At 32.7% G+C, this 144,179-nt stretch overlaps 1 protein-coding gene across 2 annotated transcripts; it reads left to right on the forward strand.

Annotated features, from left to right (window-relative positions):
• The first annotated feature begins 19,677 nt into the window (after positions 1–19,677).
• Positions 19,678–104,158, forward strand: L (zinc finger protein Lobe). Of its 2 annotated transcripts, XM_087412654.1 has the most exons (8): positions 19,678–21,671; positions 21,774–21,955; positions 29,137–29,375; positions 48,205–48,347; positions 85,218–87,024; positions 91,255–92,337; positions 95,454–95,678; positions 98,107–104,158. In XM_087412654.1, the coding sequence occupies exons 2-8, from the start codon at positions 21,859–21,861 to the stop codon at positions 98,470–98,472; spliced, it is 3,960 nt and encodes a 1,319-aa protein (XP_087268780.1). In that variant the 5' UTR covers positions 19,678–21,671; positions 21,774–21,858; the 3' UTR covers positions 98,473–104,158. The 2 variants fall into 2 exon arrangements, with proteins under 2 accessions (XP_087268780.1, XP_087268781.1); XM_087412655.1 differs by lacking the exons at positions 19,678–21,671; positions 21,774–21,955; positions 29,137–29,375; positions 48,205–48,347 and adding an exon at positions 69,503–69,680 and having other exon boundaries at positions 98,107–100,288.
• The last annotated feature ends 40,021 nt before the right edge of the window (positions 104,159–144,179 follow it).

The raw sequence follows: 144,179 nt of genomic DNA on the forward strand, positions 1-144,179 counted from the left end.
GGATTTTTCTTCTTTTTTCGAAACAAAAGATCAGTGCTCGTGTTATTTCGTCACGCTATATGTATCGCACTATATGTATCTCGAAGCAACAAGTAGTATCGTTTTAACATACCTACGACACATTTAAATCGATAAAATAAGTTCATTAATCTTTGACCTTCATACGTTTCTGAGCTTCCGTTTTTCCTCAACAAAAGTAAAAATCTATAAACAAATAAAAAATATATATTAATTTTTTCGCAATAAGTTTATTACAGTTTTTTAAGATTAATTTGGGGAATTTTGGGGGGATTATTAACATTTCAGATCAATTGCGTTAATGTCGACAACCATATCGGCACGTAATTATCATTTCTGAAATTAATTCATTCATTTGAAAAATATATATATTAGTTCAACATCTTAATACTTAGACCGTAGTGGCGCTTCGGATTTAAAGTAATGTTATTTAACATAAACGGTCTTGTTTCCTATCTTATTATATTAATTTTGTTTGTAAATATAATCAATATTACATAATTTGATTATCTTACTCAAATCAGTTTCGATTTTATTGAATTTCGAGGACAATTTTTTCAATACCAATGAGATTTGTAATTTCTATTTATAAGTTTCTATTTATAAGAAAAAGAGAAATAAAATTTACCAAAAGAAAAGACTTTTAAAATCGAAAGATGTCGTGCTTTTAATTAAGCTAGTTTTACCAACATTAAGAAGCAAAAATTGCGAGAGCAGCGGTTTTACTGTCAGTTCAATCAGTTGGTTCGTTCAAATTTTTTTATTAACGTAATCCGTAAAAGAAGTAAAAAGCTGAAGATCTTGCGGTTTAGCACTTTCCCGATGAAAGTCTCACCGACATGGCAGCCTACCGAAACTTTCTTTGCGAAACTTTGATTTCGATCACAGCGGATATCGCTTTACGACGTTCAATCAGAAACAATCGCAGAACAATACCAAGTGAAAACAATTATTTATTTAGTTTCCTCGTCCGACATGCAACTTAATCTCGATGGCGACTTCGATCTTTTTGGTTGACACTTTGTAAAGTAATTTTCTACAGAATTAATTTTTTCGCAACATCTGAATTTATCTTTATAACAAATTTTATATTTTTAGATTAATTGTATGTCTCGCGCCAGGACTCTTAACTTGTCTTAAGCCGCAATGCGAGAAATCGGTTCGAGACCTTGGATGAAGAAAGAATTGACCAATCGCAATGATCATGTGATCAAATTGTTCAAATGTAATTTGTTAATTTTTTCTCTGTCCGAGATCTCGGACCGATTTCTAACATCATGGACATCGAACTTTAGCGCCAAGACACTACCACTACCGTGTCTCTAGATTAAATAATTGAATTTTTTTATTAGATCCTTGGAATTTTTTGAAACTTATAATAAAAATAAGTATACAGTTGGAAAATTTCTGTTAATTTAAAATGAATATGTTAATGTAAAATGAATATGTTAGAAAGAAACATTTGTAAAAAATTAGTACAAAATCGGGAATTGTGTAAATCAGAAACTGTTACAATTGTAAAGAAATTGTAGACGCATATTTTTCAGAAAAATGAACATTTATAATATATTAATTTAACACATTTCATTTATTTGTTTTAAAATTTATTATTTTTATATTATTTATTCACTTTCTCATAAATTATATTATTTTAACATTAAGAAATTAGGGATAACCGGAAAATATCCCGTATTCGTTATTATTCGTTACTTTTTTACTATCCGGTTGAATATCATTAGTACCGGGCAATATATTCTGAACCTTTATAATAGAAATTTCTGTCATTAATGCAGAATTCTATTTTTTTTCAGCTGAACTTCTTGCATAGTTAATTTTTGTTTTGCACATCAGTTACGATGATTTATGTCGATAATCGAAACAGATTGTCACCGGAAAATGCTGAAATATTATTGTCCATTATAAAAATTTATTAATATTTAAATTTGATTACTGAGTAATGTTGAAACTGTGTTACCTGCATTGTAACCTGTTCCACATGCAGCCGGTCAATTTTTTCCTTGCTTTCCCTTCTTTTGCTTTTAAATTTTGAGGAATTTATATCGGATATCTAGAAAATATCCAGTATCTAATTGGATAATTGTCATACCGGATATCCAATCGGATATTGGATAGTATCTTATTCTTTTTGGATGTCTAATATCCGTTATTCGGTAATTTTACGATCCGGTGCATCCCTATAAGAAATATTGAATATTAATTTAACACAAATATCTACATGATACGACACATTATGTTAAATTGACCCTTGGAAATGTTAAAAAATTGACACAAAAATTTTAACAAGGGCAGATTTTAACACAAATACAATATTATTTACTGCGTAATTTTTTTTTTATTTTTGCATGATTTATATAGATGACGTGATTTATATAGATCGTAGATGCAGTAAATTTTAAAACCTTCGATGGTAACCCGTGAGAAGGGAAGAGGCATCAAGGAATGCCCAGGTTAACTTTTTCATTCCTAGTGCCTATAGTTGCATCCATATAAAGATCTGTGAGTTCGAGCGCCGATTACAGTCGTGTCCACGTAACGAACCGGGATATTTTCTTATTAATATACATAAATAATATGTATCATAAAAACAATCAAAAATGTAGTTAAAGAAACAATTGTTTTTATTTAAAATCTGGTTTTTATTAGGAATGAGAAGTTTACTTCATAAAACTGTTGCACATATATTCAATTATCTAAATTAATCTAAAAAATGAACATTCGAGGCAAATTTCCCCTTATTATAGGAAAAAGTATACATAAGTACATTCGTGCATACTTACTTGCTGGAACAAAAAGGTTAAAATCTGTTTTTTATTAACCTTCAGAAGTTTATTTTATAAGACTATACATATATGCAATTGTCTAAAAAATGAACACTCGCTGCGGCTTCTCCCGTGCAGGGAAAGCACGTTCAGACACACTTACGTTAGAATAAAAGGTTAATGCTGATTTTAATTATATCAGAAATAAAAAACTGTCGTCGTGAAATCGAGAGTGGTTTTGTTGTTATCGAAAGCTTCGGTCCAGCGATCACGAGAGCAGTGGCTGCAGGTGCTACTTACTCGTGAAATAGATCGTGCGGCTTTGTCAGGTGCCTTCTTACTTGCAATGCTTCTTTTTGCCTTTTTTGTACAACGTACACTCACGCACCGAGCAAACGCTCCATTCTCGAGAAGGCAGGTGAGGCCCAGTCTCGATGTACCTCAATAATTACCGCAATCGATGCGTGACCGAAGGGCACGCGCCATGATGGATCCACCCTTTATAGTATACCAAATAATGTTATACATCACTGGGCTGCAATCTTAAATCGATCAGTAATCAAACTTTTTCGATATTGTATATTTTTAATCACTCAAAATTATTGAATATATTATGTATATGTAAACTCGAGAAAGTTTAAAAACATTTTTTTAAGATTACTTATTTGCAATAATTGTTTAGATCCAATAACTGTTATTGGATCTGAAGAATTATTATCATTAAAATAACATTGAATATTTAAATAAATAATATATATCTTGAAAAATAAATAAATAAATAAATAAATAAATAAATAAATAAATAAAATAAATAAATAATCCCAAAAATGTTAATATTTATTTCCAAATACGTAATAAGCTCTTACAGATCTAATAGAGCTAGAGAGCCGATCTAAATGTTTATGTTAGAACATAAATAATTTAATATCCTATGTAAACAAACATTTCGGCTCTTTCATATCATCTTCAATGTTACAAAAATAAGAAATTAATATAATATTAAATACATAAAGTAATTAAATACATAAAGTAAATAACCGAATATCTTATTCAATATCTTATTTAATACCGAATATCTTATTCAATATCTTATTCAATACCGAATATCGAATATCATAAGCTGTAACTAAATATTTTATTCTATTAGATTTAACTTTTTCCTAAAAATATTAATTCTTAGAAAGTGTTTTTAAACTTTTAGCCTAAAATGTATATATCAATTTAAATGTATATATAACTTACAATAAATAAAAAACAATTTATGATTATTTTGGATGCAAATAGAGCCAAAAATTATTGAAAACATATATGCACATCACTCAAAATGACTGATGCATTAATCGTAGTGTTGAGATGTGTCAGATGTAATCGGTGAAATCGAAATTACGACACGCCCGTACGATTCAGATAATATCATAGGGAGTTAAAGGCAATACCGGGCGTTTGTTTTTCAGCAACGCGACTGCAGGACCCGTTGCTGGAAATAAACGGTCCAATGGGCCTTAATGATGAACAGTGGTCGCGTCGAATCCCTCGGGATTCGGAGCGGTCGGCTTTGATATTGGGGCCCCCCCACAACGTAAAGAGCTCTCACCTGCCCAAATCTCTTCGTGGTCGACAATACCATTTTCGTTCCATTCATTCAACGAAAAAATAGTTAGGGACCTCTTAAAACTGAGATATTAGAAAAATGCGTATATTCGAATGAGGTGCCAGTGAGACTTGGCAGGAGTAAAGAAATGTCTAGATAAAAATATCTTGATAAAAATTAGTGAAAGGCTTGATTTTTTAGAAAAATAATAGTATAGTTTTCTGCCAGAAAAGCATATACAATAAATCGGAACTTTTAATGTATAAATAATTAAAAAAATGAACATTCCAACAAAATAATGTTAAAAAATTTGATTAACATTTTAAATTCTTTAGAATGTCGACTTAAATGAACAAAAATTAGATCAATAATTGCAAGATTATGTAGCATTACAAATTTAATTGTACATCAAATAGTATACAATTAAACATTGCTAACAATAAAACATTACTACTGGAATTTTCCGAGTTCGGACTCAAAATCATTTAGTCAGCGTCGTGTAAATTCTTTCATTAGACACGCCACACAGGAGGTTTCCTCACGATAATGTGCCAGTCATTCTGGAAATATCTTTGAAAGGATCCTTTCAAAGAATCACACGATGACATTATAATCCTTGATGAATCTCGTGCGGACGGAACATTTAAAGATCCGTTCATTAATAAATCTATTAGCACTCTCTAAATACATTTATTATATGGAAAAAACAATTTCTAAATTATCTAAAAATTCAACTAGATGCAGCTCTTGATACAGTTCTGAAAATAATTTTATTTAATCAAAATAATTATAACTATTTACAATAAATGTAAATACAAGAAAAGTATTTGCAAGATCACAACCTTTGTTCCGCGTATACATCACATAACTTTAACACCGTCTATGTATTATATAAATGACGATTTATATCTGGATTTATATAATATTTGTCAAAATATTCTCTTATCTGACTGACAACGTATGCATATTTTACTACTGGACAAATTACATTTTATTGAATTATTTATCTAGCTACGCATCTTATTTTTAAGTAATTATGACTTATTAGATTTAAATACGAATATGCACGTGTATATTTATTTATTATTATATTTAATTCGTGTATTGTGGCGGACCCAAACTAAAGTTGGAGTAGTAATGTCTAACTGTGTAATAAATGCATTTATACACACATTTATTTTATCGGCTATTAATTTTTATTTTTTCAATTTATGATTTACTTCTACAGAGTCTAGTCTACTTATATTAAAATAATTATATAGATCGAACATGATGAGAAAAGTAAAAAAGGAAACTGAAAAGATCCATCTAACCTCAGAAGAATAAACCTACCAAATATAATGCTGAAACTGACAATAAAAATAATCATTAACGAAGTTAACTTCCTCCGCTGGCTAATGAACAATAAAGCTTTAGAGCAGAAAGATTTTATACGGATACTTGCTTTGTGACAAATGGTGGAAAAGTCAATTGAATATAGTAAGCCCTCTTTCCTATGCTTCATAGATTTACAAAAAAAAAATCAACAAAATTTAAGATATCATACACTTGCTTTACAACCGAGAGATACCATTCAATCTAATGAAAACCATTAAAAATATCTTTTGGGAAATAATATAAATACCGGCACGATTGAATGGGAAACTCACAGACAAACTATCCGTAAATAATGGAATTCAGCAAAGTCACTAAGCCCATTGCTATTCAATATAATTATGGATGAAATCGTCAAAGAAATCCGCAAAGGCAAAGGGTATAAGATGACCGATCAGGAAATTAAAATATTCTGCATTGCAGATGACACAGTACTCTTCGCTAATAAAGTCGACCTACAAAGAAATCTTCATCTCTTTCATAAAATGGAAAAAAATATAATGATGATATCTGTCCAAAAAACTAAATGTGTGACAACATAAAAAAAACGTATCATTTGTAAACTAGAGGTTAAATAAGAATAATAAGAACATCAAAGAGCAAGTGATAACACTTAAATACTTGAGTGTCGAACTTTCAAACGACATTGAAAGAGAATTAGTGGCGCAACAAGTCATCAAGGCGACATTGAAAGGGAAATGGCACAGCATGTTATCAAAGTCAGTAAAGTAGCGAATAAGGCATTAGATATGTAGGTATTCTCATCCACCATTTTGGTTCCACTTGATTGTTATAGTATGATTAGTGACAAAGATAAGTGTTAATTAAGAAGAGTCCGCTTACTTCAAATTTTGATAACAATATATTGAATCAATGCATTTTTCGTGTAAAAACAAAGATTTGACAAGAAAAAGGTATTGCTCTGCTCAGCAAACCGTGATATTAATCCTTAAAGTCGATGACTATTCGGGTTAGGAAATTTGTCACAGCAGTGGTTCACTGCTTTCTCTCTCAAAACAAATTCACTGCTTTTAAAATTTACTACTTTAGCAGAGAATTTATGTTTAAAGCATAATGAACCATTGTTATGACAGATTTTCTAATTCGAATAGTCGTCAATCTTAAAAATTAATATCTCGGTTCACGGAGCAGAGCAACACTTTTTCTTGTCAAATCTTTATTTGTACACGAAAACAGATCGATTTAATGTATTTTTATTAGAATTTGTGCTCTTCTTTGTCATTAATCGTACTATAACCTATCAATTAAGTGGAACTAAGATGGCGGATGAGAATACCTACATATCTAGTGCCTTAATAGCGAGCTGAGTCTAAATGATACTATTTGACAAGACAACGTTTAAACACGACAACAATGTAAAAAATGCAACAATAACAAAAATACAAGAACACTATTCGATCAATTATAAGTTACATAGTTAAAACTAAAACTGATACCTTCAAAACAAAATAAATGCTGGAGATAAGAATCTTCCGAAGAATCACCGGGAGGATATTATTGGATAAAGAATGAAATGAAAATATAAGAAGCGCACATGAGATGGAGAATATGGAAAAATGGATGTACAATAGAAATAAGGAATGGAACAATCACATCGAAAGGATGACGCAGGACAGAATCGTAAGAATAGCACGCGACAAATCCCCAGTGAGAAGGAGAAGTGTGAGACGACCTAGAAAGCGATGGAGCAACAACCTGGATCTGAATTAGAGAGAGGTGGACTTGATGAAAGAACAAGCTAAGAGGAAGAAAAAAGAAAAAGAAGAAGAAGAAGGAACATGATGAGCAATATGGCTAAAATTTTATCATCCAATAATTCAATAATCAGCCAAAATCATCTAATATTCAACTTGAACATACTAAGAAAGAGATGCCGAATGTGAGTGCTTAAGTTATTTCTTATATATACATATTTTCCATTTACTAATTTGTATGTAAATAAACTTTGGATATTGTTGAGCTTGTTGTATCAGATCTATTATTACATGTTTAATTATTCATCAATAATAAATTAATATAAATCTTTTTATACCATGTTACAAAAGATATGATTTAGCTAAGCAATCATCTAAATATCTAAATATCTTTTAGACCGTATCTCCTTTGAAAGTGTTGAAATTTATAAATAACAATAATTTAAAAATAAGAATAAAACAATTATTATTAACTAATACTTACTAATTAACTAATATTCAGTTTTAATAATTTATCAAAAAAAAACGATCAAGTATTTAATAATTATTAAATAATAATAATGAAAAGAATTATAGATAACTTATTGGCTTATTGGCCGAACAAAATCAAATTAAAATAGATAAAGGAGCATAAAAGCCAATTCACAAGATGTACATGCAAGTACATGTTAAATAATTTCTTCGTGAATATAGAGAAAAGACCCCTATTATGAGATACCGAGTTCATTTTGAGTAAATGCTAAAAGTCTATAGGCAAAATTAAAAAAAATAATAGGTCATTTTGAAGGGAATTTAATAAGCTTTAAGATAACGTTATATAAAATTTAATTCAAATTCCATTTTTTTTAATCAAAGAAATATAAAAAGTGAGCAAATCGCAAAATCAAAAAATTGTGTTTCTAATATGAGATGCCCCAAGAAATTGATAGTAAAAATATCAGTATTGCAATTAAAAAATTGTATTTAATATTTCTAAAATACAAACAAATACAGCCAGCGTGCGCGAAAGGAACATGCAATAAATTGTATTCATCACAGAACTCATCTTCAGATAGTTGAAATCAAGCATCGCAGAAATAGGCACTCAACGTTTATTCCAATTTTGTCTTTTTTATTAAGGATTTTCATCTTAACATAGGAGCATGGATTATTTCATATTAGAAATACCCTGGGTATCTTATATTAAAATTTCCATGCCTTACGGTTTTACGATCATCAAATCTAATTTCTGTAATTAAACAATTCAACATATCCCATATTTTTCTATTAATACGACTTTCTATCACTACATGAAGAATTTATTGCCAAATATTTATTTATTAAATAATAAACAAGGTCCATCTCAATGAAACTTCAAATTATCCAAATTTTAAAATCATGTTTTACAATGACTACATGATCTAATAATAAATTTTCTACTAAATAAATAGTTTTTAATCCAAGAGCAATAAATTCATGGTGCAAGCAATAGATAGCGTTTATTATTAGCATTAAAAAATTAACATTTAGCATTAAAAAATTTTATAAAAATATCATCAACAAAAACAATTTTATCGAACGATCAATAATCGAGCTTGTTAGAATGTTTAAATAAACATTTAATTAATAAAATTCAATTAAAATAAAAGTAAGAATTCATACATACATATGTTGTGACTAACAGAGCCTTCATTAGTTCGTTACATAAAATTTCGCTAATTACATTCTATAAAATAAGAGTGGATAATGATACCGTCTGCCAAACAGCAATCTCAATCAAAAACCATGAAAATTTAAAAGTTTTGGCACACCATGTCCGCAATAAGACAGTCAAAAGTGAAGTTCATAACCGTTTTCGCCTTGTTAACCGGCGAGAATTAATGTTAAGTCCGATAATGTTAGTGATAATCTAAGATGTAAAATAGATAATCATGGTGTAAAATAAAACCTGTAGTTTTCAGAGAAGAGAGGTTATCTGGCAGTAAGAGATTACTAATGTTGCTACTATTAACATGTCCCAAGGATTCAATACTATTCTTACTTTGTTATTAAAAATATCATCATACTCACTTCAATTATGAAATAACCCTGAAAATTTCGAAATGGAACTCAAATGGACTGTACAGTTAAAAAATTCTATTTGTAACTATATTGTAACTATACAATCTGCTCGAATTTCCTTTTGAAATTTTCGGGATTACTTCATAATTAAAATGAGAATATATTTTTATAAAATCTTTTAATTGATTAGTTGATGATAAAAAATGTTAACAAAAATTATGAATAAATAGAAAATGATTTATTTATATGAAAATGATAAATTAAAAATAACCCACCCATAGAACAATTTAAAACCTTTAAAATCGGTCTGTTGCATTTTTTTGGACGACTAATGGTTTCGACGAAATAATAATAATTTAAATGTTCGCATGAGCGAATATTTTTTTATAAATTTCTGTAACTTACAGGCGTGAATAACTTCACAGAAAAATCTCAAAATTTTTTCGCGAAATGTGTCTCATATTATTAGTAGAATATATTAGCAAATTAAAAAAAAATATAAATGACGATGTTCTAATGGCACCCGGTTTGACATGAAGAAAAGGTCTCATCTGTATGTAATAATTATTATAATATTAAATTATAATGACTTTATTGTTACACATCATTCATTTGCTATATAACGACACAAAAAACAAAGTTTTCTCAAAAATAAAATTAAATGTTTTGAATCATTAAAATTTTATAATATTAATTTTGAAATGTACAATAATTTTGATGTTGAATAACTGATTATAGAGGAATAAAAATGCGTACTTTTTTTGGCATGCAGCACAATAGAGACAATTTTTTAATTATGTCATTATTGAAAATATGTGATGTATTTATGTTATTTTTTTCATGTACAATAGGGGAGACCGGAGTCAATTGAATATAGGAGTAAGTAGAATAATCGAGGCTATATTAAAAACAATACACGCGAGACATACGTAAACGTGTCTGAGCACGTAGCAGCACGATTGCCGTTAAGTCTGCTGTAACATCTTGCGAACACATCTATGATAGAAGTTATGCCACAATTTGAAAAAAAATCGTACACTTAAGTAAATATTTTTATTCTTAAAGTTTTTGTTTTATTATCGTATATGATTGTCTGAGATATTTGATTTCTACTTAGATAGTAAGTGTAGCTCTTACTTAATAAAGTCCAACAGATTTTTTTTGTTTATGTGTCTCTGTTATCATATATTGTTAATGTTTTTAAAAAATGAACGGATGGAGATAGACTAACCACAGCATGGAACTGACTCATTTAGTGACGACTCTTATAATACTTATTCAAAATTTTATTCCTTTAAAAAGATTTTCCTCAGTGGTAAATGTTATAAGTTTAGTTCTCTCATGTCAATCTCGAAAACTAGGCTTATTCGACGTGTTTTTGCACAAAATGAACAAATTTTGCAAAAAGAAGTATTGTTTGCCCTGCGAATGTTTATGTTTAAAATATATTTTTATAAAAGTTTTATTAATATATAGTCAAAAATGTAGCTTAAAATACATTAATCTTTATTTTAATAATCTTAGTCGAATTACCCCAGTCCCGGGGCTAGTTGAATCAGATGGAATGCATTAGAAAAATACATTTTTTTCATATTAGTTATTAGTTTCCCCTTATTATTAAAATATTATTAGGTAGTCAAATGTATGTAGTAACTGGTGTAGAATTCATTTTTTCGATAGTCTCTTAATTTTGTCTGTAAAAATTCGAAACTGAAAAATGAGTCTATTAGCTCCGGTCTCCCCTACTTTATTCATAGAGCAGTAGTCCGTTCTTATTTTAAGACCGTCTTAAGTAATATCTTAAGATGCTAATACGGCTTTCTGATTAATTCATGACATCTTAAAACTGTACTTAGAATGGTCTTAGATATAAGATCCGACTATGAGTACCAGCTATAGTTCCGTTTTATCTGAGGTGAGCGTGCCACTTATCTTGTATTATCGAACCATAGCTCGTTCTCAACACACAATAGTAGGCAGTTCTAAACTTTCCTCGACGTATTACCATGTAATGTCCGGTGCTAATTAACATTCCGGAAGACAAGAGCTTCCCGTCTTCCAGCACTAATCCAAAGTCTTAACCTCGCCAACTTAAGAGTTAAGAATGGAGTGTCTCGCCTATTCTCTACTACTAAGACAAACGAGGGTGCATCGTCTAAGAGGGTAGAGGTATTTCCGGTCAGTTCTCTTCCTGCCGCACCTCACATAACTCACTTCGGCCACGGGTCGGAAGTCATCTCGATGAAATGGCTCCGTTCGGGTTTAAATTTACTGTTCTTCTTAGTAACCGAGAGTATAGCAAGATAATTAATGAATCATGAAAATATATATTGTATCTAAGAATTTGTATTAATTATAATAAAAAATAGAATGAAAAAAATGAAAATCTCATCACATATTTACATTCATAATAATTATATTTGCTATACTCATTTTTTTTTACATAATTTTTCATCATGAAACTAAGAAAATAAATGGGTATATCTTAGCTTGGAAAAACAAACTGCGCATTTTTGCGTGATACGCATTTCAAAATAAATAAGGTATTTCGATTTTTCAATCAACTCGCTCTCAAGAAAGTCATGAGAACGACGGAAACGATGCGCCACTTCCGCGGATCTCCTCCGAGATGTTCGCGTGAGAAAGTCTCAATCTAATAAATTCATGGAAGAATGTCGTACGGTCGCCCGCGTTCTCACAAGCCTTGAATATCGAGACGCGATTCCTACGGTTTCCGTGTGATCTGCCGACCGCAAATAGCGAAACGGTAATGCGGCGAGGCGGCAACCTCGCGTCTCCAAGATCAAGCGAGAGACGCGCCTTGTCGTAGAGCTTATCGCTCGCAGATGGAAAGCGTATCGAAAGCGCATCGAATGAAATAGATTTTGCATAGGTAAGATGATGAAGTGATTGAGTGCCTCTCATCAAAAATTTAATTGCAAACCGTAATTTTGTCGCCTGAAACAGAGTCGCACCTTAAAGTGCATTCGATGCAGCTTGGCAGAGAGATGCTGATTTATCAAAAATATAGGTACTGTTCCATAATAACACAATCTTGAATAATGAATAAAATAAATTGTTTTGACTAAAGTAATGGAATCTTCCTTATGCATACTTTTTCAATTTTCTTTAATGTGCTGAATCATTTACAAACATTAATTGCAAGCTAAACTAAAGGGAAAATATTGAAAATTGCAATTAAAGATTTTGACGAAATTGTGCTACTTTAATGCAATTTTCAACATGTTTCCATTAGATCAGTTTGAAATAAACATTTGCAAACGATTTACATCCAAACATACAAGAAAACATGCATAAAAAAAATTTCATTGTTTAGGCCAAAATCTGACAATTTTACTCATTCTCCTTTTTCTTGTCGCACTATATGAATAGTTATTTCCATATTTTTACTTGTTGAACACAAATCCATTGGTAAAATATGGTTATCATAATTTTAACAAAAATGATATTATATCAATGAAAACATAATTTCTGACACCATATTTTTCAAAATTGTGTTCAAAATGTTTTCTTCTACTACCTATATATATGAGAGAAAAAAAACTAAATTTACATTACTATATCTCGGAAACAAAAACCTTATTAAAATGGATCAAAATACACTTTAAAAGTTGATATTTTGATATGACATTAATAAAATTAATTTCCAATGTAACAACGTCTTGAAAATCTTTAAAATATAGTCATTTTTGATCTCCTTGATACAATTTTTCTTAAAATTGTAACGTGATAATCAACTGTTGCCAACGGATTCGTGTTCAGCAGGTAAAAATAAGTCGGAAATGACTATATTTTTATACTCGTATGGCAAAATACAGTCTAGGTAAAAAGTATAAGGCATTTGTAATTTTTTCGCCTTTTACGAAAAGTTAAATGTCTTGGAAAAAAAAAAATTGTAGAGAGGTTTTCGACTACGCATTTTAAAGCGGAAAGATAAAGCTTTAAATTTGTTTGAAATTTTTTTTTCTACGACATTTTGTTCCTAAATTACATAAAATTGAAAAGTAATACAATTATAATTACAATATGTTATTGGCTATGATGAATAAAATTTGATACAATATAAAATCAAAGCTTTTATGCTGGTTGACGATCGCTGTTTATTTTTTAATTATTTTATGATATAATCATAAAATAAATTAAATTGATTTAGACGTTTCGACATAAATGTGGTTCCTTTTCAGTGAATAAATGAGTAACTATATTTACATATCAATAAAATTTGCATAATAACAGGATAATTTTACGCTCCGAGGTCTTCTATTCACTATATTATCAATATTGTGATGTGTCTTATTAGCATATTGGCGTCCTATCTCATAGTGTGTCGAGTTATAAAATGTGATTTCTCTGTTCACTTGAGTCTACAAATTTTATAACTCGACACCTCATAGATAGAAGATCTCGGAGTGTAAGATTACACCATTAATATGCGAATTTTATATTATTGATATGTAAATACAGTTATTCATTAGTTATTCACTGAAAAAGACCACATTTATATCTATCGAAAAGCGCTACAATTTAATGAAACGTCATCAGACAAAATTTAATATAAAAGTATCTGAAAGTAGGTTTCCTAAACTTTAAAATGCTTTTTAAAAAACAAATTCTAATAATTTTTCGCAAAGCTAAAAACTCGAACTTTTTATTATGAAATTTTATCGTGTAAAAATATGTACTTTTTCTAAAATATTCTTTAATTTCTAAATTAAAAAGTATACAAAAAGAAGAAAAAAAAAGAAAAATGTTTGTTATAAATGTTTGTTATAAATGATATACAGAGTGTTCCGTTTTGGTCAATCGGTTTTGTTTAGATAGAATGAACTAAACTAAATCGAAAAATCCTTTATTATTTTGCAATTTTCGCAATAGTTGACAAGATATTAATTACTAAAAATTGCCAAATATTGGTCTTGACTAATTTTTTACTTAAATACTATCAACTCTACAGAAAAACTGTAACAGACAAAAATCATTTATTTTCTTCTCATAAAGTTCTGAGAATTTTTTAAGAATTTTTTAATACCGTATTTTCTCATGTTGATAAAAATAAGAAAATACAGTACTAAAAAGTTGATAAAAAATTCTGAAAAGCTTCGTACAGTTCTATGAGAAGAAAATTAATAATTTTTGCAGTTTTTCTATAAAGTTGATAGTATTTGAGTAAAAAATTATTCAAGACCAATATTTGACAATTTTTAATAATATCTTGTTAGCTATTGCGAAAATTGCAAGATGGTAGAGGACTTTTCGACTCAGTTTAATCCTCTCTATCTATGCAAAAGCGATTGTTGATCAAAACTTACGGCACACTCTGTATATAATTTTTTTCAAATTTTTTTTAAGATTTCATTCGATTATCAATTTTAAAGAAGTTCTTAAAGATTTTGAAAAGATAGGTATTTATACAAATTTATAAGAATCCGGCACATTATAACAAACACTTTTTTTCTTCTATCTTTTTTTTAGTTTCAAAGTTCAAAACATTTTAAAATAAGTTTTTACAATAAAATTTCATACAATAAAAATTTTGATATCTCTACGAAAAATATAGGAAGCCTAGATTCAGATACTTTTATGTTAAATTTTATCTGCTGAAATGTTTCATTAAATTGTAGCTTTGGTAAAATAAAAATATTGTAAAAAATATCATTTTTCAATTTTATATAATTTAGAAACAAAATGTCGTAGAAGAAAATCAAGATTTGAAGTCTTATCTTTCCGCTTTAAAATGCGTAGTCGAAAATCTCTTTGAGATTTTTTTTGCAGAGATATTTAACTTTTCATATAATGCGAGAAAATTACAAATATATTTTACAATTATATTTTAGGCCAAGACGATAATTGTTGGCTAATGTAATTGAAATGTTTTTCATAAAAACCAAACAAATCTAAAAAGTTAAATTAAAAAAAACAAAAAAAATTTTTATCTTCAAACTACTTATTATATAAATATGGTAAGTTTTTCTGGATAATGAAAGCTAAAAACAAAGTTTTTGACTTTAATTAATATTTTGATCTATTTGAAAAGAAAAATAAAAGATCTGAATTTTTTTTGGTTTTCTTGCAAAATTCTATATTTTTTTATTTTACATTTTTCTTCCTATTTATTTCATATTTTACATCTATCTTTTTTCATAATATTAATAATAATAAAAGTGTGAAGAATGAAGAAATTATTTAGACATTATTTAAAGAATAAAAAAATAACTTTTTTACTTTTATTTATAAAATTTTACAAATTGTTCTTAATAGAAACGTTACCTTTGCAAATTCTTATAATATTTCCCAGTTTTTTTATATAATTCTATTTAGATCAACTGTAATTCCAAAAATTACTACAAATTATAGTAGGTAATTATATATATAGCTACAGATATTAACAATTTTTCTATTAATATATACGTATATAACACACATAGTATCAATGCTTTCGTGTTCCGATTAATTCTATAAATAGTACGATCACACGACGAAGTTTTTTGTGAATACTAACAAGCAAATCAACGATCGATTCAACACACACATCGACAAAATCTTTCACGTGTGAGCATCGCCTAACACGCTCATGGATTACTGTGGGTATGAATGAAATCGCGCGTGGCGCGTCCTCGTGGTGGGAGCCGCTAAGCATGCGTTGCGTAATGTTGCACGTGTGGGTGGTAGCGTGTGGGAACGCAGACAGTAAGGAGAAAACGTGTGTACCAGGAGTAAACGAGAAACACGCGAACGGAGCCGGCGTAGGCGGAGTCGCTCACAACATCGTCTTCGCTCGCACATGCGCCTTATTAAGGTGCCTCCCACAACGACTCGATCGTTCGAATTATTGAGAATCCACTTCGCAAACCACGATTACTATGACCCTTATCGCATATCTCCTTATTAGTGTGTCTAACGATCCTTCTTTCGTTTTTTTCTTATGCCGAGTCTTATGCCAATCCTTTGACAAATTGTGCCTCCGTCAATTCCTCTTTCTTTCCTCCTTCGTGTAACGAATGCGGCTCTTAACCTGCGGAAAATATATAGTCACCTAATTGGTTTTTTAGGTAAACATTCGCACTTCTGAGATGTTTTTATACTTCCATTAAAATCGCTATTATTAAAAACATATTGCAGAATTATTGATTGTTTTCCGATTTATTTATAATATTGTATTTGAGAACATTGTACAGGGTGGCATTAAATTATCGCATCATCCATCTTGAATAGGTAGAGTGGACTAAATTGAATCGAAAAGTCCTGTACCATTTTGCAATATTCGCAATAGTTAACGAGATATTAATTATTAAAAATCGCTAAATATTAGTCTTCAATAATTTTTTACTCAAATACTATTAACTTTACAGAAAACTAGTAAAAGATAAAAATTATTTATTTTCTTTTCATAAAGTTCTGAGAATTTTTTCAGAATTTTTTAATATTTTCTCATGTTGGCAAAAATAAGAAAATGCACTACTAAAAAGTTAATAAAAAATTCTGAAAAAATTTTTAGAGTTCTATGAGAAGAAAACAAATGATTTTTCTTGCAATTTTTCTGTAAAATTGATAGTATTTGAATAAAAAATTATTGAAGACCAATGTTTAGCGATATTTGATAAATAATATCTCATTAACCATTGCGAAAATTGCAAAATAGTAAAGGACTTTTCGACTTAGTTTAGCCTGTATTTGCTCACGATGGTGGTGCGGTAATTTAATGCAACTCTGCAGATATGAATTTATAATTACAATTTCTAAAAAGAATAAGTAGAAATCCTGACTGAAGTAAAATTTAATTTAAATTAAATTTAAATTAAAAATATATGATGTATTCATAACATCTGACTTTGATCAATTATTGGCGTTCTCTCTCATACTTATGAATAAGTAGAAACTTAACCATTATTAAACGGAATAAGAATATTAAGTAGTTTATTGTGTCAGTATTTTTAAAAAAATAAAGATTTTTTAAATTATAATATAACGCTTTTTATTGTTTGTTGTCCATCGAATTTTTGATGAAATTATATATTTAAAAATTCAAAGAATAGTTATGAAAAAAGAAAGAAAATGTATTAAACAATATCCATTCAAAATAATATTTTCATATTTTTCGCTGAGATGTAAGATACTTCTGATGATTATTCCCGTAACGGGATTCAAGAAGTCTCGTCGATAAGATGTAAAATCGTGAGAGCACAGATATAATTGTAGACAAAGGCACTATCGCAGATCGCAGTTATTCAAGATAACTCGTGCATGCTCGGACGTGCGTGCCTAAGACGATCTCTAAGGCCAATCCCCCCACCCTCTCTCTCTCTCTCTCTCATTTTTTTTATTACTTCGATTTACGGTTTTGTCTTGGCAGCACAGATCGCATGGTTTTCGACTCGATCAGAATCGAGTAAACTCGTTCGCATGATCCGGTCCACTTCGGCGTTAGATCGATCGAGCGATGATACCACAAACTATAATATAGAAATCATTAGACCGTCGCGCTAATGACAGATCTACCACAAAAATGTAGCAAAACCAGATTACGCTGAAGTTAGCTAAAATAAATACAATTTAAATGATTGTAAAAAAAAAATTTTTTAATATCAAGAGAGATTAATTACATTATTTATCATAATTTTATCATAATTTTCGGCATAGCTTTGTAGCTGCATAAACAAAAATTCGGTTAATATAAACTTTATCTGAGAGAAACTAGGTGAAAACAGTTTCGTGATATTTTGTTCGGTTTAAAAATATTTCACACTGTTAAAATTCATAATGTTTAATTATATCCAATTTTAACTATTTTTAATCATTTCTATAAGTCGGCATTGTTTCTCACTCAATATATATTAATTTAAATAAAACAATGTGGAATTAAACAAATTTAAATCAAAAAAATGTATTAAATTTGACTTAAATTTAGTTTATTATTTATTTTGTGCATTAATGTGGATATTGTTTACTTGGAAAATGACTACAGAAATGGACTGTTTTACATTTAACATATATAGAAATTAAAAATAACAAAATGTTATTTTAGCAATTGGATTATTATTAATCCTTTGACATCTAACAGTCGTGTTAGTTGGGAGAATTCCATTCTATATTGTCCGATGAAATCATTAAATAGTCTCGCAACCTATTCTAAAGTTTGGCAGTGTGATACGTGTATAAATAATGCACACGTCACTGCAGGAATTATAAGCAACATATCGATCGGAGCGTTGGAGATGGTAAAAAATAAAAAGGAAGAAGAAAAGAGAGGAAAGGCCTCGGAGACCACCTAATGCCACGATCGCAATGAGATAAATAATCACGATGGGTGGGCGCTGGCGCCTTCCTGAGCACGGCTTTCGAGTTAGGACCGCGCACCTTATGGAAGCCCATAGGGTGCCGTGCTCTCCGTCATTGCGTACCCCATAAGGTGGTACAGAGCTCCAGCCGCGTGTGAGAATCCATTCCGCGCGATTTCACAGGACTTGCGGGGGGGCCCCTCTTCCTTACCACCGAAATTCACCTTTTTTACTCCCCCCCCCCCCCCCCCGACAGCCTCTTTTCTTTTCTACGCTTCTTCGTGTTTGAAGTCTCAAGAACCCTATCGCGTAAACTCGAGCCTCCTCGTGACGGGCGAGTGCTGTCAAAATGAAAAATTAGGCTGTGTAAAGTATGTCTTTATTCGGCGTCTATATTCCAGTAACATTGGAATTATGAATGGGAACGTAATTGTTATATAATACAAGAGAGTTTGATTTCTATTTCTCAACAGCTGATGATTCTTATGTATTTTTAACTGCTTAAAACAGTTCCATCATTTTCACATATTTTGAGAAATCAAGGATATTATTTTTAAAAAGAACTATGAATTTAAATAATTTACAATTTTTTACTTCATTTATAAATCACGGAATAAAATACATCGGAATCATCATAGAATTCTTATACTCTTCAAAAGGAAGCTGAAATTCTAATCAAAACTTAAGAATTGAAATTTTGTACGTTTATGAATTTATACTATATATTACATATATAAGAAATTCAAAGCGAGAGATTCTAAAAATTGAAAGGTAATGTATTTTTTTGAAAATCATAATCTTTTTCAGTATAAAAGCCCTATAAAAGAAAGATTAATTATCATTGAGGAACAAAAATATTAATCAAAATTTGTTATAATTATTCGATTTTACCAAACCATTCATAATAATGTAATAATATTCCAACAAATTTTATCTATACTTTTAAATAATTTCAATACCAACTTAGATACTTCATTTTACTTAACGCAGTTCACAGAACTTGGTCGTCAACGCGAGTAATTTTCTCTGCGCAAAGTAGAGGCTTATTTTCTACGGCGCTAACCGAACGGTAACGGCACTTTTTCGTGGTCGAATACCCTGTTGAAAGTTTCCTGACCGGCGCTTTTGTAGCATTAGCCGCGGGTAACGACTCGCCTTGCGTACGAAATCGCCGTGAATTCGACAAGCGGAGAGTTTGATTGTTCGCGCGAATCGCAACACTGGGTGCGAAGAAGTGGAGTCGGAAAAAGCGATTGCACGCGATTTAAAAGCTCCAATGATCGAGACGGTCGTTATTCGCGACGTCATATAAAATAGGAGACTTAATAATAAATATTAGGAGACCTAGTAATAAAAAGGAGAAATAAAGTAACTACTAATTTAATTAAAGCAATTTGGTAAATTACTAGAAACTTACTTTTCTGCATTCTGGATGCAATTATAATAATTCACTAAAACGCAAGCAATCTAGCAAGAAAACAAGTATCGTGTGTCGCAGGCTTAATATAATCAATCGAGAAGAAAATGCACTTCTATAAGTCGGTTTTATCTTCATTATTTAAAAAAATCAATAGAAAGTAGACATAAAAGAGCTCAAATAAATTAAAAACGAAATAAAAACGATATAATAGGCTACAAACAACATTTGTTTTTTTATTACATTTGTATTTATTACATAATATTTATTATATAATAAATATAATAAATACTTATTTATGTTATTATATAAATTTTAGCATCGAAATCTTATCGATACGTATAATAGCATCGTATTATTTTTATTTTACTTTTTTTCTTTATTTCTTCTTTCTTTAAAAAAAAAACCTAATATCTATTTTGTCATAATTATTGTTTTCCTCAGTAGAGATATAAAATCGTCAAAAAGAAAGTTCCTAACCTCGAGATGATTCTCATGCCGAGCTGATCCTCGCGGACCTAAGCGTTCTCATCGGGGTCTGCGCGCGTGCGAGGTGGAGGATTAGGTGGAGGAGCCGGTTACGAGAAAGGTTAAATAGGTGTCGGGTGGCGGTAGTTCTCGAAAGGTGGGTGTACTCGTTAGTGTGTGAGCCCGCCTACCGTCCAATACCGTGGCTGGTTTCCCAGAGGACTCCCTGGTCTCTCTCATGTGGCTTTTCGTGGTCCCCTCTCTTTCCTTCTTCCTGCCGTCGTTTTCTGCCGGCACCACTTCACTGGAGAACTTCGACCATGTACGTGTGTGCGTACGTATGTGCCTGCGTTACGTGTGCGTGCATCGCTTTGCATCGCGCGCGATAATAGTCACGAGTGAGACCCCCTTGACGCGCGCGCTTCGTCTCAAGATCGTCCGAGATACCGGGTCGACTACTGACGAAGCTCGCAGTTCTCAAAGCATCGCGATCGACGAAGGATCGATCGGTGACTCGCGCGATCCTGACCAACCTGATGGGATTCAGCGAAGAGGTTCAATGCAGATACGGCTGTTATCGCAGTACATCAAATGCCTAATCACTCTCGATGAAAATCACAAAAACGGAATCAAGAGGGAATAATCGAAAGACACTTGGCAAACGAGTTGGATAAAATTACGCCGAATTTTGAGAAACGGAGTTACCTGTGTCTTGAGATTTTTGATGTGCAGTGTGTGATGAGAATTAAATTATTTTGAAGGAACAAGAACGCACACGCGCGAGTGCCTTAAATTGGAATTATCGAAAGCTACTTGCTAATTGACATCCGAAGCCACTTAGTTTTATAACGACATTTCAATTGATACGCTTTAATGATATTTGGATTGATATTTTCATTGTTGCCTTACCATAATGTGTTAGCAGATTTATCGATTTACGTGACCTGAACGCTGACGTTCTAAATCATTAAGGTACCTTTGTACCGATTTCAACTTATTTTAATACGAACAACAACATCAACAATCTAAATATTAATATTCATGATTCCATATTGATTAATTTGATGACAATAGTTCAGTTCGATATTTTGGACACGTGATCTGGACTTCTTGTTAAACCAAAAATCGATCAAGAATACAAAAAAATAATAAGGACAAGATGCTTTTCAAAGGCAACAGTTCACGGCTGGAATTGTTGATTGGAAAAATCCACGCACACAAGGAACCGTCACAGGATGAGCAACACAAATCTAAAGGTCTGTAGATGTACCTCTCTATCTCTCTCTCTCTCTCTCTCTCTCTCTCTCTCTCTCTTTCTCTCTCTCTCTCTCTTTCTCTTTCTCTCTCTTCCGTATCTTTATTTTCCTTTTTGCCTTTCTTCTATCTCCGTCTGTTTTCTATCTATGTATACCTCAAGTTCTACTACTTTTCCACGAAGTTTAGCATTATCGTCGCGTTCTTTCATATTATTTCACAACTTTTTATTCGCCACTGCAGAACGGATTCACGTGTGGAATTTTCCACCCGTTAAATTTGCAAAAATTTGACTAATTTGAATGACCAAAAATATAAAAAAATATTATTGAAAAGTTAACCGATACAAAAGTATTCTCATTTAAACTCGAATTTGGAATTCAGTTTATATTGATACGGGAGACAATTTAGAGAAGGCAACCTCGCTGCCTGACTGTATTTACATTTCTTGTACTTATTTGTTCCGCATGGTAGAAGGAATTTATTCATGCGCTAGTGTTTACTTAGCTTGGTGCTAAGTAACTCTGATATATCCTTCCTTTACTTCAAAAGTAATAAATTAATTAATTAATAAGATAATAATAAATAATTTAAATTAATTAATTTTAATTAATAAGATATTAATAGATAATTTAAATTAATTAACTTAATTTCCCAGGAAAAAGAAAAACTATTTTTCAACTTGACAACAAATTATTGACTAATCAAATATACATTTTTAAAAATTATCGAATTTTATTAAATATTTATTTGAATATGTACTAATGAAATATTTACTATATATAATATATATATTTATTTAACTTAAGTATAATAATTTTTTATTCTAGTTCTGTTAGAATTGCGTTTCAAGACCGAAGATAAATTCGCGCAGTTTTAAGGATTGGATATTAGTACATAAGAATTACATAGAATTATTTCAGCTCAACAGATCCAATTTATTTCTGAGATTTGTGATAATTTTTTTATTTTGAATAAATGTTTATTTACTATAAGTAAATATTTCGTTAGTATTATTTAAACAAATATTTAATAAAATTAAGTAAATTTTCTTTTCAGTATAATATTGGCAAGAAAAATATATTCTTAACATGATTAAATTTCTTCATTCATTAACATAATCTTTTTCTTGATTTTTGTTTCCAATCCTTAAAGATTACATGTATTTTTTAACAAAATGAAAGGATTATAAAAAAATTACAAATTTTTTTTATATTGTATTTGAAAGCATTATAAATACTTTGGAGGCGATTGAGGATCTGAATTAAAAATTATTTCAATAAGGATTAATAAATGTTTTTAAAAAATAATTAAGATGAAATGAGAAAATTTTCATTTGAATTATAAAATTGTATTATTAAATATATTAATATAAATATTTACTTTATTGAACTTCATGCGTATATAATGTTCATTTTTAACGAAAAGTACAAATTCCCAATTCCAGTCATTTTTGGAGAATCAAAGATTCTCTCTTTTTCTCTCTCTGTATATATATTTCTGTAATATATTTCTTAAAAAATCATTTGAAATCTTTTTGAATTGTGACGATTTTAACGATTTTTTATGAAGCTGAGTTAATTAACTTATTCATGATAATATCCTTTTGAAGTAAGGAAATGATATAGGGATTGTCATGATAAAAAGAGCAAGGGTTAGTGTATTTATAATTGCGTCTCATTTCACCATCTTTAGAATCAATACTTTTCGTGGTGATCTCTCTTTCGTCCCTCGTTTCTTATTTCTGGTCCCTCGCCTCGATCAGAAATCGCTGACTAATCGCACTCCGTTAAAGCAGACACGTGGCGACATTACACGTGCAGAATCCGAGCGTTTAAAACGCGATATGACATATGAAATTCATGATATTATCTAGTCTACTTAAACTTAATTTCAATGTAACTTAAATGTAACTTATCTAAATTCAGATATGATTAATTTAATCATATGTTAAGTTTGAGTCATACGACATATCAGCTAGCAGATTCGCTTGCTCAAAGTGTTCTAAAAATTACTTTCCTACTTTTTATTTTCCTTCCCAGTATTTATCTTTATGAATTTTCGATCTCTCGTTGAAGTCCTCAAATCGACTATTGCGTGTAAATTAAGCCCGAAGGCGAGCCAGCATGAATTATTATTACTTGCGTGAATCTCCCCGTGACAAATGTTCATCCTTATGCGATAAATAACTGATCTATAATCACATGCACGCATATATATGGCTTTTAAGCATACTACGATTGATGACGATCGCCAAGAACAAGTTGATACAAAATAGCTTCCTGACGAGCGCACTGTTAAACTTTGTCGCTAGTAATAGTAGCGATAATTTTACTGCATAATTGCGAGCGGACAGCGTGAATAATTACAAAAGACGTTACTTGGTGTCAAACATCAATGTCAATGCTTTGAAACGATTGTACGAAATCTGAACATATTGTTAAAGCAGTACAGTACAATTACCTTGTATTAATTTGTCGAAGTTGTCAAAGTGATTAGAAAAATATTTCCAACGATTCTAGAATCAAAATAATTTCAAGGAGATATTTCTAATTAACTTAAATCCAAGATGTCCCAAAATTCGTAACCCAAATATTATTATAGCAAAAAGGTTTTTGAAAAATTTAGTAAAAAAGTTATTTGTAAATTTTTATTTTAGGCAACAGTTTCTTAGATAAGGGTTTAAATATAAACTAAACGTTTAGATAGTCACCTGTGAATATTAGCGCGCTGGAGTGTGCGCTTACCAACGCTCACTAATACTACTGCACACGCGACTTATGGACAAATGGCTATCTATAAACGTGATCTGTAATTGACCATACTTAAACCTTTATTATCTCAAAAATTATTTAAGATAAAAATTTATAAATAACTTTTTTACTTAATTTTTTAAAAACTTTTTTACTATGATATTTTGAGCAAGACTCGGTAAAATAACTGACTTAGTTAAAATAAAAATACAAAATAAAATTTAAAAAGTATAAATAAAAAGTATAAAATAAGATCTAGAAACTTGCAGGGGTCGATAAAAAACTGATACGACTTTTTTAATAAAAAATATTAAAAAATTAATTTTAAAAATATAAATAATTAATTATATTTTTTAAATATAATTATTTAAAATATTAAATAAAAAATAGGTCAGAAAAAATTATTTAAAGTAATAAAACTGTTTTATCTTAAATAAAAAAATAAGACACTTATTTTGTAGTTTTCATTTTGAATAATTTCTTCTGACCTATTTCTTATTTATTATATTCACATATTCTAAGTAGAATTATTTTAAATACGATCGACCCTTAACTGATACGACTTATTTAAAATTGTAAGAGTCGTTAAAAAACTGTGACATACATTTCAAATAAAAAAGTATAAAATAGATTTGAAAAATTTATTTAAAATATATGATATAGATGATACGATTTTTAAGGAATAGAACATAGATAATATATAGATTTTAAAAAATATAAAAAATATATAATAGGTTTTGAAAACTTACTTAAAATATTAAATAAGAAATAAGTCAGAAGAAATTATTTAGAATAATAAATACTAAATAACTCTTTTATTCTTTTTTATTAAAAATACAATACATGTTTTAAATGACTTTTTCTTAAATACGACTGATAACCTGATTTTGAATTACGAATTTTGAAATCCTCTGTATAATAAAGTTTATTTATTTCAAATCTATTAATAAATCGAAACGGAATATAGTCGGATAACAGAATCCGCGATAGAAACCTTTTCTTTCTTAGATTGATTTAAAAAGTATTCACAAATGAGACATTAGTCGAAAAATTAGAACAGTACACAGGAGAAAATAAAGTGTTTGATATTTGTAACTATAATTGTATCATAAAATAATTATCAGGAGCTCCATCTTTATAATTATTGAGTATAGCTATAATGTATTACTAATTTTACATGCGTGCGTGTGTGTGTCTGTGTGTGTGTATATAGTTTTCTATAAAATAGTTCTACATAAAAAATTCTACAGTTGATACGTAAAATAATTATGAATATAGTATAGTAAAATAATTATTGTTAATAGCTCCACTTTTATAGTTATTAATGCTATATAAATGTATAAGTATAATTATTACTATTACTAACATTGTAGTAGTAATACTATAAAAATGGAATTTTTAATCATAATTATTTTACTATGCGCGCGCTATTACAATCACAAATACTAAATACTTCCAATATGGAAAAAGCAAAGAGGATATTTTCCCTATTCCCTATTGATGGAATATAAACCGTTGTCGCAGGTCCGTGTTACGCCACTGGCATGAAAATCCGCGCGAAGCGATCCGGCATAAGTCACAATTAACGAAGGCGTTAAGTCGGGGCCCCTATTAATAAGCGTCGTCGAAGCGCTCCTAAAAATAGTTCTAGGGGGCACAAAGCGACAACAGCACCGTCGACGGGATGCGGCACAGGTTGCCAACGCGTGCATCGGCAGCCTGCGCCGCTAAATGTGCCTATTTTCGCCGTGATGACACATCGTCGCCGATCGGACACGATCGCGAATTAAATAAGAGTTTCTCTCGAATTGAAAGGTCTCTTCTTCGAGTCACTCCCAACAGAAACTCTCATATAGCACAGATGGTATGTATAGTGTTCGTATGTTAACTGGACGCGTTCTCGCCATACATTTAGGAATTCCTGAAAATCACTCAATCAGAGGATTAGTTAAATATAACAATAACACAATAGACAGGAAATACATTTTCTATTTATAAGAATTGATTTGCTAAAATGCTTTTCTAGCTTTTGTACTAATCAGTCATGTTCTTTCACACCTAGACAGCCTTTCGCCAAAGTGACTTTCTCAGCGTCCACTCGAAGAACCATCGAAGCGTGTGAGTCAGTTGTAGTGCCAAATGAGTAAATGCTCGATGTAACGTGAAAAAATAAGTTTCTTATCCCTTCAAATATGAATCATGAATATCTGCACATATTTACACGATATATTATAAATTGCTTTATCTTTAAAAATTATTAATTTTCAAACAATAGAATAGAAAAAGCTACGAATCAAGCTAGGTTCTGGTGTTAGTTGAGGAATAAACATTTACTGCGTTCAGCAGAGAAAAACTAATCATTAACGCTTAGTGATTCTTTAATATATTTGGTCCTTACCTTTTTTTGCTGAATCTAAGTGTAGGAACTAATTATATTAAAGAATTATTAAGCGCTAACTGATTAATTTCCTCTGTAGAACGCAGCCATTAAGTTACAAAAAGAAACATGAAATAATGAAAATGTTACAAAGAACGATGTAAGATATGACAAACGTTTCTACACACACACTCTCATTAGATTATTTTTAGTATCGCGCGCGCGAATACAATGTGTGTAACAAAGATAAAAAACTTAAAAACAAATATTTATATATTAAAAAATGTATAGAAATTAATGACAATTTAATTATTTTGTTTGATGTTTTTCCTCTTCTGGAAATAAAAATATTTATTTTAATATCTTTTTCGTTTTTATCTTCTTATTTCATTAATTTCATTCTCGAGAATGATTCTTGAAAAAAACCCTAAAAATGCGATTTCCGATACGTATTCAAACCTCGTCTTTTGAGCGACACGATCATCACGATAATTCGCGCGGAAACGCGGAGTCTGGGCGAAGTCCTTCTAAGAGAGGAAGAGATCGAGCCTCATGAGGATGACGTGTGGGTGGAGGATACGAGCCATTTACGCAGCATCCATGACGGCGTACCACGATCGTCGTATCTCTCGTAATCTTCTGGGTGGCGGTCTCTCTCGCGCGCGTAGACTGGGATTCCGCAAAATCTCTTAAATCGACTCGTGGGTGTCGATCCATCGCCGGAGTCGAGGACAAATGAGGAAACGGCCAACTAGCCGAGTCATTTCCACCATTTACGCGGCGCGCCTCGCTTCGCTCTATCACGAAGTGCTCTCGGTGATCTCTCTGGTCTTTATTCCCGGCAATTATAAATTATTTGTGATTAACCGGCGTGACTATGCCGGAAGTAGCGACGCGACACGCTCCCTCAGCGACGTGGAGGAGATTAAGCCTGATTTTCAGTGACAGAGACGCGGGAGTTCCCTACTTGACCCGTTTGCTCCAAAGTTATTTGACGTTTCGCGCCAAAGTCACTACTTCCGAATCATTTCACGCATTTGGAAGGTGTTGGTTGCAATACATTCCGTCGAAGCACCAATGAATTATCGTACACTTTTCCATAATATGAATATTTCAGTTTCTTTGCGAAATGATACAGAAAGAATGATTTTGCTGAAATGATTTAAGTAAAGAGAATGATTTAAGTAAATATAATTATAAAATAATTTTGTTGGACCACCAAATAATTATGCAAAAATTCATGATGAGTAATACCTCAAATTTTTAACATTTTAGCAATTGGCTCGTATTTCACATAATTACTTAATGGGTGAATAAAATTATTGTCACAGATCTGTATCCAGCTAAATTGTTATATACTTTAAAAAATCATCATTTCCGTATACATGTAGTTAAAAATATTACAATAAGCTATCTAATTATAAAAATATATATTATTTAAACAAACATGTTACAATGTTTTGTAAGAATTACTTACTAGAAAAATCTCAAACGAGGCGTCAGGTAACCCTGAGTTAACGAAGAAGGCGACAATCCCACGAGATGTTCTGCCTGTTGAATGTAGCCTAGCACAATCAGGGGTCGTGCAAGACCGCAATCTTTTTCGAGCCAGTCAAGGCTCGGGGGTTAATGGTACGAGTTTTACTGTCTGCGCTCGTTACAAGAACGATATAAAGGGACACATAACAGGCGAGGTGAGAGATCCGTAACATTGTTACGCATACACATGACGAGTTCCTAAATCGTAAGTCGTCTCGAACGTAAAGCTCAGTCTACAATGCAAGCAAAGGCGTAGTTGTAAGTGGTTGCAGTTGTAAGAATTAACCAATCACAGGTGAATATTCTCCTCATATTCAACTATGATTGGTCAGTTTAACTGCAATCTTATAACTACGCTTACGCAATTGTAGAATGGGCTTATAAAAGCATTCTCTTCTTATGACACTCGCGAAGAGATCTTGAAAAATCTTCTAAAACTAAGATAGATAAAAAATTTGTTTATGATATCGAGACGATTGAGATTATTGAGATTCTTCTTCTATATTGATTTCAGAGGCCCTAGGAACCGGAAGTTCCTCGTGGCACAGCGAGGATGGCGGGCCCAACTCGCGTCGTGGCGGCGAGACGCCGTCCTCTTGCGCGACGCCGACATCGGCCAGCTTCCCGTCGGAACCCGAGGTTGATGTCGACGTCAGCGTCAATCCCGACGGCAATAACCCCGCTGCTCCGTATCCATGTCAATTCTGCGACAGAACGTTCCCGCGGCTCAGCTACCTGAAAAAACATGAACAGGTAAGAATGATATTCCTCGATAATTGGATATTCCCGGGCTATTAATAGCTCGTTATTGTTGGATACAAAGAATGCAAATGTACGTCTAATTCAAATATAGTTATTTGCAATGTAAAATGATTAGAGACAAAAATGTTAAGTCTGTAAAGAAGGATCAAGCGTTTAATTTTGTTTTGAAATGATAATATATTTCTTGTAAGACAATATTCTTAGATTATTATATGAATAATAAGGAGATTACTTATAAGAAGAAATTTCTATAATTTGATTTGAAAGGCTAAAAATTATATGATTTTCAAAAATGTTTTTAAAAGAAATAAATTAATATATTATATAATATAAAATTTTCTTAGACTTTATTTACATGTAAAGTAGACAGTTAAAAATATTTTTTGTGTCCTTATCACATAAAAAAAGGTACACATAATATGCAAGACGTATTAAAAATTTGTTTCTTGTCTTTGACACGCTTTCGTCAATTCTATCTGAGACAAAAAAGCCGAAAAAATTATCAACACATAGAGGTTATATTGGAAATAACACATAGAGGTTATTATTGGAAATAAAAAACCAATCGAAAATTGTTGCCAAAAAGCTGATTAACTGAATGTTATTTTACGTTACTTTTATGAACACTTTTAACAATATACTTTCGGAATTGCCAAATTTCCGAAAACACAATTTAGAAAAACAATTTTTTGGCCTGCCAAACTAGAATCTCCTTAAAGATAAATAATATAAGTTCAAACGTTTTTTTAGAAGTGCTGAGAAAATTCACATTTTTTCCTAGAATGCTTTATAATTATAAAATTTCTTATTTTTAAATTTCCAAAAAAAGTCATAAAGTAAAAAAAAGTTGAAATATTTTTTAGGAAATTTTATAAATTAAAAAAACACATAAAAACATTTTTTTTCATTTCTACAACAATTTTTTTGCCAAGATATATTACTAATTGTTCCTGCATTCCTATAAATACATTTCTTAAAAAATGCTGTGATTTTTAAGTCTCTCGCGTCCACTTAAAACTGCCTAAGACACAAGATCGTACGGAAAAAAAAATTAAACCGAAAGGATTAATAACATTCTTGACATTCATGACATTCGAACATTAATATGCGCATCGTGCATAAACCTCTTCTCTCTTTTCGCGCCATGTGAGAAAAAATTCGAGGTGTGATTCCGCGAGGTCGACGAGTCCTGTACGCGGGCAAGTTAACGCGTACATTTCCACGCCGCGAATGTCCTACGACATGCGAGCGCGAGTGCCATGTCCTGCGATGAAGAGACGCGTGGCGAGTTCTCTCCTTTGGATTTTTCTGTTTTGCATGGCGGTGGCATTAGCTCGTTCTTCCGCGTCCGAGGCCGGCCGACGCGGGTCATCATCGGGTCAGAATCTGTAGCGTTGTGTCCATAACAGGTTGTACCGGTTATCAGGTTATTCGTCCAGGTGGCGGCCGTCCCTTCAACCTCCTCTTACTTCTTCTTTCGCAACGCGAAAATCCATTGCTGTACATACACGTGCGTGTGTGTATGTGTGTATGTATGTATGTATGTGTGCGCGCTGTATAACGTGCAGATATGACTCCGATAATCAAGACGAGTACCCGAGTCTAGGCAGGCAGATAGCTGTCTATTTATGTTACGCACAATGCTGACTATGCTCTACCGACAATCGCAGCGAATAATCTCAATCCTTGTGAACCTATCGCGAAATTAACATTGACAGATTCACAAACGGCTGAATTTTGAAGATTCCCAATATATCATGAATTCAAAGATATCAAGATTAACCCTAGAACCTTATCGATATTGGATAATACTATTGGTATGTTTTTACATACGAGGAAGTGAGTCACCCTTAATACCAAATTTTCATACATCTCACACTTTTATTGACAACATATTTATAATGTAGACTTTTATAAATACAAATAATCTATAGGAACAGGAAATAAAGACCCATTACGGTCGAAGCTGGATTTTTAATGCTTAAATGATTCAATGTGAATTTATACACAGTAAAAAACATTTTGTATTTATGTTAAAAACAGTCCACTCAAATCCTTGTTAAAATTTTGTTGAATTTTTAATTTAACATAATTTTGATACATAATATGATTGTGTTATTTGAATATTTTGTGTTAAATTAAAATTTAACGTTTCTCAGTTAAAATAACACAATTTATAGGTAAGTAAACAAACAATAACATAAAAATAATGTAGTTTTAAAACATAAATTCTAAGAATAAATGAATAAAATGTGTGTGTTGATTTAATATATTATAAATGTTAATTTTATTGAAGAAATATGTTCTATGTACAACTAGTTACATATTTTATATGTAAAAAAGTATAGATATTTTGTTATTTTCTTTTTATAACAGTAAATATTTGTTAAATCTATATTACATATGTTAAATATCACAGAGGCATCGTCTAAATTAAAAATATAAAAATAATCTAATTTCAGTTAAATTTATCATTATAAATGTGTTAATTTAACGTAAAACTGTTTTTAAATTGTGTCAAAGTATTATGCTTCTTATGTTAATTTTTTACATAATATTTGTGTTATTTTTTAATATATTTATTTTATTAACACAAAAATTTGAGTGGACCGTTTGGAACATGTGAAATGTGTTAAATTTAACACAAACTTTTTTACCGTATATATACTATATATGTACATGTGTGTGTGTGTGTGTGTGTGTAATATTTGTAGTTATTTAATTACGCGTCGAATTAACTTTTTCGAACTTAAAAACGCAACTAAACTACTGAAATAACATCACAATTAAATTTTGATGCTCAATACAAATAATCTAATTATTAATTAAAAAGAAAAGAAAAAATAAACACACTATCAAATTCAATCTTGCTGACTACTGAAGGAATAGTATTTAATGATCTTGTTCACTTGTATGTCAAACTTACGTACGATGGCATTTTAGAATTAAACATCCAGAACTAAAAGAAATAGCGAAAAAAACAGCTAATAAGATTTAGTTATTTATCTCACATTCTTGGTCTTTCAGTGAGTTGACATTTTTATTTTAATTTACATCACTTTTAAGTTTACACAGAAAAAATAGTTTGTTAATAGCTATCAAATTTTTGTAGTAGTTATTTAAAATAGATTCAACCAAATTAACATAACTAAAACATAATTTTATCCTTACGGTCCTTTCTGTTTGGTCTTACTAAATTTTTGTGAAGATAAAATTACATTAATCAAAATTAGTTTGATTACATTAACCAAAACATTTGGTTGAACCTATTTTAGATAGCTATAACCAAATTGTTTTTTCTGTATATATGCCCAACATGATACTTATTTAGTTATTTTAATTTAAATTATTAATTCGCTTTCCTTGAATCTTTGGGAATGTTTCATTTCAAGAAAAAGTCACGATTTGTTTAAGACTGGGAAATAATCAATTATTTTTTTATATAATATTTTATATTAAATTAACAAATACAAAGGACTCTTAATGCTTAAAAACAATATAAAGAAAGAAAAGATATATAAGAGTCAGTTATAAAAATCGTAAAATATATTGGATCTATCATGAAGTTAGCAGATATTCTATTAATATAAAAATGACAGTTTCCGTAGCACTCTCTTTTCATAATTCTACAGTTCTATATAAAAATAAGAAAGTTTTGTATTTTTTTATACTATAGGTGGTGAACTTAATTCCTGCCATTTTTTTGTCTCCAAAATTGATTTGTTTCGAAGGGAAGAAGAATGAATACCTTCATCAAAGTAATTTCCTCCATTTTCTATTACTTTTTTCCATCTCTCCGGCAACAGAGTAATCCCACGACGGTAGAACGCGGTGTCTTTCGAGGCGATCCACTCATCGACCCATTTTTGGACTTCTTCGTAACTGGAGAAGTGTATGTCCGTAAGTGCGTGTTGCATCGATCGGAAGAGATGGTAATCCGACCTGGAGAGTACGCTGGATGCAGGAGGATTTCCCATTCAAGTTGTAAAATCGTCTGTTTCACGCTTTCCGCAACATGCATTATGCAACAAAATAACTTTGTCGATTGTTGGCTACGGATGATCTTTTTTGCATCAACTCGTCACTCAATCGGCATAATTGCTGTTTGTAGCAATCAGCTGTAACGGTTTCATTTGGACGCAAGAGCTTATAATACAGCACACCTTCCTGGTCTCACCAAATGCAGAGTAGGTCTTATGCCCGTGAATATTCCTCTTTGGCGTTGAAGCGGATTGTTGGCTGGGGTCCACCCATGATTTTTTTCCACTTGGAATTATCAAAATAAATCCATTTTTCATCGCCAGTCACGATGCGCCACAAAAAACTCTTTTTTCTTTGCCTGGCAAGCAAAAAAGTCGCGATAGACAAACGATTCAAAATGGCATTTTCTGACAACTCTGATAGCCACCTCTCTTCCTTATGAATCTTTCCCATGCAAGCGTTTTGAGACAATCTTTGGAGTAACATTTAACGCTTTCAACAACTCTAAAAGCGTTTGAGTTGGATTCTCATCAAGCAATTCTTGCAGCTCGACATCTTCAAATTTTTTCGACTGTCCTGAATGTTCTTTATCAAAATCACCATTTAGGAAGCGGAAGAAACCAAACTCTACATGTTCTTTCCGATGGAATTTCATCACCATACACTTCAATAATAAGCGATGCGCTGTGATTTTCTTGAGGTCAAAGTAGTGAAGAAGCACGTGTCGGAAAACAGTTTATCGCGGTTCATTTTCAATCAATTGGAAAATCGCTTTGGCGTTGAAAAATCTAACATGTGAGGATTGAATCACTTTCAGTGATATCTAAACTACAGAAGACATATGATTTCACATCGAAACTCGCCAGCACTCTCTAGCAGTGAGCGGCAGAAAATTAAGTTCACCACCAATAAAAGAACAAATACGAAAATATGGTATGCTACAGTTGGAAAAATGTGTTGAATTTAATATAAATAAAACCCAAACGGTCCACAAATTTTTGAATTAATTTTACATAACATGAATATGTTAGAAGGTAACATAAATATTATGAAAGAGAATAAATACAAAGAAAGATAACATCGACACAGTTTATAAACAAACCATGAAAGCATATTTTTTGTCAGAAAATTATTATAACATTTGTGATATATTAAATTAACACGAATTTTATTCATTTGTCTTAGAATTTACATTTTAAAATACATTATTTTTATGTTATTTGTTCACTTACTCATAAATTGTGTCATTTTTACACCAAAAAACATTGAATATCAATTTCACAAAAAAATCTTTAAATAACATAATCACATTATATTAAATTAACACTTGAATATGTTAAAAAATTCAACACAAACTGTTAACAAGAACATGAGTAGACTGTTTTCAACACAATTACACAAATTTTTTTATTGTGTAATTTCGCGAATCTGACATAATACTTTTTCTTCTAAAATACAAGAAAATGATAAATTTATTACCTTTATTACCTTTTTTACAACATTTTTCATTAGTTCTACTAGAGATCTACTAATAAATGCACTTTCAAGACAAAATTCCAACAATTACCAATTTTTATACATTTCAAATACAGAAACCAGCACGACACTTGGAGAAAAAGTCGCGCTTATTACTGCTTTAAAGCAGTGAATTTGTATTTTTAAAATAGTAAATTTGTGTTTCTCAAAATAGATAATTTGTTTTTAAAGCAGTGAATTTATGTTTGTAAAGTAGTGAATAATATCTATTACAATAAGAAATACAACGCATTCGCGGCATAGGGCATAAAAATGTGACTTCAGTGCGTGATTGCATCGCAGTATTTTAGGTCAGTCGTCAGAGATGAAAATGACAGCGAAAAAGGAAGAAATTCTTTACAAGTATTTTATGATTTTAATCGACAGTGAGATATAAAAAAATTAAATTTAAAAGTACTACAACATTAAAGAGGGCACTTGGAGGTAATTAAGCAATAAAGTTTTTTTTTATTTTTCGATTAAAACTCAAAAACGAAAAGAGATATCGAAAAATGATAAGCAAGCTTTTTTGTTGCTGCTGTAAATTTCTTAAAATGAGTTTCTAACGAGTTTTGTACTATGAATAGAACGGTTTGAAGATAAGTGAAATTTCTTGAAAAACCGGTAAAAATAGATATTTTTTTCAATTATTGCCTTCTACATCGTTTTGAGTGCATCGGAGAGTAAAAAGTGACATAAGATAATTTAAAGACATCTTATCGAAAAAAATGAGCTTAAATTGAATTCAATACGATTAATACTTCCAGAGTTATTAAGCTCCAAAGTAGGCACTTTTTTAGTAAAATTCGTCCATTTCGTATATTATCGTTTAAAATGTTTTTTTTTTCATATGTATGATGAATTATTATAATAATTAACAAATCTAACATTAATAAAATAAAAATTAGTTGTTTTATCAATGATGCAATGTAGAAAATTGGTGTTATAAGTAACTGGAGTAAGGAAAATAACTATAGCATAATAACAATTAGAAGCGCGCGCATTGTCGGATTTGTTTATGCAAAAGCTTGTTGAAGATTACACGTAAGTAACTTTTACAATTTTTTTGGTAATTTTGGTCTCAATATTTTTATACATTGACATTTGAATTATAAATAATATATCTGTGTACACATTAATTAAGATTATTATTATTATTAATTTCTTTTTACATGTGACCTTTACATTTAACCTCAAAATTTTTAATCTTATTTTCCATTTTTCATATTAGTTTGAACGTTTAATTTTCTATTGAGGCTAGAAGAATCATTTTTTTCTTCCCTGTAGTTAGTTATAACGTGTTATATCTCTATGTCATATCTCATGTAATATAGCAACACCTGCAAAACGTTTATGCTTGCGTTCGATTTGGATAAACATATTCAATTTAGCTTAATTTTTTCTTCTATCTTCATCACTCACTATTTATAGAAGAAAGTTAAAATAAAGGATGTGAGCGCTTAAACCAAACGCATAAACTTGCATTAACACTTTCTAAATGCTTTACAGGCTATGTTACATGAATATATGAAAAATCTAAGAAAGAAAAAATTTATTCGTTTATTCGTAATTGAATTAATTTCAAACTGATAAAAAACTTGTTTCACAAAAAATGTTACAGCCCTCTCTCTTAATGTTCAGATTGTTCGCTTTTATGTTGCGTACACAATATCAGCACTTACATATATATCATCAATATGGCATCAATTACTATTATACATATAACATCGACAATGTCGAAAAACTTTTAGTAAAATAAATAAATAACAAGATTAGAATAAATAAATTGTGTAAGCTTTCTTTCTACTATTGCATGATATAATATTCTAAATATAAATTGTGTTACTTTAATTATTGTTTCATTTTAAAAAATCTTCAAAATCTTTATTTCAGACAAACTAATTTTTATTACTTTGACTAAAAATATCTCGTGATCTAAACGCTATAGCTATTTTTTTTTCATTCATGCTAATCGATTTGTTTTAAAAAGTAACGTCAGAAATATCTTCTTTTCGTTGAAAGATTGGATTTTTCCTGTAAAGAGACAGATATAGAAAATGAATTGATAAAAGAATTGATTAGAGAAACGCTGATTACATATGTAACGTAAAGCGATCATTCTTAGTATTACCTTGCCTCATTGATGTAAAACAATTTATTTTTATTTTATTAATGTTAGATTTGTTAATTATTAATTCATTATATATACGAAAAAAAAAACACTTCAAACGATAATATGCGAAATGGACGAATTTTGTCAAAAAAGTGCCTACTTTGGAGCTCGATATCTCTGGAAGTATTAATCGCAGTTCAATTTAAGCTCATTTTTTTCGATAAAATGTCTACTTTAAATTATCTTATGTCACTTTTTACTCTTCGATACACTCAAAATGACGTTGAAGGCAATAACTGAAAAAGTACTTATTTTTGCCATTTTTTTAAGAAATTTCACTCATCTTCAAATCGCTGTATCTTCGGTTCTATTCATACAAAGCTCATTAGAAACTCATTTTGTAAGAAATTTTAGTAGCAACAAAAAAGCTCTCTTATCATTTTTCGATATCTCTTTTCGTTTTTGAGTTTTAATCGAAAAACCAAAAAAAAAACTTTATTGCTTAATTACTTCCAAGTAAATAATTGGCTCCCTAATTGTTGTAGCACTTTTAAATTTAATCTTTTTATACCTCACTGTCGATTAAAATACCTGTAAATAATTTCTTCCTTTTTAAAACCTCTGGCGACTGACCTATTTTATGGTTGTGACAGATTTCTTAACCTGAATAGTTGTCAACTTAAAATATTTCGATTCATAAAACAAAGCGACACTTTTTTCTTCTCAAATCTTTATTTTTACACAAAAACGCATCAATTCAGTGTATTTTTATCAAAATTTGAGATGAGCGGGCTCTTCTTAATATTTACCGTTAATTGTAATGGTGTTACAATATACTCTGGCGATGCGGTAATTTGAACTTCAAACTGATGTTGTAAAAATTTATATAAATATATTTGAAACCATAGACATAATAAGAATAGACTGAGCGTGAGATTTGAAATGTGAAGACTAGGTAGAAAAGGACAATGGATGCCGTATAGCTTTCTCTTTCTGATTAGGAAAGAGAAGGGGGAGGAGGGAGTAAAATGTAAATATCTTGCTCTCTGTTCTTTTTTACCTGATCTTCACGCCAAAGTAGAGGACACGCTCGGTCTATTCTTCTTATGTCTATGTTTAAAACCACTTAAAAATATAAAAAAAAACATAATTTGAGAAAACGTATTTTAGAATTAATAAAACGAAAACATGATAAAAAGCATTTTATTTGAAAGTTTAAAGCAAAAAAACTATAACATCGTAAATTTACACTTACGTGACTTATTTGAGCACTCTATATATAACTTCTTTTACACGCGCGATTGTCATGAGGTAAACGCAAGCCTCGATATCGACTGTTTTTGTTCTTCATATGATCAACTTATCATTAAAAAAAATATACGTATTATTACAATTAATCTCCATTACAACTGTCCCCAGTCTCCCTTACACTTAACATAATTATATTGCGTTACTTTTATAAATTATCTTTTCAGATTTAAATGCAACTGTTATCTCATAAATATCTTACTCTTAATTATTGTTAATAAATAATATTAGAATAACAGAAATAATTTGTAAAAAAAAATTAACATTGAGGCCCATGGTTACATCAATAAAATTAACGAAAAAAAAATTGAAAATAGGAGTGTAAAGTACCATAATTATTAAAAAAAAAATGATAAGTTAAACAATTTTATTTATTATTTTATTTTATTTTAAGAAAATTTCTGCGGAGACCAATAAAAACTGAGGAGACTAACAAAAACGAGATTATCACAAAAAATGAATTTTAAAGTTTCCTGACTTTTCCAAGTTTTCCAGATAAAAATAAGAAATTTCCATGACCAATATAAAACATGTAAAAATTTTAACATTTAGAATCAAGGATTGTAAGAAATTCTTTATACTACTAATAGCACAATAAAATTTTGGGGGCAAATTCAAGTCAACAAAAAATAATTAGTATTGGAAAAAAATGCAGTTGAAATGATGATGAAATAGAGCGATCAAATAAAATCCTGAATAAAATATAAATTTTTATATAATAATTTTTTTAAAATTGTTTAAGGCGCACGAGTTTTGAACGTATTTGATTATAAACGTCAGATATAATATTTAAAAAATTATAAGAATTATTTTAAATAGGAGCAGTTTAAGGGAATTTTGAGCAAAGTTCAAAATTTCAGCTTCTTTTACATTTTCCTCTGACTTTTCTCGATTTTCCATGATCAATTTTAATTTCCCTAACTTTTCCCGGTTTTCCAGGTTTGTGACAATCCTGAAAAAGCTGTTCAGAAATTGGCCATCATTTACTAATAATCATTTACTAATAAGCCGTTTAACCTAACCAGTTTCTAATTAGTTTCTGACCAGTTTTATCTAATCAAGGATTTTTGGTCAGTCACTGAATAGTTACTGTCTAAATAAATTTAAAATAATAAGAACTAATTTCTAGTTAATAGCCAATTTCCCTAAACATTTCTCTACTCGAAATTTCGAACTTATTTAGTTTCGAATTTCTCAGATTCGGAAACAAATTGAATCGAATTCACTATGATTCAGTTCGATTCAATTCGATTCGAATTTGAATTAATTTGCACACTTCTAAATAATAGTATACATACATGCAGATCTACACAAGCGCAGAACGCGGATCACAGGTTGCAAAATTAGAAACTTAACCTAATGTATTTTAATGTTTTTTATTATAATATAGTAATTTTTTTTAATTATAATATAGTTGTAGGACGCAGAAAGTTCGAATTTCAACTCTTGTCTTACGTATTGTCTGCTACCTATTAACAAACTGAAAACGTTTCACTTGCGACTTGCGACCTGCGTTCTGCGTCTTATGTAGATCGTTTTAGATGAGGCCAAATGATGCTTTACATGAGGCCAAATGATGGAGCCAAATGATGCTTTATAGAGAAATTGCTCGCAAATAGTTGAACGACTAATTATTTTTATATTTCTATATTGATGATAACTCAAAACAGAACTGAAACGTCCATAATCATAAAACCACACTTACGAGATGTTATTATAAATATTTTGTTATAAATTATTTAAGCACCTCTACGCGGTGCAACTTATAATTTAATTCCTTATCTCTAGTTTCTAAGACTTATTTATTATTAGTCACGCCTCATCGACAATTCATCAACGATACATTTTGACATCCTAATTATAATTATATAGTTCTTATCAAGTTTTTGATATATCTGGTTATTATCCGATTATCGAACAGAGCCGAGCACGCAAACCTTCTCGTCGCCATCGGTGAGTCGTCCAGTGGTCGGTGGTCTTTTACGATCAGCTAAAAGACCGAGGCAGTGATCGCTTCGCCACCGCTGCACTGCATCGTCCAGATTGTCTCTTCAAAGAAGCCGACGGCTCGAAAGTAGACCGGCACGGTCTTGTCGTACGTGCCAAGCTTACTTACCTTGTCACGACTATTTCGTAGCCAGAGAAGCGCTTTAACTCTGTGAGCGGGAGCTCACAGCACAAAGAAGGTGACCGTATGGGATCATATCGGTCATCGTGATCTGGATGGGTGACGCGTCCCCACAGCCGACGAAGAGTCGACTCTACTTCTTCTTCTTCTTGCTCTGTGAAATTTGTCTTATCCTGTTCTATCGACTCTTTTTTCTTCTCTCATATGTTTAATAAAGTTTCATGCGGAGTTTCGTTGAGATGTTAAGGGAATGCTAAAATGATGGTCGAACTAGATCGATGTTGTACAGATTTTTTGTAATTTTAAATTAAAAATATGAATAATAGTGATATCTTACATTATCATTGTTACTCAAAAGTATATCTTTTCTTATTTAACATATACGCTACCTTTTGCAATCAATCCAACACCTATATATAGCAGTAATTGCTAAACACAATTACTGCTCTGTTTATGAGTCTTTGCTAAGTATATGTAATTTGCAATTGAATATAAATATTTTTTTAAGCTTTCAACTTTAATTCCATAAACTAAATATTACTCGTTCATATAATTTGAAGAGTAGCACAATATCATTTTGTTCGTACGAGATATAGAACTTTTATATTAAAAAAAACATCTACGTCAAATGACAGGTCTAGGTGAAAAATATAAATTTTTAACTTTTCGATTTTATAAAGTCACCTCTGCTCCATTTTCTAATTTTGCGTTTACTTCCATCTTTTGTAAAAGGATTTTGGATTCCATTAAATCAAATCGGAGACTTTTATGCAGCTATCAATAATTTTGTTTCTCTAGTATCTCTCTTAAACATAAACCTTTTAAACAATAAATCAGCCAGTTCCTAAATAGATAGATCAAATATTTATGGGTAATTCTTTCCAAATTTGATTGAAATTTCCTATTTTGTATAATTTATAAATTTAATCTGTGGATAGTTTTATAGACGTGAATTAAAAGTAATAATATCGGAGTGTATTACTAATTATTATTATACGGAAAGAACGATTTTGCAGTATCCAAAAATTTATATACATACGGATTTGAAAATAATTTTATTGGAATACCAAAATAATTATAAAACTATGAAAAGAAACAAGCATGGGCTAATAAAAATCATGAATTTTAGTACGCAGTATATTTAAACGTATATTATCTACGTATAAATTAATGAGATGCAGAACATTTCGATTCACATTTGAATCATTTTCAGTAATTTCATCGAAAATACCAATCTTAATTTCAATCTTGAAAAAACCAAAATAATTAAATTATTGTAGAATACTTAAATGTTGCTGACAATGCTGTAAAAAGTTTCAGTATTTTTGTAATCGGTTTAAACGTCTTACATAGTTATTTTGATAATCAAAAATAAAACTATTTTTAGATCAAATTATATTTTTCTGAGAAAGAGATATCCGACTCGCGAAGAAATTGCCTTCTCGGACATTCGATTGGATATCGAATATCCGATGTTACTTTCTGTCCGGATATCTGGTATTCGTAATTTTACGATTCGGTGCATCTCTAATATTAATCAATTTATCGTTTAGTTATGTTTGCAACAATGAGTGAAACTAAATAACTACATCTAATATACACAACATATTTTACAACAATTACGCTACAGTCGCTATATATTGTATATAATTTTATTATATTTATTATTTCTTTATTTTTCATTTTTTCTCTTTTTTGGTGCTTTTGAAATTTTTTAAACTAAATCAAAACTATTATTAACTTTCTCTTATGTGTATCATTATTGAGAAGAATTTGATAATTCATTCGAATAATCATAAAATAGTTATATAGACATAAATAATAGTTAATTATAATTTCAATTATATTAAAAAATTTACAAAAATACAATCAAATAATAAGGATTTAAAAAATAAAAAGTACTTCTATAATGGTCCAATTAGACGAGATAGTCCTCATTTTATTCTTTTTTAGTATTCAATGAAAAACAAGGATGCATCAAGCGTTTCATGTATAATTCGGAACACACTCTATATCTTATTCCTGTTTTACGCCTGATGAATAATAAAAATAGAATGACATGATAGCGCTAATACTGTTGATATCGTTCCCCGAATGCAGCCTTAGCTGAGCTTCTTGCAGAATTTATCTTTTTTTTATCTCCCCAATGTAAAAAGAAAAAGAGGAAAGACGAATAGTATACATTCAGCTGAAAAGAATAGATGCATCAATGACACAAATTTTCAATATAAAATTTCTATCGGATATATTCCCGGATACTAATAATATCCAACTATCCTGTCAGATAAAATAAAAAAATGCCGGAGAGTACCGGATACTTTTCGAATATCCGATGCATCTCTACTCTCTAATCACAATCTTGACGTGATATAAAGATTTGAATCTATTGGCAACTAATGTAGAATCAAATTAAAAGGTATAAATTTATAAATATTTTATTAATAAACACATTAAAATACTAGAAAATAAACAATATTAAGAATCTTTATTTTAGACCGCATATGTGAGAACAGAATCTTTAATGTTTAAATAATTCAATGTGAATTATATATATGTACATGCATATACATATATTGTACTATTCGAATGCGCGCCGAATTGGTTTTACGGATTTATAAACGCAATTAAACTACTGTAATAACATGATGAATTAAATTAAATTGACAAAGAATTTTTAATAATTTAATGCTCAATCAGACATATATTAGAAAGCTGTTAATGTGCTGAACAACTGTAAATAAATTTATTACGAAAAATATTATCTCGGTCGAGAGTCGAATCCGGATCTCTTGTATTCCGAGCGTCCTAAGCTTTTAGACTACAAAATAACTTTTTTGACAACAATCTGCATTTATTACGCAAATGTAGATGAAATATGTCATTATTACTATAGTTATTTAATTCTATATATTGTCACGAACATAACTAAACGGCAAACTTTTAATATGGTTTCAAAAAAACGATTAAAAACATTTCTTTCCAGTCAGCAGTTGATATCAATGTCCACTAAAAGCTTTTACAATTATAAATGGAACTTTATTCATAATCAAATATATTATGTTTTTGTTCACTATGACTATCAGAAAATGAAGAAAAATTATTTAATAGAAATCAGGAATGAATGCAAAAACGACCTTGTTAATCTTCCTTTTTTGTCTAGATGTAGATCTAAACATAACTTTAATTTTTATTGGACCAAATACTCCTAATAATATGAATACTGAAATTAGCTGCTAGAATGTCACAATTTTTTGCAACATTATCATCATGCTTAATTAAGCGTTCTAGATAATTATTTTGATGATGGTATAAAGACAAAATTATTTTCAGATCTATACCTAGACAAAAAAAGGAAGGTTAATTATTTCCTCTATCTATTCTAAAAGAGAATAAGTTTCGACTAACACGAAAATGTTTCGAAAAGTAGAAGTTATTAAATAAAATCGAATAGTATATTGCTTATCGTATTGTAGACGCATGAAAGAAATCGTGTGTGTTAAAGATAAATCTAAAAGTTGTTAAATAAAATCAATTGATTTTATTTTACCTTAAGATATCCCGAGAATTAAGTAACAAAAATTGTACTATTAGTACTTAAACTGCACATATAACTAATTGATAAGCATATTCATTATTCAAAGCTATAGAATTCGAAACCAAACGATTATTTTTTTTTTATCGAACTCTTCAATCACTGAAAAATCACTTAAAATCTCTTCCACGTAACAATACGGTTCTTATAGCTCAATTCTTAGGAGTTAGGGGAATTATCAGAAACTGTGTATTCCACAATACGTGATTTCTAATAGGTTGAAATTTTTGTTCTCTGTCCTCTGTTCCCTGTTCCTTTTATTGTGCAGAGCCTTACCTCGATGTCTTATTTAACAACGTGTGGCGACTCACCACCAAGGTCCAACGGGACTCACGCAAATCCGAGCGAATCCCGTTGGACCTCTGGTGGTGAGTCGCTACAAGCGATTTATTAACAAATATAACAGGATTGGGAAGTAGCGTTACATGTAATAATGATTTACTTGTAATCGTTATGTTTCCATTTTTTTTTAGTAGATAACGATTTGATAATGTTATTTTTTTTATTGATAACGAAAAAGTAACAATATTAAATTTTCTTTAATAACGAATTACGAAATTGATCCCGTTACTCTCTCTTGTATCGTTATTTTTTTATAGATCACGCCCATGAAAAATAAAGTTATAAATAAATAAAATATTTTTTTGTCTACTTTTGTTTTATTCATTATCCTCGCTTTAGTATAAAAACTAAAAACTAAAATATTATATAATAAAATACGATATAAATATAACACGTACATATGTAAAATATGAATAAAAAATGAAAGTATTAAAGATAGATATTTCTCCAAATATCTTATGTTTAATTTACATTCTTAGTATTCTGTCTTAGAAGCCTGTTTAAAATTTAAAAATAGGTAATTATGCAAAAGACAGGCTTCATTCATTGATTTTGATGAAATTAGGATAAACAGATTTCCTAACTTCAGTTATCAACTTTGACGCTTAATATTTCGGCTCACAGAGCAGAGCGACACTTATTTTTTTGCCAGATTCATTCATTTCATGCAAAAACGCATCAAATGATCCCAATTTCATCAAAATGAGTAGATCCGTCTCCTGCATAATTACAAAAGAAATAACAAAAAGTAACAATTTTTTTTATCATTATTTTCAAGTATCGATAATGTTATTTTTAGAATCGTTAGCGTTACTTTTAGAATCGATAACAGATAATGGTAACGAGTTACTTTTTACCGCAAATAATAGTAACGCGTTACTTTTAAAAACAAACTTTTCAACCCTGCAAATATGATTAAATTTATTGTCTTTGATATGTTTTTTCTCATACGTTTCCAATATTTTCTTCAAACTATATATCATTCTTTATGTTTAAGTAATTCTTACTTAAACATAAAGACTACTTCTAGTTTAAACATAAAGACTACTTCTAAATTATGCTTAAGTAATTCTTTAGTAGGACTTGCTATTATATATTTAAACTAAAATACGTTCATTTAGCACATCTATAAAAACGTCTTTTCGAATATTTTCGTTTTTTTTTTTTTTTTTTATAAACATTTATCTCTTTATTAAGGAATTTTTCTAATGTGACGGGTTGAAAAAATAAAAAATTCTTTTTGGTAAAAATGACGTTTGAATATAGTAAAAAACAAAAAAATATGTATTGTATATAAAATAACATTAAAACAATGTATTCAGACAAACGGTTCTAATAAATTAATATGCTAATTATACGAACAAATCTTTACGTCGATTTGTGTACAACGGCTTTAAAGTGTATTGAGTGTGTACTAGTTTTGCCAATGAGAGTAATGCTAATACCGGCGGTATGTAAGTTTCTGAATTAAACTGTGAGCTTACATTCTTCGAAAAACATGTTATACCAACACTTAAATTTATCGAAGTTTAATGACATCGTCCATTTAAACGTAATATTGTTACTTAGCGAAGTAAACCATAATTGTCAATAACATTTAGCCGAAAACGTAATCTTGTCGCTAAATTTTTAATTTAGCACTCAATACTCATTTTAATAACTTTTTAACTAATCTGCCGCAGTCAAACTTTCTCGAAACTTTAATTGTTAAACTAAAGATATTCAAACGAAAAATTGACTTGCTTCGGAATATGCAAACGAAAATCTATCAATTAAGATCATTTCGATCCAATTTGCTCGAAGTTGAGGGGCTAGTGTAAAGTTAACCTTTTCCCCCAAAATTGTTTTTTAAATAACTTTTTTACCAGAAAGTGTGCAAACGAAAATTCGAAATGTGCATACATGTGCATATATGTGCATACATGTGCGGAGGAGCTATAGAAACATCAAATGAGCTATAGAAGTTGGGGGGCCAACTTCACACGGATTAGTTATAATTATATAGCTGAGTTTACGTGGGCTCATGAAAAATATATATATATTAATTATATATATATATATATTAGGTGTTGGAATTAATTCGTAGCGTTTTTAATGAAAGAATGTTATTTATTTCACATGAGCATTAAAAAATACATTAATGAAAGTACTTCCCATCACTTGTAAAACGCTACGAATTAATTCCAACACCTAATATATACATATATGTATATTAAATTTCCATTTAATATATATATATATGTGTGTGTGTGTGTGTGTGTATATATATATATATATATATATATATATATATATATATACACACATATACAGAGTGTTTGATAATTCTGCCGACAACGTTCGTGGGTAGGTAGAGCGGACTAGACTGAGTCGAAAAGTCCTGTACCATTTTGCAATTTTTGCAATAGTAATTAAGATATTAATTAAGGGAGACCGGATCTTGTTGGCACAGTTTTCATAATTTTGGGATTAGAGTTTTTAAACAATTAATTATTATGCTTAAAGTATATCAATATAGTAAAGAGAATCTTTTTCTTACCATACATTTTCAATAATGGTTCTATAATTGTATAATTTCTTTACAATAAATAAAGATAAAAATTCAGATTAGGTGTCATCCCCCAATGACCTTGACCTTGACATATGTTGTCAAGGTCATAACCCTAAGTGACCTCCAAAAAAATTATCCATTTTACATACATATTTTTTTAATGCAATTGAGTGCTTTCTTTACACCAACTAATTCATCTCATTATTCTGTCCATAAAAGTATTAAAGTACGATTATCAAAAAGTTAATAGTTTACGAGTTATTTAACATTTTATGTCAATATGTGCCAGAATAAAGCATAAAACATCTCATAAACTATTGGTTTTCCGATACTATTACTTTAATACTTTTATATGCAGAATAGTTAGAAGAATTATATTATGTAAAAAAATTCACATACTTCCATTTTAAAAAACAAAGATAATCTTTAAATCTCTTAAGCACCTCTACTTGAAAAAAAATATTCATCATCACACGATGCCCCTCTCTTCTTATCTTCAAAACTGTGAGTGTTACTCGAGATGCTGATCTTAGGTGAGACACCTTATCTATATATATATGGTAATTAAAAGAGTAAATATTTTTTTACGTAACGCGCGTCTTTTTAAATATTAAATTATAAAGAAATGCGAAACAAATAAAATCGGTTTTCAATTTTATAAAAAAAACGATAAAATATTCAACAAGACAGTTTTCATGGAATGTAAAAGATGAATGTGCTAAATATATGTAAATTTATTCTCATTTAAATATGTAATACCTGACTTAAAACATGTATATTCAGAAAACGTTTCTAATAAACGGATATATGCTAATTATAAGTGTAAACGTTTCATGTTTACACGTATCTTCGAAAAAAGGAATAAAATCAGAGCCTTACTCTTTATATAATATATAATTTTTATAATAATAGTATAAATAATATAATTTTTATATAATTTTTATACATCTCTAACTTCTTTTGTATAGTTGAAAAACAGCCAAAATTTGTCCTCCTTTTTAAATAGGTACTTTAGTAAAATTATTGTTTCTATGTAACGAGGAAAATATTTTAAAGGTTGTAATTTCTAATTGAGCGATATACACAATTTTTATTGAATTCTATGATTTTTCGATTAAAGCTTCAAAATACAATGATCTTTTGGAAAATTTACAATTTTATAATTGTCGATACAACCTCTATTTTTACAACTACGGTTAATATTATATGTATTTTAATTTATGTACTTTTTAATTTCTATAATAAACAAAATCGAAAAAATGCCGTAATATATAATTGTATTGATTGTAGAGTCACGGTGATCAGATGCCATATCGATGCAGTTGGTGCAACAGACTATTCAAACACAAGCGCAGCCGTGATCGTCACGTGAAGTTACACACCGGAGACAGGCGATACCGCTGCTCGAAATGTGAAGCCGCCTTCTCCAGAAGGTAAGCGCAAATATAATCTCTTAAATATAAAGTACTTTACTATCAATCACCAAAATGATCAAGCGATGACTCATAGAAATCGTAGACTGCGTAACTCAAATTTTAAACCTTCTCTCTAAAACGTTTTAGAGTGAAAGCTCACTCTGAAAAGTGCAGGAATCTCACTTTTGAAAATTGAGCCACTTTTTTTTAAGATTGATTCAATTTTCACTCTTTAGAACGAGATTCCACTTCAAAGAATTTACAGATTCCGATTCCCGATCGGAAGAATTAAAGAACTTTAATCCTTCCAAATCTTTCTGGCGTCAATCGACAAATGATCTGATTTACGGATTACATCATAAAACACACGCATACACACAAACACAATCAGTAAGGATCATCAAGGTGTAAAAGAAATAATCGCGCTGGCGCAGCTATAAACGCAACAGATGGCTGAACGAGACGTTGCCTCGACGGGGTGCTGCCGGTTGTCGGTGCGCAACGCGCGGGGCCCAATGGGGTTCGTCCCATCGGCTGATTTCAGGGGACCCCGATCCAACGAATGACAAATGAGTAATGATCACACGACGATCGCGGTCCCGGTTGGCATTAGTCAAGCTTACTCTCTTACGTGGCCGTTTTCTTTCTTCCTTCCCTCTTCGTATCCTTCTCGTCGCCTAGATGTTTATTCTCCTCTTTCTCACGCATAACGTATATTCTTTCCTGCACGCACGCATGTACGTACGCACGCACGCACGCACGCTCGGCATTGAATCGTCCTGTGCGTATTGAAATGCTAAGCTGGCCTCGCGCGCGAAGCACCTTTTTCTAACTTGACACACGTGTGTATGCACGCGTGTGCGCTCGTATATAAGCGGGCCCCTGCGGGGCCCCGGGTGAGTGGACAGGTAGGACGTATAGGTGTTACAGGACAACAGGTAGAACATTAGTCAAGTGCCTTGTTGCCGCTCGTCCGCCTTCGCCGGCCGTTAAAGTCGCGCTCGCGACCGATAAATCCCTGCGCGAATCCATTCATCATCAACTTTCCTTCATGCGAAGAAACCGAAATTTGAAATTCCTCGATTGATCAGCAATATTTATACTATAAATTAATTAAAATCGCCAACTTTCGATAGATTTGATTTTTATTTTTATATTTTACTTATAACTGTGCGTTATTAATCCGAGAACAGTCATCTGAGATAGTTTTATGTTTCAACAGCGAGAATAGGTAATATACTATATATTGTCAAATATATTGTTTAACATATTGTCTTTCTTTTTTTAATAATTATTCTTTACAAATCTTTAAATCAATTCTATTAAAAAGCCGTAATAAAAAAGCATTATATTAATAAAAATTGTTATTTTTTAGAAATATTATCACAATAATAAATCAATAAACAATCAATAATATATGTGTTTTTTATTGATATATAAAAACTTCAAGTGATCGTTTACATATAAATAAATCAAATGACTATTCTCGGTTTAATTAAAATCAACGATAAAGAAATGATCGCTTTCTACGAAAAGAGTGATTTTGTTGAAGTATCTAAAAATTTAGATACAGATCCAACCTGCTTAAACATCTGACATAATAATTTTGACTGCAATAAAATTATTTACTTTCAGATTTGTATCTTTATAGCTAAATTTTTAGATACTTCAACAAAACATTACTTTTCCAAGTACAAACTTTTGTATCTATTTATAGACTTCTTTCTTTTCTGAAGCTTTCCGACTGGAAACATTTTGGTAAAGTCCTAACAAGTCTTTGCTCCTCACTTGTCAGCCGCTATTATAATCGCACAGCCAGATCTTTACGCCACGTCTCTATTCGTCCTCCCACCTTAACTGTCGGTTTGGGTGACCCAACAAAAGGGTGAAAATCTCCGTGGTTCTCACGCCAAGTATTCAGCGCGAGAAAGATCTGATCTTGGCTCTTAATCGAGACTTTCTCTTATGACAGATTGCAAACACGCAACAATGTATCATTTCGATCGTATCATTATACCCTCTCGAGGATAATTTCCAATAAGGTTAAAACATTAGAAATCTATTCATACAACTTGAAAAACAAAATCTAATCCAACAACACCTTGGGAACAAATTATCTTATTTGTTACTCATTTTTAATTTTTAAAATTTTCTTTTTCCACAAACCTCTCAAGAGAAAGTACATTGTTCCCTTTCTTCGAAAGTGACACAATTAAAAAAATTAAGTTCTTCAGAAAAAGGGAAAACTATTTTTCAACTTGGCAGAAAATTGATTAGTTAAATATTAACAAAAAGAATATATTCCTAACATAACAATCAAACATCATTTTTGTTATTTGTCATTTTATTTTCGTTTCACAACTCTTAAAAACCATCCTTTTTAAGATGTGACGATTTTTATGATTTTTTTTTTGTGAAATTAAGTTAGTTCCATGGTGTAATAAAAAAGAGGTATGCTCATGAGATAACTAATTTGGATCCGTTCTGCACATATATCGGAACTAGAAGAGCCTACAATCAGAGTGACGCCATATGGATATCACTTGTGATTGGTCCGCCATGTTTTAGCCATTCCCTTCAGTTTTTTAACGCATTATTTTCTAAATTTTGAATTTATGCTAAAAAATGCTCAAAAATTGTGAAAAATTAAAAAATTATAATAAATAAATATTGTATATAAAATAATAATATTATATATATAATATTGTATATAAAACTTTTACATATATTATTTATTATAAAATTTCATTTATTTTGTACTATTGCAATACATTTGGTAATATTGCACATTACTTTATACAAAACGTTATTTATTGCACATTATTTGCACTAGTATTTATTATCCATTTTCTGTTCTCACATTTTAAGAGCAAAATGCATCTGTAATAATATAAAAGAAATCAAAAATTCAGAAAAATATTATATATGTATATACCATTTCATAAAATATTATATTGTATATTAAATATTGTAATTATCATATTATTTGATTTAGACTCACAATGCAATATTATATAATTGAAAAGAAATTGATTACGACAAAAAGAGAAAGAATTAAATTCGTAACCAATGTGACTATACATATACTTAGTGCCAAGACACTACTGTGTCTTCAGATATTATAATTAATCTGTGTATATTTTATGTTACATTTTTATTTTAATATTTTAAATACATTATTTATAAAGAATAAATTACTTTACCTCACATACAGATGAATTTTTTGACGGTGTCCAATTTTTATATTTGCCATTTATACTCTTTAACCAATTCATTCGGCGTTCTATGTCTTTCGGAATTATTTTCATAACATATCCTTTTTTTTAATGAATTGTTACAAAACGGTATTGTATATCCAATCATATTTCTAAAATAATTTCGATAACTTTATTTTTATCAAAGTACCTTTACGTATCTACGTGTCGTTCAATGCTGTTGCACCTAACCCTAAAACTGACAGTCTGTTGGATAGACTGAGACCGTATATCTCTTTCTCTCTCATAGAATTTCGCTAAAACATGACGTCATCTTTCGTATGGCGCCACTCTGATTATAGGCTCTCTAGTCGGAACAAATCGTCTTCCATATTAGAAAATGATAATAAAGAAAACAAAGAGACTGACGTATCACTTGTAATATGTTTTTGTGGTTGCATGCAGCGTTAAAGAGTATAAAAATCTCAGTGAAAATGTGAAAATAAAAAAAATAAAATTTTGTTTGTTTCCAAAAGACAGTAACATTGCGGCAAAATGGATGAAAGCAAGAAGATTAACTTCAAGAGTGATAAATATAAATTAAATGTTATTAATATTTACAAATTTATATTATATTCTTTTCTAATAAATTTTAAAGTATTTTATTAATTTTCTTTACCCTTTTATATGTATAAATAATTTAATAATATTATTATTATTAACTAAAGGGGATTTATAATAATTATTAGGTGTTGGAATTAATTCGTAGCGTTTTTTAATGAAAGAATGTTATTTATTTCACATGAGCATTAAAAAATACATTAATGAAAGTACTTCCCATCACTTGTAAAACGCTACGAATTAATTCCAACACCTAATATTATTAAATTATTATAACTATTAATAAAAGATTTAATAGTTCTCAAAATAAAAAAAATATAAAAAAAAATTATTAATTGTCATTTCCTTATTTAAAGATATACAATCGAACACTTGCGTGATAATTGATGAGGTATACGCTATTTTTATTCTACATTAATAATATCAATCAGATATATTAAAATCTTTTAATAATAAGAAAAGCTAATTATAATTATAATTTATTAAAATTAAAAAATAACATTGATTGCTAATTTTTAATTATGAATCAAAATATTATTATTTTATTATTAAAAATGCAAGTAATTTAATGTTTTATGCTCAATGATTATCGATAACTTGGCAACGTTGCATTCTGAAAATGAGGTTGGCATTCCTACTCGAGTTGCGCACTAGTAATTGACTAGTGCCATTAGTAACTGACAGTTAATTGAGGTTAAAATATTATTTTCATATACGTCTTTTACAGTTAAAAACATAACAATAGGTTACAAACACATATATTCAATCACACATGTGTCACAGGACAAAGCAAGCCGCAATCTAACCTAATGTCGGAAGTCAACAGCATTGCCAAGTTTTCCGTATATATTTTTTTAATTGTTCAAATAGGCATGTTTTTATCAGCTTTTTGTTTTTATACAAATAAATTACACGATAAATAGAGAGTTAAAATTCTTGGAAGGATGTAAAAAAGGGTTTATTCTAATTATATATTTTTTATGTGATTCGAAGCATTTTAAAAATAAGCAATTTTATATATATACATATATATATAAAATATATATTTTATATATATATATATATATATATATATATATATGTAATATATCACTCATTTAATCCATTTGCCGTAAGACACCATGCATAAAACTTTAACTTTAGCTCTTTCTTTCTTAAAAATTACATGGTCAGTCGATTTGAAATTTTAATATAGTATTCCTAGCAAACACAGATATATTTCAAACACGTACTCATACATGATTTTAATTTTTTTACTTGCAGCAGATATGTTAAAAGTTACATGAATTTACATGAATTTACATGAATTTGAGGTTAAAATATTATTTTCATATACGTGTTTTACATGAATTTACGGAGAATGTTCTCAAATTTGTCATTCCATTTTACCTGTAGTAGTTACATAACAGTAATATAATTTAAATACGAAACGGCGACAAGGTTGATATATAACAATCATGTATTGAGATGAAACGTATATGTAACATTTATGCAATGCAAAATTTGTCACTGTGACATCACAAATGGGTGAAATTGTTATTTCTTTGTTATTGACATTGATTTCTTTGATTTGAAGAAGTTTTTTAGTTATTTCTTGCTATTAGAATTTAAAATTTAGAATTAAAGAATTTAAAAAATAGTTTATATAGTTTTGCAACTTTTTTTAAATAAAAGAAATATATTTTTAATATATAACAAAACATTTTTTAAAATAAAAACTATATAGTTATATAATGGTTACATATCTTAACAAAAAAGTAATTTTTTGTTGTTATTTATTTTTATTTTTCCAGTCCAATTTATTATTTACTGTTTCGCATATCTATATTCTTGTCTCATGAACTATAATAAATTATTGAAAAATGCGTCACATCGCTGCCAAGATTTAAATCTACAATCCCTAGTAGCCTAATAACATTTACGCTGAGCTAATCGTACGCTTGTGATCGAGTCATTGCTAACAATATTCCTTATTATATCATTCCTATATTAATTTCATGTTTCTGCTGACAGTTTAATATTATTAATATTTGAAGGGATTACATGGAAACGAAATAATATGCTGATATTTATTCACTTATTATTAGTTAGGAAATGATAATAATCTACTTATGTTAAATACTTATCCTTTATATTTTTATATCTATAAAGAAAAAAATCGAACATTTATAGCACTAAGCCATAATGGAAAAAGATGCAAATTATATATGTTTTAGTTACATCTGCAGGAATGTATATTGTAATCTATACAGTTATATCACTAAAATTATGAGATTGTACTTTCCTATAAAATTACATCACTACGTAACTTAATTCCATAAATTATACGTTACTTTTTCACAGTGATTACATTTGTTTGAAGAATTGAGAAGTGAGAATTTGTCATATAATACAGTTAGCGTTTCAGGACCGAAAAATCATTTCGGCGCGCGTTTCTGGGGACTACATACGTAGTATATATAAATTCATACAAGAATCATACAAGTATTTAAGTTCCAGTTAGACCGTTTAAGGCTTTGATTTCTATAAAATTATCATATTTATATCAGAATATCTCGTTTATGCCTCGTTAAAGCTGTCTTGTTGTTATAAAACAAAGATATCTGAATAATGACAAAAAAAATTATATAACAATGCCAACAATTATATAACAGTCATGTTTGTTGGGTTAGTTTCGTTTTAAATAATATTCTGTGTAATTTTTAGATAAATCAAAGCATTTTGATTTTTCGTAATAATTAAATTATACCTCCTTAAATTATACCACATTTTGGGCACTGCAAAAAAAAACGCTGATTGGCTGATATATTAATTAATATGGCCAAGTTCCGTTATCCTTATTGGTTGATCATCTTTTTGCGCAACAGCACACCTCTTTTTTCTTATTACACCATGCTTATTCCTTGTCAATGATTGATAGAATAAGGCTATTCCAAAATAAAATATAAATATTCACTCGTGTATATCGAAGCAATATACAAGTGATTTCAATAATCAATTCAGGTCAATAATTTAAAAAATGAACAATATTATTAGATAAATAAAATTACATACATATGTTGATAGGATAATGTTTACTTAAATCATTCATGATAACAGCTCGAAAATCATATTTTTTAAATCGTGTCATTTTTTAATAGGGAGCGACATATTTGCTTTAAAATAGCCTTAAGTCACGTTGAATCATTATCTTATTGTCAAAATCAAGTCCGGTTCGACCGAAACCAAAGAATCTTACGTATCTTAATGAATAATTTCATATCTCACGACTGTTTTTATTCTCATAGAATGCGAGGCAGCGAGATCGCATTTTCTCGGTAGTTTCTCATAATTCTCATAGTTCATGGATGCCAATCCGGATTCGATCTCACAAGGGAAGTTACCCAGATGTCCAATTAGTTTTGAAAAAGTAATGGCTAGCAGTTATAGTCTACTTCCTATTAACTAAAATAAGTACCATTCATTTTGTTTATAAACGCGCGCTGAAATAATGCGTTACTCTCGATACATATTGGTTATTGCGAAAAATTATTGCTAAGGTAGTCTAAAGGCTCAGGACGCTCGCACGGAATGCAAGAGATCCGGGTTCGACTCTCGGCCGAGGCAATATTTTTTCGCAATAAGTTTTTTAAGATTAATTTGGGGAATTTTGGGGGGGATTATTACATTTCAGATTAATTGCGTTAATGTCGACAACTACTAGGTGGGGTGAAAAGTAACCTCCTTGGGAATGAAAAAAATTTTTTTCTTATGCAGAATCTCGCCCAAAATATGGCGTGTTCGCTCAGTACTAATCTTTGTAGCATCTGCTAGCTCGCGCACCTTCACTTTCCGGTCAGCCAACACTATTTCATGTATTTTTTTGACATTTTCCTCGGTAACCGCATCGGAGGGCCTGCCGCTGCGGACTTCATCGGTAGTGGAGTTGCGGCCACCACGAAACTCTCGAAACCAATATTTGACGGTGTAATCTGACGGAGTATTAGCCACATAATATTTATCCAACTTTTCTTTTGTTTCCTTCGCCGTTTTGCCTCTCAAAAAATAATGTTTTATGAGAGAACGAAAATCGTTTTCGCAAACACATCAACAACAATCAGCTCTCAAAACAAAACTAAGGGCAGTATCGCACTGCCACTTGGCATGTCTGCCTAAATATGAACGGACTACAAGGCACCATAAACTTTTTTGCAGTAGTGGCGCATTCTGGCGGTCAAGGAGGTTACTTTTCACCCCATCTAGTATATCGACACGTGATTATTATTTCTGAAATTAATTTATTCGTTTGAATAATATATATATTAGTTCAACATTTTAATACTTAGACCGTAGTGGCGCTTCGGATTGTAATGTTATAAGTACCATTCACTCGGAAAATTTTATATTCGTTAGAGGAATGGATTCCTACGTAATTATTTTGATAATCCAACAAAATTATTTTCAAATTTCTGGCTAATTTTTTAGTAACTTCTAGCTAAATTTTTAATTATTTCGACAAAATTGTTCTATCTCATGTAGACATAAATTGTATTAATTATTTATTATAATAAATGATATTAATTATTTTAAAAAACCAATGAAAAACTATACAAGTCGAAATTAGATGATTTATAGAACAAACAAACGACTTTTTGTATTTGGATCTTTACAAAACAAATGTTTCGAGATTGATGAAAGTAGAAATCGAGAACGTTGTTGCATCCACGAATCACCACGATAGAGTGATTCTTTGAACTGTCGAGGGTGGAGTTTAACGGACCATTTATTTCCATTTCCTTGCAGTTCAAACGCAATCTTCTTCTTTTTATATAATGGCTGCTCACCATTACATACTTGAATTTTCTTGCAAGGATTAACAGTCAAATCATTACAAAAGTTCTATGTTACTTTCTTTCTATGGCTAAATAGTTTTTGGCATTGCAATTATAATAAGTAATTATTTTGAAATTTATTTTTTTCGAAATAATAGAAATTATAAATAGCATTGAAAATAAAATCTATTTTTCGTGAATTTTTAAAGACACACATAAATCTTTATGAAACCTTATTTTTAAAATACCTATTTCGATAGATACTATAGAGTTTATTGGAAAGACACTTGAAATACAATATTAAATAATTCAATTACTGAGCTGTAATGTCTTATCAATCTTGGACAAACTAAATATAATAATTTCATATAAAAAAATAAGATTTTTTTGTCCTATCTACTCTTTCTTTGCAAACTGATATAGACAAACAAAATATAAAATACGTTGAAACAATATATTATTTCGTGCACAATTTGCAACATTAAAAATAATAAATATGCAGAATAGGGGAGCCCCCCTCCCCCCCCCCAGTGACCTTGACCTTGACATATGTTGTCAAAATCATAACTCTGAGAGAAAGTTTTAACCGTCAGACGGTACTCATTAAAAGTTCTAAACAAAAAAGTTTAAGAAACAATGTCTCATTTCTGCTATATAAAACTAAAATTTCCAGCTTTAAAATTTTTGCTATAAAAACATTTTTTTATGTAATTTTTATTCTTAAAACAGAAAATTTATAATTTTGCAATGATAATTTTGCTCTTCATTTAAAATGAAACATCGCGTACGAAAGTCATCGCGTAGAAGTAAGATACTAGATACATAGGTATTCTTATCCGCCATTTTGGTTTCACTTGATAGATTATAGTACAATTACTGACAAAAGTAAATGTTAAGCCCTCACCTCAAATTTGGTAAAAATACCTTAAATCGATGCGTTTTTGTATAAAAATAAAGATTTGACAAGAAAAAAGCTCTGCTCCGCGAACCAAGATATATTAATTCTCAAAGTCGATGACTATTCAGTCATTCGGGTTAGGAAATCTATTATAATAAAGCATAGCGATTCACTATGCTTTAAAAACATTCTCTGCTAAAGTAGTGAATTTGTATTTTAAAAGCAAATAAAAGTGAATTTGTGTTTTTAAAATAGTAAACCATTACTGTGACAGATTCCCTAACCCGAGTAGTCGTCGACTTTAATCCTCAATTCATACTTTAATTTTGAAGACTCTAACTACACACGTTCGGTTATTCGTATTCTTTTCATCATTAATTAATTTTCATCACTTTTACGAATATATAAAAATTATTAAACGATTTTTACGTATATTTTGACATCTTTAAAAAATATTTGTACAGTTATATTCATAACAAATTGTAGATAAATTGTTATAACTAAATATAATTAAAACAAAATGACAGAAAAATGCACTGTTTCATACAAAAATGTAAAACTCTGAAACAAAAATGTTCAAAGAAAAAATTTGGTTCAATCCCTTGAAACTGACATTCCAATTACAAAAAAAAGTTTAAGTGTCGGCTGTCCAAAAAATTTAGTTATAAATTTAGTTATTAATAAAATAAGTAACCTGAAAATGATGTTTTTTTTAATATGCATGAACGGCTATAAATTGTGAATATATATTGTATTTACATTTTAAACAATGCATTTTATTATTGCTATTGTGTTAAAAAAACTTATAATTTATTAGAAAAATGTTCTTTATAATATTACAGACAACATAATATATAATATTATATCAACAAAGGTACTAAAAATTGTATTTATTAAAGATTAATATGTTGTTCTAGAGTTAAATTCTTTTTTTAATAATTCATGCAAAATTCCTGCAATACAACCAAAAATTAAGTTAAAAATAAAGAAAGAAATAAAAATTTTTCAGTTATAAAAAATGTACACTTCGTACACACATTGGGTCATTTGTGATTCGGAGATGGACTTTAGAGTTATGCCAGTTAAAGGATACGCACGAATTGAGGCCGGCAATGCATAAAACTTGTTCTCTAGATGCCAAACTTTTTTTAGAAATAGAAAGGAGACCGATATTTGACGAGATACTTTTTTTAGTATTTAAAAAAAAAGATGTGCAGGACACGAATGACCCAAAGGTGTGTATTAATGGTAAGGATTAATATCTTGGTTCACGGAACAGAGCGACACTTTTTTTCTTGTCAAATCTTTATTTTTACATAAAAACATATCGATTCAATGTATTTTTATCAAAATTTGAGATGAGTGAGACTAATTTACTTTTACTCACTAATCGTATTATAATCTATCAGTCAAGTGGAACCAAAATGGCAGATGAAAATATCTACAGATCTAGTGCTTTAGTGGAAGTCGTGCGCCCCTGAAGCAGGGAGAGAGGTGGGGTAAAAGTCGCTTCGCGTGGAAAGTTGCGTGTCTCTTAACAGGGAGAGAGATGAGGTGGACTTCGCTTCGCGTGAAAAGTTTTTAAAGCAGAAAATTTATTTTAAATCTGAAAAGATCCACAAGATCAGAATCATGATCTTAACAATTATGTTAAAATCAAGATCATTGGGGGAGGGGGGAAGACTACCCTAATCTATATATTTACCAAAAATATTTTTTTAGTTAAAAATATTCTTCGGTGCTTTTTAGTTACAAGAAAATGTTGCATAATATAGTAATGACGTGTTGACATGTTATAATTTCCGAATATTTGGACTGTATTCTTTAAAAGTGAATTAGTTCAATTCTATACTTATAAGTGATGTAATCATCAGCGAATATTTACTGTTTTTCAATAATAATACATTGATTCTCATTTTTAGGAGTCATATTTTTTTTTGCAAAATCCTAAGATGCAGAAATCATAACCTTTAAAAGTGAATTAGTATATTATTATTGAAAAACAGTAAATATTCGTCGGTTATATCAATTATAAGTGTAATACTGAAGTTAGTAATAACACACTAATTCACTTTTAGAGAATATGAAATATAGTTTAAATCTAAATTGCTGCAATTATGGGCCATGAAATACAAAAAAACATAAGCAGTAAAACGTAAGCAATAAGCGAATTGACCAATCACAATAGAGTCTGTAAGGCCATACGTAAACCAATCCAACATATTGATTTCCTTACCTGCTTACGTCTTATAGCCTTAAGTTTTTTGTGTGCTATAGCCCTGTCTCAAGCAGAATTTTTTCTTAATCTTATACCTTTTTAACTTTACCTTTTTAACCTTACATTACTTGCGTTCTTGTAATAACAGTTAAACAAAGATTGATAACATTCTATTCATCCATTAGATAAAAAATAAATGCAAATTTTTTTATTGTGAAATAAATTACTTTAAAAATAATTTCAAATGTGTGTGTATGTGTGTGTGTTAAATAATATTTTTGTTATTTTTAACTTCCAAGTTTGTCAAAATATATTATCTTAATTCAAAACATGATGTAGTCAAAAAGCAACCACCTCTAATTAATTCTTTGGTAAAAGTTTTTTATGCACAAATATATATATAAATATACAATGAACGTACATAAACATATAATTACATATGAAATATGTCCATATATGTCCATATGTCCATGTTTTTCTTTCTTTTGTAAAATTAGTGTTTAGAATTATAAAGATAATAATAATATATGTGTAATGAGAAAACATAAAAATTAAAAGGATAGTTTTCGCATTGTTAATTGTTATAGAAAAAAAAAATCAAGTTTGGGGAAATGTAAAAAAAATTGCTCATGTATATAATTATGTATAATTTTATATAATTTTATATAATTATACATATATAAGCAATTCTTTTATTAGGTGTTGGAATTAATTCGTAGCGTTTTACAAGTGATGGGAAGTACTTTCATTAATGTATTTTTTAATGCTCATGTGAAATAAATAACATTCTTTCATTAAAAAACGCTACGAATTAATTCCAACACCTAATACATTTCTCCAAATTTGATTTTTCTTAAAACAAACAAGTGAAAATTATTCTTTTAATTATTTTCGATGTTTTTTCACACTTATTATTATTATTATTTTTAATATACCAAATAGTAATTTTACAAAAGGAAGAAAAATATGTGGATAAATAATTTCAAATATAATTATACAGTTTATGAAAGTTTATACATGTTATGTATGTTTGTATGTATATTTTGTATGTATATATATTCGTGCATAACATTTTTTTACCGAGCGCCAGCACTTGATAAATGATAAACTAAATTTCAGTCAGATTTAACATTTTTTGGGATAAATTATTTTATATTGTTTTACAATAATTAAATTAATAACATACTGAATATGGCAGTGGCGACCTATAAGAACGACTAAAAATAACTAAAATTGGGAATAATTTGAAATTATGAATTTAACAATAATAGAAAGTTAACAATATCAGTAAACATCGGTGGAGGGATATATACTCCGCGTTTGAATGTCCTATACCATCCGAATGTTCTATGTCATCTCCCATCATCTCGTCGAAAATAATACGTCGGCGAAACGCCATATAATATCGGCATCAAAACAGAAATACGCGACTAGTATTTAATACAGGCTCGACACTGATGCAGACTAATCGTTGATCCATTCTCTTCGTTAAGCGAGCACGACGCTTTTGAGTTATCCTCTTTCAGCTTTTCTTTTTTTTTACTTTTTTCTCCATTTTTATTTCTCCTCGCATCGTCATCAGTCGCGCTTGGTCGGCCGCGAAACGATATGCTCGATAATAGGACAGCCGCGGTTCACCCGTGCGATAATCCTGGTGACGCATGAATAATTCAGGCGCAAAGTGCAGGAGTAAATTCGCCGTCTGTCTTCGTTTCGGTGTGCCGAGACAGCTCGCTTGACCATCGCGCCTCCGCCATTCGCCTCTTCGTTCGGACCTCGATCTCGTCTTAAACGCCCGCAGATTCAGTTTTCCGCCACACTGCCGGCCTGGATATATATATATATATACTAGCTACAGAATGAATTATTCATTAACTGGGTCCGCTGCGAAAATCGCCGGAGTTGTTACTCGGACCCGTTCAAAATCTCCGCGTTCTCTCGATGCTATATTCAACACTCGACGTTATAAATACATCTTTATATATATATATATATATATATATATATATCAATGTGCTCTTTTTGTTAATAATCAATAAATAAAATATCGTTTTTTTATCGCAGAAAGACTCGTCTATTCCGCGTGAGCCTCGAAAATAATTACTTTGAGCTCGATATGTTCAGAATCTCTATTTATTCATATCAGTGTTAATAGAAAAACACATCTTTGGTATACGCATCTTCTAACGAAGTGAATTGTAATAAAAATATGACACGAGATAGATCCGTAGCTGATGAAAATTTTTCATAGTTCATCGAAACCTTAATTCTGAAACATGATAAATAATCTCATGGACCGTATTAGCTTTAGTTGTATTTATTCTTATCAATTGGCGATCGTCTAACGAAGAGATTGAAGTCGATTGTTTGAAATAATATAAACTATTTTTCTCATTTGTAAATTAGAATTACCTTTTTTCAGTAATTATAATTTGATTTTGTTCCTTTTTCCGTCTACATTGAGAGAAAAACTGTTTGCTATTTGTAACTATAATTACATATTACTATAGGTAATTATGACTGCTATATATAGTATTAATAATAACTATAAACACAGTTCTATCAATCAATATATATACAGTTGACAATCAAAAATGATTATACGGTAATTTTAAAATTGACAAGAACAAAGGACTCTTAATTTCAAAAACAATATAAAGAATGTACATACAGTACAGAGGATATAAGGGTCAAATTTAAAAAATTATAAAACATGAAAATTACGATAAAAATATAACAATCTCTAATTAATTAATAGAAAAAATTAAATACATATTACATGTTTTGGTCTCACGATTGAGTCCTCTTTAAATATTTGTAAAAATTGTATATATGTAAAGTGATATTAAAATGATGAAACGCAGTCGCAGGAATGGATAATATTATACAGTAGTAGTGATGACCAAATGAATGTTTTACAGAGAAATACAAATTGCTTGGAAGCGGTTGGGCGACCAATTTTTTGGAATTTCTCGATGTTTTGGTAAAAAATCAAATTAAAAAATGAATTATATAATAATAAAAAGCAAACAAATACATTATTCTGGTAAAAACTTATTGAACTGACCATACAGTTATGTTTCGCATATTGAAAAGATGTTCTTCAAAATAATATTAGAAGTCAGTGTGATAATTTGTATAAATAAATATACAGTAAAGGAAACTAGGGGCAGTTGTAATGGAGGTTAGTTGTATGTACAATGCATATATCTTTTAAATGATAAGAGATAAGATAATCATATGAAGAACAAAAATAGTCAGTATTGAAGCCTGCGCTTACCTCATGACATCAATCGCGCGTGCGCCGCATATAAAAGAAGTTATATGTAGGGTGTCCAGATGAGCTATGTAAGTGTAAATTTATGATGTTATACTTTTTTGCTTTAAACTTTCAAATAAAATGCTTTTTATTATGTTTCCATTTTAATTCTAAAATACGTTTTCTCAAGCTATGTGCTATGTCTTTTTTTGATATTTTTAAGTGGTTTCAAATATATTTATATAAATTTTTACATTAGTTTGAGGTTAAAAGTATCGCATCGCCAGGACACATTAATTGTAACACCATTATAATTAATAGTAAATGTTAAGAAGAGCTCACCTCAAATTTTGAAAATTTTTAAAATACACTGAATCGATGCGTTTCCGCATAAAAATAAAGATTTGACAAGAAAAAAGTATCGCTCTGTTTCGTGAACCAAAATATTTTTAATTGATAACTATTCAGGTTAGGAAATCTGTCACAACCACGAAATACTGTGCGCAAACATGTGCTGAGATCATATTTTCATGCTCTATGGCCATGAATGCGTTGTAAGTATTTCTTATTGTAATAGATATTATTCACTGCTTTATAAACACAAATTCATTGCTTTAAAAACACAAAATCTTTTTTCTTTTCCTAAAAATCTATTCAAAATATATCACTAATTTTTATTCTTTTCAATACAAATCTTTGTTAATTCAAATAGTTAAATTATATAATGATTCATATAGATTGTATCTTCTATATAAAATATGAGATCTCTATATAAAATATGCAAATCGTTATAAAAACTTTAATCGCATTCTATTGATTACTGCATTATGGCATCGATGAGAGGAGTTACCAACAAGACACAGCTATATATACGAAATTATTACAAGTAACCTCCATCTTCATTATGCGTATCTATAATTAATTTCTTACAAATCCGAATCTCTTGTCAATTGAAAATGACCTTATATGAGGTCGAAATGTCTGTCGTTTGTAAATTTAAATTATGTTATTAAGTTTTGCTATTAATTTTGTTATTTCTCAACTTATGTTAATGTATCTGATTTTTCATTTATCACTTAAAGTTAATAAATATAATATATAGCGTACTCGTAGCTCCTGTTTATATATTTGATTAATCATTAATTTTTAACTATTTGAGTCACGCATAAGTTTGGTACGCAGTCAAATTTAAATACAACGCTAGGTAACATAATCTACAATCTACATGCACGAGAATGTCATTTACCCACGATTATCGTATATTTTTATTTAATTAATAAAAATTAAATAATTATTCACTATTGCTATTCACTATTGTAATGTGAAAAATAAAGAATATTTTAACCGTTACTTTATTCGCTTTTAGCTACACAATGCGATAAAATGATGGTATTTACTATAATTATATCACATACCTTGTATACAAATACTAAAAAATTAAATCAAGCGAGTGGATCAAAAACACATTAATTAGACCGCGTTCACATCTTGATGGAAAAACAGAAAACGGAAAAGCAATGGCCAATCAGAACTCGCGTTCTTAATACACAGGGAAAATAACTCTTTACTTGTAACAAAATTACAGTTATAAGTTACTTTTTTGGTAACTTTGCTGGTACTAAGAAATTATTTTTATTTGCATATTGCAAATTTATAAACACGTAGACGTTTACAACTATTATAGTGGATCTCAAAATTATATAATGCTATAATAGTTGTAATTATACAAAAATTTTTTACAGTGCATAGCGCTTGAGATTAGAAAGACCCTAGACTCGTTCTCTGTGATTGGCGATTTTGAAAAAGTGACGGAAAAGTAACGAAAAATTACTTTCTCAAGTAACAGTAACTGTAATGAGTTACTTTTAAAAATCGATAACTAGTAACGATAACTTGTTGCTTTTTCTACTCGGTAACGAGTAGCTGTCATTTGTTATTTTTAAAAAATAATTTTCCATTTCCTGTTAATACAGTAGTATCTACTTTTATGGTCTAATTGAATGCAAACTACATATAATAGATTATGTATTATTATACCCCCTTAAAGTCTTTATGAGTTAAGCATTTATTCTTTTCTTATTAACTTAAAAAAAATTAACAACTCGTTATCTTACTCACTTTTGCCCTATATACATGTAAAATTCATCCAGAGATAAAAATATTATATGTAACTATGTCAAGACAAACACTGAAGAAAAATAATAGATTGAAAATAGTCTTGCAAAGTCAGATTTTGTTTATAATCGGTATATATGCCTTGTGGAGGTTCTCCTTATCTGTTTGAAGATTAAAACTATTTTTTTTGTTTTTCGATAATTAATTCTCTGAAATCAAACACTTACTATAACACGGTTCTTCATCTAGAATTTGGATATTATTCCAATCGAAATCGTGCTGCAATCTATGTTCGGTTATTACTGATTGAGCAAACATGTTCCAGCGAATATGATTTTGATATTCCGTGATTCTTGTTTTTAATTATCTGCCCGTCTGTCTCACATATGATGCATCACTATCATTACACATCTACAGACTATGTTATTCTTAAAAAAGTGTGGTCGAGAGGGTCTTTATGTAAGGTAGTCCAACAACGAAACAATAGTACACTATGAACCATTGCGATATTTCGTAAATGCGACGTTATCAGATTGTGCTGCTATCATGCAGCAACTCGCATTTGAATCCCTCCTCGGCTCCTCAGTCGACTGGCAGATCGCGCCAAGGACGGCCATGTAATGTCACATTTTAAGAATTTTGGATTGCAAAGTAAGTTTTTTTCATAAGTTTTACGCATTTTTTATGTTTTTCTTGTGCCTATCATTTTTTTCATTGTGCAATAGTTTTGTGTACACATTTGGCTTTATTATTCTGTAAGCTTTTTCTGTTATATTATTTTACCACATTATTTAGGAGATTATCGTAGAAAAGATTAGGTAATCTACAATGAACCATGGTATATTGTAGACCACATAATCTTTTTTACGATAACTTTCAAAATAATAATTCATTTAGAATACGGCCCCTCCCTCCACCTAAAATCTCAATAAAAATATACTCATTCGACGCGTTTTCACTCAAAACAAAAAAAAACGCGGTGATAGGCCTTGTGAATCCTCACTACTTTATAATCTATTTTATAAATAAACATTTTAAAATAGAGCAAAACTAAAATAATCTCAACAATTCGCAGTATAAAACATGTAGTTTATTATTAAAAATAGCATGATTCATTATGTACACATGCCTTGTACACAATGAACCACTTCCTGATTTTTTAAATGATCGAAATTGTGGCTAAATTTAAAAAATAACTTAAAAGTTATTGTTTATAGTATGTAGCCAACTAAATTCATAAACTGTATGCCAAGACTCAGATCTTCAATAATTGAAAGAGATATAAACCTCTGAAATTTATATGGTTCATTTTTGAATCTTATAAACTTCTGAAATTTATATGATTCATTTTTGGATCACTTACCCTACTTTAATATATTTCTGTAATTTGTTAGAACTATAAAAAGAAACCTTACTGTCATCTCTATTAAATTTATTGAATTTTTCTGTTAAATGTAGAATAAAGGCATAGTGAATCATGATGAGATAATTATTGTATCCTCTCTTTATCCACAATCACTTTATCCATCGTTCTTCTCCGCAGAATTTTTTTTACTCTGTCGTTTATTGTATTAAAAATTAATTTAAGCGGATAATCATTCTGTAATGATATTTCGATTATAAGTGTTAAATTTTTTGTGTGATATTCAGAATTTGAGAATAAAAGAACTCTCTGTCCGTCAAACTAATGATTACTCCTCTTTTTTGAGAGATAGGATTGGAGAAAAAATTTAAAAATCTCCCGAAAAAGCTCGGCTTGTGATATCAATCGAAACCTAATTGTTTTTCTTTAATGATGATTGTGACATTTAAGAAATTTAGCGTCACCTATTTCGAGAATAAATTGAAGGCGAGAGTGAAAAGAATTGAAGCATTCCAGAAAAGAATCAATTTTAGGAAAATGAACAGTGGCGCATAAATCGGCATATCGATAATAAAAGAGAACCTCATTGAACAACATCAAGGCGTTTCTTTCTAATTTTTACAATACCAAACTGGCAATGATGGGAGAATGGGAGAACCAATAGATGTGTCAAAGTTCCGTTTGTAGATAATATTGTTAAATATTAGGTGTTGGAATTAATTCGTAGCGTTTTTTAATGAAAGAATGTTATTTATTTCACATGAGCATTAAAAAATACATTAATGAAAGTACTTCCCATCACTTGTAAAACGCTACGAATTAATTCCAACACCTAATATAAAATAAATAAAGTCCAAAATGAAACAAACTTTCTGACTGCCATCAAAAACTCTATCATAGGTAAACTACATTTCTTTGAGATGAAATTCCAGTTTTCGTTGACACAATCTATAACGACTACAATCATGTCTATCGGGATGTCAGTAAAAAGTGACGCAATGTCTAATGTAATTCGTTTCTATGTTCATTCCTTTAAATTTGTCAACAAGTTGAAAACTATTTTTTATGTAGCTCTCCGCTTTGGAAATTGCTTCGAATATTAAAAAAGTTGTGTAAAAAAGAAGCTAATACGTACAACAAATTATCTATCGAAGATACAATAATTCTGAACGAACAGTTCGGTTTATGGATTTTCAGTAGACTCTCGGCAATAACCCATCGCTACAAAACAAGTGTTTATATTGAAAATCGTTTATATATTTGCATTCCTTCCATTTTGAAAGCAAAATTTTAAGAGTCTTTGTAAGTGTTATGATAAGATTTCGTATAGCGCGCGCATTGTATAAATCGCTCACGGGATACGGCGCGAAAGAAGATTGCGATCGTTTCCGCGCGTGCGCGAAGGAATGTCGTCTCTCGCATGATGAAAATATACAAGGTGAACCATGTCCATGATTGCACAGTAGCAGCGTGAATTTTGGATAAAATTTGATTGGCTGTTCCAGTATATCAATGCTATTATACGCAAGAAATTAACATTTGATTGGTTATTTCCAGTATTGCTATCGTCATTATGCGCAATGTTTCACCTTGTATATTTCCACCATGGTCTCTCGCTTGGCGGGACTGTGCGTAGAAACAAGCAGAGAGTAGAGCAAGATAGCGGAGAAAGCAGAGTGAATGCATCTTTATATTCCGAGCTGTACCGTACCAAAATAGAAAACCAATTATTTTTATATTTTATGAACACACGTTTTGAAATCCAAAAACTTGGCCCTTAGATTTGGCACCAACCCTTAAAGTTACAACACTAGCGACGAGGAAAAAGGAAAACTACGAAGATTACTAAGTCGTGAGTAACATCACTTACAAGAAAAATGGAGGAGATATCAGGCATACAAACCTCATTTTACATCGAATCTTTTGATAACTAGTTGACCACATTGGTTAAGCCGATTAGAAGGTGCTTTTAACCTTTGCAAAGTACTAAATGAAAAAAAAAAACCTTTTTTATTATATTATATCGACTAGCTTTTGATGTTATTTGTAACAAATGCGCACCTGACCTCTACAAACAAAATTACGATGGTTGCAAAATTACAAAAATTCTACGCTCCAGCGCCATTGGAAATTGCGAAAAATTTTAATTTTCAACAATGCCATCAACAGGAAAACGAGAGCAATTTTACAATGTACGGCAATTCTACAAAAATTAAGTATAAATTACAATTTTGGAACATTTCTCAAAACTGCATTAAGTAACCAGTTTGTTTTTGACACAAGAAGTACAAGAATTCAATCGAGACTCCTCAAATCCCGAAATTTAATCTTCGATAAAACAATCGAACTTATTACTAGTAAAAATGTCAGCGAAGGATAACTACGGATTAACTACAAGGCTTAACAGCGCTAGTATAGACGGCTGATTCAAAGAAAACGTCAGGATAAAAATCTTCATCACGAAATAATCACCAGATTAGAAGACAATCAGACCTCGATCTACATCATGAAATAATCACCAGATTAGAAGAAGACAACCGGACCTCGATCTTCACTTGCTCCTGCAATTCCTCTTTGGTGGGAGGAGTCACCAACGTTTACGTCTAAGAAGAATAATACACCGCGTAATACTCAATGTAATAAAGATATTCATTGTTACAGATGCGGAAAGGAACATCTTGCTACACAATGTACGCTAAATCGCGATATAAAATGCAGATCTTGCGGAAATCGAGGGCATCTCCAATCAGTATGCTTCAAAAATAAGAATCAAACTCGTCAATTAGAGGAAATCCTCAGTACGACATGTCAGGGTAATATTTTACAAATGGAACAAAATGAGTACCGGGAAAAATTCATCATGCAATTACAGGTAAACGGTAAAAATTTAAATTTCGAAATAGACAGCGGAGCCGCTGTGACAATTGCAAATAAATCAGAAATACTTAGAATGTTCCCAAATTCGACTATACATCCTACAAAATTACAACTTATCATTTATTGTAAAAATACTTTACAAACCGTAGGTTATATCATAGTAAATGTTAAATATAAGAATGTATAACGGAAATTAAATATTTATTTAACTAAGACCCCTTAATGAGTCATGAATGGTTACGTCAACTTTTAGGTCAATCAATACTCGAAGAAATTTCATTAAACTCGCAACTGGAAGAGGTTTTAGACTTAAGTACAAATCAGCGATTAGACATTATCTTACAAAAATACAAAAAAATTGTTGAATCTAACCTTAAGTCTATCATAAACGGAAAGCGCGACTAACCTTAAAAAAAGATACTCGTTCAATTTTTCGGAAACATCGTACAATTCCATTCAAATTACAACTGCTAATAGAGAAAGAAAAATTAGTAGTGAACGGGATCTGGGTAAAAGTAGATACATTTGAATGGGTTATTCCCATTGTTCCAATCCTAAAAAAGAAAGAAATGTTAGAATTTGTAGTGTTAGAAGACTACAACGTTACATTCAAATTTGGTAGTTGACGGTCACTTTTTACCTACGATTGATGAACTTTTTGCGATTGATGAACGATGGCTGGCGGGACAACCTTTTCATAAATTGATCTTACACAAGCTTACTTACAATTAGAGGTTAGAGAAGATCAACACTTTTTAACATTAAATATACATCAGAAATTATACAAACCCACTACCCCATAACCTCTACCCACAGATTAATATACGGAATAGCGTCCGCACCAGCAATTTGGTAGCAAGAAATAAAGAATTTATTAAGACATATTCCAGAAGTTACAGTCTTCCTTGACGACATCAAGATTATAGGTCATCAAGAAATGAGACAAAACATTTAAATAGATTAGAAGCAGTTTTCAAACGATTAGGGGAAAGGGGGGTAAAATGACAACTTTAAGATTTGTCGATTTTTCCTAATTTCTGTAACGAGGTAAAGAGACTGATTTATTTTTTTCAAGTTCACTACAGTCTTAATTATCATTTGTAAAACTTATAAAGTTGTTAAATAAATTACAATTCTTTAAAATTTAATTTTTTTTAAAACATCAATTTCATCATCTTGCCCCCATATATGGATAAGATGACGAAAGGTCAATTTAAGTTAAAAATATCTTTTTTAAGAGTAAAAAAAGATTTATTATGATATATTTATATTATTTTAATATATTATAAAAAGTTTTAGAGAAAAATATAACATAAATATAAACAAAATAAAATCTTTATATAATTTATGAAAATAAAATTATTGAAACAATAACATTAACATAATTATATTTATGTATTATACTGTAATTACGTAATGAATTTATTAATAAAATATACTGTGTGTAATCAAAAATAAAATAAGATTTAAATAAAATTATTAAAAAACATTAAAACTAAACTTGGATATCACAATTATATCACATGAAATCTAATAACTTAATATCAGAAAAATATTTATAATTAGCTTTATTTTTAAGTAGATATTTTATATGAGACAAACGAAAGTTATATTATAAAATATAAATATTAATTTTTTATTGTGATATTATGAAAGTATTATGAAAAACTATGTAACATACAAGAACAATGTGTACATATTATATACAATAATTCTTCTCTTCTTCATAGGAATGTCTGTATTAGTCATATTGATTGTATTGTGCGAAGAAAGATTTGAACCATGAGCATCAAATTATTTATTATTTCAGTTGCGTAGTCACGCGTGAGTACATAACCTATAATGAGAGCTTTGTCTCTATGAGAGCTTACCCATACACGACATTCATCTTTTTTTTTTACTCACAGTTTTTACATATATTTTACATATATTTTCATTTAATTAATAAAACCATTGTAATGCGAAAAATAAAAAAATATTAATATGTTATTCGCTTTTAGTTATACAATATTGCAATTTTATTTAAAAAAAGAAAGTATTTATTATAATTATGTCATTCCTTATATACAAATACTGCAAAATTACAAGTGAATGCATCCAAAACACATCTTTCTTAATGTATTATCTATTTTTGTAGTCGGATTGAATTAAAATTATAAGAGATTGTGCATTATTATTTAAAACCTTTAATGAGTTAAACATCTGCTTTTTATCTATTATTATCTTTAAAAAATTAACAATTCATTATCTTACCCTCTTCGTCATCTTATCCCCCCCCTTTCCACATGAATATGATATTAAAGTAAATTTAAAGAAAAGTAATTTTTTCGCGGATAAGATTGAATATTGTGGCTACATCATAGATCGATTTACATCATGATTTACATCATGAAATACACAAAGATAAAAAGAAAATGGAAGCAATACAAATGATGTCAACGCCTAAAAACGTATCCCAAGTTAGAGCATTTATAGGGTTCGTAACTTATTACAGTCATTAAAAATCTCAGCGAAAAGCTCCTACATCCATTAAACAAATTACTACGTAAAGGAACCCCTTTTCAATGGACCCAGGAATGCGATACCGCTTTCCAAAAAGCGAAAGAAGCCTTCCAAAGTAATGAAGTATTAACATACTACAATCCCAAATTATCCTTATTGCTGACCACGAACACTAGTTCTTATGAAGCAGTTCTTTCTCATGACCCCGATGGATCAGAAAGAGCGATACAATATGCTTCGTATATCTTAACTACTACACAAAGAAAATATGCTCAGATTGACAAAGAAGTTTACAGCATAATTTTCGGTATTAAAAAGTTTCATCAATATTTGTATAGAAATAAATTTATACTTTACACCGATCATAGGCCGATATGCACCATCTAGAAACTTATACAGCGCAACACATATGCAATACTATGTATTATATCTACTCGGTTTAATTACACAATCAAGTACAAAAATATAAAATTACATTGTAATGCAGATTGTTTATCTAGGTTGCCGTTGTAAAACCAGAACGATGTGAATAGTGGACGTAGTGGATGCTTACCAGAACACATAGTTCAATCCTTACCTGTAACATTTAAAGAGTGGTAGCTACTAAGCGGGATACGCAGTTACATTAAATTTTAGAAGCTTTACAAAGCGGAAAAGAAATTAGCAAAGAATACAAATTACATAATGACGAAATAGAATACAGCTTACAACAGGGAATCATTTTTCGCGAATATCAAAATGTAATAATATCAAAAGTATTACGAAAGAAAGTATTCCAAGAATTACACAGTGCACATTTTGCTTTATTACTAAAATGAAAATGTTAGCACGTAGTTATGTATGGTGACCTGGTATAGACCATGTAGAATAAATCACTAAAAATTGCTCAGAATGCAATGCAAACAAAAATAATCCCCCCAAAATTAAATACATTTGGGAACCCGCTACCGTTCGAGTGTATATACATCGATTTCATTGGACCGTTCAAAAACCATAATTTTTTAATATTAGTAGACGCGTACATGAAATGGCCCGAAGTATATGTAGTAAAAGATATTATATAGATACAACGAAGATAACAGTTAAGAAATGTTGTGAAACTTTTTCAAGGTTTGGACTTCCGATGCAAATAATATCGGATAATGGCTGTACTTTTATATCTTCTTAATTTCAAAATTTCCTATAATAACATTAAGCATAAATTAATAACACCTTACAATCCCGAACGAACAAGAACGGTTTGAACATTTTGTACAAACCTTGAAGAAATCCTTTCTTAGTCTAAATACACTCAACATAGATGTAGCGTTACAACGTTTGATGCATCACCCCACATTGTACAACAAAAGTCTCACCCGCTAAAATTATGTTTAATAGGAAAATGAGATGCTCGTTGGATCTTATGAAACCGAGAAACAATGGAGATAACAATATACAGACGCATAAGGGTAAAAAGTAAAAGAAGGGGAGAGAGTGAGTTGCCTAAATTACTTACGAGGAGGTAAATAGTTTTTTGGCAAAATGATCAAGCGTTTAGAAAAACTATATTATTCAATAAAATTGGATGATGGTTGAATTTGGAAACATCACATAAATCAGATACGACTGATTGGAGAACACACCCCTCCACGTTTTACTACAAACAGAACGGATGAAAATAGTTACATGAACTATAATTCATTTGAACAAGATAGTGAGGAACTGTAACGTCAAATCATTGTAAGCACTCCTTCCGACATAACGCAAATACGTAGATCTAATAGAATTAAAGCATCCTACAAAGATACGGCATTATGTAACACATTAAATTCGTCATACATCGATCATACCTAGTAAGGATAGAGTATTTTTTTATTTCGTCTTATTTCTTTTGTTTAAGGAAGAGAGGTTATAGCGATATTTCGTATAGCGCGCGCATTATATAAGGCGTTGCGATCGTTCCTACGCGTGCGCGGAGAAATGTCGTCTGTCGTTTGGCGGGACTGTGCGTGGAAATAAGCAGAGAGTAGAGCAAAATGGCGGAGAATGCGGAATGAGTGCGTCTTTGCGTTCCGAGTTGTACTGATCCCAAAATAGAAAGCCGATTACTTTTATATTTTATGAATACACGTTTTGAAATCCAAAAATTTGGCATATTGGATTTAACACCTACATACATTCCAATCCTTAAAGTTACAATAAGTTTTTTCATAGGAAAATCCTTTTTGGTTACTTCATATGTTTCTTTGGTCTGAAGCATTTCATTAACCTTTTTAACAACATAAGTGTCTAGAGCTACCGTGACATTGTCCTTGTCTACATGAGTAAGAATGATATTAGGATGCGATGATTAAACACTTTTCTGTTTCTGTTTCTAATTCTATTAATTTTTTGTCTGTAGATGATGTAACAAGAAGAGAAATAACTATATTGTTTAGAATTGAAATCGAGTGATTTGTGATGTCTATCTTTTTATTTACGGATACTATTTACGGATACATTCTATACTTTTTATGCATTCAAAGATAATGTTTCTCTTATTTTTATTGGGAAATATAAAATTCTCTTCTAGGTGTAAAAAGCATGAAATGCCATTGGAAATAATACTGAAGATAAATTTACAAACCACTTATTTCTGACCGAAGAAATGGAAGGGAAAATCTTAGGTATAAAGAAGGAATTAGAAGTCAGGTCAAAAGTTAAAGAAGAAGAATCTTTTTTTATCTTTTGCCGAGGTAGGGAGTGTAACAGAATTATAGGAGTTAATTACTAGTGAGGAAATATAGATGTGTTTTTTCTTATGTTATACAAATTGTTGTTAATATCACATTGTATTATTGAAGATATTTTCGTTCACGTTATGCAAGTTTGTGACAATGTTATAGTCATATTCAATTGGCTTGATGTTGTTATTGTTCTGTTTCTTTTGTTTCCTGGATAACTATTCAATTTTTGCTTCAATTCTTTTCTTTTCCTTAATGAAAAAAGGAAAACAAGATTTTTGTATGTTAAGAAATTCAATGAGTTTTATGTGACACTTCATGCTGTCAATATCTGCTCACCGCTCCGCTCTGATTTCGTCTTCTTGCTCAATTTCTGCGTTTTCTCTTGTGAAAAGTGCTGCCTTTACTTATTAGTTCGCTACACATTTTTCGTTTTATTATAGTTTTATTATAGCATTGATGATTATTACAACACTTCAGTTTTATCTTCTAATTTATTATTTTTAATGTTTTCGTGAATGCTAGTCGGCGAGCGGAATATTTCTGTGAGTGTGTGACACGATCTTTCTGCGTTTCGTTATTTTATTTGCGTTTATACTGCGTTAGTTGTGTGCTTTTCATTACATTCTTGTAATATTTTATCATTGTGTAATAATTTCTATAATCACGTCATAATTTTATGATCAAATATAGCCGTTATATCGTTATTGTTTGTTCGTCATTCGTTTCTATCTTTCTTTAAAGAACAGGTACAGATATAAATAATTATTTTGTTTTGCTGCATGCCTTTGTTATGCGATCCTACGCGTAAACACATTCTCTTACTATGTCTAATTTCGTGTACTTTAGCATGAGTCAGTCAACATATACTAAATGTAAACTCTTTATTTCGTAAGCGCTCTTGCGCTTTCTGTGACGCTGACAATAGTTTGCGATGATTGCGTTCTTGTTGTTGCAATTGGGGGTGGGCTGTCGTTTCCTCTACTTGGAGCTGCTGCTTCCTCCTCGGCTGGTTGCGTCTCGCCGCCTTTTCTCTTATCTCTACCTGACGAAAATAACGGAATGCCTGTATCGTTCTTCTCAGATGTCTTCTGATGTCTCATCGGCTCTTTCTGCAATTAAGTCCTCTACTCTATAAATACTATATCCATTTCCTCTTTGGAGTACAGAATTACTCGTATTGAGTCAGGACTTAGTCTTCTAGATTGTCTTGAGTCCATTCTGGAGACATTTAATGCTAGGATGATAGAGTTCGATGGGGTGCTTCAACGTCTCGGAGATGTCGAAGGTGCGACGAGTTGACTGGCGGCGGCGACGGATGGCCTATTTGCCGATCTGGTTGCTATGGGTGCAAGGCAGGTCCTTGAAGAGTGCTTCACTAGGCTGGAGGGGGAGATGCGTGCTGATCTTGCGATTTCTGCTGGTGGTTCTCATGCCGTGCCGGATGGACTGTCTGCTAGTTTTGAGCGCATAATCAATGAGCAGAGAGATCATGAACTCATCGTATTCAATCTACCAAAGGTCTCTTCAGAGAATTGCACTAAGACTATAATAAGAGTTTTATCCTTCCTTGATGTCTCGGTGTCTTCATCGGAGATTGCTCGTGCCTTCAGGATTCTTAGCAGGAATTCATCCTCGTCTCCACTTATTGTAAAATTTACGACAATTGCAAGACGCATGAGCTAATCACCAGGGCTCGTCAGAAGAGCGAACTGAATACATCTGATATCTGCGACTCCTGGCCAATAGGATCTCTATTTGCGAGCGGGCTACAGCGTCTGAGCGGCGCACTTTTACTGAGATTCGTCGACTGGCGGTGACGCATGGTGTTGGGCGTATTTGGATACATAGGGGGATCACATATTTTCACATCAAGGATAATATGCTCTCGTATTGTCTCGTGTTGTTGTTGTGCACCTCCCCGGATTAACTTCTCTCTATTCTCAAATCCGTTTCACCCCCGTCCGCTCCCTCTTATCCCGCTTCTGTGTCCCCGCCTCTTGCATCCAGTGGAGGTGATTTGCAGATCCGTATCAATTTTCAAATTCAGAGACAGATGTCTCTCGCAATGGCAGACTGCGTTTTACATATTAACATTAGGTTGCTCGTTCCGCATGTTGCGTTGGTTAGAAACGTTATCGCCTTCCACTGTTTAGATGTTCTGGCCGTCGGGGAGACTTGGTTGTGGAATTCGATCGACTCTGGATCCATCGACATTGATAACTACGTGATCGTTCGCTCAGACAGATTCATGGGTCGCTGTGGGGGCGGTGTCGCACTACATATCGATGAGTCTCTCCAATTTCTTCTCCTCAATCGGCTTTGGCGTCCCACTGGTCTCACACTGACATTGTTGCTGTGTCTCTCCGTCTTGCTCGCGGTCGGGTGACAATCGTCTGCGTATATCTCCTTCCCGGTGTATCACTTTCTGACTTGCATTTTATAGAGTCATACCTATCATATGCGGCATGTATAATCGACGCGATTGTATGCCGAGGAGATTTCAATGTCGACATGTTTCGATCAAATTGATTATAACGCCAAACTGTTACTCAATATGGCGTCGCTGTTTTCTCTTAGACAATTGATGCTCCAACTCGCTTAATATGTAATTCGGCAACCATCTTGGATCTTATTTTTGTCTTGTCGAGTATTAATGTAGTTGAGTGCGGAGTCAGCAATGCAATCAGTGTGAGTGACCATCTTACCATCCACGATTATTCCGCGACCACATCATCCTGATCGTGTGTTTTTTTCGCGTAACATTCATGCAATTAGGCCTGAGGACATCGAGTATGAGCTGGGACTGATAGACTGGCCTCCTTTATATGCGGCGTCGCATGTTGATGAGATGGTCTCTCACTTTACTACCTCTCTTATTGCAATTTTTTACCGACTTGATTACTTGTAAGCGTGCGTCTCCCCCCCCCCCCCCCGCACCGTGACTGAATGGTGCAGTCCGATAATTCATCAAAAGCTCAAATCATTGAGCTGAAGAGAGTGCCTTTCTTAGATAGGGATCGATCTCAGTCTCCTGCGGACTGGCAGCGCTACAAGAGTTCACGACGTGAATATTGCTGTTCGTTGTGAGAAAAAGTCCTTCCTCTCTACCTCCCTTACAACTGATTCTTCGCTTCAATTCTAGAGAAATCTCCGTGCCCTTGGTTTTTAAGCGCATTCGTCTGACTTCCGCTGGGCCTTTGGATTTCTCCAGTCGCATGCTCTTACTGTGCCTTCCTCGATATCTTGATCTGCTTCTCTATATGTTAAATTTCTCCCTTTCTCACAGTACTTTTCCCTCCTTCTGGAAACATTTAATTGTTCTTGCTATTCCTAAAACTAATAATCCCTCTTCTCCTTCAGCTTTTCGCTCTATCTTGCTCCCTCCTTTCCTCTCAAAGCTGCTTGAGTGGCTCTCTATCTGCTTCTCATAATTTAATGTCTTTATCTCAAATTTTAATATCCTTTCTTCCTGTCAGTCTGGTTTTCGTCGATCGCACAGCACGACGACGGAATTGCTTCACATCCCTGACGTCGTGCTTCGACAATAGTCGCCTTACTTTCATCGTTGCGCTAGACTTCACAAAAGCTTTTGATATCGTCAATTTACCTACTTTTAGTCAAACTCAAGTTATACGGTCTTTCTCATTCTGCTCTCTCGCTAATCTGCTCGTTCCTTAAAAAAAAAAAATCGCACGCAGGTCCTCATATATAATCCTTATTCTCTTTTCTTCTCTACTTGTGCCGTTCTCTGGTGTTCCCCAAAATTCCATTCTCGGATCCTTACTCTTTAATATTTTTGTCTCTGATTTGTCTAATGTTTCTCTGTCCTTTGAGCTCTTCATGTATGCAAATAACGTAATTCTTCTCAAATTCTTTCACCCATTCGATGCTTTAGCAACCTGTTTTGCTTTGAATACAGACTTAAAATCTATTTCCAAATAGTCTACTAATAATGCCTTACATCTAAATCCTTTTAAATCATCCTTGCTGTCGGTTCCTCAACATTGTTATCCCGTATTCAGTCCTTCAATATTTTTCTTAATTCTATTTCAATTCTTCGCTCCTCCTCTATTAAGATTCTTGGTGTATATTTGATTCTTCATGGTCATTCGAGTCACACATGGCCGTCAAGTGTCGGACTGCTTATGCTCATTTACGTTTTCTTTATCTCCTTCGCCACATCCTTTCCTGCTCTCAAAAACTCTTCACTTCTCAATTACTTGCTATTTCTCTATTTGATTACGCTACGCTCTAGCTCTTAACCAACATGTTCTAAATCGTATATAGTGTGTCCAAAATTCTTGTCTCCGCTTCTCCTACTGCGTCCATAAATACGACCATATATCTCCATATTACTAGAGATCTAGCTGGCTTAAGATTTGGCAACGTTTTATTCTCCACCTATGCTGTCTTGTATTTTCTCTTCTTCGCTCCAATACTCCTCTATATCTGCGATGTCTCCTTCCTTGAACTCTGAACATCATTCCTCTTTTAACTCTCTCATCAGATATCAAGATTACTTATCCTTTCCCATATATCGGTCCACTAAGTTCCGTGCTGCTTTCTCTTTCACCTCTGTTAAATATTTTAATTCCCTTCTTGATTAAATAAAAACTTCTCCCTCTCTGTCCTTCTTTCGTTCCGCTGCCTCGCGTTTCATCGCGTCACTCACAGCATTTAAATGAGATTGATGTAATTGATGTGTATGAGCGAGTATGTATGTGAGTGTATATGTGTATGTATAATTTTAGCTATTGGTTTACCTCTTATTGCATTGTTGTCTTATTCTGTTTTTGTTACTGATAGGCTTTGTAACAGCAATTTTGCTGACGCCTAACCATTTGCAAGCTACTATTGTCTATTGTATTTATGTTTATGTTAACTATAATCTATTATATCATATTTTATGTCTATTACTCTGTTAAAGTGTAATCTTTCACATAAAGCTTTGCAATAAACTATTAGGTGTTGGAATTAATTCGTAGCGTTTTTTAATGAAAGAATGTTATTTATTTCACATGAGCATTAAAAAATACATTAATGAAAGTACTTCCCATCACTTGTAAAATGCTACGAATTAATTCCAACACCTAATAAATTAAATTTATCATAAATCTTTATAGGAAAAAAATTAAGTAAACTATTAACAAGATGAGAAATCTTATTTTTAATTATTATGTATAGTTAATATAATTATAGCTATAGTACTATAACCATAAAAATAAAATACCTGAGCTGAATAAGGCCCAGCACTAAATAAAACCCACTTTTAAATTTATTATTTTAAAACTCGCTTGCAATATATGCTTAGAAGATGTATCATAGGAAGTAAATAAAAAGAGATTAAAGAATTGGAATTGTTAACAACACGTTTGTTGAACACAACAAAAACTTGTATATACACTGAAAAAGAAATCTTAATTTCAAAGAAATATTTCTTTGCTTGTATTCAAAAAAATGATTTCTTTGGATCAATGAAAATTTCTTTGATTTTAAGATATTTTTTTTCAGTGTATGAGCCATTTTTATAACATTCCGCTGCAAAATTTACCAATATATGAATTGATTACGGTTCTCTGATCGTGAGCAATAAAATCGAAGACACGAAATCAACCGAGACATCTTAATAATTTCATTTGGAGATGTTGTGCTGACGCGGGGATAGTTTTCAAGGATCAGAAATAAAGCAAAATCAGCAACAAATTAGCACAAAAAGAATATGTGTAATTTTTTAATTTGTTTAAATTTTTTTAAATAGCTGTGCTAACTTTAGCATAGCCGTTGTTTTCTCGGAATTTGCTGGAGCAACAAAATCAGGAATTGAGCAACAAATTAACAACAAAAAAGCACTAAATTTCTGTGTATGTTTTATTCGATTGCTGAAGTGGCTGTATCAGCTTAATAGACGTGGACAACCAAAATATTTTTTTCTCCAAAATGATTATACCAAATGTTGAGTGTTTCTGTACTGTATGTAGAGACACTCTGTATGTAGTTATTTGAATCATTTTTTATGATTTCAACCATTTTTATGATAATAATAGTTATAATTATAATCATTTTCAGTTACTTATTATGTATATTAGTTGATAAAACTATGCATATAGTTATTATTACTAATACTATAGTAATAATATCATAATTATATTATGCAATTATTATTATTATACTATGTAATTATTGTTAGAAATACGTTTGTTACAAATATGTTTACCAAACAGTTTTTTCTCAATATATAGCTATAACTTAATTTATACTTTTTTATAAATAATAATTAATTTAATTGCTATATTTTGATAATTACTTTATGTCAAACTTATTTGTTAACACATGAGCTAACGAACATGAAGTGTTCAATGAACAATCATTTATTATTATTCATGATTGGAATACACGATATCTTTATTCTTGATTATCATATTTTACATTAGGAATTAAGCTAGAATTTTTATATAAATACGTCTTAATATTGATTCCTTTATTTTTTATTTCCAATATATTAACGTATTACAAATAATATAACGTATAATCAAGTACTTAGTATAATAAATAAAACAATTTAATAATATTACATATGTATAAACTTTTTATATTTAAAACAACAACACAAAAAATGTTTTAAAATTAGCAGAAAAGTAACTTTTTAAGTAACTATGTACTTTTCAGAATCGATCATGTGTAACTGTATATAATTACTTTTATAGAAGAACTTTCCAATTCTATTAATATCTAAATATCAAATATTTAAATCTTAACTTCATATTGTCCTATTAATTATTTTTAATGAAATAACGATTTCCTATACAGCTCTTACATACTTATATATCATAAAGTATTACAGAGTATCGATTTAAAATTCATATATTAATGTAACTTCTCGAAACGTTCAAAAAAAAAAATTCGTATTGATGATAACAATTGTAAAAGTTTTATATGTAGAACTAATGTAATTGAATAATATAGTTGAATAAACTATTTATTAAATATTTTACAGCTATTGTAACTACAAAATAATTTATTTAATTATGTACATACATCAGTGTACTCATTAATTATTTACAGAAGGGGATTTTCATTTAAGTTGATTTTTTTGAAAAATTTTTTTTATGAAAATAATGTTTTATTTTTTTAATTTTATTTTTTAGTAATAGTTAATTTTTTTATAAAGTCAATACATTTGAATTCTGAAATACTTCATTTTATTATATTAAAAAAAAATGTAATATTACAGTTTTCTTTTTTAATTAAATTCGATTGAAAATTACTCCACGCCTGCTATCTCTCTTCAAACATATCTCCGTTGGCAGAATATCTTCCCTGCAAGTCATCTGAAATACAAAATATTATAATTTGACAGCTTTTGATTTTATATACATATAGTTAATGAAGGGATAGATAAAAAAATAATTTAAAAAATGACGGTTTGTCACATAAAAGTCATCGACTTCGTTCTAAAAATTGGCTGAGTTTTTTACAATAAAAGTAAAAATATATAATGATTTATTTTTCTCTTTCGTCAAACCATAACTATTCAAATTTTTATATTTCGGATGATCTGGAAAGAAAATATCTTGCCAACCAGTGACGGAAATATTCCATGTTTAAAGAGAACTGGCAAGCGTAATTTTTTCGAATTTAATTTTAAAAAACTGTAATTATAAACAATACAAAAAGATAAATATTGTAGGCTAATGAGAGTCAACAACGCAATAATTGCGCCGTTTATCGTTGCTGACTCTAATTAGCCTATATTTATCTTTTTGTATTGTTTAAAATTTGAGAGTCCTATACAATATAATTGTTACTGTAATTATACATTTAAACACAGTAAAACAATATTCCAGAACAATATTCCAAATGTATGGACTTTATACTTTTGCCAAAAAAAAATTTCCCAAAAATTTAATTTATGTTTTTACCCAAAAAATAAAAATTTCTCCTTAATTCTTTATATAAAACTCGTATAGTTGTCACACTGAGAAAAATGTCCTGATTAAACCAACAAAATAATCCAGCAATAATGGCGTTTTAGTGAATCAAATATAGAATTTCTGGTTTAATAATCAAAAATTTTGTCTCTTTCAGTCTCATCAAAATATCATTCTTGTTAACACATTTTGTTCAGCTATTTATAATTACCATGATCATCACTGTGTTTTTCTCTGAGTGGATGCAACGCTAATACGATAAAGAATAATTTTGATGCGCTTCTTAACAAAAGATGAGAATTATTTATTTATTTTCCAAATGATAGAAACGTCACACATGTTTAACATGATCACTTTAACGTCGATCCCTTCAACCTAAATAACACGTTCAGCGTTTCATTAATGGAACGCTTAATTAGTGTTCGAGGAGGAAAAATATTTTCAAGCAAGTTGCGACGAGTTTCATCCGTCTATCTTTATTAAGTTTTTCGCATTGCGCTCTTAATAGAATCGCCATCGTTTAATTCTTTCCGTTAGATACGGACTTGTCGATCGCATCGCTGATAAAATTTAATCAAATATTAAACGCCAGTATCTCGCACCGAATTGGCTTGAAGTTACCGAATCGCCGATAAATTAGCATCATTGATCACATCCTACGATATTATTAAAGATTGCTGCGCTATTCAATAGCTTTATGTCCAACTTCCGCGGTGAAAATCGAAATATCTCCACGAAACGAATCTATTTTCAAATGTGATTGACAGCGCGGTGTTCCTGACGAGCCTTAATATACATGGACTCGTCACGTATTATAGGAAATAGAATTTCCTGAATTAGATCCCCGATCTGTACAATGAAAGGCAATTTAGCGTTTTAAAGATAAGTTGGTCTATAGCACCGGTCATCTATTCCGAGAATGGCGATCGGATATTAGTATTATATATAAAATGGTTAAGTTAGTTTTAAAATAGAGAAGAGACTACGCTATATCATTGTTTCGCTTTTAAAATACATTGATAAATTAATGGACAGACAGATAAATATCATTTTATTAAGTACTACATCATCTTTAAGTAAAAGTGTTATTCTCCATTTGTACAGTTAATAAATTTTTTTTATTAGCGAAGTGTTTTCTAACACGCATAAATATATAAAGAAAATTTATGATTATTTGAAATAGAATGTGTCAAAAACCATTTTGATTTTTATCTTAAATCATTTGCACAAATTTTATTAGTCATTCCATGTAGCGCGTCTATGTATCATATATACTGAATTAATAATTCAATTATTATTAATTCAGTTTTATCGTGAATTATGTATTTCAATTTAAGGATATGTTACATATTTTCAAAATAATTAAATTTAAGGATATGTTACATATTTTCAAAATAATTAAAAATTTATGAAAAAATGACAGATTATTTAAAAGAAGATAGATTGCATTTAAAAGAAATACAAAAAATTTAATGATGATTTAGAATTTTGATCTAAAATTATATATATATTTCAATAAGAAGTACTTTTTATGTGCGCTTTAATGGAAATGTATAATCGAAATATATTACAAGATATGATAAAAATCTCAATTTTTTTATATAAACATTCAAGGTGGTTATGTGAAGCTTCATTGTGATTAGATATTTTGTAAATAAGTAAAATTTATTTATTTATATTTATTTATACAGAACAACTAATCTCGCATTATAATAAAACCTTCTATAAATTATTTTGAATAGTTAATAGTAGTTATGTAGAAAACAATTGAAATTTTTATTCTTATTTTTTAAATTTTAATATTATAATATATCAATAAAAAGTAATAAAACAAATAAGCTATAAAAATATTAGGTGTTGGAATTAATTCGTAGCGTTTTTTAATGAAAGAATGTTATTTATTTCACATGAGCATTAAAAAATACATTAATGAAAGTACTTCCCATCACTTGTAAAACGCTACGAATTAATTCCAACACCTAATATATTAAATTTTTTTTTATTTGTTTTGTTCAATAAAAATTAAATATTATAAACACAACTTTTATGTGATATTTATTTGAAATATAAATATTAACACATGTTTTTTTTTTATAAAAATGGATGTTATATTATATTGTCAAAGAACTTGAAATGATCATCCTTTGGTTTTTACATACAAAAATAGTTTTAATATAAATTTACTCAGAAATAACAAATTATTTCTCGAAATAAAGAGCTCATCATGTTGAATAACCATTCGCCACTAATCTGCTAATTGTCAGATTTAGTAAAAGTCGAAAGGTGATTTAGAATTTTCTTGACAATTTAGTATATCCTTAAGTACAACGCTGTTTTGATTATGTTTGCAAATTACTATTACGAATTTTCGAACATAAGAATGTTCCGTTTCCTCAGCGATCACCTGAAAATCCACTTGAAGACACACGACACCCAAAGGCCTTACCAATGCACGGCTTGCACGAGAGGCTACAGTTCAGCCGCTGCCTTGACATCGCACATGCAATCTCACAAGAAGCATCACCAGTCATCGTCCTCTCAATCAGCTGGCAAGGACGTCGATTACGGTCGGAGAAGCGTCTCCTCGCACAGCACGTCATCACCGCCGGTGCCGTCGTCGCCGTCGCCGTCGTTGAATCTCAGTCTGAATTCGAGGAATGTCCTGAAGACGTCGCAGGGTACTGGTAGTACTTCTACTACACCGATTCTCAACTCACCCCTGAAACTCGCTTGCATGTACTGCACCCGAGATTCGTTCAGCTGCATGCAGCAGCTGCAAATACACGTACGCACGATGCATCAGGCAATCCTTAGCGGCGCGGAGAGTTTAGCGCGACCATCATCGCCGAGCAGAACATCAAATGAGCAACAAGCAGTATTCTGCTCGCGCGACAAGCCTGATCGTAAGGACAGCTCAAAAGACCCACGCTCAGATCGAAAATACCCATCCGAGGAAAGAGCCGACAGGCCTGCAGGCGAACGAGACCACTACGAGAACGCGTTTACCTGCGACCAGTGTACTATGAAATTCTCCACTCTGGCCTGCTTGCGTGATCATTCGTTGTCGATACACCGGATGGACAGTGGTTTCAGCGCGACAATGGTGATATGTCCATTGTGTGGTATTCCGTGCACTTCAACAGCAGCCTATGCCGAGCACTATGTTCTTCAACACTGCGAAAATCGTCGCCCGCAGACAACCAGTATAGATTATAACGAGACGAAACTGAACGGCGTTTACAACAGTACCCCAGCGAGAGACTCCAGAATGCCGAGAAGCAGAGATGCCCCGGAAGCTGCTGATCTCACGAATAAACGTCCGACCCGGCCATCCGCGGACGCCGCTGGTAGCTATACCGCTGACACTCTGTTGTGCGGCCAATGCGACGCCGCGCTGAAGGATTTCGAATCCTTTCGCGAACACGTGGCTCGGCACCTGCAGGCCGACCACCGTAATCAGGAGATGTCCAACAGGCAACATTTGTGCCCCAAATGCGAGATGGTTTTCCCATCTCGCGAAGACATGCTGGCTCACCTAACTAAGCATTACGTAGGACAGATCAGCAAAGAATTCGTATGCGGCGCCTGTAAAAAGTTTTACCCGCATCCAGATCAGCTTCAAAGACATTTGTTGGACGCTCATGCACATCATTTGTACCGTTGCGCTCTATGCCGGGACACGTTCGACTCCAAGGTAGCGATACAAGTGCACTTTGCAGTCAAGCACAGCCAAGAGTGCCGGATCTATCGATGTAGTGTATGTACGTTGTCCAACAACGAAAACTCACCACCGGGAACAAACGCGGCTCCCGGCGATAGCAGGAGCTTCTTCAGAAGCGAAGCCGAGATGGCGGCTCATGTGCGTAACGTGCACGCGCCTCCTCCGGTCGTTCCTTCCTTAACGAACAGTAGTCCTATCAGAGCAACAACGAGGAGCCCAGCTTCGACGCCTGGTATTATCACAACGCGCTGCGTCTTTTGCGGAATCTGCTGCAGTTCGGAGCTTGAACTTCAGCTTCATCTGGCCAGTCACTCGGCCAGTCTTTATAGATGTCCCATCTGTAGAGAAGGTTTCGCGGTGGAGTTCCTGTTGGATCGACATGTCACTCAGGTTCATCATCAGACAGCGCAAGATCACCAAGTGCCGTCAGTTAGAAACAGGGAGAACGGACGCGTTCATCGACCGACTAGAAATCAAGAAGAAGTAAGTCTTGTTATAAAAAACATGTTAGAAAAAATGTGTCGAATTTAATAGAAACCACATGTCGCAAACGGTCTATTAAAATTTTTTTGTTAATTTAACAGAAGACGAATATGTTAGGATGCATCCAGATTATCGAGTTGAACATCGAGCCACGAACCGAGCCTGCGTTCACATTCAAAGATTTAATGTGAATCTGTATTCATTTTGATAATGTGGATGTAGGATCTTTGAATAGAACGCAGGCTCAAGTCGCGGCTCAATATTCGGCTCGATAGTCTGAACGTATTTTTAGAAAGTTATACGAATATTATATAAGAGAATAAATAGAAAAAAAAGTAATATTGATACAGTTTGTAAATAAAACGTGGAAGTTTTTTTTTTTCAAAAAATTTACATTTATGATATATTAAATTAACACGTATTTTGTTCATTTGTAGAATTTATATTTTGAAACATATTATTTTTATGTTATTTGTTTACTTACTCATAAATTGTATTATTTTAACACTAAGAAACGTTGAATATCAATTTCACACAAAATCTGTAAATAACATAATTACAATCTATACTAGAAATTAAAATGCCTATAACGGTTGAAGCTGGATCTTTATTGCTTAAATAATTTAATCTTGAATTATTATATGTATATCACATATGTACTTGCATATATATTGTCTTTCGAACTGCGCGCGCGCGCGCCGAATTGTTTTTCCGGATATAAACGCAATTAAACTACTCTAGTAATCGCGAATTAAATTAACAAGCAGTTTTTAATAATTTAATACTACAATCAGGTATCATATTATAAAGATGTTAATATGTTGAAAAACTGTTAATAAAAATTTATTGCGAAAAATATTATCTCGGCCAACAGTCGAACCCAGATCTCTCTGTATTTTTGTAATCTGTTTTGTACGTGCGTGCGTGCGTGCGTGCGTGCGTGCGTGCGTGCGTGCGTGTGTAGTATATATAGTAATTCAGATTGAATTATTTAAGCATTAAAGGTCTAATTTTGACTATTGTGGCCATTACTTCTATTTCTTATTGTTGAAATCAACATAATATAATTGTGTTATTTGACTGTTTTATGTAAAATTGATATTCAATATTTATAAGTATTAACATAACACAATTTATGAATGAACAAATAACATAAAAATATTTAAAAAATTTTTAGACAAAAGAATAAAATGTGCATTAAATAATTAACATATTATACATGTTAATTTTACTGAAAAAATATGTTTTTATTATATTTACAAATTTAATTTATTTACAAATTGTGTCAGTGTTATATTTTTTGCATTCATTTTTTTACAAATTATGTTAGTTTTTTACATCGTAAGTTAAATTGATACAAAAATGTGAATTGATCATTTAAAACACATCATTTAAAATGTGTTTTAAATGATCTATTCAATTTAATACAAATTTTCAGTTTAAAATAAATTTTCTAATTGTGTGCATATGTAAATATAAAATAAACCTTATAGAAAGATCTAGATAAATTTAGATTTAAAAAACCATTCAGCATTTATATGGTACACAGTACACACCATACTTATGAGTAAAAAAAATAGTGAACATAGGTCGAAAACTCAATCGTTTTTGATTGTAAGATATAAACTTTTTTAATAATATAAACATGTTAACATCATGAATGAAACTTACTAGTTTCTACGTGTCGCATGCAATGTTTACCTCAATGTTTATAAACAGCGTTCTGCAAGAATTCTGTAAGACTCTGTAAGAAGAAGATGCCAAGCGTAGATGAAAATGGAAGGAGGACATGTGAAATATCTTCTGTAAATAGAGAAAGTAAGTCATTCATGATGTTAACATACAAAAATGTTTATATTAGGTGCGCAACTAAGTTCCCGCTGTTTGTCAACAGATGGCTTCAGCAGTAAGTGCTGGTCGATTCTGACATAACCTAAACGTCATGAACCAAGCTTAGACATATGGTAAACAAACCGCTTTGAAACATTAGTGATTTTGTTTTTACGTCATATTCTTTTGGTTGTGTGAAAATGTCTGATTTTGTGCCAAATAATCGTCATATGCGGGAAGTATTGATTTTCTTCTTTCATTCGAAGAAAACGGCGGCTGAAGCGCATAGAGAGCTCCAAAAAGTTTACGGAGATGCTGCTCTAAGTGAAACAACGTGCCGAGATTGGTTCCGTCGCTTCAAACGGTGATTTCGATTGACGACCGTCCGCGTGAAGGAAGGCCAAAAACCTTCGAAGACGCTGAATTGGAGGCATTGCTCGATGAGGATCCGTGCCAAACGCAAGAAGAGCTTGCTTCAGTGTTAGGAGTTACTCGCCAAGCCATTTCCAAGCCATTTTTTCACAATAAAGTTGCATTTTCATCAAAATAACAGCGAGAACTTAGTTGCGCATCTAATATCTCAGAAACGGTTGAGTTTCTATATTCACTAAGGTTTTTACTCAGTGTGGTGTGTAGTATCTACCATATAAAATGGTTTTTTTAATTGTATATTTTTAGATATTTAAATTTTGTATTTTAATGATATAAATACAGGATGTACAAAAAGTCCCTTAAATATCTTGAAGAGTAAGATTTTTCAGGGAATGGAAGTAACTCGTTATATATATATATATATATATATATATATATATATATATATATATATTGAGTCATCTAAAAAGTATCCGCGGTTTTTTGTCACTAGATGTGTGTTGATGGTCATATATCTAGTGACAAAGTACCGCGGATACTTTTTAGATGACCCAATATATACTTGTAACGAAGTTACAATTACAAGTTACTTTTTTGGTAACTTTTTCTGGTTACTTAATTGGTTACTTTTTTCTTTTGATGTAAACTGTAATGGTAACAAAGCTATATTTTTTGGTAACGTACGGTAACGAATTTTACAGTTACTTTTATCACTACTTTGCACACGATTGGACACGATACGATTGGACATGATACGATTGGACACAAATCACTCATAGAGATTAGAAAGTCCCTAGGTCTATCTATTGTAATTGGTAGTCATCGATTTTAAAAAGTAACGGAAAAGTAACGAAAAGTTACTTTCTCAAGTAACGGTAACTATAACGAGTTATTTTTTAAAATCGGTAACTAGTAACGGTACCATGTTACTTTTTCTACTCGATAATTGTACTTTTAAAAAGTAACTTTCTATTTCTTGACATTTCTTAGAAAGATGTTTCATACAAAAGTTGTAGAGTTTAAAATAATCTATGTACTGATCTTATCAGTTTGAGGTGACGCCATCAAGATCAAGTTAAGTTCAAATCGATTTTTTTAAATAAAATATTCTATTTTTTATTTCAAAATCTAATAGTTAGTATTAACAACTTTCCAAAACATTATAATAAAGCTTCTTTTTAATCAGTACTTTTTGAGTTATAAGAAAGCTTGGTGTAATTGTAACGATAACAAAGCTATATTTTTTGGTAATGTATTTTACAGTTACGGTAACGAATTTTACAGTTACTTTTATCACTACTTTGCACACGATTGGACATGATTGGACATGATACGATTGGACACAAGTCACTCATAGCGCTTGAGACTAGGAAGTCCCTAGGCCTGTCTACTGTGATTGTTACACCAGCTTTTAATTATTCTCCAGACAAAAATAAGCGACACGTATTTTTTTATGTGTCCATACGCACTTTTTTCTAAAGAGTGTTTCACCCCCTAAAAGGGCATATGGGCCCTTTATAAAAAAATACGTTTCACTTATTTTTGTCTGGAGAATAACGTACTAAAAGCTCATTAAAATCCGGATAGGATCCCTTTTTTTGTTAGATAATGTTAATGCCGGCGGTACTGTAACTTTCAAGTCTCATAACTCGAAAAATACTCATTAAAAGAAGGCTTTATTATTGTGTTTTAAAAAGCTATTGACACCAGTCATTAGAATCTGAAATAAAAAATAGGATGTTACATTTAAAAAAATTGATTTGATCTTGACCTGACTTTGGTAGTGCTACCGAAGATTAAATTGATGAGGTCAGTAGAGAGAATAGATCATTTTAAACCCATTTTTGTATGAAACAGAAATTGTTCTCTCAGAAACGCTTATTTTTTAAGAGTTTAAGGGATCCGGGATTCTACACCTTGAATATTAAGAAGGAATTCTTTCCTTCTATAATATAAAAATATTCTATACGTATAATTAAAAAGTATTCATAAGTTTGTTCGCAAAATGATTTCCTTCCTAAATTCTAGACAAAATCTCTGAAGAGAGGCCGTTCACCAGCTTCAAGCAACAACAACTCCCTGAATCAGCGCGACAATAACAACAAACGTTCAAATTATGGTACTTCCAGTCAGCAATGTGAGCTCTGCGAACGCGGTGAATTTGCGAACGAGGCCGAGCTGCAGGCACATAAGAAATTAGCTCACACGCCCCTTAAGCTATCCAACAAGGCTCTATCTACTTTGAGCATGACTTGTGGCTATTGTGGCGAAGTTTGTCGCTCGCGAAACGAGCTGGAATCTCACACGAGGATTCAACATGCATCTAATGAGTCCAGTGGACGTCACAAATGCAATATCTGCGACGAAGTATGCCCATCTGGCGCGAATCTGGCGGAGCACAAGCTCCAGAAGCATTGCAAGATCCAGCTGAGCGACACGTGCGTGGTGTGTCGTGGTTGTCTCACATCAGAAAGTCAGTTTCTGGACCACGTGCAAAGACACAGTCTGGATAATGTGGATCCGCAACAACGACTGGACAGTACGTTGCCTCATCTGCCCGCGCCATGCGTTGTATGTCGACAGACCTTGATCAGCGATTTGGAATGTCGTTTGCACGCGCGGCATCATCTACGAACGTCCTCAAGTTTGCGCAGTACCGGTTCCAGCCCGACTAGTCCTGGTGGTGACAAAGGTCAAAATCAAGGTTGCTGCCTCTGCTTGCGCGACTTTGCAGCCGAGGACTTCGTCAATCTACCACCCAATCCTGCCAGTACAAGCGGACAGCTGCTCAGAGTCTGTAAACCGTGTTACATGCGACATTCTCAGGGATTGCCTATTCTAAACTCGACGACCTATGAGCATAGGGCTAAATATGAGACGACTTGGCTCGCGAACAAGGACGGCCAGTGGGACGAAACTAAAGATAAGTGGGAGCACGAGAGAGGACTCAAAATAGAGGACCGATCCAGGAACGAAGGGAATACGAATAAGAAAAGGTGTGAAGATTGCGGAGTGAAGTTTGAAGACTTCGAAGAGGCAGAGAAGCACAGGATCGCTGAGCATGAAAAAGCTGTCGGTGGCTCGAATACCTATACCTGCATACAATGTCAAGTTAGTATAGAATATTTTACGTAATTTTAACAAGAGCTGGATGATGTAATATAAAATCTGAACCATGCCAATAAAAAAATTCAATTTTCACTTTGTTAAAATAATGATTATAAAGAAACGTCAAAAAATAAAAACTATATTATTAATTTATTATTAATTAATTAAAACATGTAATATCGACTGATATTTGTATTTCGATATTTTATTATGAATAATTTATGATATTTTAAGATTATAGAAGTCTTAGATTAAGAAGTCTTAGATTATAAAAACGGACTGTTATAGTTAATATCCTAGACTTGTTCTACTGACTTCATTTTAATACAAATTAATAGTAAATTACCATAATTAAAATTAAGATTTCATTATAATTTTATTTATTTTTCTTTTTTTGGTTTTTTAGAGACGATATCAGGTATTACTTTCCTTTTACACAGTCAGCCTTAAGTAATTTTCGACTTTGACTCTCAAGGTCGTCGACTTTTTCTATCGCTCATTACTCATTAAAAAGTTATTAACAAAACAATTTTTATAAACGCAATTTTTTAATATACGATATATATTTATACAGAGTATAAGTCTCGTTTCATGATATTTTACGTGATTCGATGTACGTATAATACATGTTAGGATTCTCAGAATAATAATAACATTGGAAAGCAAATTATTTTCAAGCATTACGCATATAATTCTTCGTTTGATTTAGCAGAGCGAATATATTGTTCAAAGATTTCCTTTATTTAACTTACAATTATGAAGATCTAATCAATTATTAAGCAAGGTCCATCTTACTTCTTTTTACACCTGCCTGGAGGCGCGTATGACTCTTACACGCAAAACGAGATCCATTCCATCTCCCCCTCTCCGCTCCCTTCCCTCGCCTAAAGACGTTCGACACGACTCTGCTCCGATGAAAGGAATTCTCTCCCTGATGAAAAAATTTCTCTGAATTTCTCCGAAAATTTTTCTGAAAATGTCTGAAAAGTCCATATTTTCAGAGACGTTGCAGAGCTTTTCAGAGAATTTTTCAATATAAATTTAGATATTTGTCAGAATATTTCAGTGACTTTTAAAGATTTTTATAAAATTTTTTACAATATATTCATAGACTTTTAGACTTTTTCAGTGTGATTTTCAATGTGATACTTGAAAAAAAATTTATATTTTAAGACTTATAAATTTTGTTTCTTTATTTAACAGAAGTTGTTTCATATAAGATACATGTAATGATTTTACCCGAAATTATTTTGAAAAATACACTTACCTAATAGGATTCGAACCTGGGACCTCTGGATTATAAGTCTTCTACATTACGTACTACACCCCACTTCTTCAACTGATAAAGCGTGTTATTTATATTTAAGTTTCAGAGACATCATTGAATTCGCATGAAATTCAGGAACATTCAGGAAAATGATTTTCAAAGGAATCCTCTGAAAGTCTTTAAAAAGTAAGATACTATTAAAATTCTATCTTCAGAGATAGATATCATTGAATTTCAACGAAATTCGAGGAGTTTAGACACTTGGAAATGATTTTCAGAGAATTTGCTGAAAGTCTCTGAAAAGTAAGAAACCATGAAAATTTTACTTTCAGAAACATTACTGAATTCTCGAGTTTCAGCGAAATTCAGAGACTTTTAGATACTTGGAGATGACTTTTGGAGAATTCTCTGATAATCCGTCAATTTCTTTGAAAAAGTCTTTGAATATTACTAAAAATCTCTGAAAAATGATTTCAAACATTTTCAACGAAGTTTTCAGAGACATTTGTTTACCAGGGTGCTTTAAAAACACAAATTATTTTTGTTATATAATTTTTGTGTTTCTAAAACATTTGTGTTTTAAAGTATTTCTCCGGCTACAATCGCGCTAGAAAATTAATCGCGTACAATCTACGAATATGCCTTTCCGCACGTATTTTTTGAAGAGAGAAATTTTTGAGGCGAACATACACACCCATAAATGTCATATCTGTGTGCACGAACTCTAGTCTACACTGAAGACAGTTGAAATATGGGAACAGCATATCCCTGTCTCGCCGCTCGGTGAGAAGGAGAAATTCATCAAATTACAAATTTAAACTACTCTAATTCAAAAATGCTAGGCCTTTCCATTTTTTTTTATAAGGTTCCTATAATATTTCTACATTATATATTTATTTTTTTTTAAATCTGTAGAAGATTTTCGTCGCAAAATATTAAAACGTTACTTTAGCAAGACTTGATATAGGAGTTTACGTGTTAAAAGCTGAAATTTTGAAGGTGAATATTTCCATTTCAGCACCGCTAAGGTCTTTGAAATTTTATTATATATACCATATAGATAAAATTATTTTAAACAAAATATCCAAATTTCAAAAAAATTTATAGAAACTCAATTTTTCGGAAAAATACTTTAAAGTAAAGAATTTCTGTCCGACTTTTCACGAAGTGAGTTTATTCTCTCCCTATCTAGAAACAAGGTAAAACATCATGTAAAACGAGCTTCACCTCATACTGCTGAAATACGTACCTTCTTTTTAAAAATTGCGTACCATTCATAAAAATTTTGTTAAAAATCTTTTAATTAACAACATGCGATGAAAAAAATCGATGATCTTAACTTCCTTGAGGATCAATGTCAAGATCAAGATCACTCAGTGGTCATTTGAAGTTGACTGTGTAAACGAAAAGTTTTACTCAATATTTTATACTCAGTTATTGCGAGGAGTATTGCTAAAGTCTCGGTAGTTTAGGCTTAGGACGGAATGCAAGAGATCCGGGTTCGACTCCCAGCCGAGGCAATATTTTTCGCATTAAGTTTATTACAATTTTTAAAATTAAATTTGGGAAATTTGGAGGGATTATTAATATTTCAGATTGCGTTGAAAATCTGACAACGGCTGATATCGGCACGCAATTATAATTTCAGAAATTAATTCATTTAAATGAATATATGATATATATAATAATTCAACATTTTAACATTCAGACCGTACTGGCGTTTCATATTTTAAAATAATGTATCTAACATAAACGGTCTTATTTTCAATCTTATTGTTTTCTCAATATTGTTTTTAAAATTATATCTTCAAGAATGTGAATATATTTCAAGGTAAAATACTACAATTCTTAGGTATCATTTTCAACTGAAGCCAAGATTCAGCAACACGTGAGGAAAAAACACTTGGAGGCATCCGGAAAAGCTTCCTTGGAGGCTTTACGTTGTCATTTGTGCTTATTCGAGGCCGCCAGTCCTATGCAGCTACAAATTCACTTAATAGAACACACTTTCGCCGGTTGTGCCGCTCTTAGCTGTTATATCTGCCAGTCGCTCTTCACAACTCCTATAGGTCTTCAGGTAATTTAACCGTCTACTGATATATCTCAAACGTAAAATAATAATTATTCACTCATGTTTGTGATCGTGAGCTCTTAGAGAAGAAAACGGTCATATAAACAACTTTAAAAACATGTGCAAAACTGACAATTTTCATTAAAATGAATTAATTTATTATTCTTTGAATGAAAATTTGACTTACAATCGCATTTTGTGCAAATTTAAAATTATTTTCTTATTGATCTTACTTTCTTATTGATTTTAGCTATAGACAATATAGCTTATTGTATATTGTGGCAAAATTATACCTTTCTTGTCATGCTTTTGTTTAATCAGCATCTCTTTTCTCTCATAAATTGAATTTATAATCCAGTAAACGAGAACGGATTGAAATGAATTGAAATGGATTGAAATGGATTCAGACTTTTAGAAATACGCTTTCGCAAACATTAAAATGAATCTTTTTCAATTCAAATGCATTTCTATTTATTTATACGAATTGGATGAAGCACATTTTTATGTTAATCTAAAAATAATATCAGTTTTTCTGTGCCTAAATATTTCTCAATTCAAAATTTTATATAGAAAATTCAGTTTCTCAATCTAATTAAATCCAGTTGAAGCCACTTAAATCCAATTGAATTCAAAAAAGTTTTTGTTATTTAAAATACATATTCAAATTCATAAAATTTGATCAATTTTATTTGATTCTCGTTTGTTATAGGAAATGAATAGCTGCAGTTATAATATATCTAAAGATTTTTTAAATTAGATATTGCAACTTCTATATTTAGCTCCTTGATTACGAATAGAACATTTAAAAAATTTGCTGAAACAATTATAAATCTTGTAAAATAAAGGAAGAGAAATAAGTCTTATTACAAACAAAATTAAATTCCTATTCTTGCAAATACAGTTACTATTCATCAGCCATATTTAATAAAAGTGGTAGACACTTGTTCCAAAAGCAACTAAAGTCTTTTCTCCAGCTGTAAAAACATTACGTGCATTCTATTTTAAATAGGAATTGTATTTCTCATTATATGTTTTGCAGGGAATGGAAGTAATTCATTATTTGTAACGGAGTTACAAGTTACTTTTTGAGTATCTTTATTGGTAATTGCATTACTTTTTTTTTGTTAACTATAATGATAACTTAGTTACATTTTTTGGTTCACGGTAACGAATTTTACAGTTATTTTTATCGTTACTTGACACACGATTGGACATGGTTCGATTAGACATAAGCCATTTCATAGCGCTTGAGACTAGAAAACTCCTAAGTACTCGTCTGATTGGTAGTCGCTTTTAAAAAAGTAACGGAAAAGTAACGAAAAGTTACTTTTTCAAGTAACGACAACTGTAACGAGTTACTTATAAAAATCGGTAACTAGTAACTGTAACTGTTTACTTCTTCTACTCAGTAATAAGTATCTGTAATTTATTACTTTTAAAAAGTAACTTTCCATTCCCTGATGTTTTGTCAAATAAAATAATTTCTTTTCTTAATTTTCTTCATTTTCAAAAAAGTTTTGATAATTATGCAATATAAGGGACTACTCTCTAATGACTTTGATCTTGACATATATTGTCAAGGTCATCATTCCGAGTGACCTTGAACAAATTTTAACTCTCGCTTTGTTAAAAAATTGTTAACAAAAAAAGTTCATAAAGAAATATGGTTTTAAAACAAAGAATTTGTGTTTGTAAAGCAGACATTCCTAGAAAGAAAAGTAAATATATCATCACGCAGTTGACTAGACTAACTTTTGTAAAGAGAGGGAGGGGGGGGGGGTAATTCATATAATTTAATAACTTAATAAAACTATTGTACACATAAATAGGGAACAATGTCAATTGTTTGTAAAAGGAAATTTATGTTTGTGAAGTAAAGTATTTGTATTTTTAAAACAGAAAACTTGTATACTTATTCTCTACTTTAATAAATATTCAATTACAATAATCTGGCTTGCCAGTTCAATATGAATGAATCAATAATTAACAAACAACCAAATTGGCGAAAAAGGAATTATTGTCCAAATCGGTGAAGCAAAATTATATAAGAAAAATTATATAAACAATTATATAAGAAATTAGTTTGCGCTGTTAAAGCAGGGAATAGTCATGTCTAAAAGTTAGGTTTTATTAATGTGAACTCTTTTTGTTAATAACTTTTTAAAGAACAACGCGCAACAGCTAAAATTTGTCACTCGGGGTCATGATCTTGACAATATATGTCAAGGTCATTGCAGGGTAGTATACTATCTCCCCTATACTACTAATTAATAAAGTTCTTATTGAAGATTTAAATGAGATTTATAATAAGTTTTTTCATCTCAACAAAACAAATTTCAACAAGATAACAACTTTTGTCAATGAGTTATTCAAATATCATATAGCAAATCAAGAATTTATTATTTCGTTCACTAAACAATGCATCTGTTTGCAGAATCATATGCTGCAAGAACACGGACTAGACGCGAGACCGTACGATTGCTCCAAGTGCACACTCAAATTCTTCTTCAGCGCGGAACTGGACCACCACGTACTGACCTTTCATCATCCGGGAGAAGAGATCCACTCTTCGTCAGTCGAGAGCGCTCATGAGACGAAGACTCGCGAGTCGAAGAAGCGCGATGATGATGTAACGGTGAAGGAGGAAGTAGTGCAAAGTGGTAAAGAAAAGAACGAAGAGGAGGAGGAGGAAGTGAACGTGGATGATCAGATGGGACATCACGAAGAGGCTGAACGAAATGAACAGAAACTGAAGACAGAAATAAACAACGAAGCGACATCCGGCAGGATGGAATCGTGACTTTCTTCAGTCAGCATTACGTTTCGTTCCATTTTAGGATTAATTGATTATTAATAATTGATTATTCAAGTTTGCTATCATCATTTTAAATCTCATTGATAATAATCGCGCAGGCTGTGTCATATATTGTGAGTAGTAATGCCGCAGGAAAATTTATCACATGTCATGAAAATGTCACTAGATGAGTATGTACGACAGCAAGGAAATACACAAAATCAACTAGCAACACGAATTTCTGCCGCCAAATTAACTGTATTGTGATTGGCTGAGTTTATGCGATACGCTTGTCAATCGCAAAAAATTGAAGTTATCTTAATTCTATACAATATGAGTTCTTGCGACTGCGTCGCAAGCGTAGGATTAGAAAAAAAGAACAATATTATATAACAATAGTTCTGCGAAATTCTCGTACGACAGTCTGTACGACTATTGTAGACGAGGCTTTAAAAGACGGATATTCTTTATAATAAAGTCTCGTAAATATCGATTTGCGGATAGGCCTGATGAAGTTCGATACAGTATTAATTAAGAATATTATCGAGGAAAATTGCCGTTCTTATAATTATTCCAAATGGTTGGTTTCTTACATAGCGGTAATAAAACTTCGATATAATTTGTTATACGATATAAGATTGCTTTTTTAACATTTTTTCTCAGATCTTTATATCAATTTCGTGTTTAAACGCTGAATATTCACATTTTCAAGAAACATAGATTTATTTATGTTAAATTCGATTAGTGAATAATTGGAATTCATGTTACATTGTTTCGAATAAGCTTTATTTATGCTTATGATTATGATTGTAGAAATACGTAAGCTGTTGGAAAAGTTTCTGCAAACAATATGAAAAAAAACATGTAAAATTTGATAAATGGCTTTATTGTTTTTCGAAGTATTCACCTTTTTTAGATCGATACATTTTTGCATACGCTCAATTTCGAAACATTTTTTCCATTCTGAGGCTGCAATCTCAGAAATCAGTATACAAAATGTTTCAACAGCTGCTTCAGGCGACTCAAATCGCTTACCACGCATCTTCTTTTTAATATTTGGGAACAAAAAGAAGTCATTAGGTGATAAATCAGGTGAATACGGACAATGAATCAATTCGACATTTTTACTGGACAAAAAATCAACGGTTTGACGTACTGTGTGACAGCTGGCATTGTCATGATGAAGGATGCGACGATTTCGGTTTGTTCTACGCAATTCATTTATGACTTCTAGTAAACAAATTGTTGTACACCAATCAATATTTATAGTTCTTGATCTTCTAAAGCCACGGTTGCCACATGTCCGGTATAACTGAAGAAACAAGCAATTATTTGCTTGACAACACTGCGTGAACGAACAATTTTTGTTTCGGTTCATTTTGAAATAGCCAAACAGTGGATTGTTGTTTATTTTCGGGCTCATACGAATAGATCCATGTTTCGTCCCCAGTAACGATGTTATACACCAAATTTGACTGACCTCGATTGAATTTCTTGAGCATTTCTTTGCTCCATTTAACGAGTCTGTTTTTGAGCTTCGATCAAATTAGATGGAATCCAACGACTGCAAAGTTTCCGTACGCTCAAGTGATCATACAAAATCGTATGTATTGCTTTCATATCAATGCCTAAGGATGCTTGAATCTCGCGGTATGTCATATGGCGATCTCACTCAATCATTTCACGCACAGCATCAACATAAGTGGCAACAACAGACGTGGATGAACGATCTTCACGGAATTCGTCACAAAGAAAGATACGCCCACGCTGGAATTCGGCAAACCAATTATAAACAGTCCTATTGAATGATGCTTCATCCCCAAAAGTCAAATAAAGTCGATCGATGCATTATTTCAGAGTTAGATTACATTTGTAATCGTAAAAAATCATTGCCCGAACATTTTCACACGAAATTTCCATTTTCTCACATTGGGAGTACAAATTAGTTCGGTCTCTTTTTTTGTGTTCAAAAATGCATTTATTTCAAAACAAAATGAATGAACAGATTAATTAAAGTATTGTCGCTGGCTACTACTTTTTCCCATCTCTCAGGCAATTTTCGAATTCTATCTCGAAAAAATAATTCGTCTTTGGAGGCGATCCAATTTTCGATTTCTGCGAAAGAAGTGAACCGGTGACTTGCCAAATCGTGCTGCATCCTTCGGAACAACCAGTAATCAGAAGGAGCAATGTCCGGAGAATACGGCGGGTATGGTAAAACATCCCATTTTTTCCAAATTTTTTTACGACTTTTGCGACATGAGACCAAGCGTTGTCATGAAGAAAAATAATTTTATCATGTTTTTGCTCGTATTTCGGCCGATTTTCTCGCAATGCACGGCTCAAACGAATCAATTGTAGCCGATTCCGATCGCCCGTAATGGAATCGCAAGGTTTCAGCAGCTCATAGTAAACAACACTCTTTTGGTCCACCAGATACAGAACATGATCTTCGAACCATGAATGTTCAGCTTTGGTGTTGATGTTGAGGTCGATGGCAACGATTGACCGGGCTTAGCGTAGTATTTTTTTCTTCTTGGGGTTGTATAAAATATCCACTTCTCATCTCCAGTCACAATCCGATGCAAAAAACCTTTTCTTTGTTGTCTTTGAATCAGCTGTTCGCAAGTGAAAAATCGCCTTTCAATGTCTCTCGATTTCATAAGGCACCCAATTTCCTTGTTTTTGAATTATTCCCATGGCTCTCAATCGTGCAGAAACGGCTTGTTGAGTTACTCCCAATGATTCTGCAAGCTCCTCTTGCGTTTGACTCTGATCTTCTTCGAGTAATGCCTCTAATTCTTTGTCTTCGAATTTTTTTGGCTGTCCAGAGCGAGGCTTGTCTTCAACGCTGAAATCTCCATCCTTGAAACCATTCCCTACATGATTTATCAGTTGGAGCAGTGTCACCATAAACTTCGACAAGTATTCGATGGGCTTCAGCTGCACTTTTCTTCCAATTAAAGCAGAAAATTAGAACCTCCCGCAAATGCTGCTTGGTTAATACAAAATTCGACATTTCAAACACAGTAAAAATCAAGGTTTTTATATAAAACTCAAAGCGATATAAACTGAATATTATTAGCAGATGTCTAATCTCTCTAAAAACGCCAAAATCAACTGTCACTATGAACCATTCACAACAGGAGCTATCTTTTGGATAACGGACCGAACTAATTTGTACTCTCATAACTTCTTTTAAAATACTATGCAAACAAAACTAGTTGGCTTGGGTACAAATTGTCAACTGAATTATAGGTTAAAAATGTCTAATTGTACGGATATGATAGTAGCAGAACGTTGGAGCCACTGGAAGTATTAGATTGCAGAAACTTTTCCAGTAGCCTACGTACAACGTGTAAGTTGTTATTGTTTTTTTTTTCTGAATACTTCGATGAATGGTAGAGAGAGAAAGAGAGGGAGAGAAAGAGAGAGAGAGGTATGTTTGGCTGCTCTAGTGAAGCTCGACCAACTGCCAAAGTTAAAGCAATCATGATGTACGTCTTAGACTCAATTACACTAACATTACTTTGACTTTAATTCAGATTTGAAACTTTCTTTCTTTTTAAAGCCGAAAGAAATAAGGACAGAGTTTTAAGCCTTGCTTAAAATCAAAGTAATATGTTGGTGCAATCGGGCCTTAAATGAATGTATGTACACTTATATACATATGTATATATCAGTACTAAACTTGTTAAATTTATATTATATATATGTTATTATCTAAATTTTGAAAACTGAAAGAAAGAAATTCAATGCGTGCCACATCTCAGTAAATATCAACAATAATATAATATCAATGTTATTTCACACCTTTAACAATATAAATATAATATATGTTTTATATATATATATATATATAACAGTTATATTGTTAAATGTGTATATAAAATGATTACATTGAAATTATATTACTATAAATTGAGGTTTATTAGGATGCCAGATATTAATGCACAAAATCGATTTTTAATCTCTTCATAAACGCAAAACATTTCAGTCTGTCTTGATAGACAAATTCTTTTCATTTATAATATACTCTTAGAAATTTTATAGAAAAGTTTTGAAAATTGAAGTTATAAAAAAGATATTAAATTATCTTAAGTACGTTAAATTCTCTATTTCTTTTATTTTTATACGTATAATATTACGTTTGTAACATTAAACGTAAATATAAAAAATATAAATAATATAAATATAATATATAATAAATATACAATATTTATAATATGTTATATATATTATATATATATATATATATATATACATATATATAAAATTGATATTAATATTAAACGTTAATATTGAACGTTTTATGGTATTGTTTTGTTAATTTCTGATTGTGTTCCATATATGTGAAACGATTGCTTGACGATTAATTACAATTGATTTATTATAATGGGTGCTGAACTCGATAAGATAATAATCTTCGTGAACAAAATTTGTAAATATTACGCAAATAACAGAAAATATATATTATAAATATTCCATCAATTTATATTAATGCATAAGATTATCGATATTTAAGAGCAGATGCAATAACCTGTCCATTAGACATATAATATAATAATAAATAATAGTTCTGTATGAAATAAGTTATTGTTTCGGAAATCATACTGTATGTACAGTAACTTGTCCATTAGGCATATATAACCTCTAATAAGATAATTATATACAAATAAATTATTGTTCTAAATTGGTCTAATTGTCTATCTTTTCCTAAGTTATTTCACGCTTTTGGTCATGACAATTTGATTGATAAATAATTAGAAAATACAAAAAGAAAATTGCGTACTATGATATATACTACTGATTTCCCAAAAGGAAACAGAAATCCACCCCTGGTGGAAATAAATCGCTAAAATCGCTGAAATCTATATCAATTGACCTATTTCAGTATGAATTATGCTGAAATGGATCAGTTGACATAAATTTCAGCGATTTTCAATGATTTTAGCGATTTATTTCTAGCAGAGAAGAAATAATTTTTTTTTGAAACCTGTAGATTACATATTGGAGAAAAGAGCAGTAACCGTTCCAAAAAAGAATATATAATCTTTAATAAGATAATTATATACAAATAAATTATTGTTCTAAATTGGTCTAATTGTCTATCTTTTCCTAAGTTAAGTCGAAATATTTTTCTTTAATTTATAGAAGACACTAAGGGTGGAATTAACATGAGATGAATATAACACTGTGCGCGCGCGCTTATAGACAAATTCGAACATGTTTTTGCATATTGACTTCTTTAGTTGATTCTATTCTATCTCAAATATCTCCATAAGATATTAAGTTGAGTGATTATTTGTACATTTATGCTAACAAATTATATCAAAAGTAAAGCTTCAATCTCTATTTTTTGTAAATACTTTTAATTTTGTTTATTTAATTATTTATTATTACCATTATTATTAGTTCATTATACATCCATATAACAATAGTTTAAAATTTATTTATGTTTAGTTTTTTATATAATAGTTTTTAAAATATATACAAATAAATAAATCTAGAGATGATCGAATCAAGTATTTGTGAGAACGAATCGAATCGAACCATCTTTGACAATATGTTCGAAAACAAATAAAATTGAATTTTAAATTTTTATGTCGAATTGAATCAAATCGAATTTTTTTAATTCGAAAACGAATTGATATCAAATCAAATTTCCTGGATTTTACATTAAATGCACAAAAAAAAAGGGAAAAAATTATGTTAAAAAATAAATCATTTTTAATTTATATAAATTATATTAATATATATCAAAAAAATAAACAATATAACAAAAGTATGATAAAAAGAATCTTATTTTTTATTAGAAAGCATCTTTAATACAGTTTCATCATATTGTTTATATTTCAATAATATTTGTAACTAGAAAATAATTTCATTTTCTCGTTTATTTAAAAAATCTAAACCGTGTATGTTATTAAAAATACTTCATTATTTTGAAATTAGCTTTTATGTATTAGTCTGTTTCAAGTACAACAACATAAAATAATATCTGAATTACGTGTAAGTAAATAAATTATATTCGCGATTACAATGTATTGTTTTAAAGAAGTTATTAACTATTCCGTCAAAACTTAATTCAAAGCTGATATTTATAATGAATCGAATCGAATTTAAAACTGATATTATTAGGGACTCAGATCGAGATTATATTATGAATTTAAATTTTGGACTGGTTATGATTATGGTTTGAGACTACTCAATTTTTGATTTCGGTGTCCAATTCTTTTAGTAATAACGATGACCGTTACAGGTACATAATTACCAAAAACCGAAAAGGACAGAAATCCAAAATAGATCCAGTAATCGTTGATCAATAAAAGAATTAGCCAAAAATTGGATTTAACTTCGAACTGTTGTGTCCAGACCGAAATTTTTCGGTCCAATTTTGGGAGTGTGCATTAATTTTAAAGGATTTTCAAGAGATGGCATAACTAGTACTATCGCATCGGGTCATATTGTTGCTACCTTCATATTCAAAGCACCATCATGTGGCTTTAGTTTTCAGTATGTGTCATTTTGCCGGGTATAAACAACATTGCTTTTTTTTTAACATTGAATATGTCGAATTTTATGCCAACAAAATGTAATTTGCGGGAAGCTTTGCTTTATTGTTTTCATTTGAAGAAAAGTGCTGCTGAAAGTCAATGAATGCTGTCGGAAGCTAATAGTGATTCTATTCCATCGATTTCAACATGAGAGTACTGATTTCGACGTTATAAAAAAGATGATTTTGACATGGAATCAAGGAACGTCAAGACTAGCCAAAAAAGTTTGAAGATGAGGAAGTGATAGCTTTACTCAAGATCCGAGTCAAACGCAAGAAAAACTTGCAGAATGATTGATCAACGATTTCCAGATGTTTGAAGACCAGAGAAATGATTCAAAAGCAAAAAAATTGGGTGTCGTACGAGATGAAGTCGAGGGACGTCGAAAGGCGCAAAATGACCTATGAATTGTTGCTTCACAGACATAGAAGAAAAAGTTTTTTGTATCGTGGCGGGTGATAAAAAATGGATACGCTACTATAATCCAAAGCGCAAACAATCATGTTGCAAGCCAGGCAAATCATCAACATCGACACCAAAGCCGAATATTCATGGCACCAAGCTCATGCTCTGCATTTGGTGGGATCAGCTGGGTGTAGTGTATTATGAGCTGCTCCAACTCAAAACTATTATTGGGGAACGCTACCAATAACAATTGATGTATAATAATTGAGCCGAACATTGAAGCAAAAACAACCAGATTATGCGAAAAGATACAACAAAGTGATTTTCCAATACGATGACGCTCGGCTACATGTTGCGAAACCAGTCAAGGAAACGTTAGAAGCGCTTAATTGGGATGTCCTATCTCACCCGCCATAGTCTCCAGATATTGCTCCTTTCGATTACCACCTATTTCGATCGATGACCTGTTTGAAGCACTTCCATTCTTATGAAGATATCAAAAAATGGGTCGATTTGCGGATAATCAAAACTATTAGGTGTTGGAATTAATTCGTAGCGTTTTTTAATGAAAGAATGTTATTTATTTCACATGAGCATTAAAAAATACATTAATGAAAGTACTTCCCATCACTTGTAAAACGCTACGAATTAATTCCAACACCTAATATATATCGTTCTTTCAATAATCTGGAATCCACTTATTATCAGAAAGATGGAAAAAAATAATGACTAGCGATGGACAATATTTTGAATGATCAATTTGTAATCATTTTTTCACAATAAAGTCATATTTTTACCAAAAAAATCTCTTAAAATTAATGCACACTCAATAATTATACAAAAGTATATATGAAATATGCCCATATATGTATATAATTATAATTATATTGTATATATATATAAACAATAAGAATAATGAGAATCTTACTGGACATTTGAAAATTCAAATTGGATGGTCGGAATGTCATCAAAGCATCCTTTCAATTTCAATTTCAATTTTGGGAATAATGAGAAGTCGCAAGGGGCCAAATCAGGTGAATACGGTGGATGGTTTAACACAGAGACACGATTTCGAGCCAAACATTGACGGACAATCAATGAAGTGTGACTCGGTGCATTATCATGCAACAAAGACCAATTTTCTGGATCACGATATTCGGGGCGAATACGATGAATTCTGCCCATCAATCGCTTTAAAACTTCGAGATAATATGCACCAATAATTGTTTGGTCAAACAAACAAAGTTAGAACAAACTCTTGTGGATAATACCTTTGCTATCAAAGAATGTGATGAGCATTGTCTTGATTTTTTATGAAACTTTTCGTACTTTTTTTGCTTGTGGTGAATTTTTTGACTTCCATTCCGCACTTTGACGCTTAGTTTCTGGATCATATTGAAACCACCATATTTCATCACTTGTAACAATTGATTTTAGGAAGTTTGGATTATTTTCTGCGGCTGCAACGATGTCTCTGGAATAATTGATTTTCGCTGATTTTTGATCACTTCTTAATGTGTGTGGAACAAACTTCGCACAAACCTTGGTTTTACCCAAATCTTTATGTAATATGATTCAAATCGTTTCTCTACTGATATTTAAAGCCTCCTCCATTATTTTTAGTGATGCATTGCGATCGTTTGCAACAAAATCACGTACTTTTTCGATCATTTCGGGTGTTCGAACCAAAATTGGTCGTCCTGATTTTTTGTCATCTTCAAGGGTCTCTCTGCCTTCCAAAAAACACTTATGCCACTCAAAAACAGCTGTACGACCTAGACATTGACTGCCGTAAACTTGTTGCATCGATCGGAATGTTTCTGATGCACTTTTACCAAGTTTTACGTTAAATTTAATCACTGCTCTTTGTTCCATATTAAAATTTCTACCTCGACCAAAATCTTGTTTAACATGAACTATCATATCTTCGTTATATATCAACCAAAATGAATGAAACTTTGACAGATGATAGTAAAATGTTCAACCTTTAAAATGCATGTTTGAACGCACAGATGTCGCCACTGGTTGCTGAGATGTGGTCCGGGAACATATTTGTCGCACTGTGTATACAGGTTGTCTCTTAAGATGGGTCGGAGCCACATTAAGGGCGGAGAATGGATCAAAGGGAATAAAAAATTCTTATACCATTTTGAGATACTCGCTATAGTTTTCGAATTAGAAAAGAAAACATCTAAGCCAATATGCGGTTAAGCCACGCATTCGTAGGACGGCCTACATTCGAGCGGCGACGATGGCGGCGCGCAAGGAGGGAGAAAGAGTACTTCGTCCTATATACGAGGGCAAAGTGAAAAGTAACCGACCTCAACATGAAAACATGAACTATGTACAAAGTTTTTAGTTAAGTACCAAGTGTTATATATCAAATTACTCGTATTAAAAATATCTATAATTTATACTTTGACCACTTTTCTGAACAATTCATAGCTAAAAAGTTAGAGTCAAAAATATGTTAGCGCTTTTTTTCAAATCTGCCGCAGCAACTTATAAGCCTACCGACCCTATGCTAACCTATAGAGAAAAATGGTCAAGGCAGAAATTGTAGCCGCCTTTAATGTGAGCAATATGATATATAACACTTGAATATATACCGAAAAGTTTGACTTCGATGGCGGCATCTTCAACAACAAGTCGTACTTTTTTTCTTAAATTTTCGTTTTTTGCTTTTTTTCTTCTTATGGTTTTTTGGCTATAACTTTTTAGCTGTGAATTGTTTAGCAAAGTGGTCAAAGGAGAAATTATAGATATTTTCAATGCGAGTAATTTGATATATAACACTTGGTACTTAACTGAAAACTGCGTTCATGTTCATGTTTCATGTTGAGGTCGATTACTTTTCACCTTGCCCTCGTATATATATATATATATATATATGCATAAGAGCACTTCGTCCTATATATATACATGTATATACATACAAGGTGAGTCTAATAAAAAGTTCACCACATTTTCTAAAATGATTAGATAGTTAAGGAAGATACCTATTATTAAAATTGTAGGATAAGTAGAGGACATATTTTAATGATCTTATGATTTTAACTTTTAACTACATAAGTGGATCATTTGGATCCGAATGTGAAAATTTTAGTCTGCTGCTATTTTTGTATGATTAATACTGCAGAGTTGAAGTGAGGGGATAAAAAACTTGGAAACCTTTTTCTGTCGATTGCCGTGATGCAGTTGTTTCGTTATTGTCTTGACGTTAATTGTAGTGCAATAAAAGTTTGGCTTGGATAACTTACGAGATAACTTGGAATCCTCAAATTTGACGATTTTTGCCGAAAGTGAAAATTCGTTTTCTAGTTAGTGCCTATTTATTAGTATTCAAATATATGTGTTATCTTCTCATAATTAAAACATATTCATTATCAAAAAAAAGCATAGCGAGAGAGGCGTCTTGGTGAAATGATCACTCTATTTTCTTAGAGTTATAAAATTGTGAGTAAATAATGTCAAAGTCATTATATATTTAATATAAAATATTTTCATTATATTTTTTTTTGTAAAAAGAAAGTATTTGACATACCACTGATATCATTTTTCGGAATAGGTATAAAAATGCCCCCACTTCAGTGGTGCAAATAATTATACTTTTAAGTTCATATTTTTCTCTTTCCAAAACATTATTTATTTTTATCCGTATCTTTTTTTATTATAAAGATATAATTTTTTTTAAAAAACTAATTATTATATACTTTTTTCACAAATTGTTCTTTAATATTTTTTGGCAAAACTTTTTCAATTATTTTATTATTAAAATTTTTTAATATCTTAATTCTATACATTTCATCCAATTTTTTTTAAATTTTATTAAAAGAAAATATTTTCCATTGAGATTTGTGATAATTACAGAGCCAGTCAAAAACGTCGTGGGTGACTTAGACTTCGATATATAAATTAAGACCCGTATTCAGAATGCGTTTTTATCAATAAAAGCTTTTATCTTTGAAATTCAATGGTATGCGTAACGTAAATTATAGCATGTTAGCGCGTCTGAATACGGACCTAAGACTCTAAAACAAGATATGTAGATGAGGGTTAAATGTCCTTAGTTTTCATATTACTAGTTTTCATACAATAAAAAAACTTTTTTTTAATGAAAGAGGTATTTTTTATTCATTCTATCGATGATGCACAATGAGTTGAATAACTTTTTTAATGGGGAATATATTTTATAAATAAGAAATGAAAAATGAATTTCCATAGATTGTCTTTATTTAATGGACAGTACAAAGAATGAGTCAAAGATTACATTAGTTATAGAATAGAAAAATAAAGGCAGTGTAGCGCGCGCGCGCGCCAACATAAAAGCATTGGAAGAACTAAAGATACTTACGTCCAAGCTTCATATGTGTAGGATAGGTGGATAGGTTTAGAAAAAGAAGGAATAAGAAGGATAGAGCATGGAAGGATGTTAGAGCAGACGCTTTATCGCATACATCCGCGGGAAGGGGATGGAACGAGTCTGGAATATGGGTCAACATCTTAAAGGGACGCTGTAACACTTATTTCCAACGAACAATGCGAACGTTGGTCCGAATTTTAAGTCAAGGAACTTAATCCTTATAACTCGGGACCAGACCATATGCAATCTCTCACGAGGAGTGGGAGTCGGTACGAGATCTTACGATTCTAAAATAAATAGAGATTGAGACACGTCATAATAAAAGTATTCTAGTTTATTACCCAACAAACGAGAATGGATTGAAATAAATTGGAATGGATTTAGATTTTCAGAAATATTGATTCACGAATGTTGAAATGAATATTTTTCAATCCTGAATGCATTTTTATTCATTTATAGGAATTGTGCATGAAAAATATCTCTATGCCTTTCAATCTAAAAATAATATTAGCTTTTTCTGTGCAAAACACACACATTGTGAATACCGTTCAATTCAAAATTATGAATAGGAAATGCAGTTTTTCAATCCAATTGAATCTAATTGAATCTAATTGAATCCAATTAAATCCAAAAATGTTCGTCCTTTATACTTATTCAGATAGAAAAAAATTTCAATCCATTTTAATCCATTCTCGTTTGGGTATTAACCCAAAAATTTCTTAGTATTATATACTTGTAGTATACAATACTTTAAAGTAAACGTATCTGTGTTTGCGACTAATATATTATAAGAAAAATCTAACTTTTAACAAGAGTTGTACATTATCAGTTGCATCTGCATTGGTAATTATTATTTTAACATGTTATAAAAGTAAGCTAGTATTCTTGAAAAATCTTATATTTTTAATTCATCTTATTGTAGTATTTATTTTTATAAACTAATTACTATGAGCTATTATACATTGCGAAACGCGGTTGATCATTAATCGCAGATTTACTAATTAATTATATAAAAGACTAGTACAGAATTAATTACATAAAAGACATGAGGTGACTGGTCAGTTACAGCATTTCATATTTCTTCTGGATCAAAATAATCGGAACCGATTATGTAGGCATCTGGTAGGAAAGGTTATGTTGCACGTGAAAATTTGTTAATTAAGGACTCAAAAGAATCATCGGGATGAATGAGGAATTCGCGGTAGAGGAGCGGGAAACTCTTTCAGGAATTCTATGCTAGAGGTTGAGTCATCCGGTGACAATGGTCGAGGATGGATGGATGGATTGAATAAAAGAGTCGGGAGTTAGAGATGGGGTGTTAGGGAAGATTCGCTCCGTCAGAGCGTCCGAAAACGCGGATGACGGAGATCAAGGAGGAGGTGAAGGAGGGGTGAAAGAAAAGGAGGAGATATCGTCTCTAATGCGTCTTGGTTAACAAATAGAGTCGGCGAAGCCGATGACTAAGGTGATGAAGGCAATGCGTCTTTGGCTAGGTGACTCTGATTCCGAGAAGTCTCAAGGTACTCCTGGTATACTTGGTCCAGAAGTCTCCGCGTTTCACGGCTTCTAAGCAAACTCTTGTGAGAGCAGTTTTAAGCGTAACTATGATTTTACGTTGGGTTAGGCTTTACAGTGAATATACAGATATATAAATTAAGAGGGGACTTATTGCTACTCAGCAGGTTTTGGCTCTCGAAGATGATTGTCGGAGATCCGATCTCTGTAAACTCCAAGGCCTTCAAATTTATCCTCGGTAATAAAAAGTGGTCTCAGCTGGATATTTGATGAATGTTTGTGATGTCTCGTGAATGTTTGGACCTAAGGGGAGGGTTGACTCAGCAATTTGGAAGCTTCGAATGAGTCACTTGACAGTATCGCAAATAAGATCGCTTGAATTAACTAATCGCGGCTCATCACTAGAATCGGTTAAGCGCTCTGGTTACGGACCAGCAGAGTGTCGGTTGGTTAAGTAATTTTTACTATATAGTTGCGAACCGACAGAGTTTCGTGTCATAGATAGAATTTGACTGACTGTCTGTTCGCGAAGGACCTCCTTTTTATATTCGCAAATTAGTAGTGCATGTCTCGCATATGTTATTGATCTAATCTAGGATTAGGATTAAGAGTATCAGTTGTGAAATGGGATACTGAGATTGTCTAAAACAACTTTCGTCATTGACCATTTGCCAGATGTTCAATAGTTTAAAGCCACATGTGTCATTTATTACAGACAACTGTTGTTTCAGTTTGTAATCTTTAATCTATTTACTTCTCCTGTTTCTCAGGATAAAGTTCTTTTATTCGATATTTGGTTCAAATATTTAATCCATCAACTTCGTCCTGAGTGGATTATTAGTCTAAAAAGGCAAATGTTATTCGACTCATCACTATTGTAACTTCTTATGCTAGAAACAAATGGTCTATCGGTATTACTTGTTAATAACTTTTATGATGGTGACGAAAATTCTAATCGTAGAAAAGAACTGTGAAATCTGAACGTAACAATACTAATAATGAGATAATGGAGTGCATTTATATATTCTAAAAGCCCCTCTCCCCCACCCCTCATGAATGTACAACATTATATTTTTAAACTTAAATCTTTTGGTAGCAAACCAATTCTGTGATATAATAAAAATGTTTAGTATGATACATTGATTTAATAAGTCTGCTATCATCTCATCTGTACTTGACAGAAATATATACTTTCTTTTAATATAATCTTTAACCAAATAAAAACGAATATCTATATATAATACTTTAAACATTGAGTACAATTAAAATCCTTTGCAAATGAAATTGCACTCTGATTATCACACGCGGTGACAATTGGTTCTCGTACAATTGCTTCAACAATATAGGCTGTATGATAGTCAAAAAAAGCATTTTTGCAAGAGAGACGTCTTGATAAAAACGATCACTCTATTTTTTTGGAGTTATAAAATCGTGAGTAAATAATGTCGAAATCATTATATATTTAATATAAAATATTTTTCATTACATGACATAGCCTCCTTGCATGCGAACGCGAAAGCCATCAATTCTGCGTCAAATGTTGTAGTAGCAGCAGTAATTTTCTGTCTACTGAGTTGAATTTTCATAAAATTTGTAAAATTACAATAAGGATACAAATCAAGTAATTTACAAATATTGCATAAACTACATAATTTATTAACTAACAAACGTTTCGATCTATTCTAGTTCGAGATCATTATCAATGTTGATAATATATTTGAAATCGTAAACGCATAATATAAAATGTATATGGAACATGAAAAATAAAAACTCTGGTAGAATATGGTAACAATGTAATTTGATAAAACTATTATACAGTTACAATATTTTACAAGAATTTTTATTTTTCATGTTTCATATAAATTTTATATTTGCGTTCACAGTTTCATAAATTTAAATATCAACATTAATAATGATCTTGTGTTAAGTCAAAGCATTTGTTAGTTAATAATTTTATGTAGTTTATAATATATTTAATATTTGTAAATTACTTGGTTCATAGCTCCTTATAATAATTTCGAATTTTCTTCGAATCTTTAAGCCGCTTCTAACTATATATTAATTTAAAACTTAAAAGAGATATTAAAATATAAAGTTGTTACCTCGATTCTTAAGTTAATAAATAATTATAACTGAAGGTTTCTAATGTTACCATTATACTTTATATTTTATTTTTACTGAAAAGATCGCAGTAAAGGTCGAAACGTTTGACCTTATTTATGAAGGTATTTTTTTAATGTTTTTAGTTTTCATTTAATTGTAATTAACTCTTAACCGAGTAGTTTCGAGTAGCGGATAGGTACTCCTATACAGTCCCGGTAGAGGATCTATCTCAGAGCTAGCGATCTTATCCATGCGAGCTCGAGACTTTCTTTCTACCCAAAATGCCAGAGAAGCCTTGTCCCTTAATTCCATCTACTCCTGATCCTAATTTCCCATATTCTACACGCAAAAGAAAGTGGAGCCCCATTGTGTTCTTATTTGTCTCAAGAACACTCATGAATCATGAAGAGAAGGAATAAAATATTATAGTTATGTCAAGCAATCCAACTAGTAATTAGCGCTTCTCAGATTTCGGGCCTGAAAGTGTGAAATGGACTACCGGCCATGGGGAGCAGGAAACCAGGCACCATATGGAAAATGGGTTACTGAAATGATAAAGAAAATATGGGAAACCACCAAATTTGGCACGTGGAATGTGCATTCGATCCTAGAAAACTAGCAATCGTGGAGAGGGAGATACTGGACACAACAATAATGGGGATCGCCGAAACCCACTGGAAAGGATATTTTACAAGTAGAAGCGGAAATACAATATATTTCTCTGGAAATGAAAATACATCAACGAATAGCTATCATCGTGAATAAAAACATAAATAACACAATCATTAGATATGAGGCAGTCAGCGACCGAATTATTACTGTTAAGATAGATGCTCAGTCAACCCATATAAATATAATACAAATATATGTTCCGACTAGTGACTACAATGAAGAACATATAGAGGAATTCTATGGTAAAACTAGAAGAGCTTATAAAAAAACTACCAACCCGAGAAATTGTCATATTTATGAACGATTTCAACGCAAAAATTGGAGACACCATCACAGATACGTAATTTCGCAAATCTGTGGAACGATTTGGATTAGGATCCAAAAACGAAAGAGGCGAGCGCCTAATCTAGCTCTAAATTTTAACGTCGAGAACAACTTCTTCATCTGCAACTCGGGATTCTAACACCACCCTTGGAAATTATATACATAGCGCTCTCCCGGAGACATCCAACACAATCAAATAGATTACATCATGATAGTACGAGATGAAGAACATCGATTAAAGATACTAAAACATACCCAGGCAGAGATTACGGCAGTGATCATCAGTTCTTGACAGCAGACTTGAAACTCAAGTTAAAAAGACCAGCACCAAAAGCTTGCGAAATAGATGACATCTGAAAGCGGACACTATATATAAAAATGAAGCGAACTCAAGAATGAAAAACGCCATTGGTAACATACAAACTATTGATGATGCCCAAACTATTTGGCTCAAAATGAAGAATGCCCTTGAAAAAGCGGCTGCGAAGGCAAGTGAACTGTCTAAAGTCAAGAGAAGGAAACCATGGAAGTGAAACGACGACACGTGAAATATCATACAGACACGAAAAGAATATAAAAAAACGGGGTTACATTCTGCAGAAACAAACCAAAAATACAAAGAAATAAGCAAAGAATAAGAAGAAAATGTCGAAATGATAAGAATCAACACCTTGCTGCAGCAATGAAATTTGCAGAGAACTGGAGAGACATAACGTAAAACACGAAATCAAAGATATGTTCGTAAAGCTGAGACAAATCACTAGGAAATTCCAACCTCAACACAAAACAAGAGATGACAAGAGAAGGCTCTTGGCGGACAACGAAAACATAAAGAAGCAATGAAAAAACTATTACGAAAAACTATTCAAAGACGAATCCATGGAAAACAACACAAACAGAGAAATCCCAGAAATCCCGTTTGATCCTAAACTTGATATTACAACTCAAGAAATGGAAGCTGCCCTAAAGAAAATAAAACCTTGTAAAACCTCCGATAACATCGTAATCGAAATGATAACAGCCCTTGGAAAAACAGAAATCGAAATCATGCTCTGTAACAAAATATGGCATTCATGCAACTGACCAAAAGGACGGACAAGCTCGATATATGTTCCCTTTTATAAAAAAGGGTTCAAGGTCCGCTGTGAGAACTACAAAACGATCTCACTTATCTCACATGCTAGCAAGGTAATGCTACAAATAATTAACGAACGCCTAAAGGCATACCTGTATTTCCAAATACCATAAGAACAGACAGACTTTATGCCTCAAAGAGGCACAGTATTGAACTATGCGCTAAATCATCGAAAAATGCAGGGAGTATAATGTAAAGATTTATCTTTGCTTTTTAAATTACAGCAAAGCTTTTGACTGCATGCAATAGTAAAAAATGTGGATGATATTAGACAAAATGGGGACACTACAACACCTGATTACCTTAATCAAAAATCTGTATACAGATAATCAAGCCAAAGTTAAGATCGGTGCCGAACTATCGAAGAATCCTTCAGCATACAGAAAGGAGTGCGGCAGGGATGCATCTTGAGTCTCTTACTATTCAACATCTATGGTGAGTAGATAATTAGGAAAGCGACGGAAGACTAGACGAAAGGCGTAACAATAGGCAGCAAGAAATTATGATATTTCGATATTTCGATGACACCACACTTCTCACGCAACTGTAGAGGAACTAATAGAACTCCTAAAGAGAGTGGAAATCAGCAACGAAGTGTAAGGCTTCAAATTAATAAAGATAAAACAAAATTATTATTTTATTAGATTATTATTAATAATCGCTGTTTAATAAACAGCATGCAAAGAAAGGAGAATAAGGAAAGGAGAATAATAGAAATTTTTTTTTAAAGGAGTACGGACTAAGGCTGCGATAAGCTATTCGGTTTGATTCTAACCTTCTAAAAAAAACTTTAAACGTCAATCATTTATTTATAGCCAATAAAATATATCGCTTAATCTCTGATAACCTATAATCCTTTATAATTAATTAGACATCCTCCGAAATCTTTAACCTCTGATAATGAATTCGGAATAAAGACACGGATATTAACAATGATAACTGGAAATACATATAAGTAGGGATAAACATAGGTAATAAGAGGCAAGCATCATGAACTGCATCGTCCATTCGAACACGACGAAGCGACGCAATTGCGCAATTTACTGGAGACAGGAACATCAGTGCGAATACGCATATACAAATTATGACGTCATCAAATCAGAGACAACTTTTGAACGACACACCGTCGAACACACCGGGACTGTGGCAACAGGTGTTAGAGAGGGAGGATTATCCAACGATAACGAATCAACGAGAAACGTCGATCTCCATTGCACCGAGACACTACACAATTCGATTGACGCGTTTGGCAGGGGAGAAACACATAGACGCGGAACAGATAGACTCCGTGAAAAATATAGCTCGAAGAGTACACAACTACAGCTACGCACCGAAACCTCTGTGGCCACTGGATTCAAGTTTCCAACTCCTGGGGGATGGGAATGGAAAAACTATCTACGTCGTCTTGACAAATATAAGTTCACAGAAGATTCGCAAAGATCTCTTGAACGGTACATTGGGAGTTTTAAAAAACAATTGGACATCGGCGTGGACATGGATCGAAACAACATCGGAAAAATATCCACATCCACCGATAAATATCAAAACGATAACAACGACAGAAGTGATAGAAGCGATCACGCAATTTCGCCAACAATTGGAAAATCGCATGGAACAACACGTACAGATAGGATGGAAGAAGAACCGAGTATACATAATAATGGGTCACCTCGCAGAGGATCGCCAGGAACGAGCGTTACCACCGAAGAGCAAAAACGAAGAAGCGAGAGTATCACGCGCAGCGCCAGCGAAACCGAGTGGCAGCAAGGCGTGGGCGACGATCGTGGCGAGAAGAAAAAGAAAACAAAAACAAACGGAAATGGAACTATTAGAGGGCGACGAGGAAATTCTCCTAGCAACAACAGGTAAGGGAATCGGATATTAAGTACAATAATACGATTGACTAATATACGTCTCTCTTACAGAACCTATCACTGGACGTGCATCCTCCACAAAAAAAATCAGGACGGAAAAAGGAGAATCGACAGAAAAGGAAGACAACCCAATTTTGAATACTTCGACCACGGAACACACTGGCACATCGTCTTCGGAGCATCAAAGGACAACAACGTCGTCCGACAAAGAGGACATATCGCTAAGCACATGCGTGCGACTGCTGCAGGACACACGGAAATTAATATCACGTGTCAACGCATTCGACATCTTCGGAACTTTATTCTATATTGCATCAGGTCGGAACATTCAATTACTCTGGAACTAAAATCGGACCGGAATTAAAGGACTTCGACGAAGCGATCAACGAATTGTCTGTACATAGACCGAAAGAGGACGGAAATTACGAGGAATGCATTCAATACATCGAACAACGGAGAGACGAACGAACAATACGCATCGGAACGGAAAAAAGGAAAAACGTCGTAGAAGCAATAACAAATCTCATAGAGGAGAACGAGATATGGACGTACGTGGAATGGGAACTTAAGATCAATTATGACACAAAGGAGGAATTATTAAAGGAATTCGGATTACAAACCGATACGTATGCACACAAAATCATAAGAAACAAACGAAACACGGACACGAGCCAGTACAAGTACGCGTCGTACGAAACTATAGTCAATAGAGATTGCGAAGACAGATATGAATTGAAGACAGATGAAAATTACGCATTATTTCGCCCGTGTATATAAAATTAAAAGTAATATAAAAGGCTCTGTAGTAATAAGAAAAGGTAGTATAAAAGAAGGGCAAAGAGCCAATGACGTATATAAAAAAATTATAATTCAAATAAGAAGACTTAATACAAAAACAATTAAAATACAATAAAGAAGGAAGAATTTAATTAGCTTTGTTAGAAATAATAGTGTTGTAATTATTGATAAATTTCGGAATGATTTTCCTAAGAACGACTCGAATGACAAGTTGTTGTGCGATTGGGTAAGGACAACTAAACTATTTGTAAAAGATCATCCCGAAATTTTAATTTCCAAAGCTGATAAGGGGAATGTCACCGTTGCTCAGAATAAATTAGAGTACATATCCAAGATGGAATTGATGCTTTCGGATAAGAATACTTATAAATTAATAACGAAAGATCCTACTAAGAAACTTACGGGTGAGTTACGTAACTTGCTTGGTAGATGGAAAGGAAAGGGAGTAATAGATGATTTGACGTATCGGAGGTTGCGGACGACTGATGGGGTCATTCCTAGGGCTTATGGTGTGACTAAGATACACAAACAAAATTATCCGTTGAGAATTATTGTCTCATCGGTAAATAGCCCGTTATATAATTTGGCATTATTTTTGCATGGCATTATTGCAGATTCTATACCGGAGACGCCCAGTTACATAAAAAACAGCTATGATTTGATCAAGAAACTTAAAAATGTAAAACTGGAATCAGATTCCGTTTTGGTTTCCTTGGATGTAGTATCCCTTTTCACTAACATACCTATAGATTTGGCATCTGATAGTGTGGTTGTGAGGTGGGATGCTATATCTAAGAAAACTAAGATTCCTTTGGACGAGTTTCTGATAGCCTTTCGTATGGTTCTGAATTCGACATTTTTCATTTTTAACAAAAAAATATATTAGGTGTTGGAATTAATTCGTAGCGTTTTACAAGTGATGGGAAGTACTTTCATTAATGTATTTTTTAATGCTCATGTGAAATAAATAACATTCTTTCATTAAAAAACGCTACGAATTAATTCCAACACCTAATATAAACAGATTTTTGGGACCCCCATGGGTTCACCTTTGTCACCGGTTGTTGCAAGTATTGTTATGCAGGATTTCGAGAAGATGGCTATTGGAATGCTGCCTTGTCGTCTGTTGTTTTACTACCGATACGTCGATGATATTATCTTAGCCGCTCCTTCTGAAAGTATTTATGATATTTTGGATGTTTTCAATTCATTACATACTAGATTACAGTTCACCATGGAGATAGGTGATGGAAGAATAAGTTATTTAGATACGATGGTAATTATCGATGAACGGAATCTCATTTTTGATGTTTACCGTAAAGCAACCTTTTCCGGCAGATTTCTTAATTTCCATTCACACCACCCACTCTGTCATAAAAGAGGTGTGATTTATGGAGTCGTGGATAAGATATTTTGTTTGTGTCATCCGAAATTCCAACAAAATAATTTGATTGACGCTATTAAGATTTTTTTACAGAATGGATATCCGTTAAGTTTTATTTTTTCGACCATTCATAATAGAATAAAATATCACATTAATAAGTTTAATAATTTAAATAAGAATAAGGATGACACTGGGAGAAGGTTCTTTACGATTCCATATGTTAATACGATATCCGAAAGATTTATACCTATTGTTAATATGCTTAATTGTAAATTGGCTTTTACTATTCCTAATACATTGAGAAGTTTTATAAGGAGAAGAAAGGATGATTTGGAACACGTTCAGAGTCAAAATGTGGTTTATAGAATATCCTGTGAGGATTGTGATGCCAGTTATGTTGGCCAAACTAAAAGACAATTAAAGACCAGATTGCATGAACATGTTTCTGATATCAATATAAGTTCAAAATCTCCATCAGTGATTTCCAAGCATCGTATGATGGAGAATCATAACTTTAAATGGGATAAAGTAGAAATATTGGATATAGAGCCTTCATACAACAAAAGGTTGATATCGGAAATGGTTCATATTAAAAAACAGAAGCATGGGATTAATAGACAAAATGACACGGAGTCTTTGCCGGATTTGTATTCTGACATTATACATTCTCTTTCTCCTTTCTAACATCTTCTGTCCTTTTCCTCCTATTTTTCCTTTTTCCGTTTATCGATAATGTTTTTCTGTTTGACATTTCGTTGTGTGACATCGTTTAAGTCAGATGCTCGTTACTTTTGCGAATTTGCTTTAATAACCTATTAAATTAAAAAGACTTTTTTACTGTACCACAAAATGGACCACATTTTACATTTTTTTCTCGTTGTATATTATGGGACTTTTTAACAGATTTACTAAGGTATATCATCATATTTTTAATTTTTTTATGATTAATATTAATTCTTTTTGTTTACGGTTACTTTTCCAGAACTTTCTTATGACTTTGTTAATTCTTGATAAAAATGACTCACAGCGTATTACACAGAAAGAGAAAAGAATTTTTTGTTAATTTTAAGAATATTGTAAGATTATGTATTAATTTTTAATTTAGAACGACATTTATATTATTGTATGATGGCATTGAAAATGACTCAATTGGAGTTGAAACGTTTGTTTTATTTTATTGTATTTTAATTGTTTTTGTATTAAGTCTTCTTATTTGAATTATAATTTTTTATATACGTCATTGGCTCTTTGCTTATTACTACAGAGCCTTTTATATTACTTTTAATAAAATAGAAAAAGCTCCGTGTTACATAACTCCGTACGACTTCCAAGCGATCTTCATGATAAATAGAACAGAAATAAAAATCAGAAGAAACCAACTAATAGAAAAACATCAATCGAATCCAAATAGATTGACACCGGATGAGAAAACGACGGTGGACCTGGAAATAACGCATCACATATACAAATAGATATGGCGGGAGGTCGAAAGAGAACGAGAGAAACGTACGATGACGACGACGACGGATACAACCAGGGCTTCAGCAACGAGTTATCGGGAAAATCAGGAGGAGGAAAAGAAGGATACGGAAGAAATATTACTCCAATGAAAATAAGAAACATATATGACGCGAGAGAACGCACGATCGATTACACGTTGAAGAGACAAGAGTATCTAACATTGAATTTCGTAAGCGATCCTAATCCGATAGTTCTAGCGTACCAAGTGACTGGTGGCTACCGATCCAAACGTCGCAAAACAGACGAACGTTCGACAAACTATGCGAAACGGCATGGGGGATAGACTACAACGAGGAAAAAATAACGATAGAGGTGTTCGCAGTACTACGACAACGTTTACTCCAACAAGGACAAACGTCGTACTTCACGTTCGACTTCGAGACGTCGCAGAATCTGTTCGTGTCGACGGGCGACAGAAACGTGAACAATTACGCGTACAGCATTCCAGCGGAGGGAGCGAGACAAAAATTCGACGCGACGAGATTCGACGCGCTAACGGAAAGGTATGGAACAATCAAGAGGACATATACACGAGAGAGGAAATAACGCAAAAAGAGAGAAAAACGATCACGATAAACTTTCCAAAATTGAAAAACAATTATCACTATCCTCCAACAACGAAAAATTGGGCAACGATGACAAAGAGCAAAGAGGCGTTTCTGCAAATCATTCCAGGTCCGACGGGATACGGCCCTGTGAACAGCTCGGCGACAACGTCGACGCGGACGAGAGGAAACACCGAGATTCAGATATACTAACCGGAGGACGAGATAGACGACTATCGCCTAACGAGGTCACTGATAATGAATCGCGCGACGTATCCGATAAAGATGTTGCACGCACCGAAGATAACGGACGAGACCGGCGAAATGAAATGGATGTATGAAGTAAGAATAAGCACCGAACTGGACACAACTCTCCACGTGAAACCGGACTACTACGGACCGATAGCGCAAGCGGCCTTCAGCAGACAATTCATCCCTATTCCGTTCATCAGTATGAAACAGACGGACGGAAGCGACCAAACGTGGGCGCGCGTCACCTGTGTGGGGAATTCTTAATGCCTCACTAGCGCAGCGAGCGTAGTAAGCTTAAAGATTGTGTTGGTAACGAGTTGCCTAGCAGCGTAAAAAAAATAATAAAAAAAGAAATATTATATTAACAGATCAATAGAGGTGTTCGTCCTGTACGGTCATATAAAATTGTGCTCGTGAAATAAATATTATATTTACAGTTACAAATAAAGTCTCGATTATTATTTTCTTTATCACATCACACGACAAGCGTGGGCTTGTCAAGAGAACTCTGACTTATCCATTGAGTCACATATTCCCACATTGGTGACCCCGACGTGATTGTGATACGAAAGGCCGTTGTGATACGAAAGGCCATCGTGATACAAAAGGCCGACGAGATCTAAAGGCCGATGTGATCGAGAGGAAGAAGCGATTAACTGGTAACTGTCGTTCGAGCAACATCGAGATGAACTTGGTTTCGAACCGAGCAGAAGTGCACATTGCCGACGTCGTAGCCGATAAGGAAGCTCGTCGCCGACGTAGTAGCCGACAAGGAGGCCCATCGCCGACATCGTAAGCAGCAGCAGGCTCATCGTCGATATTGTGACCTGACGCAAGGCCCCATCGTTAAGGCCGGAGCCAGTGGAAAATTCTCGCCGTTGGAAGCACTGCAGAGACATATCCAACGACAGGCGCTCAGCGTTCCGCCGACGTGGGAACTGCACGAATCAGCTCAGGAGCCGGCGTTCAGGACGTCATCGCCGTCGCCGCCATTGTGATCTGTCAAGGACGACCTCGCCGCTATTGTGACCTGTGAAGGACGACTTCGCCGCATAGCAGTCGGGCAAGTTGTGTATGCAGCGCGTTAGTTTTTAAGCGTGCGTAATCCGATAAACAGGAAAGTAGATCCTCCGCGCTTTTCTTCACGAGGTCAATTATACGAACGTCAATTATCAATTTCTCCATTATTGACAAATTAGCATTGAGCGATCGAAATTTTTATAGCGCGCGCGTAAGCGATTAATATTTAAGGTCGTTAGGAAGTATTGATTGTTCGCGAGCTTCGTCACGTATAGTCATAGCTGCTCCCACCAACGAGGAATTGCAAGAGCAAGTGATGCAACTGCAAGCGATGCTTCAGCAGATGCAGGGCAAGGTGGCAGGCAATGTCGCGCGCGTGGATTCATATAGGGTTCCGAAAATTCCGCCGTTCTTAATTAAAGATCCGGTGATATGATTCATTCAAGTCGAGGCCACTTTCAAAGCCGCTCGAATCACAGAGCAAAAGACTAAGGCGCATCACGTGATTATGTCTCTGGACGCAGAAGCTATCGCGTGCTGCAGAGATCTCATCGCGGAACCCGATATTAATGAACCATACACCAAATTAAAACAGCGTATCATTGAAAATTTTTCAGCGTCAGCAGAAAGTCAACTGCGATAATTAATAAAAGGCCAAGTGCTTACGTCAGGGAAACCGTCGCAGATTCTCAGTCGACTTCGTAACTTAAACTCTGACAAACGATGTGACGACGCCCTAATAAAAACTGTGTTCTTTGAACATTTATCACCGCACATTAGAAGCATTTTTGCGACTACCGAAAGTACGGATCTGGATAAATTAGCCAAAATGGCGGATAAAATAGTTGAGACCGTGAGTGATTCTGCGCAGTGTGTCGCCGTATCGTCGTCAGATTCTAAACCGTCCGACTTAGAAGCTAGGATCGACGGTCTGGCCGCTAATATTGCTACCCTCGCTGCTGAGGTCAAGCGATACAGCAGATCTCAGACGAGAGACAAGGCAAATAAAAATCGTAAGCGTTCCAAAAGCAGAAACTCTCGTGTCTGCTGGCCGCATCGTACTTTTGGGAAACAAGCGCGAGTCTGTAAGGGAACTGAAAAATTCCCGTGCCCTTGGCCAAAGCCCAAGATTTTAACGGACGAAAAGGCGGGGGAATAGAATCGTCTGCCACCGAGGAGACAGGTATGGCGGGCGATTCTTCTGTCCGTCTCCACATCCGCGATCGAGTCACCGGAGAGTTATTCCTTGTAGATACGGGGACGGAAATTTCGCTGCTTCCCAGCACTTACGCGAAGAACAAAACTCCGACCAATTTCAAACTTTACGCGACAAACAATACGTATATAGATACATATGGGGAGTCGTTCCGAACGCTACATTTAGGGATACGCCCGATCACATGGAATTTCTGCGTAGCATCAATTCCGTACCCGATTATTGGGGCCGACTTGATTGCACATTATGGTCTCCTTCCGGACCTTAAAGGTCGTAGACTCATCGATTCACAAAATAATGTGTACGTGTCGGGCATTGTTAAATCGGTACCACAGCTTGCCATTAGCACAGTCAAACCCAGTACGAAATTCGTGAGTATCTTATCTGAATTTCCGGAGGTCACCGGTTTAGAACAGGTAACTCCGAATTGCAGTAGCGATGTTCGTCATCATATCATTACCATGAGCCCGCCGGTTACTGAGCGCCCCAGGCGGTTAAGTCCGGAAAAATTAAAAGCGACAAAGGCTGAATTTCAACGGCTAGTCAAAGCCGGTATTTGCCGTCCGTCCAGTAGTCCATGGGCAAGTCCCATTCACATGGTACCGAAAAAAGACGAAGATCATGGAGGATCTGCGGCGATTACCGTCGTCTTAACGCAATTACCGTGCCGGATAAATTTCCCGTATCGCATTTGCACGATTGCTCCTCCAATTTGCGTGGGAAAGTCATTTTTTCTAAGCTAGATCTGTATCAGGCATACAATCAAATTCCAGTGGCGCCGGAAGATATTCCGAAAACGGCTGTCATTACTCCTTTCGGGTGTTCGGGTTTGTACGAATATAAATTCATGACATTCGGTCTTAGAAACGCGAGTCAAACATTTCAGCGTCAAATCTTTCGCGCTCTAGGCGATCTGGAATTTGTGTTTGCATTCATCGACGACATACTCATAGCGTCGACGTCTCTTGAAGAGCACGAAGCTCATAGTGTTACAGCGATTAAAAAAATTTTATTTACGACTCAATGTAAATAAATGCGAGTTCGGCAAGCAGGAATTAGAATTCCTCGGATTTACGATTAACAGCGAAGGGTGTAAACCAACACTCGATAAAATTCAGGCTATTCGCGAGTTTCCAAGGCCTAACACTATAATCGAATTGCGTCGTTTGCTTGTCAATTTCTATCGTAAATTACTACATAATGCAGCTATCGTTCAGGCACCATTGAATGAGTATTCACGCGATTCACGCAAAAATGACAAACGGCCAATCATATGGACGCCGGTGGCTGAAGAAGCGTTCAATGAGTGCAAGGAGAGTCTGGCCAACGCGACTATACTCTCTCACCCCTCCGACGCAGCCGAGACGCGCCTCGTTTGTGACGCGTCAGATTTCGCCATCGGGGCCGCCCTCGAACAACGTTTAGACGATTTGTGGAAACCGCTCGCATTCTTTTCGCGCAAATTAAATTCGGCACAACAGAACTACAGCGCGTACGATCGGAAGCTTACGGCGATCGCCGAGGCAATCAAATATTTTCGATATTTCCTCGAGGGGCGAAATTTCAAAATTGTGACCGATCACAAGCCTCTCATCTACGAATTATGCAACGTTCCGAAAAAGCATCACCTCGGCAACAGAGGCAACTTTCGTTCATCTCGCAGTTCACTACGCGTATCGAATATCTATTGGGTAAAGATAATATTGTCGCGGATTCCCTTTCCCGCATCGAAGCCATTCGTTTACTTGTCGAGATCGAACTTAATGAGCTTGCACAGAAACAAGAACAAGACAAGGAACTACGGTCTATTCGCGAATCTCCTGATTTTCCGCTTTCTATGAGGGCCGACGCATACTACACTGTACTGCGAAATGACTGGCGAGGCAATCCGTCCCTATATACCGGCATCTTTACGAGATCGCGTTTCATTTATTCCATGACGCGGTTCATCCGGGCCCTAAAGTCACGGATCGAGTAATTCGTCAACGATATGTGTGGCCCAACATGCATCGCGATATTACAAAATGATAAGAATTGTCTTGACTGTCAGCAGTCAAAAATATCCAGACACGTTCAATTACATCCTGAAAAATTTGTCGCACCCGACGGGCGTTTCGAGCACGTTCATATGGATTTAATAGGTCCCTTGCCTGAATCGGACGGGTACAGATATTGTGTGACGATGATTGATAGATTTTCGCATTGGCCAGTAGCAATACCTATGAAAGATATTGAAGCCATTACAGTGGCACGCGCGTTTTATGACAACTGAGTAGCAAATTTTGGAGCACCCAATAACTACTGATCAAGGTACTCAGTTTGAAGCGCAACTGTTTACGTCTTCAGCTGATCGGCTGTCGACGAATTCGTACCACGGCGTATCATCCCGCTTCGAACGGTATGATTGAGCGGTGGCATAGAAGCTTAAAAGCTGCTATTATGTGTCATGCTAATGAAGGTTGGTCACGAGTACTTTCGACCGTATTATTAGGTCTGCGTACTCATGTCCGCCTTGACACCGGCGCATCGCCTGCGGAATTTGTCTATGGAACGACACTACGCGTCCCCGGAGAATTTATACTGCCGGACGACTTTACTCCTAGTCCGCAAATTTTCATAGAGGAATTCCGCGAGCATATGCGCAAAGTTAAGCCAATCTCAATAGAGCATAAGCACAAGAAACGCGCATTCGTATTTAAAAATTTATACTCTTGTTCCCATGTTTTTCTACGGGTGGGCGGTACCAAGAGAGCATTAGAGCGTCCTTACACCGGCCCTCACAAGATTATAAATCGTGTTTCGGATCGAGTTTTCGATATTGAAGTTAATGGTGCACAGCGCAGTGTATCAGTCGAGAATTTGAAGCCAGCGTATGGCATACGCGATGATTTGTGCGATTCTAGAAACAGGACAAACAGCTAATTCGTCTAGCAACGAGCGACCAACTTTGAGAACGTATGCGCGCCCGAAGAGGAAGGTGACTTTCGCCTTATAATTGTAATAGATCTTCCAAAAATGTAATTAATTTTTGTCAGATACTTTTAAGATATTCTATATGACACGTTGTATATATTTTATAAGATAGACCTAAGTGCCGGATTCGTTGTCACTCGGGGGGGAGTATGTGGGGAATTCTTAATGCCTCACTAGCACAGCGAGCGTAGTAAGCTTAAAGATTGTGTTGGTAACAAGTTGCCTAGCAGCGTAAAAAAAATAATAAAAAAAGAAATATTATATTAACAGATCAATAGAGGTGTTCGTCCTATACGGTCATATAAAATTGTGCTCGTGAAATAAATATTATATTTACAGTTACAAATAAAGTCTCGATTATTATTTTCTTTATCACATCACACGACAAACGTGGGCTTGTCAAGAGAACTCTGACTTATCCATTGAGTCACATATTCCCACACCTGCGTTCCGTACGAGGCCACCTAGCGCGCGAACACGCGAGACAAATATCTATAAAAAGCAATTAACACACAAAGCGATAAAAATCTATGTAACCGCTTCCACGCATAATAAACGAATTATTACTCAATCCCATCTCGATAATTTACAACCTCTCCAGCGATAAAGTTGATTTATACCGATAGTAAATAACGCAAGATAATATCCGACCTCTAACCTCCGTAACTAATCTATCGCAACGGACGATTATATATCGGAAATTAAGACTAATAATATTTCATTATCTAATATCAAAATAATACATCTCTTAATTTCCATATTCCTTCTCCGATAATACAAACATCTCTTAATTTCCAATCCAACAACAACATTACGAAACACTCGTAATTTCCGAACCGAATAACTGATCGCAGCCTTAGTCCGCATTCCGAATTAACCGTTTGCTCCTAGGTTTGCCTAAAAGATTGTCTAATACGTGGACCTCTGTTGTTCTCGTTTGCATGCTGTTTAGTAAACAGCGATTTTTATTAAAAATCAATGCAATTATTAAAAATAATGATTATAGACAGACCTAATAATAATCAAAAAGAGATAACCCAAATCAAGAACATACAAGTAGTGGAGAAATTCATCTACTTAGGGACACTGTTGATAAATAAGGGGAAAAACATAGAAGAAATTACATGGAGGATTAGGGATGGCAAAGTCAGCTGTAGCACAGCTAACAAAAATTTGGCAAAGCTACAGCATACATGTTGAAACAAAGAAACTCCTGATGATAAGTCTTGTGTTTTCTATCTTTATATATGTTTCAGAATACTGGACAATTAAAATAGTCAACCTCTGCAGAATCGACACTTTTGAGATGACATACTGGAGAAGGATACTCAGAACTGTGGGCGGCAAAAAGAACCAACCAATCCATACTGAAAGAGATAGGAATCAAAAATCATTTTTTGTATATAATAAATTTTCCATACAGCACAGAAGATTGAAGCAATATTGCTGCAATGTTGCAATATCGCAGATTGCAATGCAATATTGCAGAGATATTACAGAAATATAAAATAACAATGCCTGCAATATGTCAATAATATGCATGTAATATTCCAGAGAAACATTACAAAACTGTAATTCTTTAATTATTATTATAATAATATAAAAATATATTAGGTGTTGGAATTAATTCGTAGCGTTTTTTAATGAAAGAATGTTATTTATTTCACATGAGCATTAAAAAATACATTAATGAAAGTACTTCCCATCACTTGTAAAACGCTACGAATTAATTCCAACACCTAATAATTTTTTATAATATTTATATATAGTATAGTCTTTTAATTTAATAATCATTTTTATGAAATAATAATTAATATAATCCATTTTTATATTTCAAATAAATTTATTAATCTATTATTTAACGGTCATTTGACGACCATTAGCTAAATTTTTATATTTATTTTAAATATGAAATCAAAAGATTGTATAATATCGAGTTTGGATACAATCAATGCATCATTATTGGATAAGACGATAAGCTGCTGAAAACGATTTATCGAAATATTAATTATGTGATCGATGATGTATTTATGCCTAATGTGCACACAGAAATAAACCAGTGCCCGAACTTTATTGATAAATTTCATACCGTCATTTTTTAATCGATTTCAATTAACTCGAAGTGAAAAGAATCACTGTAATTAATTTAATTTGATTAACTTATTAAGCGACTATATTATTATGTTAATGAGGATAATATTTGTGGTTGATAATATTTGCTTGGGGTACACATATACATGCTTTATCCTTGAGAATAAATTTATCCTTCAGAATTAATACTACATTTATTGAAATATTTTATGGTTTTATCATAAAAAATTGCTTTTGAAAAGCACAATTATACAAAAGCACAATATGTCTACAATTAAGTCTCTAAGTAAGTGTTACGACAATTCTTGTGTTCAGACTCTAATAGATTAATGAGGATTCCTTGTTCCTCATTTCATAAACTTTCTTTGATCAAACAAGGAGCCTTATTAGCTTCCTTTTCTCAAGAGAGATTACGAATTTCCTTGAGGAGGAGATGCAGTCTTCATAACCAAGCAAATCTCCAAATTTAATTCGTCACACCGATCTTTTTACTTTCGATAGCTTTTAATTTAAATCTGACGCATCGATAATTATTTTTAATAGCTTTTTTTCGGAAATAAACTCCTTTAAAAACATTTTCTCCTTCTTCATATAATAAGTAATATAGCAAATTCAACTGGAAGCACTGATGCATATTAAAACCGTTGTGTACACTGATTTAATTTTAATATAAAAATAAAATGCAAATATCTCGAATTATGAAATACATATTTTACCTAATTGTGCAATAAAATGTATTGAGTATTTCATGATTTAATTGATTTTTACGTTTATTTATAAATGTTTATTTATAAACATATATCTACGTTATGTACAGCGGTTTTAATGTGCATAAATTGCGCTTAGTGCGTTCAATCGAATTCGCTATTAGTTTTATTTTTGTCCATTATTGGGCAAAATGCTTAATCGCGATTTTATTTAATCAACAATGCCTTTATAATCTTTATTATTCGTAATTCGATATTAGATGCATAGATTATATATTATGACTTCAGTTACTAAAATCCCTAAAATATTCCTTCCTTTGGGAAGGCAGATCAGTTTATGAAACAAGGAGGCCTTGAAAAATCGAAGAATTCTTCATAGAAGTTTCCTCCACTTTTAAAATAAGGAAAGATTATAAATACGGGTGTAAGACTGTACTTAAGACAGTCTTAAATATATAAGATCCAATTATGAATACCGGCCAATAGCTGCGTTCAACAGAGAAAACTAATCAGTTAGCGCTTAGTGATTCTTTAATATGATTGATTCTTGCCTTTAGTTCTTCACTCGATCTGAGTGTAAGACCAATTATATTGAAGAATCACTAAGCGCTAACTAATTAGTTTTCTCTGCAGAACCCAGCCAATGCTCATCTAGAGATACTGGGAGCCAGTGATGCGAATTCCAACCCGCTTGCAGCACGTTTAATAGCATGAAGAGAACATAAGGAGTCAGACTACGCATTGAAGAATGAGATTGAAGATTGAAAGATTGAAGTTTGACAATCAGAACAAAAGAAGCCAAAACTTCTTTGTCCTCATTGATAAAATTTCAATTTTTAATCTTTAATCTCAATCTTCAATAATTTGATTCCGGCCTTATGTCCTCTTCATGCTATTAAACGTGCTACAAGCGGGTAAGAAGGGCCTAAGAAGGTACATACATTATGATAAGTCCATATACATGTACATTTGCACATGCGTTGTGTGTCCGTTTATGTTCTCTTCATATCAGTAACCGTGCTGCAAACGAGTTGGAATTTACTGCTGAGAGCTTTCCAACAAACAACACTGTATAACACGGTCATCCCATCTCTGTTTAACATTGGCGAACAACAAGGATGCAATGATTCACCGTGCCACTATGACTATAGTCAGAGTCTCTACAAATGCTTTGAACCGTTTGATGGACCAATTAGAAGAAAAAATTTTACAAACTGACCAATTAAAAAACGCTTCAAAGCGTTTGAAACATCGCGTTAGCCATACCCACCGTGGTTGGATTCGCTAGGAATTCGGAGAGACGCTATTAACGCTATTTGTGTCATTCTATCTTCATCGTCCATTAAACGTGAAATAAAGATAGTATGACACAAGTAGCATTGATAGCGCAGCCTGTGCCATCTATTACTGGATTCATTGTGTTAAGGTTTTACAGGGAAAACGTAGTGGAGATGTGAGAGACGAACATATTGGGATTTTTTCTTTGTTGCTGAATAAGATAAAAGACAGAGCTTGGTTTCTGGCGTGTGCGAACAATAATAAAAAAAAGGTTAGGTTAGTACGAGAAGGGTGCTCATGCCATCTATCATGTAACTGATATAATAATAAACAAGAAAACGTGATATACATATAGTGGGACTAACGGCATACAATCAACACCCCCTCTTGACGTAGTCTCACTCGATAAAAAGAAGATTACAGCAATGGAACAGCTTTGCATGGGGTAGAGGCTTCGTTAGCATGTCCGCTGGGTTGTCTGTTGCCCGCAATATGTTTAACTTCTACGTTGTCTCCAACAGTCTGTCGTAGAAAATTAAAGCGAACATTGACGTGCTTGGTTTTCTTCTTTATTTCCTCGGATTTTAACAGCTTAACAGCCGCTTCATTGTCGCAATAGATTATTATTGGTTTCTCAGAAGACGTCATGAGTTCTTTCATGAGATCTTTAATCCATATGGCTTGTTTCGATGCTTCATAAGCAGCCTGCAGTTCAGCAACAGTTGTGGAGTCAGCGACAATCGTGCTCTTCCGTGATTCCCAGGATATTGGTCCACCGTTTAATACGAATACATGTCCATAAGTACTTTTAGCAGTGTCCGGACATCCAGCATAGTCTGAATCACAATATCCAACAACTTCGTTTTTACCTTCACCAAACTGAATTCCTATTGACATTGTGCCTTTTAAGTAACGGAAAATTCTTTTCACTTCCTTCACGTTATACGGTGTTGGTGCTTTAACAGCGCGAGCAGCATGATTAACCTGAAACGAGATATCTGGTCTCGTATGCGTCGCTGCATATAGTAAACATCCAATAGCCTGTCGATAAGGGAATGGAACTCCAAATGTTTCATCGTTCGTTAGTTGATGTTTCCTAATTTGGACTTCTCCCGGAGTAGAGGCTTTGTTACAATTTTCCATGCCAAAACGGGCGAGCATATTACGAATATATCCCTGTTGATTTACGCGAATACGTCCTGATCTTCGGTCAACATTTAGTTCCAAACCTAAGAAACAGGTTGGCTCTTCGATCTTTATCTCGAACGCAGCCCTCATGAAATCTAGCAATTCAGTCACAACGTTTTCTGGTTGTCCAGCAACAAGGATGTCGTCTACATATATTGCCAACAACAAACGCCCCTTCTGACCATTTCCATAATATATGCAAGGATCAGCTATAGAACGAATCAAACCGAAGGTTGTGACAAGCTTATTAAATTTCTTGTTCCAATTCCGAGGTGACTGCTTCAGACCATAGAGCGATTTTTTTAATTTCCAAACTTTTCCATCATCAATGTCTACTGCATCAGGAGGTCGCACATAAATTTCTTCCTCGATGTTTCCGTAGAGAAATGCCGACTTGACATCGCATTGCTTGATCACCAGCTTCTCATGAGCTGCAATAGCTAACAAAATTCTAATTGAATCCATACGAACTACAGATGCGAATGTCTCGGTAAAATCAATCCCGCGTTTTTTACTGTATCCACGGCAAACAATTCTAGCCTTTAGCTTGTTGATTTCACCATTTGGATATCGTTTGATCTTCAATACCCAGCCTGTGTCAATAACATTCTTTCCTGATGGCAAGACACATGTCTCAACCACATCATTTTTCGCGAAGGAATCGAGTTCATCTTGCATTTGCCATCCGGTGGAGTCCTTACCCTCTCTTGCTGTCTTGGGTTCTTCCATGTTTAACGCCATCAGGACTTCATGCCCTCCTTGTTGCTTCTCGTCAGGAACATCCTCAATGATGATGCTACGACTTCGGAGCTTCATGGTTAAAGGTCCACTGGGTTTGCGTACATTTGTTGACTTTGGATGAGTAGATACTTTAACGATCTCATTTACAATCTCAGTAGAATCATTTTCTTTGACTTCATAAGTTTCGTCATTGATGGATAATAATTTTATCTCGTCTTCTACATAGAAAGAATTTTGCTTTCCTTCATTGAATTTTACATCACGTGCGATGCGAACATCTTGAAGATCCTGAAAGTAAACTCGATACAGCTTCGTACTCGGTCCGTAACCTATCAGCTGACCTTTTCGAGCTTTCTTGTCGAACTTATTTCGCTTCGGTTTTGGGATGTGCACAAAAACATCACAACCGAATGCACGCAGATGCTCAATGGATGGCTCCTTCCCATGCCAGAGTTCATACGATGTCTTCTTTAGATCACGAGTGGCGATGAGATTGGACAGATAACAAACAGTCGAGACACACTCGGCCCACATAAACTTTGGCAAGTTTGCATCTGCAAGTAGAGATCGAGCCTTTTCTGTAAGAGATCGAATGGCACGTTCGGCCATACCGTTTGACTGTGGTGTATACTCAACACTCATCTCATGCTTGATTTTATGTTCCTTCAGAAGATCTTGAAATGATGTACCAATGAATTCAGTGCCTTGATCAGTCCGCAAAATCTCAATTGGATGTCTCTTCCTTGACTTCCTGAATCACTTTCTTGAATTCTTCGACAAGTTCCTTTTTTTTCAGCATGGCAACTTTCTTGTATCCTGAGCTCTCGTCAACAAAGACAGCAAAATATTTGCAACCACCTGCCGATTCAATTGAAACCTTCCCACTAAGGTCACAGTGAATTTTTGCACCTCGCTTGAAATCCTTATTAACGATTTCCTTGTATGGTCCTTTGGTCATTTTTCCAAAAATACAGGCTTCGCAGAAGAAATCTTCTTTTCCAGTTGCACAATATCCTTTAGATTCTAATAGAGCTTTGACCTTGTTTTTTCCTGCATGTCCAAGTCGACGGTGCCAAGTTTCCCATGATGCGGAGATCTCCTTCTGAGTCGTGCAAACCTTAGCTGGTTTCTCGACTTTGATCAGCATTCGATACGTCGAGTGTCCTTTTTTAATACCACGGACAATCACCTCGCCTTTTGAATTCTTTACAACAACCTCTGACTTACTAAAAAGTGCTTCGTAATCAAGGTCAGTCGTGGCTACAATAGAGAAAAGATTGAATGGTCCAAAATCAGGAACTAATCTTACATCCTTGAGACATCTCGGCACCCACTCTTTACCGTTATGGACTGTTACATTTATTTTGCCAATAGCCATTAGAATCTTGCCATCCCCTATTTTCACTTCTTCCGGAGGATCCAATGCCTTTGATTCTACAAACCAATCACTATTACGAATAATATGGCTATACGCACCTGAATCACCGATCCACTCATCAATATCTCCTAATTGTTGTTTTGCTGGCATTGCCACACGATTGCTAGACGAACGTCCTTCTGAGCTCGTGTCTTTCTTCTCGGATGGGCAGTCACGAGCAAAATGTCCAAAACCTTTGCAGTTGTGACATGTGTAGCTTCTTTCGGTCCTTTTTCCAACCTGCTTTCTTCTTACCTTTGAAAACTTCTCGGTCTTTCTGATCTTTCTGACCAGATAACGCTACACCATGATTTCCGGATGACGTCACGTTAACGTCACGTTCGACATCTAACAGTTTTGCTTGTAATTGTTCCACCGTAATGTCCTTCGTAGGACAAATCTGCCATACTTGCTTGAAGTTATCAAACTTTTGCGGTAGACCACGAACAATTTTTGTAATAATCATTTCCTTTTCGATGTTTAATTTTTGCGCCTTGAGCTTATTTTCAATGAACATAAGCCCTGAAATATACGACGTCACAGTCATATCGTCTTTCCAGTGATAGTCGTTGTATGCTTCCAATGCAGCTAGCTTCGTCGTGTTTGAAACCTCGTCATAATGTCCCACGAGAGTCTTCCACATATCAGCGGATGATTTACAGGCGACCACCAAATTAAAATGTGCATCATCTAGAGATTTACTTAACAAAGACCTCGCCAAGGTGTCCTTCTTTTTCCAATCAGCCAGTGTGGCATCCGTTGGTTGCTCTCTCGATCCATCAGCCACATCAAACACATCGTTTGCTTCGAGATGAGCCTGAATTTCAAAACGCCAACGAACGTAACTGCTTGAGTTCAGTTGCGTAACAGACTTCAAGTTTATTTCCATCCTTGCAGATTTAAGCGATGTTACTTGGACCTCTGTCTTCCTTGCACACTATCACTCTCCTTTTTTTTATTATTATTATAGCCGTTCACACTCCTGGGTCCATAACCTATTGGGATTTTTTCTTTGTTGCTGAATAAGATAAAAGACAGAGCTTGGTTTCTGGCGTGTGCGAACAATAATAAAAAAAAGGTTAGGTTAGTACGAGAAGGATGCTCACGCCATCTGTCAGGTAACTGATATAATAATAAACAAGAAAACGTGATATACATATAGTGGGACTAACGGCATACAATCAACAGAACAAGAGTATGTGAGTGGTCACTAAATGGCTTTTGCCAACAGAATATATAAACGCACGTGCCGAAAGCAAATCGCGTGAACAATGCAAAAAGAAGTCGTGCGCGGGGGAGTGTGCGGTAGAACGTTAATGTGCATATCCATGGAATAAATTTATTCATAGATCGTACGCAGTTAGCGCCAATACCTTCTCTCGATCTATGATCGATCGCGTCCGGGAGGGACATTGCGCAGTCCGGATGTCTCTGTGCACTTGACATGCTTTGGTCTTAAGAGTCCTTTGGTGAGCATGTCGGCAGGTATATAGGAACATGGGCCACCTTCAGCAATCTTTTGTTCAGGGTCTCACGAATGAAGTGGTGGCGCATGTCGATATGTTTGCTCCGAGAATGAAAAACTGGGTTTTTAGCTAGTTTCAATGCGCCCATGTTGTCGTTAAAAATGGTGATGTTGGCAAATTCTTGAAGTTTGAGTTGTTCCAGGAATCTGCGAAGATATATTGCTTCCTTGGCGCACTCGGTCAGTCTCATGTATTCTACTTCGGTAGATGACAGTGCGACAGTGGGTTGTTTCTTAGAGTCCCAGGATATGGGACTGCCGGATAGTTTGAATAAGAAACCGGTATATGATCTCCGATCTTCTGGAACTGCTCCAGTCAGCATCTACGAATCCTTTGATAGGTTTCGAGTCTTTTCGGTAAACGAGTCCTAGATCTCTGGTGCCTTTGAGATATCGAAGAACGCACTTCGCAGCGATCCAGTGTTCCTTGCCGTAGCCATTATTGAATTGTTCCAAATAGCTGACGGCATAACTTATGTCGGCATAACTTGCGTCGTTATGGCTAGGTAGATCAGTGCGCCCACAAGTTCTCGGTAGGGAAATTTGACTCATCCTCGCCAGGATTTGATTTGTTCTTGGTGAGTTTCACGCCTGGATCCACCAGTGTGCTAACAAGGTTGCAGTCGATCATTCCGAAAAGTTTGATGATGTCATCGATGTAGCCTCGCTGGTGCATATAGTTATCTCGTCTTCGCTGACGTTGAATTCCACGTTGAGACAATAGACTACTTGGCCCTTTTATGTCAAAGTATCTTGACATTTTGTCGCGAAATTTTGCGATCTTGGAGTTACGAGAGGCGATTAATATGTCGTCGACGTAGATCGCGATTGTGGTAAAGTCCTTCCCTTTTCAATATATACAGGCAGGGGTCGGCGTCCGAGGAAGTGGCGCTGAAACTTCTCAGTGTTTCGTTTAGTTTTGAGTTCCAGTTTCTTCCGGCGAAGAACTTTTCTTCGCTTGGCGAAGACCGTAAGTAAAGTGACTTTTTTAGGAAGCACTTTGTCTTTGCTTAACAGATCCTGAAGCATTTTGTCGGCCTTGATTGTCAGATCTGGATCGTCTTTGTCCACTGATATTGTCCTTAAAATCCCAGTCAATTGCTTGGGAGGCTCTGCTCTTTCAGATCGCTGTTTAGATAGGCGGTGATAATGTCGAGATGATGTATCTTCATGCCTAGGCGAGCTGATAATGCTGCAATTAGACGTATCGTTCCCTATCGGGCTACGGGCGCTGAAGTGTAGTCCTGGTTGCTGGCTGAAACCTTGAGCGACTAGGCGGGCCTTGCGTTTGTGAAAGGAGCCGTCTGAATTGAATTTGTTCCGCAGGACGATGCGGCTACCGATGATAGTGGAGTTCTTCGGGCGGTCCACGAGTTGCCATGTGTCATTTTATGACGGACTTGATTTCAGTCACCATGGCGTCGTGTCAGTCACCATTCCTCGGCTTTTGGACTCGACAGAGCTGGTTTCATTGTTACCTCGGATGCCAGAGCGATTGTGTCTTCCTGAGTATATCCGGCGTTGAGATTGACGGAGGAATAAACCTTGCGGGGTCTTCCTCTTTGTCCAGTCCTCAGAATACTTGGTCTTCCTCGCTGAAGACTTGCTCAGGTGTGACTTCGCTTTGTTCAGATGTGTCATCGTCGCTGTCTTCATCGTGTTGTTCCTCATCGAATGGGTTTTCGATGGATAATTCTGTAACGAAAATAGTTCGACTTCGAGGAGTTCGAGTCTTTCGTTCGCATTTGAAGATTTTTGCTCTGATTCGCTGTTAGTTGGAGGATTAAAATTCTTGAAAGATGACTTTATGTTTTCAATGAATTTAACGTCACGTGATATGATGACCTTGTTTTCTTTGAATAACCATATTCTAAAACCTTTGGATTCGATAGGATAGCCTAAGAAGATGCCTTCCTTACAGCGTTGATCCAGCTTACTTCGGCCTGGTTCGGTGTTTAGGCAGAGGACTCTACATCCAAAGTCTCTGAAATGTCCAATGTCGGGTACGTTTCCAGTCCATAACTGATATGGTGTTAGGCCATTGAGGCTCTTGGATGGGCATCGGTTCCGGATGTAGTTAGCGATGTTGACTGCTTCGGCCCAAAATTTGGACGGCAGACCCGATTCAGCAAATAGGCATCTGCTCGTATCCAGAAAGGTGCGGTTGCGTCGTTCTAAGATCCCGTTCTGCTCGGGATTGTACGGGATGGTGAGTCGCCTGGTGATGCTGTTGTCTTTCAGGAACTTGTCGAAGTTCTTTCCTGTAAATTCTAGACTATTATCTGATTGAAATATTTTAACCTTTTTACCTGTTTGTCTTTCCACGAGTGCGATGAAGTCTTTGGTTGCTTGAAGGGTCTCGCTCTTGTGTTGTAGAAAACGGACATCGCTCCGTCGATCTTAAGTAATCGTCAATGAACTCGATGAAGTACTTCGCTTTCCCTATAGATTCGATCCGCATAGGGTCACAGACATCTGAGTGAATTAGGTCAAGGAGTTGCGAGGTTCTTTTAGATTTCTTCGGAAATGGTGTGCGAGTCATCTTTCTTTGAAAGTAGACTTCACAGATGAATTCTTCCACATGTGTATCGAATTTCATGCCATGGATGGTTCCGTGTCGCTGTGCCTGAGTGAGGTCTTTTATGTTTATCAAGTCTACGATGCCATTTTTGGAAATCCTGTCGATGATAATGCGCAGCTTGGTTTCGAGTTTTCTTGTTTGGATTCGCGTGCGAAATATAGGTCGCCGACTCTGTCAGCAATTATTTTGACGTTTCCATCTGCGTCAAGCACTTTAGTGTTTTCTTTCGTAAATGTTACACTGAAGCCGCCGTCCGTTATTTTGCTTACTGACATAAGATTTGTGCGTAAGTCTGATACGTGTAGCGCTTTGTTCAAAGATACGATTTTGTTTTCGCCATACACATCGGCCGTTATCTTTACCTTGCCCTCGGCAAGACATTACTCAAGATGAAGGAATTTCAAAAAAAGATAAAATAAGAAAAAAAAATATATGAAAAGAAAGAGCATAAAGAACTACAGCACAAGATGTAGTTAGTGATATTTAATTATTCTTGCATATACGAATTACAATAAAAACATTAAACGTTTCGGCCACAATCTGGCCATCTTCAGTAAAATTAATAATATTCTTAAGACGCAGAGTTACATCAAGTTAGAATCAAATTCAACCCTCGTGTGTTATAATTGTAAAGATCATGTTTGCATCAAAGCGACGCTGCTTCATATAATAATGTTAGAACGTCAGAAGTCATGTAGTAAAAAGTGTAGAACGAGAATTTCCAGATTCTGTTTTACAACAAAATAATCGATGAATTATAAGTATACTCATTTCACAGATAGAAATTTGTCGTGACACTATGTGTTGTTATTGTCAATAATACATGTTGAAAATGTTATTATAATTAAAAAATAGTTTAATATACGAATTTTTTGACATAATTGATTTATAAAACATTTTCATGATTTGCAACTGAAATGCCCAATCAAAATAGACTTAATCGTCATGATTTCACCCCGATTCACCATGACCCGCAGCCTGATCGTTCTGATCCCTCACAGATCAAAGTGCACACCCATCAAAGTGCTATATCTTTTAAATCGATAAATAAAAATTTAATGCATCTAATAATTATTTTAATAGTTTTCTCTTTAATAATGATTTTATTTTAATGGTTTTTTCTATAATCCTATAATGTATGCTTCTGTAACAAATTTGAGAAAAAAATCAATTTTAACTGAAAATATTAATAAATTTTCTTAAGTGATCGCCACCACCCCGTTCTCCCTATTGTTGCGCCAATAGTGTGAACGCGGGTCATACTGGTTACAATTGATTGACTCGTATAACGCCGTTGTGTTCTACGCGTCACGCAAAACGATATATATATGCATATATTATACATATACACGCATACATACAAAAAATTTTAACTTTTCACTCTAAGAAAAAAGGTACATAATCGATTTCATGGTCACATTATCTTCTTCTTAACGACTAATTAAGAAAAGGCGTTCACCGTATTTAAATCCACGTTATTGTAAAAACTCTCTATTATCTTTGAAGTTCTGTTATTGATACGTCATTTAAGTGCATTCATCAGGTTTATTCCACTAAAAAAAATACAAATAAATGACCAGATATATGACGCGTAAAGTAAAATTCTATATTACATTCTGTGGCACAAAAACGTGATCAGTAGCTCTTTGAAACCGAATGTATCATAAAAATAATAAAGTAATATTTTAAAAGTACATTACATTCAGTAAAATGCATTTAGTTATTAATAGGATATGTTCGATCACCATTATTAAGAAAATATTATGTAGGAAGGAAAAAAAATATTTTCATGACAGTTTGCTGGAAGGTCGCATGTTTCTTATACTGTGACGTTCTTGAGATGCACGTCCGCGTGTGATCGTCAAGCGTTGAGCAGTTATGAAGGAAAAGTAGGCAGCACTTCAGAAATCAGTCCGAAATGCGCAACTAATTTCGAGCACATTGAAGTACACGTATATAATTTCTATAATTTTATAAAAAATATATTTGGAGTAATACGAAAAACGGAGATCTGGCAATCGTATTTGTGATTTAAAATTCTTTCAATTTCTGTTGTTTCGATAGAGCGAGATAGAGAAAAAACAAAAACGGATAGAAGCTCCGATTGTAATCGATGAGTCTCCGCGCGGACAAGCCGAACTGGGCTCGTCTAGCAAAACAATGAATCTGTCTCTGTCCTTCTCTCTGTGGTCGCTTGTTTCTAACGACCGAAAATATTTTCTCGGCGATCTCGACCGCTTGGCGTATATCATAAGGGAGAAAGAGACATTCTAGATAATACATAATTTTTAATAAATTATATTAACTCTTTGCCCTACGATTTAAGTTACGATGGCGCGTGCCATAATTAACAACCTGGAACGTGTTGTTTACGTTTGGCCCAATAAACGTATCACGGCTCTCACCAATGATACTTATGTTTGACCCGATTTCTTTACCACGAATCTCCACACGATATTGTAAGTGAAAGAGTTAATCATATACCTTTCTCATTAATGTATAATAGCAAAAATGATTTCAAAACGTGATAGTTGACAAGATATGTAATACATAAATTAGAGAGATATAGGATTAGCATAATTTATTAAAACTTATATGTTATCTATAATGTTCCTTCTCCTTTTAATTATATACGTTGAGCGACCAAAATTTCCCAGAAAGCATTTTTGGTCGCTAGAAACAAGCGATTAGAGAGAGAGAGGGGGGGGAGAGAGAGAGAGAGAGAGAGAGAGAGACTTTGAAGGATAGACTTGATGTTTCTTTCAACGAGCCCAGCTCGATGTGCGGAGCCTCAACAAGTTTCTATCCTTTTTCGTTTTTTTTGTCTCACTCTGTCGTACTTCTGTTTCAATAATTCATTCTGCAATTCAAGAATGTGATTTCTATTGATTCTGGTTTGGCATCATCGCCGATGCAGCAAGAATGCATGATTCCTTTTCTAAACAATAATCCTGATATATATATTTCCGATATATACAAAAATATTCTGATATATACAAAAATATATTATTATTATAACATTTCCAGCCGATAATATATTGCTAGTTTATACAATGATTCAATCCATTTCTGTAGGTAAATAGCGGTACTTCATTTGTGCGCGATAAGAGGAATGGCGCTTCTTAAATCGACATTTCGACATCCGAGTCGAATAAAATATCTGCTGTATACAATAATTTCAGACCTTGCACGTTTAAAATAAGTAGCTAACGATTTACAGAAAATCTCAAAGAACAATACTATGCTTGCAGAAACGAGTTATGAGCTTTAGTATAAGAGCAATAAGTATTCGAAAATTTCATTTATACGAGTGCGACGAGATTGTCGTTCTGACATCCAAATAGAATCGAAGTTCAACCGAAACACACATCGCATTCCGAGCTATCTATATATATGTATGCGTAAATAATTCAGTAAATAAAGTTTAGACATGTGTTGTATATATGTACACACACACACACACACACACACACGCACGCGCGCGTGCACGCCCACGCACACGCATACATATGCATACGCGTGTATATGTATATTATATATACATATATATGGGAGTGTGAATAAGTTCTCGCCGTTTTTTTGTGAAAATAAATCTTTTATAAAAAAAAAATAATAAAAGAACAAGTCAATTAAAGTATTGCACATCGCTGGAGACAACTTTGTCCCATCTTTCTGGCAGCATTTGAATTCCACGTCGAAAAAACGACACTTCTTTTGCGGCTATCCACGAATCGATCCAATTCTTGATATTTTCGTATAATGAGAACTGCTGCTCAGACAGGCCGTGCGTCATCGATCGAAATAGATGGTAATCAGAAGGCGCAATGTCTGGTGAATACGGCGGGTGAGGTAGGACCTCTCACTTCAGCGTTTCCAGGTATGTTTTGATCGGTGCCGCGACATGCGGCCGAGCGTTATCATGCAGCAAAATAACCTTATCGTGTCTTTGCTCATATTGCGGCCGTTTTTCTTTTAATGCTCGGCTTTAATGCTCAAACGCATCAATTGTCATCGATAGAGATCTCCTGTGATGGTTTGGTTGGGTTGGAGCAGCTCGTAGTACACTACCCCCAGCTGATCCCACCAAATGCAGAGCATGAGCTTGGAACCGTGTATATTCCGCTTTGGCGTTGATGCTACTGCTTCGCCGGGCTTAACCCACGATTTTTTACGCTTCGGATTACTGTAGTATATTCACTTTTCATCACCAGTGACAATACAATGTAAAAAACCTTTCCTTTTTTGTCGTTGAAGCAGCTGTTCACACGTGACAATACGCCGTTCGATGTCTCTCGACTTCAGTTCGTACGGCACCCAAGATCCTTCCTTTTGTATCATTCCTAATGCTGACAGACGTTTTGAAACTGTTGTTCGATCAACTCCTAATAATTTTGCAATGTCGGATTGCGTCTGACATGGATCTTCATCAAGTAATGTTTCCAGTTCTTCGTCTCGAAACTTTTTTGATGCATCACTGCATTCTCTATCTTGAAGATTAAAATCACCATTTTTAAATCGGTTAAACCAATCTCTGCATGTTCTTTCCGACAAAACATGATCACCATAGGTTTCTACAAAAATTCTGTGCGCTTCAGCTGCAGATTTCTTCTGAATAAAATAGTGCAGTAAAATTCCCCGCAAAAACGGTTTATTTGGCACGAAATTTGACATGTTTTATGGTACGAAAAGAAAATGTTCTTTATAGGATAAAGGAAAGACACGCACTGATTTTAAACATAGGTTATAGAACTTCAATATAGAGGCGTCATCATCTTTAATTATACACACAAACTTTTTATACCGCATCTGATGGTGAAACGGCGAGAACTTATTCACACTCTCAATACATATACATATATATGTTATTTTATATATATATATATGCATCAATAATTTACTAAATAAAATGTATGTAAAAGACAGAACAGTGCAATTAAAATAATTATCTTCATTTATATTCATATGTAAATAATATGGTACATTTCTTGTTTAAGAAGAAATTATTTCAACAAAATTGAAATAACTAATATCATATTTATTTTATTATTATTTTTCCTCTCAAAAGAAAAAACTTTGACCAGGGCACGTAAGAACGTTTATTGATATGGGTCTGAGTAAGTCGATAATTCAGATTATTTCTATGATTCAGCAACGCACTTTTCATGACAGCGCCGCTGTCGGAATATCGCGGAACTAAAATACTGCTCGGTTTCACGTCAATTTCACTTGTAATACAAACGAAATTTTCGGATATACTTTTCTCTTATATTAAAACCCCTACTTCATTTCTAAAAACATAGGATTGTATTTTCAGGTTTTCTCCAATTCGCCAGCTATTTTTTATAAACGTGCAAGATCTGAAACTTTTATGCAGCATATATTGTGACGTGTTGACTGCACAAGCCGATAACAAAATTTGTAAGTCTTCAATTTTCTTTCGTTTTTCATATTCAAATGTAGCTGGCGAATTGCGTTGTTGTCGCTACTTTAATTGTGGAGAAGGATTTTTCAATCCATAAACACAATTA

Source organism: Acromyrmex echinatior, chromosome 13 (genome assembly GCF_024713525.1).
Source record: "Acromyrmex echinatior isolate Ae372 chromosome 13, ASM2471352v2, whole genome shotgun sequence".
NCBI classification, from domain to species: Eukaryota; Metazoa; Arthropoda; class Insecta; order Hymenoptera; family Formicidae; genus Acromyrmex; species Acromyrmex echinatior.

What these genes read in the sequence shown, in the direction of transcription:
- L (XM_087412654.1), top strand. Translation starts at nt 21,859, where the DNA reads ATGCTTTTCAAAGGCAACAGTTCACGGCTGGAATTGTTGATTGGAAAA. An exon ending in CGACTAGAAATCAAGAAGAA is followed by an intron (nt 87,025 to 91,254) that starts GTAAGTCTTGTT and finishes CCTAAATTCTAG; the next exon opens with ACAAAATCTCTGAAGAGAGG. An exon ending in ATACCTGCATACAATGTCAA is followed by an intron (nt 92,338 to 95,453) that starts GTTAGTATAGAA and finishes TACAATTCTTAG; the next exon opens with GTATCATTTTCAACTGAAGC.